The 121,117-nt window shown below is 42.3% G+C and overlaps 1 protein-coding gene across 2 annotated transcripts; it reads right to left on the bottom strand.

Moving 5' to 3' along the window:
• Positions 1–14,577: 14,577 nt before the first annotated feature.
• Positions 14,578–91,034, bottom strand: AKT1 (AKT serine/threonine kinase 1). Of its 2 annotated transcripts, none has more exons than XM_069858967.1 (14): positions 90,790–91,034; positions 83,687–83,863; positions 49,737–49,865; positions 43,030–43,141; positions 40,106–40,253; positions 38,391–38,522; positions 38,160–38,225; positions 36,459–36,527; positions 35,597–35,722; positions 34,332–34,460; positions 29,869–30,083; positions 21,734–21,821; positions 17,137–17,239; positions 14,578–16,184 (listed from the first exon to the last, which is right to left on the bottom strand). In XM_069858967.1, exons 2-14 carry the CDS (start codon positions 83,730–83,732, stop codon positions 16,105–16,107), a joined length of 1,443 nt encoding a protein of 480 aa, XP_069715068.1. In that variant the 5' UTR covers positions 83,733–83,863; positions 90,790–91,034; the 3' UTR covers positions 14,578–16,104. The 2 variants fall into 2 exon arrangements, with proteins under 2 accessions (XP_069715068.1, XP_069715069.1); XM_069858968.1 differs by lacking the exon at positions 90,790–91,034 and adding an exon at positions 89,213–89,230.
• Between the last annotated feature and the right edge of the window lie 30,083 nt (positions 91,035–121,117).

Genomic DNA, 121,117 nt, shown 5'->3' with positions numbered 1-121,117 from the left:
ATCTTCGTTCTTAGGTTTGTTAGATCTGATTCTTTTGAAAGCACACAACTACCCTCTAGGTGAGTTGTTTATACAACAGCAAATGCCAGGACTATGCAAACACTACATACTTCTGCCTTTCATCAGGCAGAACCTGACTAGTAGTTGCCTGATAGTTTTGTGTTTTGACAAGATCAGACTGGATTAAAAGATTGAATCCTAGCAAAACTGAAATGATATTGAACTCCCACCTGTGTTGTATATGTACAAGCTTACATATACTTATGCCTTGTAATTTTTGGTTAGTTAAATATGGTTTAATCGTGGCAGATGATGTAACTATTAGCTGTTCGTGCTGCCTTTACCTTCCAACTAGGTACCAGTTGGGCTCGCTACCTAGGCATGAAGCCCTTGGTGCTTGGGGGAATTCCAGGTAGCATGGAGCGTGGCAGTCTAACTCCACGGTTCATTCTGATTGTGTTAAGCTTGTCTTCTGTTCTAGGCAGTGGTTCACCACTGATTGTCAGACTAAGCTTAGGTTCCACACTATTGTAGAGCTCTGTTGGATTGTTCAAGCAGAGGGAGGAAAACCTCCAACCATCCAGCAGGAACACTCCACTGATGGCCACAACAAAACTGCTACAGCAACGCAAAGGTTGTATAGCTAAACTTTGTAGCACAATGTTGGGTATTACAGCTTTGTAAAATGCTGTAATTTTACAGCTTTAATGCTTGGGGAAGATGGGGCTGGTGGAAGGCTCTTCCAAGAGAGCACCTTTCTTCCAGCAGGCTTCAGCATGAGGGCAGATAAGGCTAAGAAAGACCATGTTTGCCCCAATGCTGAGTTTCCTTGTGCTGTTTCTTCCACTCTTTACATTTTTTTTTGTTACTGAATCTTATAAGGGAAGGTAGCAAAGCTTTGAACATTGTATTTTGGTGGTGTTGAAGCCAGTTGGTTAGCCTATTAAGAGTAGCCAAGAGGCTTCAGAAAATGTTAATGCTTCTTTAAAAAATAAACATGAGCTCTGTAATCCAAAGACCAAGACGACTTGTGGACAGAAAATTGGAAGAAAATGTTTCTCAATCTTGCATTAATTAAATTGAAAGAGTGGAAGTGATCAGACAGTGTATTTTATAATACCTTAATGACTATTGCAGTTATGTAACTCTTTCTTTTGTATAGATACTTATTTCTAAAGACATTGAAGTATTCTTTTTATAGTGGATTGCATTTTGAACTGCTACCATTGTAATACAAGTTCTAATGATGTTTCATAGAATCCTAGAATCACAGAATCACCAGGTTGGAAAAGAACTCTTGGATCATTGAGTCCAACCATTCCTATAAATCACTGTACCATGTCCCTGTGCGCCTTGTCTATCCGTCTTTTAAACACCTCCAGGCATGGTGACTCGACCACCTCCCTGGGCAGCCTGTTCCAGTGCCAAATGACCCTTTCTGTGAAAAATTTCTTTCTGATATCTAGTCTGACCTTCCCTGGTGCAGCTTGAGGCCATTCCCCCTTGTCCTGTCCTCTGTCACCTGGGAGAAGAGGCCAACTCCCTGCTCTCTACAACCTCCTTTCAGGTAGTTGTAGAGAGCAATGAGGTCTCCCCTCAGCCTCCTCTTCTCCAGGTTAAACAACCCCAGCTCTCTCAGCCGCTCCTCATAAGGCCTGTTCTCCAGCCCCTTCGCCAGCTTCGTTGCTCTTCTCTGGACTCGCTCCAGAGCCTCAACATCCTTCTTGTGGCGAGGGGCCCAGAACTGAACACAGGATTTGCTTGTGTTATGTAATCTGGGCTTTTGTTATTTCGGTTTTTTTTTTTACTTAAGGAAAAGCCTCAGCCTCAGTTGGAATCAAATTATTTTAGCTTAGACCCTTATGAAAATTTTTAATCCTTGTGGTTGTGATTTCCATAAAAACCTAGTGAGAGATGTTATATTATTTATTTCTTGCAGAGGTTCTTAGTGCTTAAACATTTTGTGGTTGTTGGATTTACTTTAAATTTTAGGATTTATTTAAGTGTATTTTCTTGCATCATTTTACTCATGTGTAATAGTTGAACTCATTATTTCCTTCTCATTTGTTCTGTTGTTGCTTACTCTGTAAGATATGGATGTTTTTCTGTTTCTTCTTTCCTTGACTAATACAGTTGTAGGTAGTGGGACCAGATGTTCACCTGATAACCTGCACAGCGCTATCAAAATCACCGTAGTTCCACCAAGTACTATCTTGAGCTTTTCTACATACGCGTGCTCTTAGACTTTTGCTGAAGTCCGGAAGACTTCCAGCAGCTCCTCGTGCAGAAGTCCTCCTTTATCTGGTTAGAGACCTAAAAGATTGCCGTTCATCCTTCCATTTCAGTAGAAGTTTTGTGCTGTAGCCACAGGGTGGCATCACCCTGTTAGTTTTGTGCAGGGGGTTGCCGGAGTTGGTTTTCTCTCTCAAGTGCTCACAGCTTCATTGGATCTGTTCTAATTCAATTACTAGTTTTGGGGGGGTTGTTTTAAAATATCCCCCCCATAAATCTGTAGGTCCAAAACAGAAGCTTCCAAAACAGATTTATTTTTTTTTTATCCAAAGTACTTTGTACCAATCATAAAATACAGCCTGAAATTCAAAATGGACCATTTTTCTGTCTATAGAGACAAACCCAAAATGTAAATTGTATGTATAAACACAATTTGATCACGTTATTTTTTCTTTACAGTATCACTATCATAAACTAGGGTATTTATATACCAGGCAATATGTAAGTTATAATGTTTTTTAGTTTTTTAAAAAAGAAGCAACCCAGACACCTTATGTCGCATTCCATGTTATGTTATATTAAATTAATGTATCATATACAAATGGCTTCTCATACAGGTGTGAAAGAGTTGCTTGCTGTGCCAACGTTTGGGCTGTAAGGCTGGATTTTTAAATGATCCAGAGGGTTCTGAACAAGCAAGCTTAACCTCGCTAGGAGACTGCTATCCCTCATCTTTGAAAGACAGTGGCAACTGGGGGCGATCCTGATGACTGAGAAAAGGTGAGGTTGTACCATTCTTTGAAGAGAACAATTTGCGGAATTACGGGATGGCCAGTAGGACCTCAATCTGCAGGAAGATTATAGTGTGAATCCCCACAAGGGCTGTGTCCAGCACTACATCCAGGCACCTGAAGGGCAAGAACATCTTTGGGAACAGTCAGTATGGGTTTATCAAGGATAAATCAGGTCTGACCAAGCTAACTGCCTTTTCTGATGAGATGAGCATCACCAGATAAAAGGAGAGAAATGGATGTGATTCACCTTGGCTTTCAGCGTGGTCTCCCAGTGATGCTGGGGAGGAAAGGTTTGGACAGGTGAGCTGTAAGGCGAGTAGAAGTTTCACTGGACTGTCAGACATAAAGGACTGTGACAGGCAGAGCAAACACTATGAACAGTTGATTACCAGTGGCATTGCTTGTGGGTTGTTGCTGGAAATGGTACTATTGGATGTCTTTGCTAATGACCCGGACAATGGGACAGAGGGAACCCTTAGCTGGTCCTTGGATGATGCTGGATTAAATGCAATAGTCAGTACCTGAAGGGTGGCAGCGCAGGAGCCTCAGGAAGACGTGAGAGTGGGCTGGCAGGGCCTCCTGGACTCCAGGGGTACGTGCAAAGTCCTGCCCTGGGCACAGAGTCTCTCCAGCCGTAGCCCAGGCCGGGTGCTGACTGACTAGAAAAGGACCGAGGTGTCCTGGAGCATGGATCGCACCCAAGTCACAGTGTGTCCTTGCCATGGTGAAGGCAAACCCTGCTGGGCTGCATTAACAAGAAGAGAGGCAGCACAGCTCCCCTTGTGCATGAGTTCTAGAGGTGTTACTGTGGTGTAGGAAGCCTTTAGCTGTCCAGAAGACCATACAGCGCAGACAGACAACGTGAACAGACAGGAAGCTTGGTGACTTTCCGTTTACAGATAAAGCATGTCTGTGGTCTTCAGAGTATATCAAAAGCGTGAGTGTTCTGTGATTTTTCTTGGAGTTACAAGGCTTTGTGTTCGTATACGGAGCTTCTGAATACACTTAGGGATTTATAGTACTCTTGAAACACATCAGCGCTTTTAGACCGGCTATTCTTCCTCTGTTCTCCTAAGCATTGATCACTGCTGGCTGTCAAGAGATGAGGAACTGGTAAAAGGATATGCGGTCCGAGTACATCCACTCTTACATCCTGTTTACTCGGCTAGAACTACTGATATGATGCAACTTACTCATATCCTTAAGTGTTTTGATGGGCTGTGCTGTAGAGTGCAGGACTGCAGAATATAGATTCCGGAGCCTAAAGAAATAATGACATTTTCAATCAAGTAGCTCACATACAAAAACTGATGCACTTTTATGCATCTCAGTCCCAGCAAGTTTCATTTTAGGAGCTTGATTCTCCCATGCTTTCTTGTGCTGAGTAATACTTTGCTGAATGAGTAATCTGATTGTTCTGATTTCTGTTTCCATGATAGCAAGTTTATTTACTGTCCCAAACTAGATTTTATAATATTTCTTAACCCAGTGTAAACACGCTTAGAAACCAGGGACTGCAATCAGTTTGGAGAAACAATATAAGGAATTGAAGTACGGCAAAATGTAGGGCTGAAAATAGTGTCAATGTGCAGATTTTCACAGTCTCTTCACAAATAAAAGCCAGCTCAAATAGTTCCTTCATACCAGGTCTCATATTCTGCTGAGGGGGTTGACTCCATGTTGTTCTGGAAGTCCTTCCCTGAAAATGAGAGGACTTCTCAGTTGGGTGTAGTCACATTTGTTGCTACTAACAGAGCTGGTTTACGCTACTCGTGTATTTAGAGGTGTCAGATTTTTACATGAATGCAAAAGCTTTCTTACTCAGCCATTGTGTGGAGTAAAGTTCTGTAGAAAACAGCTTCATTCACATGAGTTCCTATCAGCACTGTTCAACACAAGCATCTGAGAGGGCTGAAAAATCTCTTGTTCCTCACCTATCCAACCCTGGAGTGCACTGTTCTGGTGAGACCAAGAACTAGGAGTTATTTTACACCAAGTGAGTGACTTTCCGCCATCACTGGTACAAGTCTTCCAGTCTTTGGTTACCCCATGCACTTTCATAGATTTGTGTTTAGGATCATGGCTGTAACCTTTTTTTTACGACTTGTGCTGACTTTGTCCCTTCTGTTCCGATGTTACGGATAGGGATACAGCAAGAGCTCGCATGCTTCTGTTCACCAAGGTGCTGAAGTTTTCCATTTGTTGAAGCAAAGTGCTGTCCTTCCTCTGCTGAAGCTCACAATGCTGCCCCTTCATTGCTGCTGGTGCTTGTGATCTACTGCAAAATGGTGTGATTTGGGGTTCTTTTATCTTTTCCTCAGGTATTGTCTTTGGCTGGATTTTATGGTGTAAGTAGGTATAGCTTAATACACAAGAGTTGTGGCTTTGAGCTGTATCTGAAATGTCTGTAGGATTAATTTCACAGGTGGTCACTTAGAATCATAGAATCACCAGATAATTGAGTCCAACCGTTCCCATCAATCACTAAACCATGTCCCTCAGCGCCTCGTCTACCTGCCCCTTAAACACCTCCAGGGAAGGTGATTCAACCACCTCCCTAGGCAGCCTCTGTGCCCAGTGTCCCTTTCTGTGAAAAATTTTTTCCTAATGTCCAGCCTGAACCTCCCCTGGTGGAGCTTGAGACTATTTCCTCTCATCCTGTCCCCTGTCACCTGGGAGAAGAGGCCAGCACCCTCCTCTCCACAACCTCCTTTCAGGTAGTTGTAGAGAGCAATGAGGTCTCCCCTCAGCCTCCTCTTCTCCAGCCTAAACAACCCCAGCTCTCTCAGCTACTCCTCACTTCTGCCCATGGTAAATTAAAACTTTCTATTATAATGACAAGTGCTTCAGAAACACTGTCAGAAATGAGACCACCCTTTATTGTTTAGTGGCACACATCACTTGGACGTGAAAACTAGTTAAAGCCTTAACACTCGTTCTCTGTATTTTCTTAAGAATTTCAGTACTTGCCAGGCTTTTAACTTTATTTCTCCACTCAGAATATTTTCTTAGTTTGCTTAACTCCTGCTACCATCTGTTGTTCAGTAACTCCTCAGAGCCAAGGCGGCTGATGGAGATCCGAGTTCTCTTAGATCAGCACTTGGCACTGTGAACTTTTTCACAACCCAACAAGCAGTTCCAACAGCTGCATACATGAATCACTTAAGTTATAGTACCCTGCAGCCCCCTGCAAGAATGGGTTTTGACAATCTGGTCAGGTGCCACACAAGCAAAACTGCTGTGAACTAAGCTCCTTAGAAGGTGTGACATACATTTATGATCATTATTTTGATACTTATTTTGATGTAATGCGCTCTGAAGTTTCATTACTGTTCAGAAAGCTTTGGGAATAATTAGATTGCACGTAAGAATTTACCATTAATTACCAAAAAATTTCAGTAGGCTCCGAGGGGGAGTATTTGTTATAGCAAATTATTCTGACACATTCCCTATGGCATTTCATGTTACTGAGAGACAGTTGAACCCAGCAGCAGAACTTCTCTTCACATGCTTTTGAGTCAGTCTATATTTAAACCCGTCTCCAGCAGTATTTTATTTCAGATGTTTTAGTCTCCTTCGCTTAGCTGTGGATACATTGTTGATTATGCTGGGTGTTTGTTGAAAGCTGTGCTATCATGTACTGTTCTACTGCAAACACCACAAAACATGGTTTCATTCAGAGTTTAGCGAGCTGCAGGAGCACTTCTTTAAGGTTTGTGAGTGGATCGTGTGGATTCCTTGTTGGTTTTATAGCAGTTAGCTGATTGCACCAAGCCCAAAGGACTGGTGTAAATCACTCTAGTGTCACTGGGCAAATTGAGCTACACAGCTGAGGATCTCATCCTTCATATAATTTGTGTTACGCTCTAGCGTTGTCATTATTTGTTTAATGATAACCATTGCTTTGGCTGAGTATTTAACATAAAGCCATTCAGAAAAGAATTTATGGACTCCATATGTTTGTATTCTGCTTAGCTGCCTTACTAAGGGGGAGAGGGAGCAGTACAGAGGTTATATTGTCTTGATTTGATTTTGAAGCTGCATCTGCAGACTAGCTGGAGCCAAGCAGGGTAACTATAGGATGGGACAGTATCATCCAGGAATGGGGTGTTGAAACTTCTTGGGTAACTTCCACAGAGCTGCCTGGCAGGACTCCCCCCTGGTTCCTCTTAGAAAATTAGATCAGTTGGTTCCCAGGGGATAATGAGGTGCCAGAGAGGAAAGCCTCAGTGATTCTGCAGAAGAAGGATGGGAAAGGACATGGTTAAGTCTTGTGTTCCAAGAGTTTAACTGATTTTGTTGAGTTGGACTGCAAGGCTTTCACACCACTAGAAAAGTGGATTAAATGGGTCTGGGGGTGTACAGGCTGCAGACTGAGGCAGAGAACTTGAAGATGCTGAAGAAGGTTGGTGTTAGTTTCCCACATTTTAAGGAGTTCTTAAGAGTTTGTAAGGGTTTTAAAGGGAATATGTAAGTGTCTTCCATCAGCATTTGTCAGTTAATGGCTTATCAGGGATTTAACTTTATTTTATAGAAAATTCTGGATAGATTAAACTTGACAGTTGTTCATACCACAATGAAAAGATAAGCTAGGTAAGCAGCAGATAAATGGTCTGCTTTGCTTTCCCCAGGTTTCTTACATTTATCAGCTCGAAAACCACACAAATTTAGGGATGCCCTGGAACAGAACAGTGCCAAAACAGTGAGGCATGATGATTATATATATTTTTTAAAGTAACCAACCCCCTTCTAACTCTACCAAACAAACAGAACATGTGACAAAAGGTGCTGGGTCCCTTCCTTTTACCCTAGTGATTTCCTGTGCTTCTGCAGCAGAACTGATATTGGAAATATCAATATCAATAGGAAATCACTTTAAAACTCCGTGGAAGACATGTTCTTTTCTTTGGTTAAGCCAGTATTTCATGCCAAAATACATCAGTCAAAATTCTACAGGAAACTTGGGGACGTAGGTTTATACGGACAAGGTAAAGTGGTCATATAGGCTTGCGTAAAATGACAATACTCATCTTGCCAGCTTCACTATGTTAAGGAACAGTAGTATACAAAAAAAAAGATTTCAATGAGAGTACAGGTTATACATCCATCCCTAAAGTCAAATACTTGGTTGTCCTCAGTATTTTGTATCTGCTAGGAAAGTCACTGCGCCAGACCAGGAGCAGGCACTGAACTACACTAGAGTTTGTGGCCAGGACCTTCTTCTCATCCATGTGCCACGCCAGGAGGGAGAAGGAGGGACTGCACTGTAGGATTTAACTACCTTTTGCTCATTAAATCTAAACTTAGACTGAGGACAGAGGGTCTTGCAGCTTCCTTTTACCACTTAAAAGGGATCTTAACTCTAAACTGGGTCTCTGCAGACTTCACAGCAACCCAAGAAGCGTCCAGCATCAGGACAATGCCTAAGGGAAAATAATTGTTTAAGGTAAGAGATGTTATATCAGTTCATAAATCGCCCTCTAGAAGGGTCTGCAGATCAGAAACAGGCTAAGCATAGAAAAGAATGAGAGAAGGCAGGGGAGGAGGAAGATACCCATTTGTTCTTGTCTGCTGGGAAGGAGGAAGGTGTCATAAGGAAAAAGGCAAAATAAAAAGAACTGGAATACAGACAAAACTGGCTAAGAAGAGTGAGAGGGGGCAGAATAGAGCAGCCCGGTCTCTGCAGGTAACACCCAGTAGTCTGCATCCAGCCTCCGTGCAGTGGGGAAGTGAGAGCCCACCTCCATGTGCCAGCTCTTTTTCTGCTCCCAGGAGAGGAGACTCGCTCTGCGGAAGACAGACAGATGGCATTGCCATTGCCTGTGCTCCTGTGGGGAATTTTTCCAGATGGGGAGTTGGAAGCTGCTTTGCGCTGCTCCAGCCTTCCTCTCCAGCAGCCCTCGAGTGCTCAGGGCCTCCACCAGCCTGTGTACCTGCACCGGGTGCTGCTCCGACGCGTGCACACGCGCATCTGCTACTGTCAGAGCATCAGCTGAACCTGTTAAAAAAAACCCAAACCAACAGGTGTATTTATATCTAGGGTTTTCTCCGTGTTTGAAACGTATCCTTGTGGACTTTTTCTTTCTTGTAACATATACCTGTGTTTTCTTACCATCCAGAATTGCTAATTAAAAGCAGGCCATCAGCACCGATTTGAAAAGACAGTTGACAGGACTGTTTTGTGGAGGAACCCCCGACACCGCTGCCTCGCTCGCACACCGACCTCACCAGTCAAACTCGGTGCTTTCCTAGAATTGTTAGGCACCTCTCTTACCTCTGACAAAGCACCGAGTGATAAGGTTCTCAAAGCTACCTGGAAAGCTGCTGAGCAGCCCAGGAAGTATCACCCTCATCACAACTTGGTGAGCTGCTTACTAGAATTAAACAAATATCCATTTTAAATAACAAGCAGTTACCGTTGATCTCTGCTTCCTTAACAGCGGATCAAGTTAGCACTGAAAGTAAAACTTTGGAAACGTAATGTGATTTCAAGTCTTATAATTGAGTAAAGGGAGATACTAAGTTTACTCCCTGTATCTTAAAATGAAACTTATGAGAAGCTCACCTGTGTAAATAGTCACATTTTGTTCTGATTTCTTATACCTCCTTCCTCTGCAACCCGCCTGCCTGCATGAAGTTGCTCCAAGGGACCTTGTTCTTTCTGCTTTATTTGGTGTCATTTTATACTCCTTACTGGACTATCAGCAGATATTCCTGTCTTCCTGCTTAGTTTCATTTCCCCCAGTAAAATCAGAATAAAGAATAATTGCAGTAGCTGAATGTATCATAGGGAAAGCTCACTATATGCTGCAACCATCTTAAAAATAGTATCGCTCCATTTTCATTATTAAAGTTCATTAAAGAGCTCATGTTTTGATCTTTCTGCACATCCATAAAGCCTTTAAATTAATCACTGAAGTTATCAAATACATTAGAAAAGCCCATTAGCTACTAAAAAATGCTCAAAACCACTCAGCTGCTGTTTCATCCCCACGTGCCAGGGCTGTGTGGGGAAAAGGTGTTGCAATTCTTCCTAGTCAGCTCTGCACTTCATTGAATTAAAATAAAAAGCCAGTTTGAGGCACAGGAGCCTCTGCAGCGCAGACCTTGCCCTCAGCTGCTCTGGGGCTCCTGACTGAGGCGCTGCTGGATCCAGTTCTGGCAGGAGACAGAAGTCAAACTGGCATTTTCAACAGCTGTTGGCAAACTGGAAGCATATGCAAACCCACAGGGTAGAGCGGGGAAGCTCCGGGTTCCAGCCACCTTAAGGGATCTGGCGGCTCCAGCTGGCACTAGGGACAATTGCTGAGTGACCTGTGTCAGACGGGTGAAAAGAACATTAAAGGAATCTATTCTGGGCGTGACGCTGTGGGAAGGAAAAGCTGCAACCACCAAAACCAAGCAGAGGTGAAAGTGCCTGGTGGTGATGCTGTTAATGCAGCCTTCCAGGAACAGCCAAAGCACCCTCTTAGACAGCAAATCCTAACGCAAAGTGGGCATCATCCTTCCCCAGAAAGAGTAAGTATCACTCAGGATTTTCTCTCCTAGTCATGCCAGGAGGAAACTTGAAGTATCCTGCCTGCCTGCACCCATCTGGAGCAATGTGAGGGTGTTCCTGCTTTAGGAAGGTGCTGACAACCTGCAGTTCAGTAAGTGATGGTACCAGAATGCAATGAACTCGTTACAGCCCTGAGAATATTACTGACAGAATTATAATGCGATAAAAAATGTACAAACTCATCAAAGATACTGCTTTAAGCAAAGCATGTGAAGTGCAGCGATGACCAGGGCCAATAACATAAAAGAAAATCAGAGTAACGCAGAATTTGTCCTACTGGGGGCATCTCGAAGCAAGGCTGGGGCTGAGTCACACTGAGCGCACGAACGCAGGAGACGGTTTGCGTCAGTCTGGGAATGTGGGCACATACCAGAAATTACAGGGGAAAAAAACCAAACAAAACAACCCACGATGAACCTCCTTCACTAAGGTACGTGCTGTCAAACGCAAACCTAGAGCGCTAAATAGACTCACAGACTAGAAGGAAGACCAGTATTGCTGGGTTTGCTTCTTCCCCCAGATGTAATGTTTAAGTGTGTATTTTACGATCATTTTAATCCAAATTTGATGAATTCCCAGCCACTCTGCTGAAGATCACAGTCACTACTTTTCGATCCAATATGGGTTTTCTCAGCACTACACAGTTTTCTAACAAACAGCATCAGTACTGCAACACCACCACAGTGCAAGGAAATAAACATGGTAGAGTTTACAAATAACTAAAGATGAGAACATTCGGGTAGGGATTGCGTTTCCTCTGTTTCTGTGAATAATTTTCACTCTTGTACTCAAAATAATTACAGCGTCTTCTACGGGGGTGAAAGGCATGTATTATTGTTAAAATGTGCAGACCTTGAGAGGTCCTTAGAATTCAGAAACACAGCAACTGCCGCCTGCGGTGTCATTATTTTCTTGAAACAAACTCAAAGACCTCAGGAAGATGCAAAATACAGGCGGTTACAGTAACATAAGACATGAAAAAACAGCATAGAAAAATCCATAAAAATGGAATCTTAGCATAGACCAGAGTTACATTTAACAAAGGAAGAAGTTCATAAAGACAACTCTAAAGAAAGGTAGTGAGTTGTAACAGGCAGACAACTGCACAAAGCAGGGCTTCGACAATGGAGAAACTGAGAACCAAGCTACAAGCAGGCTGAAAAACCAGAGAGAGAAGAGGAGGTTCCACATACACAGTCCTTAATCTGGTCCTCAAGAAAGAACCCACCGTGCTCACAAACCCAGGATGGCAACCAGCAGTTCCAAAAATTACAATTTAAAGACAAAAAGGTGGCATGCAGGGACTCCTATAACAAAGCGGGGTTGTTTAACATTATTTCAGACACAGAGCAAACCAGTCATCACCTGATTAGAATGCAGCGTATGTTCCATTAGACAGAGCTACCAAACGTCTGTACACTCAGCTACATTAGGGATAATAAGCTCCCATTTGCTATAGGCACTGTGTGTTCTTTTCGTTTTACTTCTAGTGGCAATTAACCTCCCTGTTATTAAGAAAATTGAGCTAAAAGTGGAAGACAAACACGCTCATTTGCAACACTGAAGAAACAAGATTCTTTTACATACACCCATTTCTTTAAATGGGTTTTTGCCTCCAAAGCTCTTTCAGATACAGTGAAACAAATCAAACCTTCCTCCCAGACTTTTCGGCCAGAAAATCCATGCACCTCTCAGAGGCACTTTACGTGTGGGGGCTTTTCTTCTGCAACCCTGTCTCCTTGGAGTTTGTATGCCCGCTATAGGGTGTGACACCTCTAATTTGGGACATCCTAAAGCCTGATACTGGGGATCAAATCTGATTTAGCATCTCCTCTCTAAAAAGCAAAGGGCATTTTTCTCAAAGATATTAAAGAAACCACAAACACGTAAGAACATGAAGAGTACAGCACTCTTGTACTGAGTATGTAAATGCACACAAGCAATCCAAGCAGCAGGCAGGATAATTCACTCCCAGTTAAAGCAAAGATCACCGAATTAAAACTTTCCTTGGAAGTTTTTATCTTCGAGCCTCCAAAACTATAGCAATTTGCTTCTGAGGTGGAAAACCAGGAACCAATTCAAATAGCAGCAGAGCTGCTCTAGGCCTGCACACGGACAGCGCAGCAGCTGGAGAGCACGTGGATTCGTGCTGGAGGGTGATGCTGTGCAAAGGAGAACATCCAAGCAATTTACTTTATTGTGGGGGTGAGAGATCATACCTTGTGCAGAACTAGGGATACTATAAGCCACAGTGATCTTCGCCCAGTTTAAAGGGAGAACAGCCTGTCATATCCTAATGGATGTTTTAGTTACGTGAGAGAATATGAAACAGACTTTGCAGAATTAATTACCTGGCTTCTGCCCATGTCTCTCAACCCCAAAGACGCAGGAGCGGCTGCAACACTGTTCCCTGGTTTGGCCACTGCTTGGCTGACCTTGCCGTCCGACTGCAGTCAGAGGCACAGAGAACAGTGTTAACTTGCTCTTGCAAAGATTTTTTTTCGTATTTTTCTCCCAACCTGAGTTTAGAACCAAGTTCCTGGGCTGCAACACATACACCACCCCTGTCCTGCACTCGGGATGCACCGTATTTGCTGTCAAGTACAACACCACAGCAAGATGACATTTTTCAATGCCAGAAGGAAAAAATGAGGTTGTGGCTGTACAGATAACTAGAAAAGTTTTGTGTTTTCAAGTGAAAGAGCTATAGGAACACGGAAGATTTAAGCTGTCTCTGTATATATGGCACAAAAGCAATCTGAGGTGAATGACACTGAGGCCACAGACTGCAGAGATAGAATTTTCTGTGCTAAATTAAAATGTAAAGAACACCATGTTGTGATAAGCAGCTGTAATGCTAGTAATCATTCCATTACAGACGACAGGCAAGGTGCCTTGACCCACCACAGGTAAAATGAGGGAAAAACACCGGCATTCAGGTGTGACCCCACAGCTCGCTGCCACTAACAATACCGAGATGCCCTGGCTTTTTAGCAGCTTTTTTTTTTTTAAAGTTCGATTTTACATATAGAAATACAAACAAAAACTCATTAGCAACAACTGGCAGAAAAATACTGTTCTGAGACATAATCAACCTCCACAGAACAACCTGATCCGCATCTGCTCCTGCACTTAGAAGAACGGCTTTTCTTGGGGCAGACGGCAGTAACCTTTGCTCAGTCGTGTTACCTATGTTTGGGCATGCAAAGTGTGTTAGCTCAGAACTTGTTGGGGCTTGTAGACTTGAAGAAGAGTTCTTTGGACTTTGTCCTGGGCTGGCTGGAAACTCAGATGAAGGCTTGGGAGCCAAGGAAGGAGAGCAGTTAGGAGATCAGACTTGCAAAACGTGATAGGCTGTCCAGTGCCGGCGCTCTCCTCTACAGGCACAGATCCCTCCTCCTTTCACCTTCCCCCTGCACAGAATACACAGTAAATTCTACTGGGAATTATAGCCCAGAACCAAGAAATTGTTTTGGATGTTTAATGGCTTACTACAGCTGCAACTTCTGTGCTTAGTTTGAAGCATAATGCTGTTGTTCTTTGACATTCCTGTATTTTTCTCTGTATTCTTGTCTGAAAAAGTGCATTCAATCTTGTCTATCAACCTACTAGAAGCAATTAATATTGGTCATTAGTCCCTAGAAAGGAAAGGCGGTATTATATATTGTACACTGGCCCAAGTGACTGGAACAGAAATACCTTTGAAGATTTAAGGCCACAGTAACACAATCTTACTGGCATCAGGAGGACAGCAAAATGAGGCCTGTCCTCATTCACCTCAAGACAAACTATTTCCGGCACAGGGTATATTTCTTTTAACGAACATTTGCCAAAATTATCTTTGCATAATGATCAGCCCAGAGACCAAATGGCTGAGGAGGGGTAGAAAAGCCTAAATCCCTCAGTGATGGGTACATCAGACTCTAGAACTGGAGCAGCTGTTGCATCTCTGCAAATTCAGAAGGCTCCTACCACAAGAAATAAGAACCTAACTTGTTAAAGCAATTTTTATTTAAGCATTTGGAGGGAAACTTTCATTTCATGAGTAAAAATACTAGAGTTGAACGTTGTTAAAAAAAGTCAAGATGATGGGCTCTGTGCAAACACAGCAGTTTCTGATCAAAAGGGGTAGCAAAGGGATTCATAACATACTCCCTTTCAAATAAAAAAATTAAATGCTAGTTAACTGCAATACACATCATCATTTTTTATACAGCCAAGAGAATGAAAACCAAAAAAAAGTGATTTAAGAGAACGCAACCTACAACGGAATAAATTCATTGCAGCAGAGACAGAATAAGTCTGCTTTTATGAAAATTACAAAGAAACATGATACATCAAAAATAGGGGGTGGGGAATTTTCCACTAAAGATTAAAAATGAAAAACAACAACAGAAAAATCACTTTTTGAACACAATTATTATTCAAACACATATGAAGTTTCAACCTAGTTTTTTTCTTATATGTGGGAAACACTGTTAAAGGGAATCTTCAAGAGTGAGAAGGCACCATGAACTGTTGGCCGATACCTTTAATGCACACTCAAGAAAGAAGAAATGATCTGGCATTGATGCAAAAAAATCAGTAAGTGTTTATATATATCTTCTCATAAAAAAAAATGGCAACAAGTCATTACTTCAGTGCCAAAACGTACTTTTGTTTGGCTGACTCACTCCTTAAGACGATTTCTCACTAAGATCTGTATGGTATTTTTATACAGTGGTGAAAGTGGGTGATTTTGCGCTGTTGCAATTTGTATTAGATTGGTAAATCAAGCGTTTTCTAGGTTCTGAGAAGCCAATCCTATTAAGTATTCCTAAACTCTACACAAATGGGATCATTAAATGTGCTGCCTAGAATGGAATACTCATCTGTATGGCGTGGCAACTCCACTGGATTCAGTTTGATATGTAATGTCTTGTAGCAGATGTTATAACAAAAATAACTTTTGCTTTTTGATTTACCTCACTGAGGCCATTAATGCTGTTCCTAGAGGTGGTTTTCTGGAGTTGGATGACACTTCGCTGCTGTCCAAAATGAGTTTGAACCTTAACCCTCCAGAGTTTGTTCACTTTGTTGCGTATATTATTGCACTAGCTACTAAAGTCTTATATTTTCCTATATAAATCTAATTGTTCAGAGTGCAGATTCTATATTTAGGTAATGAACTGTATGAAATAAATAAAATAAGGGGATTTTCTGGTCAGAGTTGCTGATATGTTGAATACCTTAATTATTTCTAAAGTAAACAGTTTTGGTGTATATTCTTAAAAACCTATGGTCATTCAGCGTAAAAGCCTTGACGTAATACTTTAAGAATGGACTTGTTTTCCTTCTCAAAAAGGCATCAAACAATTGCTTTAAATACAGAATCTGTGAGGCTTCCTACAAACTCATCTAAGTTGTAATACAAACACAGTTTGTAATTCAGATAATATAGAAAGTTCTCTAGTGTCCATTGAAGTAAGGTCCCCAAAATGCAGTCTGTTTTATTTCTGAATGGGAAAACATGGCAAAACATTAAGCGGTTCCACTGGCTGAATAGGAGAACTGAGGAAAATGAGGTCTTCTCTCATTATCTACACAATCCATGCTGTCATCTGAAAAAATAAAAAACAAATTAAAAAAACAAGTAGACAACATTTGCTACCTTTTCAAGTAAACGAGCACTACAATAGCACATAGCAAAGTTGTTTCTGAAAATGTCACTGTAGCCTTTTTCTTTCACAACTTAAAAAACCCCAAAAAAAGGGAATTCTAAAATATCACCCCATTAAATGGGCATCACAGAAGGCCCTGAGTGTTGTACGTAAGCAGTTTTTTCAGATGTTCATGTAAAATTGCTAGGAGCTGCGCTGCTTAAACCCATATTCAACTTTCTGAATTTCTGGCAATTGCTATTTCAGAACATCAAACATGCTCAATTACCATGAAAATAAAATATATTTTGCTTGAATAGGGATGTTGGTCCTCACTCAACTGAGTGCTTTCATACACACACTGTGTGCGCAGATGTACGCAGGCGAAACTCACAGACAGAATTATTTTCCAGTGGAAATGTGCAGATTTTGAAAAGACAACAGTACAAATAATCTCACTATCTTCTGGAACATCTCATTTCCCGAAGTGGAAAGACATGGAAAGTTTCACATCAGTTTACCAGCTTGTTGGTCAAACATATCTACAGAAACCCAGCAAGTTCACAGAACCACAGAATTGCTAGGTTGGAAAAGAACTTTGAGATCATAGAGTCCAACCGTACCTGTCCACTACTAAACCAAATATTTCTGAACATCTCACCTATCCGTGCTTTAAACACCTCCAGGGATGGTGACTCAACCAATTCCCTGGGCAGCCTGTTCCAGGCCCTGATAACCCTTTCGGTGAAGAAATTTTTCCTGATGTCTAGTCTGAACCTCCCCTGGTGCAACTCGAGGCCATCAGTTCAAACTGATGCTTTTTCACAGGGTCTAAAGAGACCAGGGAACATCGCAGCAAACGATTTCTGGTGGTCAGGAAAGCACGGTGGGCAACACTTGGGAAAAAATTTACCTTGGTCAGGAGGAGTGATTGTTATCATCTGTGCTGTGAATTCTTCATCAAAGTATCTTGTATCTGTTTCAGATGTAACTTGCGGCTTAAAGGGAGGTAGAAGCTGTGAAAAGGAAAACCAAAATACTGTTCATTTACAGGCTCTTGCAGTACCAATTGGAGCAGGTGGAATTTGAAGTAGAAAGAAGCTGCAGCGCCTTTTCCTACATTCCTAAAATAAGTTTAAAAAATGCTTGCAAATTGTACAAATAGTAGTATATACTGGTTCCCCAACTAATTCTATGGAAACTGTTAATTGTATCTACTCAGATTGATGCTTGAGGAGGACAGAAATGATTAAGATGCTCAAAACAAACCCCAGCTATAGAGCTGCTGTGCCTATGCAGCACTCACAGCAACTGGGCTGTACGTTGGACCAGCCCGTGAGAGTCCAGGACAAGGCAGCAGCAGCACTAAGTGCTTGTACTCTCGGTCCTGCAAAGCAGTTTGATCTCAACCCTGAACTTCGAAAATCTGGAGCGCTTACAAAAAAATCAAGCATGCTTGGCGGTGAACATTCTCCTTGTTACACCACAAGTCACACTCTTTGGGCTTTATTCTTGCCACTCACTTGGGCAGACAGGCTGGAAATCATCCACGTGTACCCAGGCAAGCTCTGGCAAGAGGAACTCCAGATGGAGTGGAGCTGCTCGACTCAGGCTGGAAGAGGAGCGTGCCTGGGAACCGAGGTGGAGGAGCTGGTTGCATGCAGATGCCTAGAGTTGGAACATGTACAATTTTGGAGGGCAACGGAGGTGCGATTCAGACCTTGCTCACCTCTGTGCTGCACCATGAGGCAGAAACAGAATGTAAACACTTCTCAGCCCTCCCACAGAGGACATGTAATAGCTCCCAGAGCCGGCCTTCAGCTCGCCCACCGCTGGGGTTAAGCATGGCTGTCTTTTAATAGCACAGAGCCACACCAGGCAACAATTTCAGAGCGTGATTGAGGAAGTGTATTGGCTTCCAATCTGAAACTGCAGGGAAAGGTTTACCAAGGCAAATGGTAAATTGCTCCAACTGGAATTAAGCTGTGACCCCGAGACTTGCACTTCTGCTCTTACAGAAATAAGAACCACACCGACAGAAACCACTACCTGGGAAACATCAGCAAATCTGGAAGGTACAAAACACCTCTTCCTCACCCCTATCATTCCCTCCCAGCTTAGATCTGAAGAATCAAGCGTGAGTTGGTAAATAAGAAAAGCACCAGCATCAAGCTCCCTATCACTAGGATCATCTTTCTGATCTGTTTTAAGAGCAACTAACAGAGGGTTGTCACATTTTATAAACAACAACCCAATGCAGCTCCTTCATTTTCTACGTAAAGACTTCTGTAATTTACACATATGGCAGTATTGCCAAATACAAAGAAACATCTACTGTTTAAAAGCAATCTTTAAAAATTAAGAGACACAAAAATTCTTTCTATTATAAGAGAGCACAAATATAGTATGTGTTCAAAATATTTTAATTACTAATGTTCCTCTGTGCCCAAGGATGGCTTAAAGGAGCCTGGCAAACGTTCCTGTCAAAAAAAATCAGGTCCTTAGAAGTGGTCTTTATGTCTTGAATTTAAAATGGAAAAGGAAATAGCATATCCCAATGTCACCAGCAGCTCTGAGCCTTACAGTCCTCCTGAAGCTATTGAAGAGGGAAAGCTTCACGTTATAATGTTAATAACACTATTCTCAATCAAGTTACAGCAACCTATTACATGAAAAAAAACCCTATTGAGGAGGAACGTTCTTTTTTTCACATTTTAACTCTACTCTCTTTCTCCTTATAGCAATATTCTGCCTGCTCCCTAAAGAGAAGCTTAGCTTGATTTTGGCAAGCTGTGCATGCACGCGTGTGTGAAGTTCTTTCTGTCCTTTTAAGCTAACGGTGGGTTTGGCACTTGCGATGTTCCCAGTTGCTCTAGCTTGCTGCATGCAGCACAGAGTGATTAAAAGCTCAGGCACCGCCAGCAGACACCTGAACTCTGCACATCAGAACAACTCAGCACAGCAATCCTAAGTCAGAACACACGTGTAACGGGCTAGTGCTGCCTGTCTCATTTCCCCTTTTATTTTAGTACCTGTTAAAAGCAGACAGATTATAACGCACCCACAAGACATTCCACCCCCGCCCCCCACCCCCCCAGCTGTTCAATTCAGAACATTAAGCTGGAAACAGGGAAAGCCACAGAAAGCTCTAATGCTGGCTTTACCAAGTAAATACGCTGCTCGACTGAGAAGCTGTCACTGCAATAGCTCTGCAGTTCAACTGGCAGAGAGATGCCACCTGTAGCCTCCCACTGCTGCAGACTATCGTGATCCCCAGGGGCTTATATTGGTTTAAGAGACAAAAAAGATGAGGAAAAAAGTGATTAAAATCCCACTGCATATGTTTTGCTTGTGGGTGGGCAAAATACTGCAAATTAAATCACACCTTTCTTTGCACTGACGACAAATAACAGCACTTTTCCAGGAGAGTCTAATGAATATTTTAAATTCTTGGGACAACCCCAGTTATTCAAAACTGCTTATAATTCAAAGCAAAGCTGTGGTTCCAAAAAGCTTAATTACAAAGTAAGTGTTTTTGATTACCCCAAGCCTATATCCATAAACATATTCACCATTATCCGGAGAGAGCAGGTAACCAAGCTTAACACATAAACACGTCTAGGCAGCTGACAGAATTCAGCTTTTATCCCCAAGACTGCATTTCAGGTAAATGCTGCAAGATTCTCTTTGGACCACCCAGAATGTAGGCAGCAGTTACTCACAGGCTTTTGGAAATCTCCCCATTTGCACAGCATGGCTGTTTCTACAGCAGGAAATGGTTTACAACCAATTTCAGATGCCCATGCTAATGAGACAGGAGCAAAATCAGAATCTAGACTCCCTGGATATGCCAAGGTCAGAAATAGTCTCAATTAGCACAGTTATCTCCATAATGTGTAACATTTGGGATTTCCTGGTAGTTTCCACAACAACCTGAGTCAGTATTACTATGGGACGATTTACGAAGGTTTTCTTAGCCCTTATGGACTTCCAGCCTGTGTGATTTCTCCTCCATTCAGGGAAGCAGGACTACCATCAAATAACAAATAACTTCAATGAAGACATTTCAGCCCCATGACAAACATTTTACCTTAAAATAATAGAAAAAAAAATAGCAAACCTCAAAGTATTCAGCACGACAGCTGAATGGAAATGGAGATAGCCTTTTGGTTTAGACCGGTAATTCAGATATGCTTTGTACATTATGTGGAACACACTAACGCCCTCCTGCCCTCATGACCACAGGCAGCTCTCTCTCTAGGGATGCTTTGAAAGGACAGAGGTCTAAACACTTATCTACACTTTCAAGGCACAAAAACTTATTTTATCATTTTTCACTTCCCTTTAGCCACATCAATCTGTGAGGAAGTGAAAGAAGAGAAGAAAACTGAGCACTTTCTGTGATTGTATACAAGCACAATTCTCCCACTACAGTACGGAAACCAGCCACGTTATTCTCTATTTTTTTTAAAAATACAAATGTTGCTAACAGATCCCTGTATTAGTTTTACTGAAAGAATCAAAAGAATCAAAACTCAGTTACTGCTAAGCTTCTTACCTGCTCCCACCAACCGGAGGGAGAATTGAAATGTTTTTAGAGATCAAACAAGATCTGATATTATGAGGGGCTGCAGGTGGAAGGAGGGAACTTGGGAAAGGCTGGGATTGAGTGAGATCATGTGGCACCAGTAGATGGGAGCCTTGAATCACCAGACATCTTACACAAGGGTGTTAAGGAAAATGTGACTGGTGAGAATCAAACGTAAGAGGATAACAGCAGATCGCCCTGAATGCATGAAATGCATGGAATAAGTTACCTGCAAATGAAGGGACATTGAGGCACAGACAACTGATGAAACACCCTCATACAGAAATGGCTGGGCTCTCTGACTTCAGTGGCTACCCACTGGATAGCCTACAAACTCAGGGGTCTCAAGGAAAACCTATGAGAAACACCATGAAGTGCAGACACCACATCAGCCCTCTGTCATCAAAGAAAAAAAAATGAAGCCTGGATTGATGTAAAAGCCTACACTTCTTTGCACTTGCCTATTCAGTCTAATTTCATCATTCAAGACAGGAAAAATGCCGAGGGAACAAACAGCCCATCTTCCACTACTGCTTCTAGGAAGTTTTGCTTCCACATGCTCAGGAATCAACAGTAGCTCCTGGATATATCAGTCAACAGCAAGAAATGGCAACAAGAACTCATAAGAAAAGCTGTTTTAAAAGCTTATATACTGTCTAAATTTGAAAGCAGTTTTGGTGGCATCCTTTTTATTCAAGAACATCCATTGAGAGATGCTCCGCTCACTGTGAAAAGCAGCTTTGGTTCAGAAGTAATCCACTTACAGTATTTTAAGAAACATGAAACAGTTTAACCTTGTTAAAAACAATTGCAAACCTCTTCCGTGGAGGGCTTCTGTGTACCTTACTGAGGGCAACACAATTTGAAACATTCAATACATCCACAGTGACAATTCAGCTTGAGAGAACAGTTGTACAAGTACCTTTTTCTCGTATACATCTTGCCAAACAATGCCAGCAAAGAATTTGTGCTGCATAATCTCCTTGGCATCATCAGGACCGCCACCTAACCTGTTTGGGCAAAGTAAGTAATTAAATGTTTGAGTACAGTTATTTTTCTCATACGATTTTTATTAAATGGTAGTGAAGAAATTCTGTGTTTATATAACCCGTTCGGGAGCAGTTCTAGCATTTGCTTCATATTTGGTTTTGTGCAAGGTCTGCAGGATAATCTACTTTAGTCTTCAACACAGTTTCACCAAAAGATTTGAAAACAGGCTAACAAACAGAATTAGAACAAAGGTCTGTCTTAAACAAACAAACAAAGAAAAAAAATTAATAATGATGATTCAAAAGCCCTACCCTTCAGGAAAGATGCTGTACTGCTGTTTACCAGGTCTGTTTTACAGAACAGACCCAGCAAAAGATCTGAGACATACACCCTTCTCCCCTTCTAAATTAACAAGTGACCTCCCTTACAATTTCCTAGAGCACAGTGATGCCAGCAATAAAACTGTTGAAGAGGCAAGGATTTTTAAGACAAACTGATTTATGCAACCTGATTTATTTCCATTAAAGAAAACAGTTGACAACTGCAGTGATAGTCTTGTGTTGTATGCAAATCTTTCCCCCTCCTTGGCTTCATGAAAGCACAAAAGGGTGTTTTATTGACTTAAGGTATATCAAGATAAAGCACTTTTATTCCAAAATAAAACTGTTCACACAGCTTATAGATGCAATCAGTTTAGTTGTGGTCTTGAGCTAACAGATGCTTATATTTTGCTGTAGAGGTTAAAATGTTCTCTAGAAGACTGAACCAATCATCTGCAAGCAAAGGCATGCACTGAGAAAACACAAACTGAGTAACCAGCAGGAGACCTGCTTTCAGGTAACAGAGTTAAGATGACGCCAAGGGTTTTAACTACAAGAGGTGCCACCAAGTTCATCCGGGCTGACCTCTAGTATCTGCCTGTTCTCTGATTCTTGGTGCTACTAGTAAATAGAGATATTATCCCTATTTCAAGAGCTCAGAACAATGCCTCTCTGTGACCAAGGCTAGAGCTATACCAGTACAGAAAACAGGGCCAAGGACCACCTTCTGAACCTGAAGCCAAGCTGCCCTGCCAGGCCTCATCCATGCTGCGTAGCATTTGGCCCCGAATCTCCTCCAGGCCACATATGGTAACCCTCCACCCCAATACGTGATTATTTGAGGATAGACAGGATGGTTCTAGTTCAAAATATCACAGACAACGTGAAGGTTATGCTACAGACCACTGAAGTGGTATTTTTTCAGCTTGAGACTGGACTGCATGTTCTGGGACGTAGCTCAAAGGCACGATGCTATTGAGACACTGCACTGCACTGGTGCGTGCAGCCCTCTTATACTACGTCTGAGCACAGCCTTCAGAGAACACAAGCTGGCAGAAGCCTGAGTTGTCACAGAGAGATTGAGCAGCAGAGGTGACTGGCAGTCCACAGTTCACGACTGCTTCCTGATCCTCTTCCATTTAGTGGCACAGTAACCAAAGGGCTTTGCTCCTTAATATTCCTTCAGGAAATGTGCAGTGGAACAGGGAATGGGTCCTCAGTCTTGAAGTCTCAAGGCACTAGGTGATGCTCTCCTTCCCCAGATAAGCTCCAACACCACATCTAAGTTCACCCTAGAGTCCCACAGCCCAAAACAAGACAGTCAACTGATCTCCCACCTGCCTGGCAGAACATTGCAGAGCTGCAGAGAAGCCTGGAAAAGAGACAGACTCCAGGGCAGCCTGGGAACAGAGACAAACTCTGCGAGTGATCATCTCTCAGCTGGTTCCACGCTGGCTTAGAGGCTTTGCCAAAACTCCACCAGGCTCCTCGTTGCTTCCCCAGTGCAGATGACGATGGCCACTGAAGGAGATGGTGGAGCTGAGCCTCTTTATCCACAAATGTCAACAGACTGTTCTTCAGCAGAGGTTCAGGAGTGACTAAAGCCTAAGAAGAACCTGACTCGTGTTTTGCAGAAGCATGCAGGAAGGCTGTCTGGCTGCAGCCATGCACGAGCTCTTTGGAAAACACGTTATCTAATATGAGCCCCTGTTCCATGAAGGACAAATACACACTGGGGGCAATGCCAACAAAACCCCAGATGTTTACTCACCTTTTCAAAACGTATACTATTAAACAAATCCATTTGAAACAATAGAAACCTCATATTTTGGATACAGATTTACTCCAAAATACATTCTTGGTTTTTCAGAATTATTATGAAAGGACTCTCTCAAGGAGAATAAAATAAAATAAAATCAACACCAAATGTAAAAAACATGGTTAAGCCCCAATGATAACTGAAGCAGCAGGAGGAAAAATATAGCAAGAATAAAAGTCTTGAGAGGATTCTTGTACATTAAAGCTAATTTTTTTGCATTTAAGTCTTCAGACAGAACCAAAAATAAATAGACCTTAAAAAGCTACTGAGACTTAAAAGTATACAAGGAAATATAAGGGAAGGAGCAGAAGTCCAAAAGCAATTAAAACCCAAAACAAATATAACTCCAAACCAAAAAAACCCAACCAAACAAAAAAAACCAACCCCCAAACTTCTGTCTACATTGGTCTCCTTAAAAAATATCTGCCAAATTATTATTATTCATTTAACTTCCACCTACAATGAAATCCTTTGTTTCTATGTCTCAGCTAAATCCCAAGGAGAAAATTTATTAGTGAAGTGCAACATCAATATTAAACCATTTCCATGTTTTTAATTTTTATAAAACCATGTATTGCTTCCAAGTTCCTTTAATAATTTCATGATGTCTGTGCTCCACAAGTCAAGGACCATCAGCTACCATTCCACAGAAAAATCACTACAAAGTATTCTAAATTTTTATATACATATTTTAAGAAAATCATAGTGTGAAAACACAAAGTCAACAGTGATAGCATTATTATCAGGCTGGGAGACTGAAATTAAAGGATCATAGGAAACATATTGTTTCTCTATTTGCCCATGGAAAAGTAAACCACGCTTAGCACCCAGGTCCATTCCAGCTCTTTAAGGAACCCACAAACTTCTAATTTTATAGTTACAAAGTTTCTACAGTATGGACCACCAGGCTCCAACTCAGCAATCCCATTCATAAATTTGTGCTTCAGCAGATCAGGAAAAATGATACAGATTTTGACTGTGGGTGAATCCTCATCTGAAGAGAATGCCATGCTTTTAGGTGATGGATTTCTGTTGCTTACAGATTCACACAGGCACCACCTTCATCTGAGAGGACAGCCACAGTTTTTGGCAACAGAAATGGCGCCTTTCTGTCCTCACGTGATTTCTCCGACTCACCCCTGCCTCAAACCTGGTTTTACAACAGCGCAAAAAGACCCATTGGGCTCAAGAAGATCAGCTCAGCAAAAGTGATGGGTGTTCATCAGCTCAGAGCGCACAGATGTGTCTGTCTTCTCCTCTGATACAGTCACGATGGAGATTAGTAACCTCTTTTACTACATCTCCAATAGCCACAGGAAAGGATTTAGGAACTGCACCTGCATTGCTTTCCTATGGCTGGCAGTAGCAGCAGGAGAAGCTCTGGCTGGCTTTTTGAACAATTCAATGACTCCAGATTTGGAAGGAAAAGGCTGTATTCTTCCCAAAACACTGTGCACACAGTCTTTGGAGACTTTCCTGCTCAGAGACTGAGACTTTTGGAAAGGCTAATGAAACTCCCAGCTCTGTGCTGAACTTTCCTTCCCCACTTCTTCATTAACCACATGCATGTGACACAAATGTAGTGGATCCAGTAACACTGCTAAAGCTCCCACCCCTCAACATTAGTAACCACAAAGGAGTCGTGTTTGAGGATGCTGAGGCTTGGGAGGTCTCTATGCTACCAACTTCTAGAAAGCTGGGGGAAAAAAAAAGCCACCTTTAAATTTGCCTTCTCTGTTTTCCTCAGCTTCCATTTAGATTTCCTATGCATGAACTGTTTGACTTTGCCCAAACTCGTTCTGAAAGCTTTGGACTGAATTGATTTAGGCTGAAATTATCATACACATCAACTAAATCTCAGTCTGCCTAAAAGCACGTGGTAAAACACATGAAGATTTGATAAGCACCCTGCATTTCAAGTGATACCTGAGATACTGGAGTTGTCTGGAGACAGAAACGCTTTTGTGCTGGACACACACACAAGACACTTGCCCTGTGTGCTTTCAAAACTCTGCGTGCCCACAAGGTATGAACTCTGCTACCTGATAGTATCAGCTATTACAGGTTACCTCCTCCTGCCTGCCACCAGCTAGCTGGGACCACCTCCAGGCCCCTGCAGTCCCCATGATTGTCACCTCTACCTCTTCCAACTCCAGCAGTGGCTGTGTGGGCTGCAGACCTAGCTGTGTCTGACAGCAAGTTTGCTCAAGCCATCTTCCCTTCCCATAGCAGAGCACCACAAAGAGAGGACGCAGACATACATCTTAACTACAAGTGACCCCCATTCACAAGGGGAAAAACCCCAAAAGTTTGGTTTTCATGCAGATAAAGGCTTGATTCACCTTGACCTTCCTGAGCGTGTGGATTGCACTCTGGATGTGGGAAGAACCACCATCACGAAAAAGAATGAAGTCCAGATCTCTGTGCAGCCGCAAGGACTGATCACCAGCTTCCAGAGACCACCTTCAGCACTCCACACTCTACAACTCTGGGAAGTCAAGAAATCTTTTAACAGGTATTTGCGAAATGCTGCATCTTGTTCCTCACATTCTCCCTGTCCAACAGCCCCACAGAAGACAGAAGCAAATGAAGCAGGTTGTGACAAACGTCAACCTGATCAATGACAGGGAGCACAGAGTGAAAATACGTGATCAAAATTCAGGAGGAAACCATCCTCAAGTTCTCTCAACTTTGAAACTAAGACTCAGAGTTTGCCAGATGCTCTGCTGATTACAAACCCACCCACCCATCTAAACTCAGCACATTTACATGGAGCACTCTGATCCATGTTCACTTTATGGGTTGCAGTCTCCACAGCCAGAAACAGGGTAATAAGTGTTAAATGTTAAGTTAGTTTATGTGTGAAAAGATGCTCCGATTATGTCCTTTCATTCTATACACAGCACAAAGTAGTGAAGAAGAATTTCAGTTTGCATTAAAAGGAAATATTTACAGAATAAATTTTTTTCCTTAGGAAAATCAGGCCTCACATTACAAGATTAATAAACTTATATCAATCCCAAAAGAAACTCCAAAATCCCTTTTCTCTTACAAAATGACTTTTATATGACCAAATTTAGAAAACAGTCCTGATTAAAAGCAGAATGCAATTTACTGTTCTTCACATTTTCCCCATATGCCTGTGAGTTTGAGACTGAATTGGTGTTACTGAATGAAGAATGCTAAGACTGCTTCTATATGCAGCTTAGACACAACAGGTAATTAACATTTAATTCACTGATGGAGGTCACAATTCACTATTTCCTTGATATCTTTCTTACAATATCCTCATCACTGAGCCTTGTTATATAAATTTTTGTTGTTGTTGGGGCTTTTTGAGGATTTTATGAGAAGGCACAACATCTCCCAGTTCAATTTTTCTCATGATTTTGGCCGCCTCCTCTGTCCCACTCTGAAGTTCGTCAGTAGTTACTAAATGCTGCCAATTGTGACATTTTCTGCCACAGCCAACATTACGATGACACCAACTTCTGTCCACCATTGGGCTTGGTGGAAGAAGGGATTTCTGCTGAATTACACAGTGGTTCCCCAGGGCATCATCAATGGGCTAAATGTCAACCAGACTATAAGTCATTATTTAAACTTTTCATGGAATGAATTTTTGCAGCTATCCGGCTGTTTTTCTTCAATAAGGCTCCATGAACTCACTACGAGTCAACTACCAAGCATCCCAGGCACCCACCCCAGCACACAGACCCAGAGTAAAAAGAAAATAGAACTACAAAGCCAGGACTCAGGACGGGGGATGTGCTGAATCTCAACTTTAGTTAAGAAGTTGGGTGAACAGTGATTGGTGAAGAAACCAGTGTTTAAGAATGGTCCACGATCCAGAAAGCCTGGGAGTGTAATTAGCAAGCTGTGGGGATGCGTGTAGGCTTGTCTGATCTATAGTTATTTCTATCAGCAGCATGAAAATCATCTGTCCAACATATCAGAGCATGGCTGGTTCCAAGCTTGGAGAAGATACATGTGAAGATATATGTGGCTATTTGTATAAAACAAGCATATTGTGGAGTAATTATTGGCATCAGGAAAACCTTGTAATTAGAAACAAGTGGGCGTTCTTTGTTTGTAAACAAATTGCATTTTGGTTCATCAGAGATGCTCCTTTAAGAGCAAATTACAGCAGATGCTGCTTTTGTTTCCAGTGATTGAAAGGCCCCACCTGAATAAGCTACAAAAAGGGTCACAACTGTATTTAATCCAGTGCTTTCCTGGACAGGAATCCTGTTGGCAGGAGTTGCAACCACACTCACAGAGCACAGAGCTCAGGGGACTGCTAATCAACGACAGAACCTTCTCCTGGAGGTCCCAGTCACCAGGGTCAGGAGGGGAACGCAGCTGCTGCCACCCGGTACAAGGCTGGCCACATTCCTGACCAAACTCTTCCTGGTTTGTTACGTCACCGCTAAGTTGAATCCTCCAGTAGTATAAACTGTGGATTTGCATTACAAGAGCCCTCAACACTAATTTCCGTCAAAAATAGTGATGAAAATAGCCTAGAGTGATGACAAAAATCCTTACTACAAGAATCCATGTACTAGCAAAAAAGCATTTTCCTGCTCTGTGCAGGCACACACAGACTACACAAACATCAGAAAGCAAAACAGAATGCTCTGCTTGCACCTCACATGAAAGATTTCCTGTCTGAGACCCATTTACGGTGGAATGCTCAGGACAGGACATCAGAGGAAGAGCCACGATATTATTTGCTTTAAAAATGTCTGGGCTGACAAGATGGCAGGTTTTCAGACTGATGTTTATCTTTGTGAGAAGATCAACATCCTTCTTGGACCTTGTTCTATTTTCTGCTTGTTAGCCATTAAGGGCTTGAGTTTGTTACTTTGTTTTGTGCTTTTAAATCAAGGGTTATTTTTTAAATAATACAGCATAGAAAAAAACAAACTAAAGAAACAGGAAAAGTAGATTAAGCATGGTATAAACTCCATCACAAACATGGTACAAACACCACCACCTACTGTCCAAAGCAGGATGCTAAATCACGAGCACAGATTTAAGCAAAAAGTCAGAAAACAGACAGCAGCCTGAAGGTGTAAGCATTCTGTCTAGACCAGCTTATAACCCATGGCAGCCATTGGATTAGTTATGACCAAAAGCACGGTTAACTTCCTTTGTCTCAGGCTCTAGGCATTAATTATAAAATCATAGAAAGGTTTGGGTTGGAAAGGACCTTAAAGATCATCCAGTTCCAACCCCCATGCCATGGGGAGGGACACCTCTCACCACACCAGGCTGCCCAAGGACCCATCCACCTTGGTCTTGAGCACTCCAAGGGAGAAGGCATCCACAATTTCTCTGGGTAACCTGTTCCAGCTTCTCACCACTGTCATCATTAAGAATTTCTTCCTATTGTCTATTCTAAATCTTCACCTTCCAATTTAAAGCCATTCCCCCTCATCCTGTCACCAGAGGCCCTTGTAATGGCAGCCATCATGCCCTGAAGTTCAGTTGCTTCATGTTGTTATTTGCGGTGTCAGCTGATGCCAACATTTAACCAAAAATGAGCAGCCCACTTGCTGCATCTTGGTGGATGATCATTTTGAATGGATTAGAAACAAGACTCTGATTTTGTCTGAAATGCCTTCCTCAACTTTAAACAAAGAACATATCTGGCACATGTGCATTCAACAGCCCTTTGTGCAGCATCACTTTCAATTGTTTTTCAGTGACGGCAATAGGGGCCTTTTGTACTGCAGCACAGAAAGTCACTTTTAAGCCACTTGTCCTGAAGATGATTCCCATTCATGGACACAACTCTGCACAGCACAACTACTAATTTCTTTGCAAAGGCCTTAGGCAGAGCACTTTTTTTTGTGATTTGTTCTTATTTTAGCATTTCTGAGGGTATGAGCGCTTACAAATGCAACCATTAAGCAACGATCTCACCTTTGCTTCGGATCTTTCTTCAGCAAACCTGACAAGAGAGATTTTGCTTCAGGCGACAAAGTGCGTGGAAACCTAATCTCCTCCATAAGGATGAGTTCAAAGAGCTTTTCGTGGTCCTGATTGTAGAAAGGGAGCCGGCCACACATCATTTCATACATCACAACTCCTAAACCCCACCAGTCCACTGCACGACCATAGTCATTATCTTCCAGCACCTACAGAAATGTAAAGAAAAGGCGTTAAAGGACATTCCCAAACCAGGCATGAAAAGAACCCAAGAGGCAAAATTTCCTCTAGAAAGATCATCTTATGTCACAGCTAAATCTACCAGCAGAGTACTTCCATCTGAAAACAAGTGGCACCCATGCTCACTGCTCTAGGTGAGCAAGAAGGGGAAATACTGGCAGTGGGTGCATTATGGCAACTTCCTTCCCTTCTTCCTCCCACCCTCCCTCACATTACAACCATGATAAGCACAACTTCTGAAAGGCCAAAGGCTGAAAACTGTTCTCACATTACAGAGCCAGCTGTTAAATTCTCACTTATTCATCACGAAGTGTTCCAGATGGGATCCCATTTAAAAAGAAAAAAAACCAAACCAAAACCACCAAGGAGCCAGGACAGGGAGAAAATAAAAGACCATCAACTTCTTACCTCACAAGCAACAAGCCAAACATTCCTATCATTTCGTAACAACCTGCACTCCCAAAAGGAGGCCCTGCACATCCTGAAAGACCACCCACAAATACTAAACGCCTAATCTACATCAAACACTAAAGCCAGAATGCCACTCCGAACATTTGACTGGCCGTAAGGCTGTGAAATGGCAGCCAAATTGCCTGGAAATGTTTCCTCTCCTCTCCCGTGCCCCTCCAAAAGCACTGGCTCCCTAGCTCTAACACTCCTGCCCCTGCTCAGAGGGCTGCAAACCCAGGAATTCTCCGGGGGATGGGGGGGAAAACAGACAGACACACACACGGACTTCTACCAGCTCTCACAGCAGAACAAGTCCAGCACAGTTCATTTTTCCCTTCCACTGGGCACTTCTACCTACTAAAGCCCTGGCTGGTGTGGGCATGCGGGACCCCAGCACCACCTTCCATCTCTCCTGCTTGCTCCAGAGAAGCCCTGTCACAGAGCATTTCTGATCTTCAGCACTGAAGATTGTTGAAGGGAGTGGGGAGTGTTTTGTGGCTTGTGGAGTGGATGTTAACGAGAGCTTCTCTAGACTTTGTGTCTCCTACACAGTTGTCTGTAGCTGACACCAACAGTCTCATGTTCCAGAGCCTGTCCTCAGGTTTTAGTTGTCATCTTTACGCTTTTCAGAAGTCTGCACTGAATGCTTGCTCTTGCCAAGAGCACAAACCACGACTGTACCACCAGCGTGTTTTCTTATGCCACAGTGTCTCTGTGAGCTTTACATTCCTACAATTCAGGCCATTTTACACTCAAAATTAAAAGGGGGAAGGAGTGAAATGAAGTTGACGCGAGTTTTTGAACAAAAGCAGGATTCAAATCTCTTACAGACATTGATAAAGATTGTGCACACAGAAAAGCAGCATCGAGACCCTCCCTGTAGCAACTGTTTGCACTCTGCCTCTCTTTATTCATTAATTATTGCCCTTAATTATCTGAAGGAAGGAAAGGGCCTGCAGTACAAATCAAAAGGCTGCCAGGTATTGGATTACCGCACATTGGTCTATTTACAGCATCCCCTGCCATATGATTCACACCAAAGACAGCTGGCTCTGCAGCTGCCCCGTATATGTATACGGCTGACACAGCTGCCGGCCAGTCAAGAATCCAGGAGTCGGCCCCGTCCTTCCCGGGGCATCGCGGCCCTTCAGCTCACAGGAGGTATTGGGTGACAATGCAGTTACCGCTCTCTGAGTCACCCCGTTCACTATGTGCTTCCTGTTCACACTCCTCTACACTTGGGTTACCTGAAATGAAACAGTCACAGGGCCCCTGTTTTTTATTTTTATTTTTTAAACTTCTGCAAGAGATGCAATAGGACAGAACTGATAGAAAAACAAAACCACAGAGGACTTTGCTGTGTATATAATAAATGCTACAGATGCTTTCAAAATACAGCAAATACTTCAAATGCTGCTTTACCAAAGTGTTAATACCCTGTATTATACCCTAGATTACTAACTACAACTTTCCTACAACTCCATTAATTCTAAACAGAATATAAAATGTTCATTTCTTCAAAGTGCTTTATCACAATTAGCGTTCACTCCATTCGTGACTACACAAAATAGTGCAGTGGTGTTTGTATCAAAAATACATCATAACAAAAAAAGGTATTGCACTCATTCATGATTTATTGCAACACACAGGATAGCTGGGAGCAGCAAAGTAACAAGGTCATTTCACTTAAATTAAAGGATCATCATTTCCTAACAAGCAGTTCTAGACCGCTGTGAGGTGGAATTTGAAAGAGGAGGCACAACAGCTGTGAACATCACAGCCACCTATGCAACTGCCACATCAAAGTTGACATGGTTCAGTCACTGTCATCCATGCACGAGATTCCAGTATGAACCTAAAAACAACGATGCAGCAACTGTTCAAACATGCCGCTACGCTGGATTCAAGTTACTAACGCAGACAAGAAGACCAAGACCCTTGCTTTTAAGGAAGTATGACCTTAAATGCACAGAATATCACTTGCACACAATTTCCAGATTTTTTGCGTGCTACTGACCAGTTGACAAGAGCCTCCAGAAATTAACACTCCAACTCACAGACGGGATTTGCAAGCACGGGAGAGAGCAGGGTTAATCAGAAGGATTTGTCTTTCAGGCTTTTGGATAAGCCAGCTCACCATAAACATTAAAATGAAATACAGCAGCAAATAATATAACCGAAAGAACTACATAACATCTGCACAGGGAATCCCCACATTCCAACTGAGGAAAAAACAAAACCAAAAGAATAAATATTTTTAGTCTCCTCACAGAATTCTTGATGAGAAACTGAAGTTCAACAACTGATTTTAAGAGGGAAGCTAAAATAAAAGCCCTGATTATGAATAATAAACACTCCGTCATGCTGCTAATTACTTCCTGCATCAATAAATCTCAATTTGTGGTCCATGGACCCCAACTTAGATTCACTGAAAAGTCCTGGTGATCCATGAAGAGCTGGCAGCTATTATGAGACTGGCTCCACCTCCTTGCAGCAAGCTCATCTGACAGGTGCCCATGTTCTTCATTATTATGAAGACACTGAAGGCTCTTGAAAGTAGCTAGGAGTTTAGAAAGAAAACAAACAAGAGCACACTGCCAGGGCTCTGCAAGTGGAGTGTGCAGAAGACATCAGTTCCCAGTAGAAATATTCCTCCTCCACTTTGCTTTTCCATACTTTGTACTTCTGCTTACTTCAACTGAAGAAAGGTTTGCAATGCCCACATTTATCACCTCACAGAAAGGCTACATCCTGGCTGTGCCAACAAATCTGCCAGCACCTCAAGACGCTTCTGCCTGTGCTCTGAGCCGGATGGAAGTCTCCACACCATCGGTAGCAAAGCATCCACCGCAAGGCAACCAGCCTTTCTGCGAGGCACACGGCATCAGCTCAGGCTTGGTGCCCTACTAATACAGTGAGTCTGCTGCCAGACAGCTCAGAGTGTGGGCAGAGAAAACGAGTGTCTGCCTGCAAAATACCATGTATACATATACCCCTGCATCGCATAATTTCACTTTTGATCTGCCTGTAACTAGCTCACAACTATAACACCACCTGTGTTGCACAACTCTCAGACGGAATATTTCCAGGACTAAAGTTGCAAGCGCACATCTGCATTTTACACTTATAAAAAACTCTAAAAGAGTATACAGTTTGGTGTTCGAGATCCCCTGGTTGGATTTATTTCCTCTGAAACTGAAAAGTTCAAATTAACATTGAGAAACATTGGCATTTTTAACACATAAATTGATTATCCCTCTGTAATCAGCACTGGTGAGGCTGCCTCTTGAACACTGTGTTCAGTTTTGAGCCCCTCAATACAAGAAAGATATTGAGCTGACGGAGCATGTGCAAAGACAGGCAGCAAAACTGGTCAAGGTTCTGGAACACACGCCTTATGAGGAGTGGCTGATGAAGCTGGGGCTGTTCAGTTTGAAGAAAAAGAAGCTGATGGAAGACCTTATTGCCATCTACAACTAATTGAAAATAGGTCATAGAAAGGTGGATCTTGGTCTCTTCTCCTAAGTAACAAGCGATAGGATGAGAGGAAATGGCCTCAAGTTGCATCAGGGCAGGTTTACATTAGATATTAGGAAAAATTGCTTTACTGAAAGAGCAGTGAAGCATTAGAACAGGCTGCCCTGGGAAGTGGAGTGTTTTAAAAAACGTGTAGACACATTATGGCAAAGGAACTGTTCTGCATCACTACTGCTATCACGGATGGCATTTATGAATATAATTTAGTGCAACAGCCAATATAAACATACCTCTGGTGCAAGATACTCTGGAGTGCCACAGAAAGTCTTCATTGTTGCTCCATCCTTGATGCCTTCTTTACATAGTCCAAAGTCTGTTATTTTTATGTGTCCATCTTTATCAAGCATAAGATTCTCCAACTAAGAAGGAAATCCAAATCAAAGACATTACTATGTATAAGATACACTGCTCCTGAGCAAGTCAATGAATTTCTGCAGATCAGTTTTCAGCCTTGTTCTCACTGGGATCAGAACCACCAGCTTTGGTAGCTGCCAAAGCACATGATGTAGATACACATTTATATTGTTTTTATTCTTTCTTTAGGGAACGGGACGTAACTAATTTGCAGTCTTTGAGTAACCAATCATATATACAGAAAGAACACAGAATGTAGACACTGTGTTTATGAAAGATTCTGTACCAGTTGAGGATAGCAAATGAAGCAAAAATCAAATGCAAGGCAAAGGAACCACTTCCAGAAGGGCCCTTTACAGGAGAAACACTTTATACATTTACTCAGCGCATGGTATCCATCCTAGCCCATGCCACTGATTTCTGAGAAAGCTATCCAGATTTCAGGACAGTGTATCCACTGTGTATGAAGTCCCAGGAGGAATCCTGAAATGACTCTGACACAGCCTGAAAACATTACATAGCACGCCTCATTTTCAACTGCTCCTAAATAAACTACCAGTATCCCCTCATCCTCTCCTGAAAACGCCTGTCAGGGGTAAAAAAATACTACTGTTGCATTTTCCTCAAGAATTTTCCAAGTTCGTTTGACCTGAGATTTCATGTTTGGCTGGGTTTTTTTTTTTACCCTAAGCAACCTGAAACTTATCCAATTTTCTAACTGCAAGCATGTACTGTGAAGACAGTGCTGTGCAGTACATTGCAAGGAAGCACAATGTCCACACAGTATGAATTTGCATCTATCTGATAAGACCTGAGATTAAAAGCCCGGGATTGCGTTCTACCACAGAAAAGCCTGTAAGGTTTCTCTTACAACATAAGCAGGCAAATGAAAATGCAATACAAGCAGCTAAGTACCCCTTTATATCCTCTGAAATGCTGCCAAGGTCCTCATAAATGCATTATACAGCCTCATAGACTATAAAAGTGTTTAGACATCCTGTAAAGTCAAGTCCAACAGCTGCAACAACTGTTACATGAAAGTTCAGCGAAAAAAGGCTTATAGTTCAGGCTCATTTGCTTTTGTGACTAACAAACAAAATACCCAAGCACAAAAAGCCTATGAAATTATTTTTCTACATACCTTCAAATCTCTGTAAACCACATTCTTCTCTGAATGCAGGTAATCCAGTGCTGAAACAATCTCAGCTCCGTAAAACCGAGCCCGGTCTTCAGAAAAAACACGCTCTCTTGACAGATGGAAAAACAACTACAAGAACAATAACTTGTCACCTTTAGATTGCACGTTTCTCTATTACATCTCACACTTCATGGGCCATCCTGCTTAGACTGTGGTATTATCTAAGAGAAAATCCCTCCCCATCCTCACCCAGCTGTGCTCCCAAATGCATCATTTATGATGCAAAAAGTACCATAAATTAAATGACTAGACAATTATATCTTATATTCACAGAGCAACACTGATAACCAGTTTGTGCACTGCATATTCTTGTATGCACAAAAAACTGTAAAACCCCATTCTGACTGAACTGCAATTACATGTTAAAACTACAGCTTAACGCACAATTCAGGGACATGTTAAAATTCCAATTTTTCCTTCTTGACTAGCAGTAGTTTGCAGTTTCTAGTTCTGCCTTGAAAGCAACACGTGCTCACAGTATTCACTAAAAAGTATCAGAAGTTGTCTGAAGAGCAAACAGAAAGCAACTCTGCCTCCCTGAATTATTAAATGTCAGATTACAATATGATGCTGTTATGTAAAGTATCAACCTACACCCAAACCCTCTATTCTCTAAAAACGGAGTTAAAAAAATTAAAGAGCCTTAATTCTTAATATTAGTTAAACCTGTGAACCTCTCTGTTTAACTGGGTCAACTTGCATTAATTAGAACTGCACACGTGGGCCTTAGCTAAATAATGTCAAGCAGAATTAGAAGTAGCACAGAAAAATCCTGAAGTAGAAAACCTTATTACATTTCCCTTACCTCCCCTCCATTAGCATACTCCATAACGAAACACAAGCGGTCATGCGTCTGGAAGGAATATTTTAAAGCCTGAAACAGATTTGAATCAAAAATTAGAAGACAAATCACAGCGACTGTTATAAAACCATTTTTAATAGAAAATAAGATACACAGATACAACTCTCTTCTCTTTGAGCGGACTTTTTTTTCCTTGGATCTTATGTAACACTTGCTCTTTCTTGTTGCAGATGAGGACTGATCTACCACCAACTTATTTAATTAAATACATTTAATAAAGCATTAAAACAATCCTTGTAGAAGCTATCAGCAATGCCTATAAAGCTGTGAAACGAAGTCCTGTTCCATTAATAGTGATACAAAATGTACCAAGAGCAGCTCTGAAGTTTCCTCCTCAGGGCACAAGCTCTCAGTTTCATGTCATAGACAAGAGGCCACAACAAAACCCTAGAGCACAAGGTTTAACTGCTACAAGCCCTCTTATATGAAACACGTATTTACACCAGTCCCCCAGTCTCTGCCCTGCTGCCTGCAAAATGCTCCCCGCTGACAGCCTGTCAGAGGATTGAGAAATGCTGTCAATATAATTTTGTGAGCAATTCACTAACACAGACCGGATGGAGGGTGTGATGGAGCATCACAAGGTGCCTTTGTACACTCCAGTCATGTGTATTCCTGTGGCAAGAGTAACATCAACTTGTTTGCCACAGTCTTGAGTTTCTTGGTCATCACCCAGGCTCAAAACTGACTTCTCATAACAGCCCTTCTTTTGGATATTTGGGTTTAAAATGGAAATACTGCATATGATATCATCGTCTTCTTTCCTAGGGGTGGCATTTTTAAACTAGTCATACTTTTGCAGCGAAAGGAAGGATCAGGTTTTAGACATGTTAACAAATATTTGCTGATTATACCCAGTGCAGCCAATATTTACTTCCAGAGGCGATGCTCAGAAGTCCACCTTGTGTACTGGGACAAAAGAAACAAGCAGGATCCTACAGGGGTCTCTCAGAAGGCTTAGCTATCAGAAACAGTTCAGAGTGAACTTGTTACAAGTACTAAAAACAAAATACTAAAGTGGAACTTACGTACCTGAGCTCAACTGGGAGACACTGGAGATCTAAACTGAGTATGGTTTGATTTTACAGCTAACCCGACTGAAAATGAGAAGAGTGGATAAAGGCACACACAGTTCTACTCTTCACTGTCCCATCCCATGTGCTCCCACTGCTATCCTTTGGCTGGCATTACTAGTGCTCTGATTTCAGAGAGCTGCTTCTGGGAGCTTAAAAAAATAAGAAGGGCAAAATTAAAAGTTTTTAGCTCACTATATATTCCTGAACTTGTTTGTCACAAGGTCAGGGTGATCCTGATCTCTGCTGCAAAGAAGACACCAAAACAACAGGGAAAGCAGATGCTTCCCTTGTCTCGGAGACACCAAGTCATTAACTGGGTGAGCCATGAAGCCAAACCACACTCTGAAACATTACCTTCAAGAGATACTAAGGACCTGCTCTGCAAGAATCAGAAGACTTTAAGAAGCATTTTAATTTGTGCTTCCCAAAAATGGAAGGGTACAGAAATACACAGCCACTCTCAAAATACAGATTTCAGATGTATTATATAAATAATAAAAAAAACCCCCAAGGAACATCTTGGTTGTTACAATGTCAAGATACACTCAGCAGAAGGAGAAATCCTTACTGTTAAAAACGGATGCCGCGAGTTCTGTAAAACACGGTTTTCTGTCAGCGTGTGTGCTACTTCATCCTGAAACACAAGCAGAAGGAAATCCGTAATGTGATTCCCCAGACCAGGAGTCAATTTCAAACACTAATGGAGCACTTCTTCACATGTGCTCAGAGAATCTTTGCTAGACTTTCCCGAAGGCTCTATCAAGGGTGAACCACATTCCCACGCTCCCCATTTACTCACCTTTGCTACAATAACTTCCTTCTTCAGAATTTTCATAGCATAATACCGTCCAGTTGCTTTTTCTTTAACTAAAATGACCTTTCCAAAAGTGCCTTTTCCCAGAAGTTTAAGGTATTCAAACTCATTCATGGTCTGTTAAGGATACAAGATAAACAATAACTGAATTACATGGACTAACAACAAGTGTATCATTCTCAGACTAGAATTTCTCATTAATGTGAGAATACACTGCATGTGTTGCAGATGTGTTTTTTTAATTCTTAAGATTAGTAGGACTCAGGAGCAGATATGACTGTTCTATAAAAACAATATCAGTGCACTCCCAAAGATAACCAAACTATTTAGGCAAAACCATAACCTTTCCATTAACAGAACTCTCTTTCACATACAAGACAAGAAGACTGTCTCACAGATTAGCCATTCACTCTTATTTGTTTCACTATTAGGAAAAATGTTGAACCTGTTGAAGGCTGAGGATAGTCTATCAATGGTCATATCAATGGCCATTGCCAGCATGGCAACAGTGAGATTTTTATAGCCTAAGGTTATTGTAACCTTGGTTGAGGAAAAAATCAAGATGCTTACAATAGCAAACTTCTTCCATAACCTTTCGAGAGTTGGCTGAGGTGACTTTCTGATACCTGTTCAATACAGTTGCTGGGACCCCAATAATCATTTTGGTTATCCTCACTAGCATGCCCAAAAGGCGACAGTTTCAGAAGAATGTGCGTGTTTGACCAACGAGGTGGTTCTTGCGTTTCTATGAAGAGCTGCTCAACAAGAGCGGTATCCATCCAGCCAAGGACACACAAGGCCAGCAGCAGCTGCAATTCAGAGCAACATGGAAGCAGCCACTCACACCAGTCTAAAATCACCGACACAAGGCCAGCACATACACATTGTGATTACAAATTATGGCTGCCTCTTTTCTTTAAAAAACATCATTGGTTTTCCCAAAATTGAAACAAACTTATAAAAGCACATGAGGATGATGATGGCGAGATAAGGACACAAGGAAGAGCCTTGGTACGATCCACAGACATCGCATTCACATGGGTGAAGATTCTGTCAATTCTTTCCTACAACAGCAGATGGGAATGCTTTGGAAAACAGAAACTCAAACAGGAGACCACAGAACGGCAGAAAGAAGTGAAGGGAGGTTGAAAACACCTAAAAAGGCCCCACAGGGCAAAGACCTCCTCTGGCACATACTCCTTTCATGGAAGGCCATTGCTGAGCTGGCCCTGTGAATTCAGACTATGCTGTGCCCTATGAAAAGATTCAAACACTATGGACAGACACCGCAGCGGTTGTCTGGGAGTAAGCCTAAACCCTGAGCCTAAATCCAGAGCAATTAAATCCACTAGCCTCACCCTAAGTCTCGCAAATCCACTGGAATATCTTTGCATCAGCCTGCAAAGAGTTTACACAGTCACAGAGTCCTGCTGGAGCTATGATTTCAGACTCGTTACCACGGGAAAAACAGGCAAACTAAATCCAGACCTGAGGTGGCCCTGAAAGCCATCCAGTAAGAACATTTGAAATCGGAACACCACTGGACCCAGACACGCTTTGCCTGGTACCTGCTCAGCTCACAAGACTGTTTACCCCAGAAGCTGCACCTACAACCAACAGTGCAGTTTTTATTGGAACAGATGAGTCCTGATGGCTATTTCTTGCCCATATTTGAGACGACCTAAAAAACGCTCACTTACCACTTTGTGTTTTGGCTTTGTCATAGAAACTTCCATTTCTTCAGCACCTGAATTATCACTGGGAGAGCCCGATCTAAAATCCATCATCTCTTCCTCTTGTTTCTTGAGGCTGTCTGCTACTGTCTGGATGGCTTTTGTCCATTCTTCCCTGGCAAAATATAAGCAAAGACATTTGTTATTTGTGACTTTAGATTACCATCTGCCATGGCAAGGGTCACCAAGGTATGAAGAGCAACTAAAGCTCTCTTATGAATCAATATAACACGCAATTAATTACGTGCATTTTCAAGCCCTGTAAAAAGAGCATTTTAAAAGCACTTTTAAAATATATCTTTATTAATCGTACCAGAAACAGGAGACAACTAAAGTCCTCCCAGTCTGGATACAACATAAGCCTTTTCAGACAACAGAATTTCTAATAGGCATTCAGTCAGCAGCTCAAGATTTGACCTGGTGATACAGCGATTTACATAACAAAACCAGACTTGCCAAAACCAAAAAAGCAAAAGGCTCCCACGCAGCACAAAGCAATTAAACACTGCTGCTCCATTCCTATGGTGCACTGAAACACATATATCCAACTGCTGGGGGCACTATGCCACCCCTTTGCACACACATCCCAAGTTTTAATGGCAAGTGGTGCTGCAGGAGAAGGTATTAAAGCCCAAGATAGTTAGGTTATTCCTCTGTTGTAAAGACGATGACAGAAGAACAGCAATTCCTGTGTAAACTTTAGCACAATGTCAGCAAAAGGAGCAACACTATATCTTAGGCACAGGGCTTGGTTACGGTAAAAGTTTCCACAGCTGTTCCAACAATGGGTGCTCTAACACTGACCTCTTCGGTCCCTACAGAGCCCACTTCCACTCCAGCGTCCTTTGGGGAATTTCACACCTTTGGAAACTACTGAAGTGAAAGCGCTTGGCTTTCACTCCATTTCACTGTAAATTTACTGAATGTAAAGCATGCAGCTCGTGAGGGCTTACAATTTTTGGGATGGGCTTTATGGCATACAGGGGCTGAAGGCATGTTCAGTGGACTATGTCAATTTACCATGTTTTACTCTCTTTTGTATCTGCATGGAACGAGACGTAGTGGTGTTTTAATTGATATTTTGTGGGCACTGGCTAAACTCTTCTCCCAAGGACATCTCAGGTAAAATATTTTGTTACTATAGCAGGAACAGGAGCTGATGTTATGCACGATCTGTGGCGAAGCCATGATACCCTAATCAGCGTCAAATATTTCACTGGTTCTATAAAACTATACAGTGAAATACTTGGGTGACACAAAAATAAAAAATCACATCTGAACATGTGAACTTCATTTTGTGATGGGTGAAAGAGGCACATCATTCCACGGAGGCAGCAAAGTCCACTGGGAAATACCCAGCACAAGATACTAATAAAAACCGCATCAATTACACACAAGGTCTTTCCCACCCTATGCATTTTTATTTTGGATGTCATCTGAACATGCACTACTCAGGGAAGATTCTCCTTATGTTCCCAGCAGACTTCTTCACTCACCATCACAAACACATTCCTTTATTTACCAGTTATTTTTCACATTCAGAACCATTAGAAAAAGAATTTTCCTTCTGTATTTTTATCCTTCCATTTCTCAAAAAAGAAAAAAACACACATCGCTTTTAAAGGCACAAGAGAAAGTACAGGCATATCTACCTTCACAGCTCATTTAAGGTTTGTTACTGACTTGGTTGAAATCTCAACTCTCCTGAAGTGAGTATCTTTGATTTTTGGGAGACCGGAATTTCACCCTCAGCCTTTACGTCTCAAGCGTACACAACAAAGGTGACTAACACCCTGAGTCCTGAAGTGTCACAAAGCTGACTTAATTGGCTAGGAGGGAACACAACAAGACTGAAACACAATCTTCCCCCAAGTGGAAATTGTTATTCACTCCCTTTAGGGTCACTGACAACAAAGCAACTAAAAGAAACAAGGACTAGTTTATTTTTCTTTGCTTTTAATTTGATTTCACCTTCTTCTGATCACTGTAACAGAATCAAAAGCAATAAACAGGAACCTTCTTTCAAACAGTATATGCAAAGGCTAGAAAAGAAAAAAGCAAAGAATATTAGGTAGAATTTGCTGATCTTAAAAAGAAACACACTCTTAAAAGGAAAACATATTAGGGAAGACAAGGCTTTTAAAATACCCCTTCCTCTAGGGCAACGGTACCAGACAAATTGAAGTTCAGTTCCTGAAGAGCAAGTAAATATTTAAATACTCTCCAGTTGCAGAATAGCTGTGCTGGAAAACTGTTCTCTCAGGAGGTATGAGATCAATTCTCCAATGATGAGAGCACAGGATGCATGCTCTTCTTTGTTTCCTATCAGTTGAAACAGAAATCTGCACCTGCAGCAGATAACTATCACCTTTATTATCTAATTTGCATGAAACGTTAGCAGTCAGCAATGACACAACTAACATTTTTCCTTTAAAAACAAGGTGTCTAAAAAGACTTTGAAAGGTCAGCATTTTGATACAACTTGGTCTTGCCTGAATCTCTGTATGACTTGTGCTCGCCCTTCCAGAAACTCCGATGTCAGAAACCCTTCACTTCACGTACCACAACATTTCCAGTGAGAAATGAACCCTGAGTTTCCAGAAATAACTACCCGTGTGCTGCTACACACCTGCACCTGCCTGTTCTGGATACCCAACCTAGCAACAGTTCATTTACAAATACTACTCAAAATCCACTCTCTGAAACACCCTTTAAGATACCTTTTATACTGAAACATACACTAAAACATTGACACGCTCAAAAATTATTTGTTCAGTCTAGACGTACATCATCTGATAAATAGGAGCTTCAGCAAAGGAATCGCTATTTATGCTGAATGCTTGCATCTGCTTTTGCGAGTAGTTTATATATTAAATATGAATGAAACATACCGCTCCTCTGGAGTCTCCACATGAAATGTTCTTTCAATTACTGTGGTCCACTGGAGGCATCTAATGATAAATGTGTTTGGTTTAGGTCGCTCTGTCTTCATCAGCTGGCACTCTACCACAATCAAGGAAGAAAGAGTCATGGTACATAAGCAGGTTTAAATAATCATTTGTCTTTATTCTTACCTAGCAAACTGTTTCGATTAATCAGCCACAGAAATCTCTGTAAGTACTTCTTTAGGAGACTTGAGACAATTTACTGTGTTGATGAAACCAATAAATAGCTTAAGAGATATCATCAAAGAAGCACCAAAATCAAATTCTGCTTAGAAAGGCTCCACCTTCGGTCTGCCCATAGAGGTAAGTGGAAATGTGATGTGATGACGCAGAAGCCATTCAGACTCAGGTCCTGCACTCCAGAGGTCATCCAGAGCAGAGCAAAAGCACAAAGTCAGCTGATAATGCAGCAATTACATCCACTGAAACTAAAGCCAAGCCCTCACATTCCCTCCCTTTGTCTTTCCCCAACATAAACCCCTGTCCTTGGCTTTCAAGGAGTTGCTAGAGAGTGTGTTTGATCATTTTGCTGCGACCTGACAGATTCAACTCAGCATTTCCAGTGCTCAAACACTAGAGGGAACATCAAACTGCAGAGGCACCCCCAGAAAAGACCCCATTCAAAACGCCTCCGGGACAGCTGCTGCAGAGTCGGATGCTGTACAGAGACCCATCACAGCTTCCACCACTGCCAGCATTTAAGCACAACCTAAAGAGGCTACAGAAGCACAGCTACATGCAAAACCACTGCTTCCTTCATAAAAATGCTCTCTCTTGAGCTGAGTGTTAACTTCCACCTTTGTTTTTCTTTAGAATCACACCTACTATTCTAAGCTTCATACAATGTTGTGATTTATCCTTCAAATTTGGGCCTGAAATTGCACCTGATTAAGGGTACACTAGCTATACTAAAAGAATCTGAAAACAAACAGAAAATCAATGAAATAACAACAGAAGCCAAAACACCACATTTTACAGATTTATATTAATAGAAAATCTAACGCTAATTCAAACAGCTCCCGTTAAAGGAAATTCAAATGCAGAAACCAACTACAGGGGGACGGGGGAGAGAGATAGTTGGGAGTTTTCTTCTTAAACCAATTTTTTTTTGCAGTTAATGAAACCACAAGCTTGCTATTATTTGGTCTTCAAGTTCTGGGCAGGGGGGGTTGGATTTAGATGATCTTTAAGGTCCCTTCCAACTCAAACCATTCTATGATTCTAAATCAGCTTCCAAGTAAATAAAAGGGCACTATGAAAGCAAGAAGATATTTCTGCCTACCACTAGAGCTATGAACATCCCCCACCATCAGCAACAGGCAAGTCAAGGACAGAATCTGGCCAGAATAATAGTGCACATTATAAAGGCTTCACTGGCATTGTTAGGTTAATTTTATTACTGTGAAAATTTATAATGCTCAGTTTTAAATTCAAGCTCTTAATTAGCACCAAGATAAAATATTTACCGCCAGTGGTTTTGGGCGCTGTATTTTTGGCAATATATTTCATGCTTCATTTCCTACTGGAATGATAAGCTTTTCAATGAGTAACTTTGCATTTTTCATGACAAGAAAATCTAATTTTTCTTTAATAGCACGCTGAGGTTATACTGCATCCTACTAAAACACTGCAATTAGATAAAAGAAAGTTTATTAATGAGTCATGAAAAGGTTTTAGTGTGATAAACAGCACTCCTTCATTCACCAAGATTAAAGAACTTCCACACAGCGACAAAGCCATGCTAGCAGAGCGCTGTATTTATCCTTCTAGCTACCTCCATCCTTTTTCTCAGAATGGCAATGAAAGCCCAACACAACTGCACAAGCTGGCACAGCCCAGGAAGCCAGGTTCTGATAAATTCAACTCAAGAGATCCCATTCCTGCTCCCAGATCACTCACCTTAGCATAACTAAGCTTTTTGTTGTTGTTTGTTTGTTCTGTCTCCTATTTTTGTCTGGGTAGTATGATCATCAGATAAAGGCTAGGGTTATCCTCTATGAACTCATACAATGCAGCCCTAACAGATACCGAATTTGGCTGAAGACTCAAAGAAGAAAATCAGGCTATTTCCATCCTTGTGCTAACCCAAAGCTGTTTCCAATTCTTATAAAAAAACGCAACGTTATGAAGAAATAAACAGAGAGCTTATGCTTACTTTTTTAAAAACAGACTTTAGATTCACATTTAATGTCTCAGACTAAGTATTCTGAAGTAGTAGTACAGATATTTAAACTAGCCATGAACTCTAAACTTTAACCATTTAATTTCAGCATAATAAACCACACAAGGCATTTTCTGTCATACAAGGGGACCAATTAAACATCGCCATTTTTCCCCTAAATCAGCACTGTCCATTGATATTTGTTAAGCTTGCTGATCCAGCAATCTTTAAGGCATACAGCAAGATGAATAATAGAGATTTGTCAGTTAATAACCACTATAATTCAACTTTGTCACATAGAATTGTTTTGTTTAGTGAACAATATGCTGTCTAATTACCCTGCTCAATCATAACAGCACATATCAAGAAATACAGAAGGCTTTATTTTTAAATTGCCTTACCAAAGTCCCATACCACATAGGTTACTGAAAGTTTTGAAGAACCACTTAGTTCTCCCCATATACGACAATCACATATATTTTATCAATGAAATAATGAAGCAGTAGGTTTTTTCTTACTTTGAAAACCAACTCTATGCTCCTTACTGTATTTGGCAAGCTAGAGAAGCACCAAGCTTGCCTTCTATAACCATGTACCGCAACACACACCACTAGCAGAGCGCAACTGCAGATGCGGTGTAACAGTAAGTCCAATTCATAGCATGTTGGGGGCTTCTGCTATAAAAACATTCACATTTCAAATACAGGCTGCGGGTCACTCCCCCACTTCGAAGACAGTTTTTTATGTCAAACAGGAAGACAGTTCTTCATGTCACACAGGCCAACATAAATATTCCTCATGTACGACACAGTAAGTACTATAAACAGCCTCCTGTTCAAAATTATTTAAATTGCTCTGAAGAACCTCTTGATTCTTGCCTGGCCTTTGGTCTTTTAAAGTAAGTAGGACACAGAAATTGTTCCTAACAGGAACAGACACCAAGGCATTCAAATGTAAATTACCATTTTGTATTTGAAAGACACTTAGTATTATCCCAGTGACTTTCTAAAATGTCACAATATTTGCTTCCCCAGCACTTAAGCTAAAAGGCAGATTACTTGTGATGAAAGCGTCAAACTTTGCTCCCTATACAATGACATCACACTTTAAAATAATAATGTCAAAGCAGAATCCTTCGCGTTCCAGCTTTGGTTTCCTTAAGGAAGAGATGGAGGGAAGAAACAAAAAGGTAAACCAGAGAAAAATGCTGATGAACAATTAAAACTAGGGAAAGGCAAACAGGAATATTACATTAAGCACTCCTTTTCTGCTAGCACCACCAGATATTCACCCCAAACAGCTCAGCATGGGGAAAGTGAGGAGCTGGAAGCCCAGTGCTACAGACCTGGACTAAGGCAGCCCCCAGTAACACCAGACAAAAAAATCTGTCCACTAATCTGGCCATCCCGTGCCCTTTGGTAAATGCTGGACCGCAGACACGCAGTCCTGTCCCAAAAGGAGCACTCATATTGTTGAACAATTATGTTTTCAGCTGTACAACAAAACCACCACAGTCCACCCCCTTTTTGACAGTTGGAGAAATAATCCCTTCTTTCTAACAGGAATAACCTCTCTCTCCATGTGGTTTTTCACAATATACTGCTCTTCTCAGCTATATGGTTTTAAAGGCTTATAACCTAATAGGCAGACATACACGATAATCCGAGATTACAATCAGTATGAAGGCTACTTATCTCGCAGATTTACAACACAGGCTCCACTGGTTATTCATCTGCAGAGTCTCTGAAGCAAAACTATTTTAGTACAGGCTTTTTTATTCCTTCTGTCTTAGTAGCAGCGAAGTACAGAACGTGAATACAAGTGCAACTCAAAAACCGCAGTTTAATACTCAGGCACGATCTTTCAGTTTGTTTTGGCTTTTGGCTCTCCCCCTTTTTTAGTAAATGAGCAATAGATAACTTACAGGAAAATAAACTACTTAAATATATGAAATTACAAACATATATATGGTTATTTAAAATGAAAGATGAAGTGGAGAAAGGCACTTAAAAAAAGAAAAGTGAGCCTCTCTTTATCCATGGGGGGCCCTAGAAACAAGTTTTCAAAGACACATGATTAAAATCAACACATACTGGAAGGAAAAGGCTAGTGTAGCAGAAAGAAGAGACTGTCAAGCACAAGAAAAGCACACTCTACTGCTAATAATTTCTTCATATCTGTTAAGGGAAAAGACAGACCATCATTAGATGTTATCTCCTTTCACTGTTTTCCCCCAAATTGTATATTTCTTGCCTCTCATGGGTTGACAAAAATCATTTAATATTAATTTTACACTACAAATAAGAAGAGTCCCCTAGTCATGAAAAAAATCTTATTACTTGCAAAGATAAAAAAGCCTACATTATTTTACAGCAGAAGATTGTAAAGATTTAATCAGAAACATGGGACCACTTCCAAAGAACAGACTGACAGAGACAGCCTGCCATCTCATTAAAAAAAATCTAGTTCACTAATTAACAAATAAGTCAGGGCTAGCACAGTCTTCTGGAAAAAAACAAAAAAAAAAGAAAGAAAAGGGGAGAAAAAAAAAAAGGATGAATTTTTAAAAGGATAAATTTTTACAAAACATTTAAGCTAAATTCCTCCCACCTTTTACTGGCAGGAGGGTTCTGCAAGCTACCTCTGCAGCATGAGGCTTCGTTCTGGCCTGAGCTCTCCTCCAGAGGCAGCTCGAGTTCACCCACGCGAACTCAACAAATTAACCCAAATGAAAGTACCAGGCAAGCAGGTTCAAAGGGAAAACTTGTGGTGTAAAACACATCCAAACAATACAAGTGAGGAGGGTACCCAGAAGGGAACCACACATCAGGTACTGGCAGCACTACATACCAGTGCCTACAGGAGAAATTAAATCCTGGTGGGGCAACAGCTGCTCCAGTGAGCCCAAAACTGCAATAATGACTCCTAGCAAGGAGGCCTCCCCATAATCATCAAGGCCTTCCCAACCTGCCACTGGTTTACCAGACAAGAGCCACTGCTAGGAACACCCTTACACCCACCACACTCCCTGCAATCCCTCTCATGGCGGCTACACCTTACTCCATAGCCACATGCTGTGTCTTTTTTGACAATGCTCTGATACCATGGTAACAAACTTGTTTATCAATGCCAAGACCAATGGGCTCAATCTGCCAAAAAAGCACCATATCCGTGCTGCGAACACTGCTTTAAGTTTATCCCTTTTGAGGGCAACTTGGACAAACAGAAGGCAATAGGCACATCTTTTTCACTCCTTAGCACTGAGCTGCAGTAAATAATTATTGTAAGTAACAGGATGAAGGCATCCTGCAAAAACTGCATTTGTTAAAAGCCTCTGGCTACAAACCAAGTATTGAGTTAATTTGTGTATTAATGGCTTTCTGCTGCTTTTCTGTACTTTCCTGATTCATAAGAAGACACTAGTCTAAAGAGAAAAGCACCATGTCATCACCAAAATGAAAACACTACAATTCTCTCTCTAAAACAAAACAAAAAAACCCAAAGCACTCTTGGCACCCTGCATGGAGGCACAAGGCAATGGTATGTCCATTATTATTTCCATCATAAGCCAGAACAGGTATATGCTGCTACCAGCAGAAAAAAAAAAAGAACATTTACATTAATTCCAGGTGCTGCCCAGCTCTCTTCTGGGCCCAGGGTATTCCAAAATAAATCTGTCCGTTCAAAGAACAACTACAAAGATCAATCCCTTGTATTTCAAGCTACCCTGTAACAAAGAGGGAAACCCCCTTCTCTCTGCAGAACTTCACTTCCACTAGTCACCAGGTACACAGAACAGATCGTTGTTAATAACAGGTGCCACGCGGATCTATTTTGAAGTGGTGGAACGAGACACAGGCAGATCATGAGACAAGAGAGATTAAGAACAGAACAACATAAAAGCTGGAAGCACACAGCAAGAGGTTAAAAACACCATCAAGAAAAGGAAATTATCTTCAGATTCTTCTATCACATCCTGTGCTGCAGCACCTGAGCAAAGTTAGAAATGTTTGCATAGGACATGGTGCAGAGCTTTGGAGATGTTATTCATTTCCAAATATTTTGTTGGCTTTAATACAAGTAGTATGGTTTTGCGTTCAAAATTAAGAAAAACTGTGCTTCATTAAAACCAGTCCTCACTCTTCATTCTCTTACACTAACAATCAAGTAGCTTTGACCTATGTTAATTTTCACTTTAAAGCAACTTGCTGAATAACAGACACACAAAAGATTAACAAATAAACCCATTTTGTTCTATAACCAGAAACGGTGAATTAGTAGAAAACTGAAAAAAACATAGAGCATCAAGTCTCTACAACACAGTTATTCCTGAGAAACACAGGGAGTTTTATCATCTCAAATAAAAACATTTAGTGTTTAGATAAATCACTCTGGGCAGGTTTGAATGATACTGATGTAGCTTACCAGTTCTATAACTCTAAGAAGACACGAACCCCCAGAGTGGATGAGGGAGCACGTAAAAAACACTTACGAGCTACTGAGAAGTTATTTAAAGGCGATTCCCGCTGGTCGACATCCTGTGGTCGTTCCTTGTAGCCAATGAACGTGCCATCGTTCTTTAAAAGAAAATACCGTGGCCTCCATGTTTTTATGTATTCTCCTGGAAAGAAAGGATGGGCAAAGGGAGAGATCATCAGAAAACACCCTGAAATACTGACTCGCCAACAATCTTTTTTTAAAATATTGAAACTATATGTCATCCTGACGTAACAGCAGTTTTCAGAACATTCAGTTCATTCTCATACAAACAGTGGAAAAATACAGGCAGTATATATCAGTCAGATATAGCTAGTGATGTTAACCATAAAAATGGGACTTCATAAAAGGTAAACAGCTATATTTTGTTCTTCTATCTACTCCGATTTCCATTCAAATTCTGCAACATCTGCCTTAAACGCATTTTAAATTTTAAAAAAAAATGAACAGATGTCCTATGTATTATTTTTGCTATTGTCATTTTTCATACTGACAAGTGGAGAAATTTTTTTCATTTACATTTTGCAGTGCAAGTATTTTAAACAACAATGGGTAATTTACTAATTAGTCAACTGCTTTATCAAACTAACAGTCACTTTTAGAACATCAGAAGATAATTCTCTGCTTAAGTTACATAACATCACTCACTCCTCTCACAACATCTCAAGTGTGAAACACGAGATGATATATCACAATATGAACAGGAAAACACTGGATGATGTACTGACATCACATAGAAGAAAACAAACAACTATTCTGAAAGATATTCCACTTTTGTCAGGGAAAACATCCCTTGCTCACATCATGTTACTCCTCATCTGAGTTACCTGCCCAGGTCACAGTCATGCGGCTGTGTTACAGCCACGTTCAGGATGTCCAGCAGTAGAATAAAGAGTTGATTAAAACCTCACTTATTCACTGGATTTACTAAGATGGGCTTCAGGGAAGGAAGACAGGGGTTACACTTGTGGCTCTTCTGGGTGGTTTTGTCAATGTGCCTCAGTTTCTCCTTCCATCACTGTCCATGTTCTTCTCCACTGTCCACTGTTCTTCTCAGGCAGTGTCTTTGGAACTTCATATGTGGTGTCAAGCTGGGCCTTTAGTTCCTACAGCATCCTGCAGTAATATCTCTACCCAGCTGAATCACAAAAACCTCACTTGAGGTGCTGTTAAAATCAGGGTCCCAGGCGCACTTCTCCAACTCTGCTCCTCCCAATCACTGATTTTTTTTATGTTTTTTTTCAATTTTTAAAGAGAAGTGGTCACTACAAAGCACCCACAGCTGGGCAGCAGCTATACCCTCCTCCCGCCACTTGTTTGTTCAACATCAGGGAGAGTATGACAGAGCAGAACAGGAGCCAAGCTGCTTTGCGGTCTGCCACAGCAAGAGCACGCCTGTGTACCCCACAAGACTGTCCCTGCAGCAGCTGGTACCCAGTACCCATGGTTTCATCTGCTAGTGAGCTCTTCAAACAACCACCAAAAGCAGTGAGAAAAAAAGGCTCCACAGATTTACTGGCTCTGGCAACCTTCTGCTGCTCCCCTTTTTTTCCCAGGTCCCACTTGCACTCTCTTTGCCTGCTGCTCAGCTCTCCTCCAGTGATGTGCACCCTACTGCAGAAACTGCCCTGCAGCTGCTTTGCCTCCTTCCTTTCCCCACAGATGTCCCCTCTTTCTGCGGTGCAGTTTCAAACTGTTTCAGGCACCAGCTTGTGTCATTTCTTCTCCATCCAGACTCACACTTTTCTCTCCTGCACAGAGAAGCACAAGCAAGCCCAAGGCCCGCAGCACAGCCATGGGCACAGACACCCCTGGCTGCTGCTTTTACCTCTTTAGCCCTCATCAGGATTTCAGTTTTCCAATGTAAAGCAAAAAACAGAGTTACTGAACTGGCAGAGAGAGTCACACAGAGCTATCTTCCCAACAGCAGCATGATACAGGGCGCAAGGCAAGAAAGATGAGAGGGAAAGGAAAGAGCCCAAACCTTCTCAGTCTTTTGGTAGAGACGGCTGTTAGAGCTGCAAGTGCTACACTAACCTATAAGGGGTTTGCAAAAATGTCATCGTGGCTTTAGCAGTTTCAGAAGAACTCACCTATAACTGGCATGGCATAACATTTATAAGCAAGGCAGAAAGCATAGAAGGTTTTGTTGTCATCTTTTTAGTTCTGACTTTAATTAAAAGCTGCAAACTTTCTGGGATCAGTAAGAGATCATGAAGCCTTTCACATTTAAATTATCAGCCCAACTCAGCCCAGATCAGTGAGATTATTCCAATCTCATTACTATTACACCACAGATGTGACTACAGAGACAAGAAGATACATGGCACACTCAACCTAGCTCTTGCCTAGAGGTTTCCCAGGTAAGCAGGACAGAAAAGCAGCTGTCTGGACTACCACCATTTTGGAACGCACTGGTACATACTTGACTCACTGGTGTTTTCTTCTCTGGCACAGAGCAGATCCAGGAGACCTAGGAACCATCACAAACTCCTAATCATACCTGCATTTGAGCTAAATCCAGATTGGATGGGATGAAAAATATCTGAAAAGGGGCAGCACAGAGAGTTTCCATTTCTTACTCCCTAATACATGCTACACTTTTTCCCCATTGGTTTTTACAGAGCAGATATTTATTTTTTGCAGATTCAGAAATTACTACCTGGTTATTTGCAGTGAGTTATACATAATTTTACACAAAATTACACTGTACTACCACAAGAGACTCTTCCTTTTAGATTAGTTGCTTGTGTTTGGCTCTTGTACTTTCTTACAGCTTTATTTCACCAATCTGTTTCTCTGTTAGAAACACATCATCTAACAGGATTAATCACATAGGCCTTAAAATGGGGCACTCCATATATATACAGCATCCTCCTCCACACACACTCTTCCTTTCCTCTTTCTGTGTGAAAAATCAAGGACATCATGGTACTTGGACCATCCCTTATCCATTGCTTTAGCTGGTTCCGGCTCCTGATCCACCGTTTTACCTTGCAAATAAGTAGCATGATTTTAAACTTCTTTTCCCCCACGTCTGGAGCATAATGAATACTGCAATATGGCAATCATACAAGTTATTGATTATTTCTCTTGCCAAGGCGACTACGAGGCACACAGCAGCATCTGTGGTATAACTGCTGTTATCTTAACACACTGAGCTTATACTTCTGCGTCCTGCAGCAAAGTGGCAAGATATCGCCTGGTGGGTAACTTCCCAATCAGATAATCTGCAAGTATAATTTTACATTCAAGCCTGAGCAAACTATCATTCCTCTACAGAAGTTCTGAAATACAGATTCAACAACACAGTCATCGAGAAAATGTACAAAGCACGTATCATTAGGAAATTAGTTTATATTTTTATGATTAGCTACAACACTATAAACTTCCTACAACCAGTGAGGAGGTCCACATCAATCCTGACAGCAAATTTGAGCATTTTTGGCAGAAAAGGAGTTTGTCAACACAGAGAAAAAATAATTATGTGTAACCACTGGGACAAAGCTGACTGAAAAACATTAACACCTTTTCCTTCCTCTGATATACTCAGTAAGCTGTCATGCCTGAAGAGTGAACTGAGCTGTTTCAATTTTTCGCCTGGGTTTTTTGTTCCTGTTGTGGTTTTGTTTTTAAGAATCATAAGCAAGAAGTTACTTGAAGTCACTAATATTAGTAGTCATGTAGTCACACCAGAAGAATTGTACCGAGTACAGTAAATGCAAGCATGTGTGGCAAATTCTATCAGACAACACTACAAAAAAAAAAAATTAATAATGATCCACCATGGAAAAGTGAACAATTTACAAAGCAAAACATTTTTTCCTCTGTGATTCATTGCTTGTGTAATGCCCTGGCAGAGCCTTCTTTGTTTTCAGTAACAGAATGCTAACATTGCAGAGACAGGAAAGCAAAAGCATGGGTTATAAATCCTACATATAAAATCCTGGAACCAAACAGACTCCTCTGTAGCTTGCTAGCTTTGTTATTTAAAATCTTTATGTACCATTCTGTTTACTCCAAGCAATTTCCAAATTGCAAAGATTCCCGAACTGTATATATCTGGAAACATACACAAAGATTGTTATAGACCGATTTCCCTTTATTGCCTTGTGTCTGCCCCCCCCGCACTGCACATTAAAATACTCAACACACACTTAGAATGTAAATCCACCTCATGCCAGAGAAGCTTTTTCACAGTAACATGTACTGCAAAGCACGCTTATGCCTGAATATTTCCCAAAAAGTTAAACACAAAACTCTTTTGGTTCATGAAAAGTTAATTCTACTGAGGATTTATAATAATGCAGGGTTAGGTTATTTTCCTCTCCTCTCCACAACAGTTTCTCACCGAATCTGGAGCTGTCTACCACTGATAGAGTGTCTAACATCAGAAACAGCTGCCACTCCCTAGGAAGCTCATGGGGTAAGTGGAGAATAATGAGCAGCAAGCACCAGCAGAACAAAAGAAAATCCATCTTTATTTACCAACTGCTGCATGCTTGTTGCTGCATCAAGCTCATTCAAAGCCAACACCACACCCCTTAATTCAGAACAGACTATATTTAAGAAGCCTCTGCTTTTTTTCTTTTTTTTTTAATCAACTCGTACACACCAACGGCTTGAAAAAAAAAAAATCATTAGGTTAACCAAGTCAGAATCCAACGATAGCCTTGATATTTACAAAAGCACTGGGCCAACCATTAACTTTCTTATGCCCCAAAGTAACCAGAATGAGCCCAGAATCACTGACTGAAAACAAAATCTCAAGTTATATTACATGCACTCAAGTGGCTAACACATATCTATGGATTAATAATGCATTAAACTTTCTGCTCTGACCATCAAAAGCAGCACCATTAATTACAATTAAGGCCAACACTCCAATATTAGTGCTTTTGAGTTATGCAAGCCTTTTCTATGTTCCCACACGCTCCAAAGATGTATGACATTCCTTGATTGTACAGCCCTGAGTTGTCAGAGGGAAACACAAAAGTGATGCCAATCCCAGCACGAATGTGCCACCGGTCAAAAGGGGAATGACTCATTTCTGAGACTTCAATGGCCAAAAAGTGGTCTGCATCCTGTTGGCCTAATAAGGTTTCATGAAACAGATGCCAGCTTCCTTACAGACGTGAAGCTTTCAGGAGCTGCCATCTCCTGCGTGCTGAAGAGCGGGACCAGGATTTACAGTTAGTTTCTGCTGCTTGGGTAAATAGGGTAAGTGCTCCCTCCCTTCAAAACCAGAAATCAAAACAGGTTTGGAAAAAGAAAGCAGGGCTTGAAAATTCGCCTTTGCATTTTTAAAGCACTCGGAAGCAAGCTCTTTCCAAAGAGCATGGAGCTAATTCTGGATCTTAACGATCTGACACCAAACAATTAAGTCCAGGGTGACCTGAATGAAAACTCCCAGTTCAAATATGTTTTGGGGTTTTTTTAATAGTTGCACAGACACCCACTAGCCTGATGCAGTGCTTCCCTTCCCTCAACAAACAGTCAGAGCAAGATACTGACACACAGTGCCAGGTTTTCAGTAGCTTGGGGAAACGAAAAAGAGAAAGAAAGAAAGAAAGAAAGGAAGAAAGAAAGAAAGGAAAAAGAGGTTATGCTAATGTCTTTCCCAACATGCTGGCGGAGCGAGGAGGACCTCTGGTTTGTGTGGCCATTCAGAGGCGCAGCGAAGGGGCTGGTTCTTTGATGATTTTGTGTTGGCCCCTCTCTGGATGCCCCCTCAGCCGCGTACAGCTGCGGAGGCACTGCCTGTGCCCTGAATCTCAATGAGGCGTCCAGGGCTACTCTGGCTGGAGCCGTTCCCGCCAGGGAGCTTGCCCGCTGTCCTGCTCCTCTGTGCCTGTCGCCATCCTGACGTGGAGTCCCACAGTGGCAATGGGCTAATTTGGGGCACAGCAAATCCGCTCCCCGCTTTATTCTCCCTCGGGCAGCTGGTCGGTCGTGCGGTGCGCCGGCAGCCCGCATGGCCGTGACTGATGGGACTGCCAACAGGTTACGAAGAAATGCCTCCTCCTCCTCCTCCAGCTTGGCTCTGGCTATTCTAAACCTACTGGAGTTTCTCACGCTCACACAAAGCTGCAATATAGGGCACCTGCTTCATTATCATATCTTGGCGGAATTTGGGGAGGGGGGCAAGGAAGAGGGGAGCTGGGGAACAGTGGCACAGTTCGGTCTTGGGGCAGCAAAGGGAGCCTCGCTCCTGGACATCTGACACCCCACAGCTGTGCATCCACTTCACACAGCAACAAACAGCCCCAGATTAGCGCTCCCCACAAAGCCTTATGGGTGTAGGAAAATAAGCAGGTCGGAAGCTACCTCTGTCTTCAGTTACGCAGATGGGAAACATCTAAGGAAGGCAAGGAATGGGTGCTCTGAATCACAAAGCTAGGCTGCGGTACAGAAGAGAAGCCAGATTAGGAAGAAAGTAGAACAAATTCTCACCCAAAAATTCTCCATGCAGGAGATGGACAACTAGCATGTCCTCCAATTTCACCTGTGTTGAAGGGTTCGAGATCACCAGCCAACACCGCCACTACAGAGGATGACACTTTATTTTTTTATCACTATGTTTCAACTGTATGGTTATGTAAAACTGAAACAAGAAGGTTTATCTTTTTTTTGTTTGTTTGGTGTTTTTTTGCTGAGTTTCAGTTTAGAAGGTCAAAAATGTTGCCATATTGCTTACCGCAATCAATTTAAGCAATACCAGATATTCCCAAAGGAGCAAAAGAGAATTAATCAGCATGTAAAAAACTCCTTACTCCTACCTTTGGCACAGCTTAGTCAGGCTAGTCCTAACCTACAGCTGTCTCCAGTGGGAGAAGATGTAAATGAACTTTCATTAAAAACAGCAGTTTTAAGGATAGCTACATAAATTACAGGAAACTATAAAGCGATTTTCTTAAGCTACGCTGAAGACAATCTCAGAGCGAATTGCATCTCCACTACCTCATGGTGGGAGCAAATGGACTCAAGACTACCATGAGGTGTCCAACACAACAGAAATCTTATTTGTAATGCGCTTGCAAGCAGCTACAGTGGTTTAAGAAAATAAAACGTTCCCGTAACAGAAAGTGCCACCACGTATTCCTCTGCTTTTGACACATGCCCAACTCTCTCTCATTTTTATAAATAAATAAACATGACAGAGGAGGTGTCATATCCACTGAACTGAATTAAGCATGCTCAGAACAATTATTTCTCCCCAAGTAATTTTTACCTTGACACTATGATGGAAAACAGCACAAGCAGCTAACAAGGCACTTGACCTAATAAGCCTCCATAACTTTCTAAATATCTCCCCTTAGAGGAAGGTGGGAGGTACCTACAGCTATTCCTCGAGCTCAATCCAAAGTTAATACAATCAGTTTTTCTGCAAATCAGGCTCTTAAATACACCGAGTGTATTTATATAAAAGGGTGTGACTTAATCCTCCAAAGATTTTATGAACTCTACTAAAAAGAAAAAAAAAAACCCGAACAACGAAACCAAAAAGACCAAACAGGCCACACCCTACTGTATTTGAACAAGGAAGGGCTTTTCTGGTCTTCATCTAAAAGCTGATTTAATTATTTCACCTCTTAGCGTAAGCATCCTTAGCCATGCCTCTTGCGCTTATCTGAACACACACCTTATTTCAATGTGACGTACCCAGGTTTTTTTTTCCCTTCAGTAAATCCTGTCTAGAGACTGACAGTGTAATAAGGGACAAAGCAAATAAACGCACACAAACCAATGCTCCTCTAGAGATCAAGGAAAATAAGTCTGAAGTTTTACCTTGTACTCCTAGGGCTGACTACACAAAGAGGATGTGCAGGAAAAGCACCACTAATTGAATAATAATTGATTCTAGGACCCTCCCTCCACTCTGTCCCATTAAAAAAAACCAGACTGAGAGTGATTTTATGATGCATGTTTGCTTTGTGAATGTTAAACCTGGAAAGTACTCAACAGAGGCTCACCATTAAAATGCAGAAGCAGGTGAAGCTGAGAAGTGAGCTGGTAACTTGGCAAGGGGCGTGTGGGCTGTGTACGCCCACGGGAAAGCAAGAGCAGGGGCACGAAAAAGCAGGACATAGCCATGCACAAAACATCAGCAGCGAGGACTCGGGTCCCTGGCTCACTCTTCCAGGCTCCTGTTACTGGATCATTGTGTCATTCACAATGCGAATCAAAACCTTGAGGAATTGCAAAGAAATGGTGAAAAAAAGGCTAAGGGACGTTAGGAGAGATTTATGGAAACGACAGCTTTTCTAAAACAGATTATATATGGACCAACTTCAGAGGCAGTTTGAAATGGCCAAAAAGAGCTCTATTTGTAAAAATTAAGCTGCAGAACATGGACTTTTATAAATAAGCAATTTATGGAGGGTAAGAAATTAACACATTGTATTGTTATCCTTTAGCTTCTGGGTTTGAGTCCTAATTCTCAACATAAATGCAGAGTTGTTTTAGGCTACTTACAATAAAAGCTCTACCAGTAATTGTGTGACCATGCTGTGCATCAGGAAATTTCGTAAAAGTACGAAGAAAATACATCAATGCAGTATTTTAAACATGTTTATATAAACAGTTACTGGGTAAATATTTCACAGAAAGATGCATAAAAGCGAAGTTAAGCAAATATTTCAATGGCAAAAAAATAGAAGCAACATAAAAAAAGGGGGGTGCTGTTTATAGGGCTGGGACTGATCTGCATTTCCCTTTTCATTTCATCACTGGCAAGTCTGCAAAACCCTGGAGGTGCACAGGGAGATCATGTTAGTTCTAACAAAATGTTTCATTTATCTTGAGCCATTTAATGGCCATCAATGGAAAAATGACAAGCACTTCTCAGAAAGCAATTTCTAATATTTGTTATCATGGCAACCTCCTGGTTACGCCTCCATATTTAGTATTCCACAGATAACTTTTACTGAGTCACTACCCCAAACTCAGCAATGGAAGTCTCCTCCAGATAACAGGAGCTCCTGCCTCAGTTCAGAGGAATTTTGCTAAGTAACTTAACTGCATACTGAGAATTTATTAAAGCAACTTCACCACTGGGTAACATGAGAGCAAACAGCCACCATCGCTCTGGTGCTAAGCTTAGCCAAGTGACACAGGCATAAGCAACTTTGCCAAAGATTTTTTGTGCCTTGGACCAATGTATGTTGTTACCATAAAGCAGAGCACAATCCGTGTTGCTGCCTCCGCAGGTCACAGGCTAAGCTAGACACACTTCTGCCACCTTAAACAGCATTAAAATGGATTTATTTTTACAGTACACAGTAATTACATTGAGTCACAATCTAATCAAACAGCAAAATTCCTGCTGGATTCCAGTGGTGCCACAATTTAGTCCTATAAAACTGAAATATACACATGTACTACTAAAAACATTTTTATATAATCAATGACTATTAGCTTTTGAACCCCGAAGTCATCTATTACACAAACTCGTCATACCTCTCCCTAACAGCTCTAAGCTCCAGGATAGACGTATTCCAGTCAGTCACAGAAAAAACAGTTTCTTAGGCGAGGAGGAATGGAATAAAGACCAACTTGAATAAAGACTGAATAAAACCTCATCTACCCTGACATTGTTACTATGAATTAATTTTCAGGTTGCAACAGCATTTTGGTATTTTAAAGACACTTTCTGCTTTTAAAAAAACATAAAAAATGAAAAGTATTCACCACACAAGCAAAAAGCAGATGGGTGGGCACAGGAAGATGGGAAGTTGAATTATGCTTCCAGTTTGCAGTGCCCTATGCAGCTGTTTTGGGAAGACATGGCAAAAATTCTAGTCTTCTCTTTTAAACCTGCTCCTGCTCCCAGGGGAGAAACAAACATCATTCCTTATCCCCAGCCAACCCTAAACTCGCACCGATTTCTGTGGTTTCAAAGCTGGCACTTGCCCCACTGCGACAGAGGCCAGGGACGGCTGCATCAGACCCACCTTTCTTTCACACCTGATCTTCCAAGCACAGTGCAGCACATAACTGCTCTTCACCATGCTCATCCTCCCTATCACCTGAACCCTAAGAGCCCCCATCTCAAAACTGAGCACATCCTGCTCTCTGTAGTTCATCCTCCCGCTCTTACCACCATGACCCCAAAGAACAGAAGCAAAACAAACACTAAGACACATCCCTTCCACAGCCAGGTTACAGCTGCCCCTTGGGTTTGTAGGAGAACTTGCAACTACAGGAGCCACCCATAACAGTGAGATTCCCATACTTCTACGTGTGAGAACACCAGAAAGCCAGAAATAAAGCTTCAAAGTCATATGAGGGTTGGGGTTTCTTTGCTTTGTTTTGTTTATAAAATATTAAAAAAAAAAATAAAAGAGAGATAAAAATCCTACAGGTCACCTGGGGTAACATTCCTGTAGAAGGTCATTGGGGGCCACGTTTGTGCCTCAGGGACTTCTGCAAAGGACAGTACATGCATATATACAGAAAACCCTGCATGCAAACCCCACTTTGTCATTTGATGCTCAGCACACGCTCCGGTTACAGGATTTTCTTCCACTGGTCCCTGATTTGATGCCATCAGCTCCAGTGGCAGCTGCCAGGGACTCCTCTGCCACCCCAGGGTCAAGCCAAGCAAGGCCACCCTGAAACCTCTGCCGCTGCTGCCAGTCAGAGGAGAGGGAAGCAGGAGAAAGGTGGAGGACAGAGACACATTGAGGAGGCGGAAGAGCGTGGTAGGGATGAGCCAAAATGTGGCTACCACAATTGTGGCTGGAGTTTGCTGCATCAGAGAGAAAGATGCGAACAAAGGGACAAGCCGGGATTCCCCAGTGCTGGGTCTCTGCTGGGCAGGGAGGATGACTCTGGGCTGCTGAGAGCACAAGCAGAGAGGCAGCAGGCTGACCCTCACCCCATGACCATCACTGGTCCTGTCCCAGCTGCAGCAGGGGATGCTGGAATGGCAGGTAGTGCCCACCCCATGGGAAGAGAATATTGGTCCCCATTCAGGACTTCATTCCTGAAACACAGCCAGATTCAACCAAGATAATTTTAAATAGCAAAGCTACATCCTTTAAATGCACATGTATGTACATTAAACAGAGCTAATGCAGAGCGTGGTGTCAAGTGCAGAACATCACCACGCTGATCCTGCTCTTTCACAGGCAAACACAGGCAGAGCCAATGCTCACAGCGAGCTTTTCCTAAAGTCAGGCTGGCCACGAAGGCTCAGCCCACCCTCTGGTCCAAAGAAGCTATAAAGTTTAGATTATTCACAAATTAAAGCTTTCTCTCATTTATTTCCCCGTCTCTCTCTCTCTCTCTCCATACTGCGAGAAAGCCATTTTAACATCAGGATTATGGTTTCAGTATCAAGCCAAGAGACAAAAAAATAAGTTTCTAAAAAGCAGTCATTGCACACTTCCAGAGGCTGATCTGCAGTTTTATTTCATCCACAGCACACTAAATGAATCTTTGGAGTGAGGAGACCTTCTTGCCAATTATGGTATTCTAAATGAAGCCATGGTTCAGATATTGGAAGGTATGGGTAACACCCTCTCCTTTAAAAGAAAGAAGGAGATAAAGGACCCATGTGGAAATTACTGCCTTGATACTATCTTTAGTGACAAAATCACAGCTCAGCTACAAAATTAACTAAGTGCAAGTCCACTGCTAGGTCACCATCACTGGTTTGAGAATGTTTCCCTTTACACTTTCCTTCCTCTCACCAGAGAATATGAATTTCCTAGTTTAATCACCTTCCCTTTCCCAAAAGAAACAGGAGGTTTTTTAAGCAATGAAGACATTTAGTTATCACACAGGCAGTACAAGATTAATATGGATTACAAAAATTAATCCAAACTAAATTCCTTCATTATGATAAAGTCTCCTGAACCTTGATTCAACAGGTTCCCAGTTTCAGGTATAAAACATGATCAAAACTGCCGCCTCTTTGTAAAACAACTGCTTTCTCCTGCCCCTCATTACTAAAAATGCAGTCCAAATTCCTATTTCCATAAAGAAATATGTCCAATATTGACAGGAATTCTGCAAAAAAAATCTTGATAGTCTGCAGGGATTCTTGTACTTAACCCAAAGGTAAAATCTACAGTAATTTATCATGCAAAAAATCAACTGTTCTGCAGATCATGGCTCCCATTCCACACTGCAGTTGGAATTTCTACCAAATGGGGGGTGTTGGTAATTAAATCACTTCATTTGCCATCTTCAGCTCTTTGCACCTAATTCATGACAGCACACAGGATGGAGAGAAAGGTGTTTACACTCTGTATACTTTGTATTTCATCAGGTATGCTTCCCTGTTTTAATCTTTAAAAAGGAAATTATAAACAATAAGCTGCAAGAAGGTTGATGATAAAACAGTAAAGACATTTGGAATGGAAGAAATAAGAATAAAAAAAGGTTTTAGCATTATGCATGTTGATGCCTTTTAAAAAAAGAAGGGATCCAGACACATTTCCCCCTTGCTTTGTACTGAAATTTAATAAACACTTTCTCCAAGTTACCAATTCTGAGAAAATCGCTGGATAAACACTTGTGTTAACCCAGTTACATGGCTCGGTGCCAAATGTAATGCCAAACTTCCCAGTTGCAAAACGAGCTGTTTTTACACACCAAAGTAACCACGCAGCAGGCCTGCCGAGCCTGAAGACAGCTGACAGAGATGACTGTTGCTGTCCCCCCATTGCACCGACATCCATCCAAATACCAACATCTGCTGTGCTACAATTTACTTTTTACACAACATTTAGCAAAACAGTGCCTCTGACTGCAACATCATTAAGGAAGTAACAACAAATAAATCGCAAAGTCCCATCAGACAATTGTAAAATTAAAGCGTAGTTTGTCTTGCATACACTGAGCTTTAGTTCAGATGTATTGGACTTCAGAAATAATAAGCATTACAATCTATTTTCTTTTATTAAACACATCAGACAAAATTCTGTAAAGTGTGACAAGCATAATCCATCATTACAGTGAAAATAACAGTTTTGAAGATGTTGACTTGACTCAATAGGGAGGGAAGCAGATGCCTGCGAGGCAGCCTGACCTGCCCGGTACGATCGCAGCAACCCAGGCTACTAACAGGATTACACTACGCTTGGAACCGTAAGCACACCCTCGATTTAGGACCAGCTCCTCTTCAAACACCCAGAGTGCTTATTTGTGCTTGTGAAAGCAGAACAGAGCCCGGGGGCCAAGGCAGCAGATGCCACCCCACAGAGGTGAGGTGGCAAGACAGGCTCCAGTAGGGAACCCTGGTACAAATCCATAGCCTGGGGGTGCAAACTGGGAATCAGGCTCCTAAGTGAAAGCCAGGTTTGGTTAGCAGCTCCACTGTACTGCCCAACACACCTCACCTCTCAGAAGTCAAGGGAGAAGATTCTGCCCGGTACTCCACGCTCGTGAGACCTCATCCGAGTAATGTGTTCAGTTCTGGAGTCCTCAACACAGGAATGACATGGATCTGCTAGAGCAGGTCCAAAGAGGCCACAAAAGTGAGCACCTTTCATATGAGGACAGTCTGGAAGAGTTCGGGGTGTTAAGCCTGGAGAAGAAAGGCTCCAGGGAGACATTATAGTAGTCTTCAGTACTTAAGGGGGGACTACTGGAAAGCTGGAGAGGGGCTCTTTATCAGGGAGTGCAGTGGTAGGACAAGGGGGAATGGTTTTAAGCTGAAAGAGGGGAGATATTAGGAAGAAATTTTTCCTGTGAGGGTGGTGAGGCACTGGCACATGTTGCCCAGAGAAGTCATGGATGCCCTATCTCTGGAGACGTTCCAGGCCAGGCTGGATGAGGCTTTGAGCAGCCTGGTGGGAGAAGCCCCTGCCCATGGCAAGGGGGTTGTAACTGAATGATATTTAAGGTCCCTTCCAACACAAACCATTCTATGATTCTAGGAAGTCCCTACGTGACCAGGTGTTCTCCAGCAAGGTGTTCTTCATGCCAGTGTCACCCAGGGTGCTGCAAATTAAAACAGGCAGCACGGCCACCCTGACACTGTCACAGGGCTCTGGCTCTTGTCAGCCCACAAGCAAAAGAAGAGGAAGAAAAGAGAATTTTAAACTTTAAAATAGTGACTGGTTTTCAAAGCCAATTCTTTCTTCCCCTTGCTCTGCAGTAATTCTATGAATTGCAAAAAGAAGCAAAAAAAAGAAAAAAATCTCACTTCCTTTTGAAAAGCAGATACCAAATGAAAAATTTCAACAAGAAACAACTCGAATTCTGTTATGCATCAACTGAGGTTTTTCCCCCCCCTCAATCTTTCTGTGCCTCATCACCACTTTTAACACAACCTGAGGTTACAAAATGTGAATTTTTTTTGGTGGGATAACACACTCACCCTACATCCCCAGACAACGAGTCTGTCAGGAACAACAACATACCCAACACCCAGCTCAAGGTACAAGAACTCAGAGCAGTTTTACCAAAGCAACAGCTTCCCTCAAATCCCTATCAGCTTTATAATGGAAGACAATATTTCTGATAACACAGGCAGAAAGCATTTTTGTAAGTTCAGTGAACATTATTCAATTTGCAGATAAAAACAATCAACATCCAGAGCCAGCTATGATATATGTATGCCCGTCATGGGACACAGAAGAAGCTGTGCAAAGCACCCTCCTTAGCAAGGGGTTTAGAGGACAGTCTCCTTTGTGCTAGCTACTACACAACACTTGCACAACAGGAGTCAAGGTCCATCAGAAACTTATCGGAAAAGTTGCTCCTGTGCAAACTTTAGGTTCAACCTCTGAGTTCAGAACTGAAACACTATTTGTTTGTCCATTTATCCCCTGGCACGGTTGGCTCTTTGTCAGACAGATGTATGCCACATGCAAGTCATTTCCCAACCTCTCTGCTCCACCTCCCGCCACACACTCTGCACATACTCTGACCCCTCAGCAAATGCTGTAAGAGAGGAGGAAGTGTTCCTGACAGTTTACATACTCTTCACAACAATTTTATTGCAGGGTATAAATGTTTTCTCCTGCCCCCCAGCCCTACTTGTAAGGAAACAAAGCAAAACAAACAAAAAAATCCACCGCTTCCCAAACAACTGAATGCCCTAAACCCAGCAGCAGGAAAGGGGAGGGAAGGGGTGGAGAGGAAAGGCCAGAAAGGATGGATTACACTGAAGCTATTTTTGTCCTGTTCAAGTGGATGGCCAGAGACAACTAAATATAGAATTTATCAAAGCAGGTGAGCAAGGAAGATGACATGAGCTGCATGTTTCCAGGAGCAAGCGATAAATGACGTACACTCCTACCTCCTAGCCCAAAAAGCTCCCCAAAAATACACTTAAAATTTGCACGAGCAAGATTTGATTGAACAAATATTCAACTTACCACAGCCTTCCCTTTGGACATGTGACAATGTAAGCGTTAAGCAGACAAGTTTCCTGTCTCTTACCTTCTTGTACTATATATAAAAAGCACTATGAAGTCCACATTAAAACACAAAGAAACACCACTCTTCTGTGGTGTCTTTGGACAGAAATTCTTCCGAAGAAAGTACATTTGCATGTACAGCTGGGTAAAAAAGCACTATTTGAAATCAAACGTTAAGGAATGTTATGTTGTCAGTGGCAACACAAAGGATGTGGTTTCTATGAAATTTAACCAATTATGTCAAGGATAATTGGTTTTTTTCTGGTCAGACTGACTGCAGTCCATGGCTTGCTCAGAGTAACTGCTACAGTACTTTGAATTTCACAAGCGAGAATCCGGTCACACACATTTTTAAGTTCTTCCATGGTCCAAGTGAGTCTATAAAATGCACTGGGTGGCTGCTGCCAGAAGCACATACTCCATTCAGTGGCTGTGAGCAGCCCACACTGGCAAACACAAGAGTAAAAAGTCTTACCCAGGTTCTCAAGCTATCAGAGCCTTTAGCCAAGGATGCAAACAAGAGCATTTAGCAAGGGCCTTAAGCTGGTAGGCATTCAGTGGTGAGCAAGGAAGCATCTGGGGAAAAGACATGGCACCAGTCAAGCCATGACTTCAGTGGAAACCACACTCACCCATCAGTGCTCTAACTCACCACTGCACTTAACGAAGAGAAAGCTTTTATGTAGAACATTTCCCTTTTCCCATCTGTGACCCCAGATACCACAATATCCAAGAGTCCCACAGCCTGAGCTGCATTTGTCCTCACAACATCCCTGTGAAGTAGGGAAGTGCTGTTATCACCATTTTACAGATAGGGAACTGGGGCACAGAGAGATAAAAATAACCTTATCCGAGACGATCGTATAGGAGGAAGTTTGTGGCAGAGCAGGGGAGGACTGGCTTCGATTCTCAGTTCCAGGATGGTACTCTAATACACCATCCACGCCTTCAGCTTCTAGACGCTTTGCCTTCAGTTCAACCTGCTTGTCTTCCCTGAACAACAAGGAATGGAGAATGCCTATACATTTTGTCCAAACCAGCAGAAATGGAAGAGGGTATCAGATGCAGGCACTGTTTGCATTCATAAGTCCAAATCTGAACAAAGAAAACAGTTTCCAAAATAGACAGCACTATTCTGGTATTGTGGGAAAGAGAAGGAAGACACATCAAGTTTTCGAAGTAGAAAAGTGAAAAACAAATCCATGGCAGGTCATAAGTATAATTTTTAAGAAAAATAGTGAAAGTTTTAATAGGAAGTGTGTATTAGACATGTATCCTTCAAGAACCTCCCTGTTCTGGAAATGTCAGGTTAGACATCAATAAGAAGCAAAAGGAAAAAAAAAAATCCCTTTGGGAATACAGCTCTCTCATTTCAGACACAGATCTAAACACAGAGCTGATGCAGTTTTATATGGAGAGCCTGTCTCCAGAATTGACACAACAATCTTGTCTCAGATAAAACAAATTCCAGAGCCTGGAGACTGGTCAAGGTTTCCCATTTCTGACCAAACCAGACTTCAACCAGGCCCTCAAAGGCTCTCTTTGCTGAGTGAAGCAGCATCTCAGGTCTAAAATTTATTCTGTCCTTTCAGACCTGAGTTGTAACCATAGAGACCACCAGTTGTGAAACAAGCTTATACAACTTAAAAGGATTCATAAAGTGGCATTTAATGTCAATGGCTCGAAGTGACTATTACCCTGGAACAAGCAGCAGAGATCCATCACCCTATGGATCACCTGGTTTTTTTAAGTCTGACTCATCATAATGGCCAAAGATGATGGAATGTGGCTACATCAGCACAAACCAGCCTCGATGAAGGCCACAGTCACTATTCTGATACGGACGAAGGCAGAAATTTGTGGGTTGATGCTAGCTGAGGGCACCACATCAGTCAGCAGACCACCTTATCCACCACTGCTGATAAGCTGGACCTTATGGTCCAGGTCCCTACTTGTGTAACAGCCTCTTGCTGTAAATTTCAACAACCAGCAGCACAACGTGAATCCAGAGCACAGCACTTGTGCCACAGTCAGAGTTCTCAAGGAGCTGCAGCCAACCACCTATTGCTGAAGATGATCACCAAGTGCACCTAATTTAACTTCCACCCAGTGACATAAAATAACTGAAGCCTTGCCTGGGAAGGACCAAAAAACAGAGCTACTCCCACCACACATCCTGCTACCTCTCTTTCACCCTAGGAACAAGCCTCTCACCCTTCTTTTACACTCAGAAAACAAAGGGGTGAAAGAGAAAGGCTGCGATGAGGTCAAAAACATTTCTGTTTTCTGACAGGGATCCTCACAGCAGCAACAACCAAACTCTCAGCAGCTTCACAATCTCAGTAAACCAGGCGTTCTAGTTATTAAAGCAAAAAGCAACTTTCGGTTCCGAAGCACAGATTCAGAACACTAAGAAGAGGTAAATTAGCAAGGTTTGTTTATTATTCCATGTTTTAAACCTTCCTCTTGAAAAAAAACTCAACTTCTATATTTAAATAGATCAACCAACACTGAAAAATGAAAAAGCCTGTTGACAACACAGGAACTGTTATTTACTTTCTGTTTGATGGCCATCACAAGGAATATCAAAACTAAAACCAAATACCTCTACAAATGGGGTTGTTATTCTCCTTCAAAATCAGGCTGGGCTTCGCATCAGATTCCCAGAAACAAACTGGTCAAGAATTACAGAAAATTTCTTGTTGAAAGGAGCCATTAGAGGTGATCTGGCTTAATTATCCACTCAAAGCAGGGCCATTCAACACCCTACAAAAGAAATCCTAACACTAACAGTACATGGAGGGAATTCAGAAACAAAAAAAAACCAACCCAAAAGTACAAAGGCAAAAAATAGAATGAATGCAACTTTATCAAACTGTAATTTTCAAAGCAAATTTTGGGAACAAAACCTCAAGTCTGCTTGGCCACATGCCCTTATTTTTATCTCCTTGCCTCCAGTAACTGGTTTGAGGATTCTAAGCGTCAGCAGAAAGACGAATATCAATAAATATCCTCTGTGTAAACTGGGCATAAAAAGAAGAAATTAATTCTGTGTTCCTCCATGTTATATTTCACCACATGAATCATGAGAGACATAGTACAGGATTGTACATGGTCAAAAAGGTATGCACAGCCTCTGAAGCGTGAACTTGTTTCTATAACCACACATCCTGCTGTGTGTCATTCCACTTCTAAAATGGTGCCTAAAAAGAGCAAAGTCTCCAGAAGCATGAGGTTTTGCCATAAGCACACCCAGTCTAGTCGCGGGAGTAAACAAACCTCTCCAAGACACCAACAAGAACTGTTGTGAAGGAGCCTGTTCCTGGCAGACTGGAACTGCTGCTGAGAAGAAAGCTCTCCTCTGGCCCCAGGGAGGAGGATTCCCTCAAGTGGGAAGGAAACTTCATATATACTGATTTTTGCATGTTCCTGCCAGTAACCTGTCAAGAGGATTAATTAAAAAAAAAAAAACAACCAAAATGAAAAACCCACACACAAACCCCCAAACCAAGCACAAAACCCTTACCTAAAAGACATCCCTTAAAAATATACAAAACTAATCACAGGAAATATTATTTTTCTTTCCTATTTTAGATAGAGCTTCCTATACCATAATGATTTGTATTACTGCAGTACAACACAACTTCAGGCACACATCTGGAGCTGAGCCACCTGCTGTACAAATAAAACAATGAGATCGACCCTGTTCTGCAGAGTTTACTGTCACAGAATAAGGACAATGGACGGCCAGACAGAAACACATGCACACACAAAAAGGGACCAATACTGGGCACTGCAGTGAACAGCAGTCTGAGTACACATGCCCTGCAAGTTTGTCAAGGCCTTTTATAACCAACACAAGGAGCAAGAGCTTCTAAAGAGGATAATAAAGCTGTACTGCAGCTGTTTACAGGGACTGTTTCCCAAGTGTGAAAGGGTAGCACAAGAGAAAGCACAGAAGTGGTTGCTTGCCCCCACGTTGCAGCCTCAGTAGAGAGATATGCTAGGCTAACTGGCAGCAGAAGTTAACATCTTAATAGCAAATTAGAGATGGTAAAAATAGGTATGAAAAGCAAAAGCAGCTGGTTTTGCAGCTCAATGCAACAGAGGAACTAGTAGACAGCAACAAAGCAGCAGCATGAAGAACAAGCTCTGTCCTGTTCAGGGCAGTAGTGAATAGGACAAGGATACATGTCGCGCATACAAAGATGCAAGATGATGCAAACCTTAGAGAAGTGTATTCCCCTCCCTCCTTCTTTTGCTTTTGCTTTCCACTTTCACAAGTAACAGTATACTCCAGCAACTTTGAAAATACAAACTTCTCTGAAGGTTAAAAAAATACAGCCTCTGCAGATGATCTGGTTACAGTTGCCATAGAGCCCAGAAGTCCCTATTTCAGAAAGAAAATTGGCCACCCACTGCTTTAAGCAGAGAAAGCAGTATACACGTAAAATCATGCTTTTCTCTGAAATCATAACTTAGATTACCCAGGAACACAGACTAGACTGGGAAGAAAGTGCATTGCCTGTAAAAGCTGCAGTTAAGCTGAACTGAATCGTGTAAGGCTGGCTAGCAATCTTCACTCAGTTGTTACAGGTTTGCTCATCTTAAAATAATTTTATTATTATTCCAGATGAAAAATCTACTACAGCCACTTTAGACCTCTGGCTTCCTTTCAAGTCATAGGGTAAATATTGTCAGGCATTAAAAAAAAAAAAACAAAACCTTGTAGCAGTTATTATGGAAGGATCAAACACCTACAGTACAAAAGGTTCCTACTACAGCAAGAACAGCACGTTCTAACCAATAAAAGCAATCACCAAGTCTACTCATAGAGCTTCCTTAGGATCATATCAGTTTATGCCAACGAAAAGGTGTAAGCTTTAAGCTGCTGCTCTTAATGCAGCTGAGCCACCACGCCTGTAAAGAGCCGCTGCTCCATTGCATCTGTCTTTAACAGGGCTGTCCACTTTGTTCAAAATTTGAGTCCAGATTTGGCTGCTGCATTTTTGCAACCCCAATGAGTAAAGGAGGAGAATTAACTCAGCTTGTAAAGCCAACAGTTCAGAGGAAAAATGCCTCATTTTACCTGAACATGCTGAATCTGGCAAGAGCTGATGGTCAGGGAACACACAGAACCCTTTAAAAATACACAGCGTCGTTTATTACACTAGGACGGTACTTGCCTTGCACAATCCCAGCTTTTGTTTCAAGCAAGAAAATGTTTTCTAAATATTTTGTCACCATGACAGTCTAACCTTGGACTCAAATTCTGCTCTTGGTTACTTCAGAAAACCCCTGTGAAGTCAACTACGTTGAGCAGCCCATCGCCACGTCCCAGGCCATCGGGAAGGCTCACCTGGCAGTGCAGCTCCCGGCAACCCCTTCACCCTCCCTGCTCTGCAGGGCACTCTCATTCCAAGCTGTTTTGCACCCCCCCTCCGCCCCCCAACTAAAAAATTCAACATAAGATCTGCATGAAGAAACAGCATTGTATGTAAGAGGAAGATGGTTTTGCAACTAAGAAACACTAAACATCTCCCCAACAGGTTCAGCTTTATCCAAGGAATATAGGCAAAACAAAAACCATTCCCAAGACAGCAGAATGAAATATTTTAAGCACACACAAAAGAAAGAGAGAAAGACACATAGAAAACCATCCCAGCTTTGAGGGCCCTGTTCCAAGCAAAAATATGTCTTTCAGGGACATTAATTTGGCAAACTCAATCTGAGCAGATACAGCCCAAGTCCACAGCACAGCCCCGAAAGAGCAGTGGAGCATTTCTGTATGACTCAGGAAGCCCAACGAAGACTTCTGCAGAACAAGATCAACAGGGTGTTTATATACAGCGAGCAGCGTCATGTGAACAGGCGGCTGCATTTGTGAAATGAATGTTTGCATTGTCATTTAAAAAAACAACCAACACACCAAACAAAAAACACCCTCTTTTCCACACTGACATGTTTCCAGCATAGCAGGGGAAGGAAGTACTCCAGCAGCCAAAATTTACAAATTCTTACCATAACTTTGGCGCTGTAAATCCCTCCAGTGTCACAAAGGCCTATTCTTCAGGGCACTTGGGTGCTTTTTTTTTTCAAAAAGACTAATCCACATGTGAAGGCTATTAAAGTACACACACACAGAATGCCAACAGAAGCACAAACATGCACACTTTGTGTGTGTGTTTTCAAAGTTACATCTGTCTTTCCTCACACAGAGAGAGATACCCAGCAAGAGCCTGGAGGCAGGTATTTCTGCTGTCTCTCTTTTTATAACACCAGTGAAGCTCAATAAGCTTTCTCCTTTGCTCAAAAAACAGCAATGTTATTTTATCTTAACTCATTCAAATTGGTGACAGAGATTCATCCTTGTAAGTTGCATTCAGCAGTCAGGTTACAAGAACATAAGAAAGAACGAAGATTTTAATATGGAGGGGTGGGTGAGTGGTTGGTTGTTTTACTAGAACAGAAATTCCTAACAGTAACCATTAATTATTTGAGAGGCACCTTACCAGAACCTCAAAGAAAATGCTAATACTCTAAGTTACACTTGGCATTTCTGCACTGCAAAAACAAATCCAAGCTCTGAAAGTCAGCACTTTCTTCTCTTATTATCTGAAACCATATAAAAGCCCTAACATTGATTTGAAAGGAATACAACAGAAAATCCTGCCTGATCTAAATACATAGAGCTAAATTTATCTTTCAGTTTTCAAAACACCACTTAGAGATTGAGCATTTAGAGTTCTATTCACTGGTTAGAAAAAAAGCCAAATGGTACATTTTAAAAAACTGACTTTGAAATATTGTTATGAGAACAGGGACAAGCTATGTAAACCCTAAAATTCTGTGGGTCTTTGTATTCACGATTATTGTTACAAACTAAAAGGCTCATATTCCCTACTAAGCAAACATTTACAATTAAATCCATTCTGCACAAGGCATTTGCATTTTGAGATAGAACAGTCAGTTGTTCAGCTGCTGTGATTTAGATGGATTGGTTCATTATTGCTGCAGTTCATTTTCAGCTACACTGTATAACAAAGGGGTGCCAATGTAGTCTTGAATGGCTTTAAAGCTAAGTATGTTGGTATTCTTCTGTGATGATGTAATTTAACTATCTCCCCATCTCTCAGATCAAGATATCTTGACTTTACTGGCTGAACTTCAGTGAAAACAACAGAAACAGGCTGTCACAATAGTGTTTAATAGGCAATATCTCCCTAAGTCAGCTGAAGGCTGTTGCTGGGAAGTTTGCAGGTTTTTTTCTATGTATAAAAAAGTAGTTTCCCCCTAATTTTTATTTAGAAGAAATGCCTTTTCTATTATGCAAGTAACAAAGCAACTTCAACCTCCACACTAGGAAATACATCGGTTACAAACCTTGGAGTGTTTGTGCTGTAGTAAAACTGCATCTGTACCAGAAAATAAGAGCCAGAGCTACAATGACCTCTGATGCAAAGAAAATTCTGAGTTGAAAAAGTCAGCTACTGTCATGTTCCTTCACTGTCTGAAACGTGTCACCAAAGACAGTATTAAAGCCATTTTTCTATTAAAAGCCAGTAAAAAGACAAGATTTATTTTTTAAAAAAATTATTGAAGAAAAAGCCAAGATGCTCAGTGATATTCAACCTCTCAAGCTGAAGCATGGTCTTATCAAGACACTGCTAAAGCAGCACAAAGAACACTTCGACATAATTACTACATTACCGAATTTATAGTGGCAAAGGATGCATATCCTATGTCTAGAAATAAAATTCCACCTATAAAACTACTTCCAAGCCCCACAATCAGTGTTGTCACCATGAATTATACAATCACAGAGGTTGGGAAAAAACTCTAAGATCACCAAGTCCAACTATCAGCCCAACATGACCATGCCTACTAAGAAGTGCTACGTCTACATGTTTTGAACACCTCTAGAGAAGGAGCTCTACCACTTCCCTGGGCAGCCTGTTCCAATGCTCCACCGCTCTTACCACAATTGGATTCTACACTGCTCCACGCATAAACTTTAGTGAAACAATAAACATAATATTGCAGCTAAACCTATGCAACTACACATTTAAGTGAAGCCTTGAATTAAGAAAACAGTTGACTTCTTCTCTTGGTGCTCTCAAAATATCATTTATACTTAATGCGGGTAGGAAGGGAAGCACAACAGAAAGTTAAAAATTGAAATAAACAAAACCCCCAAAAATCTGAATTACAGAGAAAACACTTTCACTTTGTTAAAGGACCACTACTTATAGAACGTTTACAGACCACGGAGAGCCGCAGGGATACGTATGACACACAGAAAAACACCGGTCCAGACAATCCATGCCTGGAAGCCCCTGAAAAACAACCAGCAAATAAAAGGTGGTATTCCCATTTTGCAGCTATAAAGAGGCCTGACAATGGATTTTGAACTGCTTAACCAGTTTGTTCAAGAATGTCACTTTAACCGTGAAGTTCCAACTTAGGCACAATGGTAAAAACATACAAAATAGTGCATTCCACGTGTATTTCAGGGCATAAACCCTACTTAGTGCAAATATATTCCATACCAGTGTAACTACATCATTTGGAACAAGGTGGCATGCTGGCAGCTGTAATATGGCACATGCAAAGGTTCCTATGGGAACACATGCCAAAAATTTTAAGTAAGTATTTTTTCTCTTAAATCTTGAAATTCAGTTTAACTGCAGTTGGATGGATAAAAAAAGAACAATTCAAATACAGTTTCATCTGCCTGTTCCCATTTGCCATTAGACTCATTAGGTCTCTTGCAGGAAAAGTTATTATTTGATGTCACTTGCTTCTGAAGCATAATCAAGATGCATTTCTTGATCTCCCGATTCTTTGACATGATTGCAGACATAACAGGGTATTCTGATAAAGCTAAAAGTTCAGAAAAATACAAGCACACATTATAAAATATTTTAAATCCTCTGTTTTTTGAGACTTTTCATTAAAAGTTATTAAACAGCCCTTTTCCTTCTCTTTAGTATAAACGGTGAAGGCAGCACTCAAGTTATGTTTTCCAGTTTCTCTCTAAGCCATGAGGATTAGCAAGTGCCTCTGTTTTAGAAAGGAAAGGGGCAAAACCTTCACAATCTTGCGACTTCTACAAATGGGAACTGATATAAAGCCAGCACGTAAAATCTGAGCTTTAGTGGCGATTGCTTTAAGCAGCCCTGACCTGCGCCAGCACCTGAAGTCCACTCAGGTATCACCAATGCCAACCTCAGGAGTCAGACTTTGATGTCAGCATAATAATGCTTATCTTGAAGACCTCTCCTATGAAGACAGGCTGAGAGAGCTGGGGCTGTTCAGCCTTGAGAAGAGAACGCTTTGGAGAGACCTTTCAATACATAACATCGGCTTGTAAGAAGGACCAAGAGAGGTTTTTTACCAGGGCCTACAGTGAGTGGACACAGGGTAACAGTTTTAAACTACAGAACAGAATTAGACTACATACACGTAAGGAAGAAATTCTTTAATACGAGGGTAGAGAACACTGGAAGAGGTTGCCTAGAGAAGCTGTAAATGTCCCAACATTGAAAATGTGCAAGGTCAGGCTGGATGAGGCTTTGAGCAACCCAATCTGGTGAAAGATGTCCTTGCCCAGGGTGGGGGGTGGGGGTTGGAACTAGATGATCTCTAAAGGTTCCTTCCAACCCAGACCATTCCAAAACTGGACCTTCCTCCCAAAATAGGTATCTCCTATGAAGGCTGTAGTTCACGACCAACACAAACCCCACTAGTCTGGCACTGACTCCAAAGCCTATTTCTACACGCTGTTCACCAGAGGCCTGGTCTTTGGACAGCACTTCAAAACACGTTCTCCAGACTTACCCAAGCGATTCAGGAAAACAGTAACAGACTTGCCCACAGTCTGTGATGACTGTTTACCTCTGCCATCCTCAAATACAATCATGGACATTTGAATAAATTGACAAATTTCACAATGTTGTTTCACCAGCTATCTTTTTTCACATTTTTGGCTCAACTTGAAGAGGCTGGAGAATAATCCTAGAGTTCTCTAACACCTTTTCCATCTTAACTCAAAGTCTGTCTTCATTATTTCCCTCTTTCAGTTACAATAAATATTTCTCACAGAGGCACACTACTTCACACCTAATATGGTGCTATTCTTTCTCCATTCTTTTTCTTCCTCTTTCCTCAAGTAGTTTCCTGGTTTTTGTTCCCCCTTTAAGAGGCACATTGTACCTGCAACATAATGCATCTGAAAATAACAATAATAATCCCGCCTTTGTGTTCCCCCCATGAGAGGCAACTTTTAAAATAAGATATAACTCTTTTTTTCCTTAGTACATCGGTTACTTTAATATGTAAAAGAAAAAAAAAAATCAAAAACCCACAAGGCTGAGAGTTGTTTGTTTTTTACAACTGTCTTTCAAAATGCATTCAAACTAAATGTTCAAAAGTTAAGCAAACCCTTCCTTCCACACATATTAAGGCCTGTTTCCTTAATGAGTCTGAGACCAACTACCATCCTAATTTTTAAGAGTTATTAGTAACGTAAACTGTGGATAAAGAGATAGATGACATGTCACTGCACTATGAGCATCAAAGTCCTTACCAGCTTAGAGTGCTAACACAGAGCAAGTTTAGGCAGGGAAAGCTGCGGGCACAGGCATGGACTGCAGCTGATGGTGCTCACAAAGAGGGAATGCCAGCAGGGAATGGTGGAAGGGAAGTAACCTTCTGGCATCCACACAAGGGCTGCAGGGGAAGACGTTTTCAAGCAAGGACAAGGCGCCAAATTTAAAATGCATGGCGTAATACCTTGCCTAAAACCACTCCTGCAAGAACAACCAGCAAGCTTTACTCCCTTGAACTGTCTTTATGTCAAAACAGTATAGTCATTTAGTACTTCTTTCTTCCTAAAACCAAACATGACTACTTCTCAATACGCCTGCTGAGAGAAAATAAGAAAAAAAAACCAAACCCACACACGGACAACTTTTTTTATTTTGCACTGCCCTACCCTTTCCTTCTTGAAAATGAAGGAACCATGGAAGAAAGAATCAAAGACAACACGCGCAGCTTCTGCATGATCCACTCTATCAAGCACATCCAGGTTTGCAACACCCTAGAATCCTCATTCTCAAATCTCTTTTAATGACAAGTCACAGTAATTTATGATGCTATCCCACTTTTAGAGATAAAATTAGAATCTAGTTTGTTTCAATTCTGATGTACAATAAAACAGAACTTGAGAGTAAACTTCCAGGAATGACATAAATAACGTAGGCATCAACCTCCGAGCTCTTCCTCTTTGCCATTCAAAGCAAAAGTGTGCTTGGCGTCACTGGCATTTAAGTTGCAAACACCAGACAGTCAGTTTACAAACACAAAGAAAATCATCTGACCTAGTGTGCTGGTTTTGGCTGGGATAGGGTTAATTTTCTTCAGGGTAGCTGGTATGGGGCTGTGTTTTGGATTTGTGCTGGAAACAGTGTTGGTAACAGAGATGTTTTAGTTACTGCCCAGCAGGGCTTACACAGAGTCAAGGCCTTTTCTGCTTTGCCTGCTGCCCCACCAGTGAGTGGGCTGGGTGTGCAAAAGAAGTTGGGAGGGGATGCAGCTGGGCCAGCTGAACCCAACTGAGCAAAGCGATATTCCATACTGTGTGACATCGTGCTCAGTGTGTAAAGCTCGGGGAAAAGAGGGAACAGGGACGTTTGGAGTGATGCCATTTGCCTTCCCAGGTAACCATTACGCATGATAGAGCCCTGCTTTCCTGGAGATGGCTAAAGACCTGACTGCTGATGGGAAGCAGTGAATTAATTCCTTGTTTTTGTTTACCTGCATGCATAGCTTTTCATTTACCTATTAGACTGTCTTTATCTAAACATAGAGTTTTCCAATTCTCTCCCCCATCCCATGGGGGGAGTGAGCGAGTGGCTGTGTGGCGCTTGGTTGCCAGCTGGGGTTAAACCATGACACCTAGCATGACTTCTTTAAAGAACTGAAAGTATTTTGCTAAAAAAAAGGTAGGGGCAAACATTGAAATAAAGATTTTTGAGGAGTTATTTTTACTGAAAAAAGAAACATATGGACTTCACCCTTCAAAAACGTGAAGCTGTGGCTTAAGGGATTAGTTTTCCTACACAGAACAATGTTCTGGAAGAAAGACTTTTCTCAAGGGACACTGGAAAGTAACAAAGATTGTCAAAGACCTAAGTAGTCTGCTCAGTGGAAGGAAGTTGAGCCATCTCTAGGCTAGCTAGCTGTTTCAAAGATGTAATACAGTACAGTTACACTGTACTAAGTAATTCTCAGAATCTGACATCCCTGTCATCCAAAGCTGGCTTTTTACAGTACAGTGGATCCAGCCTGTTTCCTGTGATCTCTCCACAAACAATTCCATCAGATGAGATTTATCCTCCAAAAGTCTAGCTGACTAGCCATTATCAGCTCATATTTCTCCAGATGTTTTCTGATCTCATCCTTTCTTAATGTCTCTAGCATCTTGCCTACCACCAAGGTCAGATTTATTGGTGGACAATTTCCTGGTTCCTCCCCAATCCCCTTTTCCCAGAACAGCAAAGGCAAAATGAAAGCAACCAAGAGCTAGCATTGCAAAACTATTGCCCCTTGTGTTGAAAAAGATACACAAGAAAAAACCACAAACTGACACCGCTTATCTTTTGTTTCCAAAAAGAAGAGCAACAGATTTTCACTATAAGCCCAACCCTTCAGCTCTGGAAGTGGCATCAGCTTCTTTCCCTCTGGCAGAAACTTCCACCCCACCGTTCTTTGTTCAGCCCCTATCTTGTATCTTACCTTTCCTCTTCCCCCAGTTTTTCCTCTGTGCCCTCTACAGCTGGCATCTTCAGAGTTCAGATGTCTTAGGATCCTTTCAATCAAGTGCCACAGCCACTCCCTTGAAAAAGGCCAGATGATCCTTCAACTAATCTGAATCTCAAAGGTGCTGCTGACACAGGTCATCAGGAAAGTGCACCCTACATCCCAGGGACAGTCAGAAACCAAAAATAAAAAAACCACCCCAAAATAAAACACACACACACAAAAGAGGTAGGGAACATGGTGAGAAAAGAGAGAAGAAATCAGAGATGAAGAAAAACAGCAACACGAGAGATACACTGGCTTAAAAAAAAACAACACAGTTAACTTCTGGTCATACTCTTAAGGTCCTGTTTCGATTCATACTAACAGAATACTGAAAGTATGAAACTCTGCTTAAAATAACAAAGCTAAAGTTCACCATCTGTGCTATTCTGCTAGAGAAAGTTGACAGACCAACAATCAGCATCAACTTCTTGGCTTGTATTTTACGTATGGGTCCTGCATTCATTTTATGCAATGAAGCTATAAGAAGACAAATCACCAAGGACTCCTGATTATTTATTAAGACATCCGTATCACTCCACTTCATTACAGAAATAATGCTTCAACAAAAAAATTAGCAGTATTTCTAGAAGTGGAAGAAGTATCTTTTGTATAATTTCTCAGTTAAGGACCTCTAGTGATTTTGATCAGTTTGGCAGCCAGCCTCTCAACCAGTTAAATGGTTTTATCTTCCTAAAGCCCACACAAATTGACATTTGGAGGACATTTCCTTGTTTTCACAGATAAAATTACTGTGTGGTGTTTATATACTATTTAAAAACAAAAGCAAAAAGTAGCTCCACATTTCCTGCAAAATATTAATGGATGAATACACAGGTCTCTCCTGCTGCTCATAATTGCTTCAGACTTCTCAAGGAAATGGAAATCTCCATTTTTTACTCTTTTTAAATGTCAATGTGCATTTCTCCCTCCCCCTCTTTCCCTGCCTCCACAAGACTCCTTTTTCCACACAAGTTTATGCCCTAATAAGAAAACCGGACATACAAGGGAAGACAGAGATGACAGAGTATCAAAATGCACAATCCCCCTCTTTGTTAGCCTTGCAGAAAGACTTCAAAAAAAAAAAAAACAGGATGAAGATTGAAGACAATAGAAGGACCTTTATAAACAGAGACCAGAGCAGAAAGATGCAAGAAATCTAATGAAATCTTTAAGATGGATCAGCAGAGTAAATAAAATACACTTTGGGATATTTCTTTTATCCACAAAGTTCCACAACGCACAGCCAAAATTAAGGATACTCATGACATACATCCAGAAACCCAGTCATCTCAGAACTCAACAAGCAGCAATTTGGGCAGATAATTTTCTCCTTCCCCCACTCACATTCAATCACAATTATAGCCCCTCTGCATCAGCCCATTTCCCTCATTCTTTCCAACTAAACAAACCTTCAAACAGGGACTACATATTGTGTAGGTACACAAGATACATGGACCCTTCATCTGAGTTTCTTCATGTTTTCTACGTGTGCGCTGGAATGCTTCAGCCTCTCAGATATGTAAAGAGTGGTCAGTATTTTAATCGTTTCTGCCCTTACCCAAGAGCATCTCTGATTAGAGTAACAGCACCGAGCACTGCGAATGGGGAACAGGGAAAAAAAAAAAGTTCATTCATGAATTCATCTAATTCTGCCTGCTTGAGGTCAAACATGTCATGGAGATGACTCTTGTCCCTGCACAAACATCTGTGCTACTGGAAGTAGAGCTTCCTTTAACAACTCACTCACAGAAGTGCCAAGAGCTCTTGGCCAGGCAGTAAGGTTTAATTTCATTTCTCCATTTGTATTTTTGTTCTAGGAAACAAAAACAGAAATGTAAAGCATGCTGACAGAAGAAAACAACCCCACAATTCTAGAAAGCCCTGCTATTTCCCTTCCAGGCCAAAACACCTGCTCCTGCTAATGACAGCTTTATGCTTATATACACCTGCCATCCAGAAGGGCTCCAGAGCACTTTGCAGCCTGATTTATACATACACAAATCATTAAAACCACCAAAATTAAGCCACTGCTGGTGTGAGATGTATCCAACTGTTTAACTGCACACAGCCATGCAACAGCTCAGGACATAAACTAAGAGACACTACCATATCCAACCAAAGCTACAGGGGAACGGTAGGTAGAGAGAACATCATCACCCAATCTGGATTTTGGCCAGCCGTTTCTTCAAATACTTGCATGTGGAAAGCCCTAGGATCTTTATAAAAGACATGCAGCGCAACCTTCAGTTTTATAAATGATCCAGAAGGCAATATACATTGCCTATATCTAAAATCCTCCTTTAGCAGGCCCTCCCTGCAGTAATTACTGTTTATGTCTTAAGTTCAGAAGCTCACGGTATCAGACAGCAGTTTTGGAAACATCCTGTGGCCAAAGCCCTTGATCTAGCAGAGACAGCAAACTAATAAGGTATGGCAATAAATGTAGAGGATTAAAAAATAAAATCCTTTACAAAACACATGTGCACGTGAGCAGATCAGTCCACACACACCACCCCCCCCCAGCCAAAAGAACTGCATTGATCAGCTGATCCTGAAACAGGTAGGAAAAGGGAGTAAAGGAGCTGACACACTGACAACCTGAGGAGGAGAGACAGGATCGCCTGCTAAAACTCTCCTCGCATGGACAACGCCAAATTAACAGTTGCAAAGTCAATGAAGTGTAATGGAATAGGTGTCACCGCGCATACCAAGAAAGCAAAAAGGCATTGGAGAACAGGTTAAAAAGATTATGAAACCTGGCATCCAAAAACTGTCAAGATATATTTAACAGTTTGGGCGCAAATTTTCAGTCTTAAATAGTTTCAGTCTTAAATGTTCTCTGCAGAACATGCAGAGAGTAACATTTTGGAAATGGAAATGTGCTCAGCAGACAATTTCATCATATTATCAGCAACCATGAGAGATAATAATCTGTTTCTTTAAGGTAATTCAGAAATAAAAAAGTCAATATCAGGACATCAGGGCATCTTCTACTACGACCTCCTCCAGAGGTCTCCTTACTTGAAAGTAGCTTTATCATAATCCCAGAAACAATGAAAATACAATTCTCAAGACAAGCCTGAAATGCAACACGACTGTTTTCAAGTTTCAGAGACATCTGCCTCTGAATGCGGCAGAGGTTGGTCTGGAGAAAAAAAGGCTGCGGGGAAATGTTATTGCTCTCTACAACTACCTGAAAGGAGGATGTAGCGTGGCAGGCGTTAGTTTCTTCTCTGAAGTAACAAGTGAAAGGATGAGAAGAAATGGTCTCAAGTTGTGCTAGGAAAAATTTCTTCACTGAAAAAGTTGTCAAGAATTGGACCAGGGTGCCCAGGGAAGTGGTGGAGTCACCATCCCTGGAGGTATTTAAAACATGTAAATGCAGCACTTATAGACAGAGTTTGGTGGCAGACTTGGCAGTGTTGGGTTTACAGTTGAAGTCAATTATCTTAAAGGTCTTTTCCAACCTAAATGATACTATGAATCATCCTGACAATACAATTCAATTTTCATACTTTTTAAAATAAATGTTTTTCCCTCTGATTTTTGTGCAGTGCTCCCCAAAATAACAAAATAGTTTATTTTGAAGTTGCAGGTAAATGCAGAAAGAATTGTTAACAGCAGAGGGTTAAAAAAAAGTCAGCCTGAAAACATCACTGAAAACTAAAAATATCTCTCTCTGAATCGAAGAGTTTCTAGATATATAAATGGGAATGGTAAGCATAAGTCTGTGTTTCACTTTCCTTTACCTAAAACCAGCATAATTCTCAAATACTTTATCACAACAAAGTTGCAAGCGTATACCAGAATTATTAAATTATTTATTTGAGATAATGAGTGGAAAGGTGTTTCTAACTGAAATAAATGACAACTGTTGTGGTTTGAACTAAATTAGAGTCAGTTTTGTGACTTTAACATAGTCTCACCTAAATAACTTCATTTTCTGAAAGCAAACTGCATGTTTCTCAGACAGTTTCTCTCTAGAAGTGATAACAGAGGGTACTTGTATGCAGAAAAGCCAATGCTTTGTACTTATTCCTCCAGTAACCAAGGTCATTCTTGAGCTGGCAAAAAAGGGCCACACCTGCAAGGAGGGGCAGACAGGACAGATGACCCTAAACTGACCAGCTGAGTATTCCATCCCATACACACCATACTCAGAGCAAAATGAGAGAACACAAAGCTGTCGTTCCTCTCCCATGATGGCCAGCATCTAGTGGGGTCCTTGTCTGTCTGATTGTTCCTGATCTGGGATCCATGTGTATCTGAATTCAGCCTGGCAGACCCATTCTGTTCTGACCCATTCTGTAGTGACATATAGTCATCGAGGGGTAGGGTGGGGTGCAAACTCATATATTTGTATATATTACTTTCCAATTACTTTCATTATTATTATTATCATCATTACCATTTGATTAAAACTGTAGTTTTAGTTTCCAATTTGCAAGGTTTTTTCCTCTCATTTTTCTTTCTCCTTTTCATGGGGGTGGGAAGGAATTTAGAGTTCAACTGCACAGTTTCAGCTGCTGAAATTAGCCGTGCCAAGGCTAAACCATGACACACAATGAAAAAACAGAAAAAATTTCATCAAAACACTTTTACGTCAAGCATCAGACAATAAGCTAAATTAAGCTGTATATCCAGCTGTTAGTAATGTATGTTTCCACCCTTTTATAACATGGGTTATCAACATTAGCATTGCAGAAGAACCATCCGCCTTTATCAAGGTTATCACAATGTATTTCCATTTTCTTCCAGAAATAATTACGTTACACCTTTGCACCTTCAGGCAAGTTGTTGCAAACCCCCTAGAAAACTCCTGAGTCTGCAGAACCATGCAAGCTTCCCTGCTGCTGGCGCACACAGTTACTGTTTTTGGTCCAAAAAAATGACGATATTATGGAAAGTACCTAACACTGCTCTCTCCTTTCCAAGAAATGATAGTAGAATACAAAGAAACAGATAAGTCAAATACCCTATAGGAATGGTGCTGTAGTACTTAAAAAAAAAAGCAAACCCTGCCCCTCCCCAAAAAAGAACAAACTCACTGTTTTGGAAATTAAAACATTTAAGAATGCAAGAAGTATAACAGTACATGTGACTACGTTATTCCAGTTTTGCCACCCAGTCAAGAATAAAGACTTTTTATGAAAATCAAATGCCACAGTGGCACAACAGAAATGCACAGAGTGCACAAGGCTCAAGGCTATTTTTCCCATCTAGGACACTGGTACCAAGAGTGGTTCAGACACAAATAGAACAGCACATTCTCTAGGAAGCCTCTGCAAGAGCACAGCACTGCTTGCAAAATACAGGCATGTTTTTCACCATTCTAATGAAGATTCACCTCAAGACAACCCTACCTTCTAACACAAAAAGAAAAGCTACAGATCTACAGATGAAACAAAGTAATACACAGCAGTTTAACCTTTAGCAAGCTAAGTAGCATCTCCTTCAGTCGCTATCTTTATCATCATTTTCAAAGCAGTTGACACAGTTTGCGGTGAAAACACACACACACACAAAGAAACCCCTTTATACCTGTGTTTTCTCAAACCTGGAAGTCATGCACACTCCTTATATGCAGTGTTCCATTGGGATGAATGGGGAAATAATGGACTATTTGAAAATAGGTTATTAAAGGACAGGTCACCCGAAGACAGAAAGCCAATGTACTGTCCTGGGGGTAAAAGACACTTACCTCGTTTGTGAAGCCACCCTTCCTTCACTATTGCTACTTCATTCATAATTGCAGGAACGTCTCTTGAAAAACCAGTTTACACCAAAAGATCACTCTGTTGAAATTCCTGAATTCCCGCAGAAGGCTTCACAAAAGGGATGAGGTTTTTTTTTCCGTTTTTCGCCTTCTCAGCTATTTCTAAAAGGATCAAAAGAAGAGTGCACCATCATTTTGAAGCATATCACATATAGGGGATACAACAGGGAGTAGCTTTCATTGCTGGGCTGTTTGTTTGGGGTTTTTTTTTAATTATTATTACAAATCCTAAATGAAGGCTTTGCTCTTCACAAAGATTTTTGTGTCTTAGTGAGTGGAGGTGCCAAAATACACACTTGCTGACGTCCTGCTTCTTCACCGAGCATATTTGTCATGGGCAGACCCACATCACCAGACATTGTCTGGATTAGAGGCAGATGCCAGACCTTGCCCAGCAGGCCTCCATCTCTCCAACAACACCTCACTCTTCACAACAATAAAAATCCTAGGACTTCATGAAGTCTAGGTTTAAATATTACCTGGTAAAAAGACTTCCAGAACGTGTTTTGGAAGGTTTCTTTACAGCCTGATGTGTAGCAATCTACAAACTAACACACAGTGCATCTTAGAGACATATCTCTACAAGTAAAAATTCCTAATGCTCTTCTTCAAATGTTCATAGCACCAGCCTGTTAATCCCACTCAGATCTCCTTGACTCCCTCAAAAAGTGATTTTTCTACTACTGATATTTATAACTCCAACCTCTCCTAGAGGCATACAAAGAATCTCAGATAAGCTCACGTACGTTTCCATTATCCTAAATCAGTCCTTTTAGCACCCTGATCAATTTTATTGCTCTTCCCTGAACACACTGCAGCTTGTGGTTGTCTTTCTTGCAATGAATTACACCTAAGTACAACTTAGGATTTCTACCCCTCTGCTTTATGAGATTAAGTCCCTATCTAAATAGCTCAAAATTGTCGTTTCTTATTGAAGATGTGTCTAGGTTATGGCTGAATACCACAGAAATGTTCTGTGCATTTCTCTCCCTGAGTGAATGTAATCTCCTCCCAAATGCACTAGCTTTTATTATTTTTCTAAATTGAATCTGATTATTTTTCTGCTTGTGGCATAAATGTTTTCTGTTTGTTTTTCTTTAATGGCTTCTGTGCTCTCCGAAGTGTCCATAGTGCCACTCAATTTGGCATAACTTGCATGATCAAAAAACATAATTGGGGACAAATTCCCAGCAATAACCAAGAAGTGTAATAAAACAGAACCCAGCAGCATTTGCAACTCCCTGCCAAAGACCTGGCTTTTACTGGAGCCTCTCTCTAACCACAGGGACATCACATTCCCACCTAACGACTACATATAATCTCTACATGCATTTGGCACACGTGCATCAGTTATCTCTGCACATGCAGGTGACAGCCATCCATCAGAAACTAGATTAAAAAGCAACTAATTGCCCATAACTCACTAAGACACAGCCCTGGATGGAAGAACGGGCAATCAAAATTCATCCATCCTACAACAGAAACCCCCGTAGGAATAGAGGGCTCTGTACTGTATATCACCGGCAGCCTCCAAAGCAAGGAGGTCACATTTGAAGAAGTTCCATCACTGCAAGCAGAAATGGACTGGGAGAAGGGAGGTCACTCCCCTGACACTTCGCCTATAAACTTTCACTGTTTATCACCACGTCCCAGCTTTTCCAGTAACACTGCATTTTCTAGTCTTTTCCACAGAAACAAGGTGGGTTTTTTTAACAAGTTACTAATCTGCTGTATCTTACTTCTTATAATCATCAACTCCAAGGAAGAGATAAGATGTTTGCCTGAGGGAGGGAAAACACACCAAAAAATGACATTTGAACAAGAGAGATATAAGAATTCTTTAATTTCATAAACAAATACGAGAACACCATGTGCTGCAGAATAGAGACAAGAAACACACAGCTACCCAAGTTATCTTGGAACAAACTCCTTGAGCTCCAGAACAATTAGGATAGAACCTGACAACCATGGCAGGCTTTCGTTCCCTTTTTACAACTGCAGGCACAACAGCCAAGCAAGCTAGACTGACTTGTTGATGTTAAGAGGAGACTAGACCTCATTTAGGTGCTTCATTTAAGCATCTAGCAATTTGCAAAAGTGTTGAACGAAACCCCTAAGATTATCACAGCTTACGTCTGGAAATGCAACACCCAGGTGTGAAAGTTAACGCTTCTGACCTGACGTTATGCCAGAGCAGAACGTGGGGACTGTGTAACCTACCTCTAAGTCTTGAATTCAACAACTTAGTTGCACTGTGTGTTCAACATCCTTTTCAATAACTGTATGTAAAAAAGGAAGCTACAAGCCAACCTACTCCGCAGAAAGGACAATCCTACTATTAAAGCCAGCAAAAAGCACCAAGACCCAAAATTCTGCAACTTGCAGCTAACTTAGTCCAGGTTTTTCTGGGTTAACGCTTACCAAGATTACCACTTGGCAACCTCCAGCTTGGCATCAGCCAAACTGTCATTGCATTATCTGAATCTGAGACAATACGGCCCAAGAAGGCAGATCAAAAAAAGAAATCCAAAGTTCAGAGGAACTATTTTTCCTCCTCTGCAGTGCCCAGAAAGTTTGGACTGCCTTTTCTCTACAATTTCTACTGAAGAAATAGTCCCCACCTGCTACTGCAGCCTCGCTATCAGGGATGTGTCTTTACCTGCCCGTCTCCTTCAAGTGGAGAAGGGTGGTGAAGGGAGTATTATAATGGAGAAGATTTGAGTAGCACAGCACAAGGAAGGGGGAAAACGCTAAGCATTACCTGACATCAGCCTGCAGTGTGGGCTCCACCTTGGTCCCTCAGTCAACTACGCCAGTGCACTTATTTTATAAGGGGGGACTTAATTTTTCTTCACAGCGTGAAGAGCTGGGAATCCCTTCTCACTGTCCAACAAGATGGCCAAAGTCACAGGTCCAACAGAAGCAAACCCATTCCATCTGGCATATTTTAAAACACACATTCAAGCTGTGCCTAATATATCTATTCTAGTAAAAGACGCTATTGAAGACAGTGGCAGCAAGTAAGAGTAATTTCTCGGAATAGAACAGCCAGTTAAGTACAGGTCAATGTACTACTGAAGATGTGTAAACCAGAGAAAGTTCCTTTTCCATAAAATCCTTAGAGGGGGAAAAAAAAGAAAAAGGAATGATTACAGTCTTTATTTATGACCATCTAGGAATGGTTCCCAGTGAACAGAGGGCATCTGAGGTAAGTATGACCTGGCTGCTCCAGCCTATGTCTGCACATGACTGAATACTGTCAAAAGCTAAACAACTCTGTCTTTCTCTTAGCCTTCTGTTTGCTTGGTTTTCAATATGCATTTCTGCAACACCTTTTTCAAAATCAAAGTATTCCTCACGTGGCTGAAGTGCAGTAAATAATGAATGGTATGACATCAGCATCACATCACAGTGACGCTGGTTTTATGCATACATTAATTCCTTAAAGGTTATTAACTTCTTAATAAATAATTAAATAACTTGCTTCCCTAGGCACTGCAGCAAAACCTGCTTTAAGGAGTCAGTCAAACCAACCACCCAACAGAAGGAAGAGCAGAACCAACCTTTCTGTATTTGTGAGTCATGCCAGAACTCCTTCTCTCATTCTCTTCTGCTAATTATGCTCACCTTCTTTTGTTACTACAAGATCAAGAGGCGAATCTGCCCTCCTAGCTCTCTTTCCAAGATGAAATTTTATATTCATTCCTATTCACACCCTAAAGCAGAGCAGGAAGAAAAGGAAGTCTTCCATAATGCTGAGGCTTCTGAAAAATAAGCTTACAGGATGCAGGAGCATCTCTGGTAATTACCTCGTCTACGTGGGAGAGTTAGCAAGAGACTGAAGATGATCAGACCCATTGACCTCTGTCCTGCCACTGCCTCACCTGGCATGTTACACTGTGTCCAGGCTGTACAAGTTGGCCCAGATCAGAAAGCAGGCTACAGCAAAACATGCTCCTGGACTAACACTTTGCCCATCACACCACCTGTTACTGCCTGCTAACTTAGTGTAGCACAGTCCTGATGCTCCCAGGACACCCTGAGCCCTAACACGGTACATATCCTTACATGTTCTTATAAGGTACAACAGCAAGACCAGGCAAAAAAAGGGTCCTGCCGCCCCTGTTTGCCCACACGACACTATCACCAGAGCACAGGAGACACAAGAACTGGAAAAGGGCAGAGAGGTGCATGTTTGGGCCTATTATATAGGATATCATAAGCAACCTAAACTGTCTTCCCACAGCAGATCCTAGATCCCCGCAAAAGGTCAGATGACAGTCAACTGCACAGAAACAACAAAGCTGGGCTCCAGCCAGTGTTTCAAGTATAGCATACAGATAGGTGTCCCCACCAGGCTTTGACCAGGGAAGTACATCTCCTGCATCATGCAAGCCTGCCTTGGGTGCTTTGCGGGAGCAGCAGCAGCTTCAACACACTCAGGGCCCTCTAAGCACGCAGCAGTAGCTTCGCACCATGACCCAGTTACCAAATCTGGGCAGACAGCTTTCAAGAAAGCTTAGAAGGACCAGCTTGTTCCAGCCTCTTCACTTACTTTACAAAAACAATATTGTGGGCCACCAGTTAGTATTTGCTACTATACCCTCCCTGTCGAGTAACACCACCACCAAACTGGTATTCCATGGCAGCACGTGCAAGCTCATCACAAGGTTCAGAAAAGCTTTTCTGAGAGCTACAGGAAAAAATGGTAAGCGGAGAATAAAAATCTCTAAAGCCGCATCCACTTTTATTTCAATCTGTTAGCCTAATCTAGGTTTACAAAACCGTAATTTGAAATGCTTGTGCTCTCGTGTCTTTGCTGATCAATACACAGGAGGTTAGTATTGCTCAGGTGAAGGGCCAGAGTTACAACACCCAGCTGTTGATGCTGCAACCACGACTACAGTTCGATAGGACAAACTAAGCTGAGTATTTCAAAACAGTGATGGCAGCAGAGACTTCTTCAGACCCCCTCTGTCAAAGACACAGGCCAGACAAAATCCTCTTTATGCTCCCTAACAAGAACAAGTTTATGCTCACATAATTTAAGAACTGTGCTGCTCACAACTTCTGCACCAACTTTAAATGTGTTCAATTGAATTCCATCTTAAAGTATTTATAACAGAAGTTTTATTCCATTCCCCAACAAATCAAGTCATTTGTGAACCTATTTAATTCTTAATCACTTACAAGACATTTTTATAAGCCAGCAAGTGAATGCTGGAGGTACAAGTTACTTGCAGACATTGGATCGATTCTTAAATTTGATTTACTACTACGTTCTATAAACATCACACACAACAAAAACTCTTTTATTTAAAAAAATAATCAAAAAGTAGTTCCACAGTGTCTTTAAATCTATTAACTCAGACAAATGTTGTGGCTGTCATCAGGAAATTAACTACTACATAAAAGTAATTACTAGTCATGCAGTATGTCACATTTATTTACCTGTAAACAAATACTCTTCTGAATTAAGTGTTAGTAACTCCCCTTTACAACTGTATTTTTAAATGTACATCCCTCCTGTGGTACAAATAAAACAAAGAACAGCAAATCAGAGATTTGCTTCTCATATGTTAGAGGCAGTAGGAAAACAAAGCAAAAAAGAAAAACAGTTAAATGCTTTCCCCAGGGGGGTGGGAGGACAGGGGGAATACCCATAAGGTGCAAGCTGCATTAGCATCAGTGTCAGTAAAATAAATAAAGCCTCACCACGTTCGTGTATCTGATTATAATTATGTATTTGACAAAGAAACAGAAGCAAAAGTCCTAGAAGTCTCCCAGAACATTTGGGCAACTGCAGGGGAGGGTGGGGGGGCAGGGGGAATCTGCAGACAGCTCCCTACAGCTCTGCAAAACAGCACTGCAACAACAACAACAAAAAAAAAAGACAAGTAGCAGGTCCACCAGCGCTGCACAGCCACCTCCACACTCCGAGGGCCCACGGAGATCATCACGACCCACCGGGAAACACAGAGGGGACAAGCAGCGCCGAGCTGGGGCTGAGCGGCTACAGGGGACAAGGGGGGAGGGCGGTAAAGGGGCAGATGGGGAAGAGAGGGGGAGAAGGGGAGAGGCAGAGGGAGAAAGGGGGAGGGGAGAGGAAAGGGGGGGCGAGAGTGAGTGGGGGAGACAGGGGGGGATATTGGGGGTAAAAGGGAGACACGGGGCGTATGGGGGGGGTAAAGGGGGGAACACAGGGGGGTAAAAGGGGGGAGAAAAGGAGGGACACGGGGGAGTAAAAGGGGGGGTAAAATGTGGAGGGAGGGAGGTAGAAGGGGGAAAGAAAGGGGGAGTAATGGGGGATAAGGGGGATAGAATGGGGGATAAGGGGGATAGAATGGGGGATAAGGGGGTAAAAGGGAGGATAAGGGGGGTAAAAGGGAGGATAAAGGGGGGGTAAAAGGGAGGATAAAGGGGGGTAAAAGGGAGGATAAAGGGGGGTAAAAGGGAGGATAAAGGGGGGTAAAAGGGAGGATAAGGGGGGGTAAAAGGGAAGATAAGGGGGGTAAAAGGGAAGATAAGGGGGGTAAAAGGGAGGATAAGGGGGGTAAAAGGGAGGATAAGGGGGGGTAAAAGGGAGGATAAGGGGGGGTAAAAGGGAGGATGGGGGGGTAAAAGGGAGGATAAGGGGGGGTAAAAGGGAGGATAAAGGGCGGGTAGAAAGGAGGATAAAGTGGGGGTAGAAAGGAGGGTAGAAAGAGGAATTAATGGGGGTAGAAGGGGGGATAAGGAGGGGTAGAAGGGGGGAAGGCGGTAGTAAAGGGGGAAGAAGGGCGGCTAAAGGGGTTAAGACGGGGGGGGGGGTGAAGGAGGGAAGAAGAGGAGCGGGGAAGAAGGCACTTACCTACTTTATTTGCCACAGTTCTAGGAGCACACACCCCGCCCCGCCACCCCGTGCCCCCCGCGGGATGCTCGGGCCGGGCCCGGGCGGTGCCGACGCCGCAGGCTCGGGGTCAGCTCCCCCCACCAGGCCGCCCCCACAACCCCGGCCGAGCAGGCCTGGTCCCCGCGGGGTCACTTACGCGGCCGGAGGCGGCGGTGACGGGCGCGGGGGCAGAGGCGCAGAGCGAAGGCCTCGCTGCGCTCCCGGCAACCTCCTCCTCCTCCTCCTCCTCACCGTCCCCGGGCGGCGGGCGGCGGGGCGGCTCCTCCTCCCCCTCGCGATCGGCCCATGGGGCTCAAACACACACACACAGACACACACGCCCGCTCCGGATGGGAGGAGGAGGACGAGGGATGTCGCCCCTCGCCCCCGCTCTGCAGCCGCCGCCTCCGGCCGCGAGGAGGAAGAGGAGGGAGGGAAGGAAGGAGGGAGGAGGAAGGGGGGAGGTAGCGCCTCGCGCCGCGGTCCCACGCGCGTCGCCGCTCGCAGCGGGCCCGGCCCCCCCATCCCCGCCCCACCAAGGGCCGCGGGTTCGAAACTCATCGCCGCCCCCCGCCCCCAGGACACGGGGGGTCGTGGAGTCATGGAGGCGTAGAGGCATGGAATGATTTGGGTTGAGAAGGGACCGTGAAGCTCTTCCAGTTCCACCCGGTTCCACTACCCACCAGGCTGCTCCAAGCCCCATCCAGCCTGGCCTTGAACACCTCCAGGGATGGGGCTCCCACAGCTTCCCTGGGCAACCCGTGCCAGGGCCTCGCCACCCACACGGGAGAAAATGTCTTCCTGATATCTAATCTGAATCTCCCGTCCTTCAGCTTAAAACCATTCCCCCTTGTCCTGCCACTGCATTCCCTGATAAAGATCCCCTCCCCAGCTTTCCTGTAGCCCCCTTAAGTACTGAAAGCTGCCCTAAGGTCTCCCCGGAGCCTTCTCTGCGGAGCCTGTGCCAGTGCCTCACCACCCTCACGTTAAAATATATCTTCCTAGTATCTAATCTAAATCTCCCCTCTTGCAGTTTAAAAGCATTACCCTTTCTCCTGTCATTACCTAGGGGCAATGGGTATAAACTGGAGAGGGGCAGATTTAGAGTAGACGTAAGGAAGAATTTCTTCACCATGAGAGTGGTGAGGCGCTGGCACAGGTTGCCCAGGGAAGCTGTGGCTGCCCCATCCCTGGAGGTGTTCAAGGCCAGGTTGGATGGGGCCTTGGGCAGCCTGACCTAGTGGGAGGTGTCCCTGCCCATAGCAGGAGGGTTGGAATTGGATGGGCTTTAAGGTCCTTTCCAACCCAACCAATTCTATGATTACACTCCCTGATAAAGGGTCCCTCCCCAGCTTTCCTGTCACCCCTTTAAGTGCTGGAAGCTGCTCTAAGGATCCTCTCAGCCTTCTCTCCTCCAGGCTGAAAACCCCCAATTATCTCAGCCAGTCCTCCTATGGGAGGTGCTCCAGCACTCTGATCATCTTCGTGGCCATCCTCTGGACTCACTCTAACAGATCCATGTTCTCCACAACTTTCCCAGGCAACCTGTTCCAGTGTCTCACCACCCTCCCTCATAATGAAGAATTTCTTCCTGATGTCTTATCTAAATCTTCCCCCCTCCAACTTAAAGCCATTCCCCCTTGTCCTATCACTACATGCCCTTGTATAAAGTCCCTTTGTTGTTTGTCCCTTCCAGGTATAATCTACTTCAAAAAACAAAGGCCAGAACCTGCTGTCAGGGAGAGAGCCAGGCAGCCCTCGGCATTTCAGCCTCTGGGAGCCGCAGGCCCCCCAAAATCCCTTGGGATGCCACCAGCTTCCCCAAAAGCATGGAGTGCCAGTCTGCTTACCCTGCATTTTCCCTTGTGAAATACCAGTTGATTCAATAATTTGGCATCATGGTACCATGGGGGATATCTTGGTATTAAGAGCAACCCTACAGAGAAGAACCTGGGGATGCTGGTAGATGAGAAGCTCAATATGAGCCGGCAATGTGCGCTCACAGCCCAGGAGCCAACCATATCCTGGGCTTCACCAAAAGAAGTGCGACCAGCAGGTCGAGGGAGGTGATTCTGCCCCTCTGCTCTAGTGAGACCTCACTTAGAGTTGTGTCCAGTTCTGGAATCCCCAATATAAGGATATGGAACTGGATGAGCTTTAAGATCGTTTCCAAGACAAACCATTCTATGATTCTATGATCTCTTTTCACAGCAGGTGGGCTGTGAGGCCTGGAAAGGTTAAGCCATTCCCCAGGAACTAGCAGGGTCTGGATGCTGCTCTTCCCATCACCTCGCTGTGCTCTAGGCTGTCCTGCTCTGGCATCAGGAATGGCTCAAAGCATCGCAAAGTACTTTAACTATTGCTCACAGCATGGCAATGTTTTATAAGACTTTTTAAGAGCTGTTCTGCTCTGAAAAATGATGTTGTGGATATGTTTTTGACAGATCTGTTATTTCTTCATCCTTCCAGTATCAAAATTTGCTGTCTTTGGTCAGTAAGGGGTTTTGCTGGGTTTCTATTGGCAGTGCCATAAGCACTAACTGGGCTGTAAGAACTAACTTGACTTCTTCAGAAATTTGTGATCACTGATGGTCATAGAATCATACAATTATTAAAGTTGGAAATGACCTCTAAGATCATCAAGTCCAAGTTAGCCCAACACCACTGTGCCTGCTAAACCATGTCCTGAAGTGCCACCTCTACACACTTTTTGAACACTGGCTCCAGGGAAGGAGGCTCCACCACTTCCCTGGGCAGCCTGTTCCATTCCTTGACCACTTGCATTTCTGTGGTCGTAAGCTAGCTGGAATCTCAAAAACAGCACGTCTTCCCCCAGCTTTACGTTGTTAATAACGTAAAGGTGCGTAAAATGTATCTATAGTAGTAAAGCCAGGGAATACGACTCTGCATTTACAGTGGTAGCAAACCTATTTGATATAAGAAGTGGCTTTTCTACCACATCCTTCGAATGATTGTACACATTTAGTGAAATTCACTCTTCTCTACCATTTTGATCAACTAGGTCTAATACTGTATCTGTCACAAGAGTTCCAGAGTGTATAATGGATTGCTGGGTTTTGGGTACACCCGTGTACTATAGAAGCCAACAATGAGACAGAGGAGGAAAGGCTTCACTCTTCTTTATGGTGGAGAGAGAAAGAACAAGACTTCCTTTCCCAGCAAGGAACAGACCAGTTCCTCCTGGCAGAGCTGCTACACCAGTGCCGTATTTTCTGTGGTTCTCCTTTAGTCTTACTAGGGCCTATTTCAGCACAGTTTTAAAAGTGTACCATCTAGGCAGCTTTGCAGACCTCATGGCCCAGGCCGTTACCTGCTTTAGGGTCAGATCCTCATTGCTGCAGTCAGTGGAAGGATTTTTGTTGATATCAGGGCAGAATGAAATGGCTATGAAACCTCTTTAAGGTGCAAAGGTGATGGAAAGGAAAGATCTGGGTTTGTGATCACGTTTCGACCTACTGTGCATTATGTACAGAACATTTAATGTAGCTTAAAATGTAGGTGGGCATTACAGATATGTTAAATCAATCATCAGTGTGCAAAGCTTGCAGGCAGCTCAGAGGACTTATATCAAACTTAACAGAAAAGAGAAGAAAATTCATTTATGAAGTAATTTTGAGTCTACAGCCTGCAGTTACAGCTAGCAATAAAGAATATGTGCAAGTCCAGGAGTTCAGTGACTGTAGGACACTTGGGTCCAGGCAGGGGGATCTGTGGGAATAGATCTGATTGCAGAAGAGCTTTCTCACCTTCCTGCAAAACCCTGTCCTGATTGATCAGCTCCCAGGCTGCATGGTGAGCAAGGTCATTAGGACTTCCCCCTGCAAATGAAGCAGCAGTTTAAAAAATAAGGTCATACAGTAAACAGTTTTCTGTCCTGAAGAGAAGAAAATAAACCTCTGTTGTTTGCTAGAAAGGAAATACAATTAAAAACCCCAAAATTTCAACACAAATACATTGTTTAGATTTGTCGACTGTTGTTCTACCATGATGAAAGACAGGCCCAAACTAGAAAGTTTGCATCCCGATCTGTATCTGACATTCCCCAAATTTAAGGGGGGAAGTGTGATTCAGAGTCTGAAGTAAGGGCTTATCTCTCAAACGCAGCAAAGTACTGTGGATAAAAATACCCAGGTAAAGTAGGAAGTGCCTTGTCCGCAAAACCAAGAATGACTTGGTATCAACAATGAACAAAAGCAGCTTTTTTTTTTCTTTGAGAACAATGAAATCACTCAAGAATTGTTGTAAATGAAAACAATGTGGGTTTTATCATTCAGTTATCATCAATGGGATTATAGTCTCTAAACCCTAATTTTCAGGGAAGTCCCTAGATTTCCCTCAGCGCTTCCTCAAATTTCACATCTGTTGACTCTAGTTTATTAAGTACTTCAGGATAAGGTGCATCAACTGTTCCTTGGTATTAAATTACCCAAAAATACTGAATGTGGGGGTCAGTGGCAAAGAATGGTTGATTGGTAGGCAGTGTTATCAATACCACTCCAGAAAAGCAGGCACTCCAGTTCTCATGTTTCTCACACATATATAGGTAACATATAATTCGATGTAACTTTTAAAAGTTATTTTAAATATTGAAATTATGCAGTTCTGGGTAAAGATGTTTTTTATCCAGTCAGGCATAAGAAAGGCTACCACAGATGAAGAATTATTGAGTTAATCCTCAGTAGAACAAGTTCTGTTCCATGACTGCAAGTAACAATAGCACCTTTATGGATAAATAGTGAATTTGTTCCCCCCCTTTAAAAGGTGGGCTGTACCAAAAGGCACTTAAAGGGAGATACTATAGGACATCCTCTTGGAATTACAGAGCCGGTACCTCAGTCTCATCTTTTAAACAAACTGCTCAAGTTAGGTCTCAGACAAATATCTAGCTCAATAAAGATGTGAATTAAAAGTGCATTTCATGGTGCTAAATATAATAAATGTAGCTGTGCTTCTAAAATTGAAGGAATCTGATGTTTGAAGGTACATTTCTGAATAACAAAGCAACAGCAGGATTGTAGTTTTACTTTTTAGAAATCCATCTTGTGAATAAATAAATGTCTGTTTTTATTTGTACTTCTCTGATGGATTTCCTACAAGACTAAGTGTCAGCTAAACTGGTAACATGAAAAGCAAAATGCCTGTTTGCTGGAGCATTTTGGGCACTTCTTCCAAGTGGCTCACTAAAAGCCCTGGGAGAGCTCAAACAGGAGACCTAGGCTGTGTTTCCAGCTAGTATTCCTGGTCACCAGGGTGCTAAAGCTGGACAGCCCTGGGACAGCAGTGTGCCTTCATCATGAACGCTTCATAGTCAAAGCAAGCAGCTTTTCTGTCTGAGTCACGAATGTTGTTGACAATCTCGGAAGTGAGAGATGTACAGTCATCTTCACCAGGAATAATGATAGCTGTGACACGGGGCAGAAAACACACTATGAGGAATTTGGTAGATAAAGAAGAGCCAAATTGGTTGGCATAGAAAATGTCCTGGGTAGATGTAGAACATACAAAAACTAGCAAATACATCAGTTCTGTCCCACACACCACTGCAGTTGCTTTTGTTGTTACAGTAATAACCACAAGTCCCAGTCTGGACCAGGCACCATTAGGTGCTGTAGAGACACACTTGAAGTCACAGGCTTTGATCTGAAGGGACTGAAGTCTGCTTCAAACTGCTGCTTTTCCCTCTTGCTCATAAAGTAACATGTTATGATTTCTTAGTTCTGGGAAGACGGGAAGAGACCTGAAAATGCTGCAGTTCCAATGATCTGTGTGAGGAAACATCATGGTCTTAACTACAGTCAGAAAGGCAAATCCTCCGAGACTGAAATACTGAAGTTATAGACACACGTTAGAAGAGGAACCTTCAGGTTCCCGTTGCTTTCCCAGCTCTCACACATCCAACGCTGACTGTGCTCTCCACCTAAAATTACAGAGTTAAGCACAACATGGTCATATTAACTTTGGTGCAATATCACTGGTTGATCACCTCTGCAGACCCCCACATGGTAGCATGGAAGGAGCAGGAACCTGCACTGCTGGTCATGGACACAAGCATAGCAGTGGGTTCTTGGAGCTCAGCTTCTGGCTGCTCAAGGTGAGCAGGTCAGTCTGCCTCATGACATCTGCAGTTTCCTTGAGATCAAGGCCTGAAATCGAGCTGTTAAAGTTTTAGGCATTATGGTGACAGGGGCTTGTTAGTTCCTTTAAAATGTATGTATGTTTGACATTTATCCAGTGGACTGGCAGGGGTTTTTAGTATTTGTATATTAATGCTAGAAGAGAAGGGATCCCTTCTAATTTCTTCAGTGTGTTTTTAATGGCTTCTGCATGCATGTGAAAATCGGCTACCCTTTGACTTACCTCCTCAAATTTGTGTAGTTTGGAAACTTTTGAGGGGAGAAGTGACTATTTCAGCATCATTCTGGCCTGATGCTCTGGCTATGACAGCCGTAAAATTGCACTTATTGATGTCTGCATCTGTATTCACTGCTCATAGGTAAAAGAGATGGCACTACCATGAATAAAAGTAGGATAAATTTGTATCTTTGGTGCTTTCTTTACTTCAGAGCCCTGCTGCGTCCTCATTTCTGCAGTCATGCTGATCAGACACCTACCAAAAAAGCAAAGGCTTACGGAGCAGCAAGAGAGATGAATTTCTGCTGTATTTATAATACAAGAAGCAGTCCTATGAGAGGAGAACCCCACTAATAATTTATATATTATATAAATATTTTTATATAAAAAGGTATTTTTAAAAAATATTTTTTAATTTATTTTTTTTTCTGCTACAGCATGTCTCCCCTGTGGTCCTTTGATGTCTAGTCAGGTTTGTGCTCATACTACCTTTTGCCCTCAGTGAAATCACAGAGGTCTCCTTTTCTGCCTAACTTCTTATTGTCATAAACATTTGAGTACTTTTACTAGCCTTTGGCTGTATCTATGCTGGTTTTGTCATTTGTGCCTACAGACAGGTTTGTGGCTGTTGCGCGCTGTGGCCACAGTGAGCAATGTCCATCCTGCTTTGAGGGGCAGGTCTCCTCTCCAAGCCTGAACGCTCTTCCTTTCCCTGCTGCATGGTTCTCATGGGCAACAAGCCAAGATGCACTTAGAATCATAGAATCACGAGGTTGGAAAAGACCCATCAGATCATAGAGTCTAACCATTCCTATCAAATACTAAACCATGCCCCGCAGCACCTCGTCCACCAGTCCCTTAAACACCTCCAGGGAAGGTGACTCAACCACCTCCCTGGGCAGCCTGTTGACATGAGCAACAGTGGCCCTAGTGGGGTGGTTTTCTGGAGGGATTGAATTGGTGTTGAGGACCCTGTCTCCACCATGAAGGTGTTTCAGTGAAGTGGGGGTGCTTTGGGCTAGCTTTGACAGGGTTCCTTGGACTCCATGACCAGTGGTGGCCAGAGTTCATGTGGACTTGTCTCGAGGCTCTCACTGCTCTAGGTTCATGGAACCCCGTTCGTGCACTCGCAGACTGGTCCATGATACAAACTGAAGCACAGTGAAGTTTTATGAACAGGAGTTTTGCTTCAAAAGCAAACTTCGGTTTCAGACAACTTAATGTAGATGCAGGCATGAAGAACATTGCTGCCACATGAGCTGATGGTATCCAGAATTTAAGAAGCTATTAGGAAGAAGATGAAGTTTAAGAAGATACTTGGGATAAGAATCAGACACATGCACAAACACTGCAAAATCCAGGCTAAAAATCCCTTGTGTGCTGAGATAATAAGTACCTATTTGGTTGCTGTCCTCACCAAAGCCCTCCCCATATTTAGCACAGAACATCAGTTTTCTTGGAACTTAAGTTGTCAAACCGTGCCTGACCACTGAACTTCCCTTCCCAGCCTCGAACAGAATGGCTCTCGCCACTAAGAGCCTGTGCATAACAGGGCCATCTCCTCGGGGCCGTGCGAGACAGGACCTACCTCTTGGCACGTCTGTGTCGACAGACACTGTGTGTTTAACAGACCCACTAAATATTAAAATAATGAAGGCAACTGTGAAAGAAATCAACCTGTTGACCTGCCTTACGATTTTCACTGCCCTCAGCCTTATCATCGGCATCCAGCTGGAGAAGTGGCTGCTCCTCAGCCAGATGCTTGTTGCCAGCCCGCAGGGAATCAAGCCCAGCGTACCAGCATATTTTTCTGCCACATCCAGCCTGGCTCTCGTAAGTGTTCCTGCTGCAGCCCAGGAGCCTGCCAGGACAGGCTGGAAGTTGTAGAAAATGATGTCATCAAATGGGCAGGGCTTCTTCACCACTGATAACATCTCAGCAGATGTCCTCCAAACGTATTCACAGTTCTTCCCATTATAGCATCTTTATTTTCCATTTACCTTTCACTGTCTCACCTTATAAGGCAGCTGAGAGGTTGCTCTCTGCTAAAGACTATTAATGTGAAAAAAAATGGAAAAGAGCTTTGCTGTGGTTGTTTTACATGTTTTTTATTTATTCCTGGGCAGGGAAATTTTGCAGTTCAGTGAAACACCAGTACTTGGATACTTCAAAGCATATAGGTGCCAGAATCCCACTGAAAATGTTATGATCTTCCCTTGTTCATTTACCCTCTTCCAAAATAAAACAAGTGATCAACAAAGTTGCTACACTGCAATACTTTGCGCAGGCACCCCTGTGATCCCATTACCTATAATCTGTTCCCCATAAATCCTGCAGGTTTTACTCCCACCTGCTGCATCTCATCCCTATTTAGAAAATCGGATCTACCCCAGGGTACCCTTCTGGACGTGTGGAGTTCCACTGAAATCAGCAGGGACCTGTTTAAGGACATGCCTGCTGAGAGTATCTGTTATTCTATATTTACACAGTACCCAGCATAATAGGATATGAAACCCGATTAAAGCCTCCAAACATTACTGCTGTGGAAATCAGTCTTGTTATTGACTGATGACTCAACATGTCTGAATTTAGATGGAAGAGGGCTACTTTCAATTCCCAATTCTTTTATAGACTCTCTGCACAACCTAGCCAAGTCATTTAATCTCCACACCTCAGACACTCCTGTATTTAATGCTGAGAAAGTAAATCATTGATTAATTCCCTTCCCCCAGCCCCTTCTCTGGCTTTTGATTATAGGTTCTTTGGGGCAGACGATGCCTCTTGCAAAGTGCCATGACACTGCGCAGCACCAGGGAGCTCTGGCAATCCTGTAAATGATAAAATAACAATCATGTTCAATAGCACAGAAGCAGCTGTGATTGCCCTAATATTTGTCCTCACAGAGTCATTTTTAAATTGAAAGCACACCTGGGACAATTCAGTTCCAGAAGAGGCTCAACCTTATCTTGGGATGATGACAACCCCAGCGTAACTTGAGATACAGCGTTGCCTTTTGCAAAGTAAGAAAAGGTAAACTTAAGTACCACAGATTTTTTGCAAAACATAAAGCAAGATGGGCGGATGCAAAAGTTAAATAAAACACCAGCAGCCACACAGCTTTCTCTCTTCATGAGAACAGATGCGGAAAGCTATTATTATAATTTGCAAATAATGTTACCCCCTTTATGTGTGTCATTGGAGCTTTTTAATGACAAGGCTTCAGCTAGAGTTTCTTACATAACACTGTTATTCTGCTATTATTTCAGATGTAGTTAGGTGATGGTTTTTCAAGTAAAGCTTTTATTAATAAACAGCCATCAGTTGCACACCTAATTATCTCCTAAAAACCCACAGCTTTTCGAAATTGTGAAGGTATTTCCTAGGTTTGAATATTTGCCAAAAGTTAAGCCCAGGAGCAAGCACATATCCCTGCAGGTATGCCATGCAGTTTGCACAGATGACCATTATTAATACAAATCACTTCAATTAAAATTGACACATGAGCCAATTAATAGTATGTTGATTGATAAACAAGACCTCGCTCTTTTTATCAAGGCATTTGTTAATTACCTGCCTGTCATTGCAGCTGACCAGCGAGGATGCACTCTTGTTCTAGGAATGTTTTGGCTTTTATGTGCATTACCTTTCACTGGTGATGGGCTGTACTCTGAAAATGACAGTATTTTTGAGCCATGGGATATGAAATTTTGTGTCTACCTGCACCACACCTGGGATACAGTATGCATCAATTCATGCACAATAGAGTAAATATTATCTGCCATGTGCTGTTACAGTAAATTCTCACATTATTTGCTGACCGTGTATTTTTCTCCTTCTCTCCTCTATCCCCCCTCCCCGTCTGACAGCATTGGCAGCCTCCACACGCTCTGTAACAGCAAGCACACTGCGACACTGTTGCAGGGGTTCCCTACAGCAGAGCCTTCCCAGTGCCATTGATCAAGCTACAAGCACTAGTTAAGTAATGCAAGGTTGCTCTAATTCCCTGACTCATCTCCTGTTCCCCCTGGAAATCCTAAACGTGCTGGAAACCCAACTGCAGTCCTCTGACTGCAGCAGGATGAAGTAACTTTGATTGCTGAGTCACCACGTTGACCCACACGCTTTAAATTTCTGTTTATAGTTTGCAATAGTCAAAAATGCTCATTGTAATCTTATCAGAGTCAAGGTACTAATTGCACATTCCCTGGAAATTTATTCAGCCTGGCTTTCAGCTTGGAGCTCAGATTCCCCAAATCACTATTTGCGTAATGTTTACAAAACCATATTTCATTTTAAGTAGCCTTGAATTATTATATTCTTGGGGTCCTTTTTTTATGCATATGTCATCTTAGAGCTAATCAGCATTCTGCTCTTGCATGCACAACTGCTGAGAAAGTCAGATCTTAAAAGCCATAACTCCCCGACAATTTCTGCCCGCCAATAGCTCATACAAGCTGTTTGGGCATAGTGAGTAGTGTGGAAGAAAACTCAAGAGCAAATTATTCTCAGGTACGGATTAAATCTATTGCTTTGTAGCCGCTGACACTTCTCCTTGCTCTGCGTGATGAAATCCTCCTTGTTGTATACTGCATGCTTTTACAAATGCCACTGTCCTTCTGATCATGATACATATTTCTCCAACAGAAATCTGTGTTTTGCTACAGTGGCATCACTATGCAAGACTTCTGATTATGTTTGCTATGAGTTCCACTCTTTTAGATGTAAACCTTTTGTTCTGGTCAGTGATGTGACGTGGAATGTATTTGACATGTGTCTGACTGCAGAGACAAATGGAAGAGTAGAAACACCCGTGTGATATAGTTTGTTTCTAGAATTGCTCTTGACCAGTCAGCATAAAATGCATTGTGTCAATGTGATTGTTGTAATGCTCTTTCATTAGGAAAAATTATTCTTCTTGGACACAGGGCAAGCAGGAGTTGAATGAGGATGCCTCCGCCATCCCTTCACTGGCTAATAGAGAAAAGTCTGCTTGCAATTCAAAGAAAAAATGTAAGAACTGATCAATGTAAATAAAGATGAAAGAAGAAGAGACTTACATCAGAGAAGACGCAAATGCAAAGGCGTGTAACCAGTTTAAAATACGAATGAGCTTCTGTTAAATGAGCTCTCTTCGGTCACCTTTCCTGCCATGTGACCAAATTCTTCAATCAGGCACTGTAAAGGAATGTTAAAATTGTATTTATGTTCATTTCAGATCTGGCCATGTTAGTATATCCTTGCTATATTTATTTATTGCCCAATCTCACTTTCTGCTGAAGACAAATGGAGTTTTTCTTGTAACCCCTGTCCTGGCTCTACTCTGGGCTGCGGTGGTGATGCTTGCAAGCTTTTACAATCCCAAGGGCCTGGGGCCAGCCAGCTCCCTGCCATGATCAGGCCTATCTGGGAAGGGAGTAAAGCCAGTAAAGCCATTTTAAAGCCAGCAAGTGTCTACAGAAGAAAAACGGTCTTTATGTGAGGTCTTGCATTGAAGGGCAAATCTCTCTGAAAACAGCCAGCCCCAGGGCAAACACAGGGATCTTCTCTTTGGAGTTTAAATTTAACTAAGCCAAATGTCTTAAAACAGCCATGGAGGGGTACCAAGGTGGGTACCTGCATCTAGGAAAATTCTTGGGTGGAAAATTGGCTGGATGGCCGGGCCCAGAGAGTGGTGGTAAATGGAGTTAACTCCAGCTGGAGGCCAGTGACAAGTGGGGTTCCCCAGGGCTCAGTGCTGGGTCCAGCCCTGTTCAATGTCTTCATCAATGACCTGGATGAAGGCATTGAGCGCACCCTTAGCAAGTTTGCAGATGACACTAAGCTAGGTGGAAGTGTTGATCTGCTGGAGGGTAGGGAGGCTCTGCAAAGGGATCTGGACAGGCTGGACCGCTGGGCAGAGTCCAGTGGCATGAGGTTTAACAAGGCCAAGTGCCGGGTCCTGCACTTGGGGCACAACAACCCTGTGCAGTGCTACAGACTAGAAGTCTGTCTAGAAAGCTGCCTGGAGGAGAAGGACCTGGGGGTGTTGGTCGACAGTGACTGAACATGAGCCAGCAGTGTGCCCAGGTGGCCAAGAAGGCCAATGTCATCTTGGCTTGTATCAGAAACGGTGTGACCAGCAGGTCCAGGGAGGTTATCCTCCCTCTGTACTCGGCACTGGTGAGACCGCTCCTCGAATACTGTGTTCAGTTCTGGGCCCCTCACCACAAGAAGGATGTTGAGGCTCTGGAGCGAGTCCAGAGAAGAGCAACGAAGCTGGTGAAGGGGCTGGAGAACAGGCCTTATGAGGAGCGGCTTAGAGAGCTGGGGTTGTTTAGCCTGGAGAAGAGGAGGCTGAGGGGAGACCTCATTGCTCTCTACAACTACCTGAAAGGAGGTTGTGGAGAGGAGGGTGCTGGCCTCTTCTCCCAAGTGACAGGGGACAGGACAAGAGGGAATGGCCTCAAGCTGTGCAAGGGGAGGTTCAGGCTCAACATAAGGAAAATATTTTTCACTGAAAGGGTCATTAGGCACTGGAACAGGCTGCCCAGGGAGGTGGTTGACTCGCCTTCCCTGGAGGTGTTTAAGGTGCGGGTGGATGAGGTGCTGAGGGGCATGGTTTAGAGAGTGGTGGGAATGGTTGGACTCGATGATCCGGTGGGTCACTTCCAACCTGGTGATTCTATGATTCTATGATCTATGTAGCCTCTTTAATTTATCGAAATCCTTATGGAATCATAACCCAGATGTGGAGGCAGCATTCATTCAGTTGCACCTTGTGCCAAATGCAGCAATATGGTAACTCCTTCTTCTCCATATTCCCTCCCTCCCCTTAGACTTTCAAGGCTCCCAGAAGAATTTCTGACATGCTCCAACATTGAACAAAGCAATCTCTGATCTTAAGAGGAAAAAAAAATTAGTTCAGCTTAATACAAGCAACTGGCAAAGATTCAAATTGTATCTTATTTTAGCCAAAGCTGTTCACCAATCCTGAGGAGAGATGTGAATTTTCAGCTCCCGTCAGATGCCTAATTATTCATTTCTCCTTATCTTTCTTATAAAATCTTGCCAAGGCTGCACCCATCCCTATATCTCTAAGCATTTGAATACCACTCAAGAAGCATCTGAACCATCTGAGCTAGGCCTGTTCTCAAGTCACCACGTAACCTCTCAGAAACCCCTGCAGATGATGGTGTGCTGACACAGCATGCTACACCTTGGAAGGATGCTGCTTCTTACCTGTAGAGGTACCACTCCATCCACTATAACTGAAAAGATCTCTAGGACTGTCAGCCTGGTCTCACTAGACAGGAGCATGCCTGTTCCCAGGGGATATTTAAGCAGAGCTACTGTGTTTGACAAACAATACCATCTTTTTTGCTCTAGGCAGGGCCCAAGATTGAATCTCCGATCTGTTACTGACTACACAGTAGGGGCTTCCTCAAATTGCTGAGTCTGAAATGAAAGTGAAGAGGAAAGAGGGTAAAACATGCAGGTTGTGCAGTATAAAAACAGACTTTTCAAAAATTCCAGTCTTGTTTTCCTCTGAGACCTGTTCTCCACCCAACTTCCTCATCTTTCATCCTCTCCTCACCCATGTTTTCTGCACAGATCCCTCTCAGAGATGCACCATACACTTGTTTTCTTCAGAGGTGGATTTCAGTCTCACTGAAGTCCATGTCAGTCCTGAAGAAAGATATGAAAGGATCATATCTGAGCCCTGGAGGGGCTTTGTCTTCTCGCAGGTTATCAATAATAAAGCCAGAATAGATGATTTTTATGTGCCACTTGCAATTAGAGGAGCAACCTGAGTGATGGATAACTCCTGTGCAGGCTTTACACAGGGGCCAGTTTCACTCAGGTAGGGGTTAGTTTCACCAGGAGAGACTCGTGACATCTCCTATCGCCTGGGATAAGTGCTGTATGAGCCACGTGATTTATTTCTTAGCATGTCACATAAGAGAATATGATGGTTTCCTGTATCATCTCCCACTTTTAGATCTGCTTATACTCTATTGCTAATAAAAGTGATTATTGTTCATTACCCTTGGGTTCAAAAATGGCCACCTGCAACTTCAGAGAACACAACATGTTGAGAATGGTATTTATTTCATTCTCCTCCTTTATTGGGTGCTTTGTGTGTGGGCTTCAGGTTGGGGCAAGGAAAATTTAAATGAAATTCAGATTGGCTAATGCAGAACCAAAGTGACAGTTTTAACCTTACAGACCTTTCTAAAATGCAGCATTTTGTGTGATTCTTGGAGAGTGTGTGACACCAAAGCCCTTCTCTGCAGAGCCTGGCTGCATTTCTCTTACGCTTTAGACAGAGCAGCCATCAGTGACATTGATACATAATTTAGTCACCACCTTCAGGGTACTTTTAAATTAGCAAATTCTCTAATTTGCTAGGAATTCACACAGATGAATTGGTGATTAAATAGGTGAAGAACCCAAATGGAGCAGTTTGTTGCTAATTTAAATGCCATCTATGTCTAGACCACTCTTCTTGTTACATTCTAATTGACCTAATTATTTCCAAAAACACTTTTTTTTGTAATTTCTTTCATACTTAGATCATTCTATATGGGAGCTGGATGTGTGAGGAGGGCTGTCCTGGTGTATTCCAACAGCAGAGAGTATTTTAAGCAGCAACTTTGGGACATGGCAGCACTGACTTGCTACGAAGCTGCAGAACTTCACATAGACCCAGGGAGAGGATTTTGGGCTACCTGTTTGAACTTAGGTGCAGTACAACCACAATCATTTTTACCACGTCTTAAGAGTGAATGCAGCTCCAAAAAGGTCTTCTCATTTTCAGTGGAGTTTCAATATTAGCATTCAGCCATTCAATCGAGTTACTGCCATTTGACAAGCTAGCGCTTGTCAGCCCAACGGAGCTGGGCAACTGCTATAACCACGTGCACGCTTCATCTCTTGTAAAGGCTGTGGAATGGCACTTCTGTGGTGGGGAGAGCAACACTGAAATAGCACACAGTTGCTGTAGGGAGCAATTGTTATTGCTTGTAGGGGCAAGTACCCGCAGAGTTACCACATCTCAGCTGACATGAGGTAGCTTGCTCACGTGCAGTAACTGGATCAAGCGCCTGAACCCTGAAGAGACCCAGCTTTCCCTAGCATTATAGCACCAAAAGTTACACACAATCATTGATGGAGCCAGAATGGCTAGAACTACATTTGAACCTTGCAGACTGCAACAGCAGATATCAACATGCATGACCGAAGCACTCTATCATTTCCTTCATTTAGAGTGAGAAACTGAGGAGAGAGAAAGGAAATTTATTTGCCCAGGGTCGCACACAAAATCAGTGATGCTACAAGTCATGGAACCTGGATGGCCCGGTTCAGGGATCTCATCAGGCAGGAACATTTTAACCAAAGTTAACACCATCTTTAGCCTCTCCTTCACTGACTTTAGGTGAATTACTCCTGGCTCAGGTCTGGTGGCTGAGAGAAGTGAATGAGTCTTAAGATGCATAAAACCGCATTTTGTTATCCCTGGTGGCCGCTTTGATTTTTCTCAGCTTTCTGTAGTTGGAGATGTGTCAGAAAGATGCTGTGCCAGATGTTTCTCACAAACTGTCACAAAAATGGAATAGTTGGAGTAAGATAGGAACGCACCCAGCTGACAACTGGCTGCCAGTGCCTGATAAATACACTCGGCAAAACACGGCTTTGCCCTCCTCGACCTCAGAAGACCTGTCCAAGAGACATAGAGCTGGTGATGGCCATAGCAACTGGAAGAAGACAACAAAACTGGACTCTCTGGACCAGGCTACCCCTTTTTCTCACTCCCAAAAGTTTGGGTCCCTTTGGCAAGGACTGGTCAATGTGGGGCTCTTCTAATTGCAGCGACGAAGACTTAGACAGAGGGATGGTTGCACAACCGTGGACATGAAATATTCCAGAGCTTGTTGGTGTGAATATTCCTGTTCCAAAACAGCTCCTGACAACTTCCCCAGAAAATTTTATTTTCCAAATCCAGAGCTCCAAGCTGATGTTTCCTTTAGATGGGACTACACCTGGATATGGGGCTTTATAGGAGGCTTTCTTACAGAGCAGTGGATGTTTTCTGTCGCATCAGACCATCACAAATTTCTGTCATGTACTCATTTCTCAAATTAAGTGCATAAAAAGATGGTGCAGGCAGCCAAGTCTCACAGAGATCCGGCTTCACACTGCCAAATCTTTACGCATTGCCACTGACCGATGCAACTGGCGGCCAAAAGCAGCCAAAAGCAGCTCTCCAAATCCAGCAGCATCCTCTGGAGCCGGTGCACAATGTGCCAATGCACAATGTCCCACCTCCCCTGCATGCCACCATCCAGGGGCTCTCCAGCCTGGCCCACCATTTCCTGATCACATCATGCTACACCGGTGGCAGGGAAATGGTTCTTTTCCTTTCATTAAGACAGTCTCTTTCTTCTCACCCTTGGATCCCCAAGTTCTTGTGGATTTCATCCAAGAAATAAACCCTTTTTTTAGGGAACTCAGAGATAAAAACTGGAGTAAGAGTTCTGTCCTTCTACTGCTTTGCACTTTACTACTCACTGCACGTTCAGATGCATCTTAGAAAGTCTGTGATTTAGGAAATCAACTGTCACCTGAAACAACACACTACAGAAACCCTCTAATCACATCTGTGATCTCTCCTCTGCCCATCACAGACTTCTCTCCCTCTTCTGGTACTTAAAGGAGCTCTTTTGTCTTCTCTAGGTTTTCTGTGCTAGTCCTTAGCTCGTCTGCTACAATCAGATTGAACATAAATCAGTGAAATCATTTGCTAATAACTCTTTTTTTTCCCTCATAGCGTGATTTTTCATTCATGATTTTCCCAAATCCTGGGAGCTAACATTCTTTTTTCGTGTGCACAGTATTTTTCTCTGAACATTATTTCTGCATACAATTAAAAAAATCCTGATTCTGTACATTTTATAAATAAAGCCTCTAGAACTACATGTAGATTACAATGATATCTTGTGCATGAACTCTTTCCAGTCTCTATTTATGAAGTGCACAACACAATAGCAACAATAAAAACAATGTCATCTAGTTGCATTCAGACAGTAAAGCTATAACGGGATATCCTCCTTTCATCAGCAGAGTGTGAAAAAAACTTCTGTGAAAATTTCTTACTGAAAAAAAACATTAGATCTTCACCAGAGAGAAATATCCCTGGGAAATTCCAGTTTTACTCATTTTGCTGTTGTTTTCATTAGCAAACTGGGCACCTTAAATCCTTTGCAAAAAGTTCTTTTCAAACAAAACTTAGGAGTTTGGCACATTGAGGTAAAAAACCTGCAATTTTTTGTTTTAGCCCAAAGCTGCCAACAACAAAGGATGTTTTTTAATTAAAAATAAAAAATTCCTCTTGCTACTCTTTTGTTTTTCAGCAAAAACTACTGAACAACATTTTCTTGCCAACTCGAGTGCAAATAAACTCTCTTCTGGTTTTGACAACTTCCTTGGGATTATGCTGCTCTGTTTCAAGTTCTTCCTTGTTTTCTTTCCTCTACCTTAATGCCAGCGTTGGCACCAAAGCTTCCCTTAATGATGACATATGTTCCTCACTCATTCAGAATATGATCTAACTCCTTATATAGAGCATCTGTTTGTTTATCTGTGGGACATGTGGCTAGAACATAAACTTGAATGAGCTGTGGGAAAGGCCAATTTTAAATACAAAAATAGACTAACATTGGTGCAGTTAGAGACACTCGCAGCTCCCTAATTTGATTATTAGTCACAGAAAATGCTTAGATATTCTCATGACAATTAGTATAAACATTATTCTTTCTGTTGGAAAAGAAGATATTATCATAGCTGGACAAACAAACTGACCCACAACTTGAAAATGAATGTCATTTCAGAATTGCCTTTGAAGGAATAATTCAACAGTCTTGCTTAATATTCTTAGCTGTCATCGAACATGCAATAATTAGTTTCAGTTCTAATGAATATTTATTTATATGAACAAGGTATAAGCACTGCAAATATCATGTATTTGACCACAGTTTATGCTGATGATATTGTATGATTGCATGTATGTATTCGTTATTATTACATGAATATTTCATAGATCAGTATAAAACATAATTACACCCTAGCGTGTTTGCTTAATATCAGTGTCAACAGTTTGATCGAGATTAGCATAAGGCCAAGTCATTTTCTCAATATGGATCTAAGTTGCTAGTCTGTGTTATCATCATCAATTTTTGGGGGATCAGAAATCACAGTGTTCAGGGTACCTGACATTTTCCACAGCTTAAATCACTTGAAAGAAAACTTTTCCTCAAGTCAAAGGCAAACACATAGGAGAGGAGGGAAAAGCATATTTGGTGTCCTTGGGTGTTTAAACCTAGAAGAATCAAACCAACAGAGCACTTAGTTTTTGAATGTGACGCAAAGGTCTTCACTAGTTTCAGGAAGAGTCTTAAACACAAGAAATCTATGTATCCTGCTGTCGGTAAGAATAAGATACTGTTTCCTTGCATGCTAACACCTAAACTACTATATCAGTTGTTTAAATATCTCCTGTTTGCCTAAAATGTTGGAAGTTCTCTGTAATCACAAATATCCCCTAAAAATGAAAGATCAGAGAGAAAATAAAGCACTGCTTTCTATTTTTGTCAATGTTTACTTTGTTCTGTTGTTCACATGCCGTACACCGAGTCATTTCAGTTTCCTCATTGAGACAGTTTCTCTTGCAGTTTCAGTGTCTTTCTCACAAAGCAAGACAGCAGAGAAAACATGTTTTAAAAATAGGAAAATGTGATTGTGAAACCATAAACTTGTGTTTTGTACAGAGGAGAGGTAAAGATGGTCAGAGAGAGCTACCGCATAGAAATCCCTTTAATCTAAGTTTTGAATTGACAAAGCCTTACTAAAGATGAAACTCCGCACTTCTGTATTCATACCAGCCCTGGTATCAGAATCTGTGTACATTTGTGTGTGGGAGATGATTTCTCGATATTATTCAGCTGCATAATTTCCCTTTTTTCCTTGTGATTCTCCATTTTCAGTACCTTTCATTTGCTGGTACTGCTGCCCCAAATTGTTGATCATCTCTGAAATACTGAAATTCCAAGATCCTAAATCATAAAGACCTCACATAATCAATCCATCAGTGATAGGATGCCAAGGCATCACTGCGGTAATCAGCTCAGGTCCAGTGCTGGCTTGCTCCATTTTGACTTTGCTCAGGGTTTAGGGATTTTTGTAATGAAGATGGTGTGGATAAGAATGCATGGTGGGAAGGAAATCCTTTCCATGGACAGGCTTATAGACAACTTGTTTTTCTGAAATTCTTAATTGTGAAGTGAGTGCTGATATTTTCTACTAGTTGCTCTTGACAATCTCTGAATGATGTATATGGTCTTCCCTAGGGCTTGACATTTACTTGCCTGCCCTGTGTATAAGGCAGAATCTCATGTGTTCTGAAAAGGGCATGTTCCCCCCAGCAGAATCTTCTGGTGCTGCTTCCCATTCCCCTAAGCATTGTGGACCCTAACTGTGCATGAGTTTCACGAGAGGTGGGTGACAGAGGGATGGGAAGGTCTTCTGAGGCTCAGAGTGTTGAGAAATCCCATGGAAGGAGTCATCTGCTAGTCAGAAATCCCTTTTGAGGCCACAAGTGGTGTGCTGTCTTGGAAGAACTGATGGATTTTTGTGGCTTTTAGGAAATCATTTGATTTGTAAAAGTTCTTGAAAAGAAGGCAGCATTTTTCTTTGCCTGAAGTCCTTTTAAGTCATGTTGGTCATGATTCTGAGAAGTTTCCCAGATGTTTGGACCAAAATCACCAGCCATCCTCGCAGTTTGTGACAACATTATGAGCAGAGCGCCTGGCACAGAGGCTGTGACACATTGATTTATGCTGACACGGTGCCCAGAACCAGAGTTTCTGATATTTACCTCTAAAAGGCCACCAGCTACCAAAGCCTTGAAAAGTGCTTGGCAAAGGTGTGACAAGAGCTACAAACTTCCCAGGCATTGCTGATTGGGGGTTGCATAGCACTCCGCGTTTCTTCTCACATGGACTGTTTTTCTTGACATAATAGATTGACTTCAGCACTTTGCTACTTTGCTTCTATCGTCTGTTCCCATAATCACTGCATAGCCAGCACCCTTGTAACTGCAACTGCTAATCATAGAATGGAATCACAGAATCATTAAGGTTGGAAGAGACCTCTAAGATCATCAACCCAGCACTACTGTACCTACTAAACTGAGTCCTGGAGTGCCACGTTTACATGTTTTTTGAACACCTCCTGGGATGGTGACTTCACCTGGACAGCCTGTTCCAATGCTTCATCACTTTTGCAGTAAAGAAATTTTTTTGTAATGTCCAATCTAAACCTCCACTGGCAGAAGGTGAGGCCATTTGGCCTGTCCTATCATTGTTACTTGGGAGAAAAGACTAAAACCCACCTCGCTACAGCTTCCCTTCAGGTCTCTGCTCAGCCTCCTCTTCTCCAGACTAACCCTTCAGCTCTTCTTGGTTTTAATCTTCCTTTTTGTCTCCCCATTTCAAATCACAGAGGTCCATCCTTGTGAAGAACGGCCCTTTGTTACTGCATTACTGCTTGTTCTGTAGCTGAATCTTTCCCTGATGCTTCCCTGGTGCTTTGCATACAAGGCACTACACAAAGACATGCAATGCAATGCACTCCCTCCTTATTATTATAGATTGATGTTGAAAGGAGTGCTGCATGTAAGATTTTAATCAAGAAACTGCAGCAAGTTTATGAGCAATATATATCTCTCTTAATTTGGCCAGCAATGAAAATATGGTTGGCAGGAGGAAAAAAGAAAACTCCTTCTCTCTCACCAATGTACTTTCCAACATGAAAAAAAAAAGAATTTTGAATAAAGTGGCAATATGGATGCATTTGAAACTGCGAAATGTGATTCTTAATTGCTCATGATTGTCTTTCCAACAACTGGTAGGTTAACCACGGCAGGCTGACAGCCTGTACTAACTGACAATCAATATTGTTGAAGCGCAGAACCTTTGCCTGCGAGACACAAAAACATTTCATTTTCAAACACTACAGGACATCTGCTTCTGGAGAGAAAAAGTTGCTTCTTCTCGGCAATATGCACTGACTTGTAACTTATTTTTTCTCCTTGCTCAGAGGAAACAAAAGTCTTCTTTATACCATATCCTTTCCACTAATCTGGCAGCTCTCCAGTGTGGGTTGAAACAGATGTTCTGGAAAAAAATATGGCATATACAAATGAGATGGAATCCAGCAACTCAGTCATGGATTATTACAGATATAAAATACGAAGGGCTAAATTCTTCCCAGATACAGATTCTATAGAATATTTGGCACTAGATGTAAGAACAGCACACAAACAAATCATTAATACCCTCATTATAATAATTATTATATATTTAGTACAAAGACCCCAGGCTGGCTCGAACTCTTTGCGTTAAATACTGTACAGATGCGTGTTCAGACTGAGGAGTTCACATTCAAATGACTGCAGCCACAAAAGACTTAGATATGTAAGTAACTTTACTTGTGCGTGTTTACAGGATTAAGCTGCACATATGAGTATATTATTGGCAACAATGGGCATTTCTTGCTTTCCATGCTGCAGCCTTTGAATAAATCATACAGCAATGAATGATTTGATGTTAAAAAGAAAGGATTTGAGTCTTGCTGTGTGTAAGTCTACTAAGCCTTAGGGCTGCCACGGGGTTAGAAGCTCAGTGGTAAAAATCATATGGGCACACACGTCCTAAATATGTATTACATGCAAGGCAATGAAACTGATAAAATGATGGTTTTACTTGCTGAAATGCATCATACAGTCTCTTGATGTGAAGAGCAACCACCCCAAGCTCTTGTTACGCCCTTGGCATGACCTGGGAAGCAGCTGGGAAGAAGAGCTAGTACCACGGATGGGCCAGCTGCAAGGTGGGAACAATGGATGCCAGCAACTTTGGGAAAGACAAAACAAATAAATTGCTCTTAGATTTTAGTCATATAGTACAAAGAATGTGATTTGATGGACAGAGTAATGTATAAGAGCAAATGCACCTGCATGGTCTGTGAAGACCCCACTTTTCCCATGCTTCTGGGCGAATTCTCATCTCCCATATTCTACCTGAGCTCCTGGTGGCTGGGAGTGCACCTAACATCATCCTCTTCTCTCCACAGCTTTTATTTTTAACTTTTTCCAGTTTTCCCGCTTCCTCACCTTCTTTCATCTGAATTTTAAATGAATTTCCTTCAGGGAAATCTGGAGTCCTTTCAACTAAATGTATGCTCCCAGAAAACAACCCCCGTTTGGAATAGCCCTGAGAATATATAGCAATGAAGCCCAACACTTATGGAAATAAACTAAGAAAAACACTTTTTTGAACATTCACAAAGGGCTTTTGATTGCTTGATAAATAATTCCGTTTCTTATTGTTGTTATTTCTGAACAAAACAAAACTAAAGATGTTGGGGAGATACCAGGGTGAGGAGTGGGATTCATTTGTCCCCATTTTCCTTGCTGCTTTTCTTTTCAGTCTCTAGCTTCTTATCATGTTATCTACTTCAGAAAAGTTACGGGGAAATGAAAGTGCAGCAAACCCTAGATTTTCTACGCCTGTACTTTTCAGAAGAAGACTTTCCTTGATCGATTGCAGCGAAGGCATGGAGAAAAAGTAAATGGGGAAGACAAAGAACTGGGCAGGGTTTTCCCTGCCCCCCTGGAGTCCAAGTGAATCACTAATCAGAAATTCGGTAAATTCAAAGATATCAGAAGATCACCATCTAAGAAATCATAGAATCATTGAATCACTAGGTTGGAAAAGACCTTTAAGATCATGAAGTCGAACCATACCTGTTTGCTAGTAAAATGTATCCCTAAGACTACCTGTCTTTTAAATACCTCCATGGATTGTGATAGAACCACCACCCTGGGCAGCCTCTGCCAGTGCCCCATAACATTTTTGGTGAAGGAATTTTTCCTAATGTCCAATCTGAACCTCCTTTGGCACAAACTGAGGCCATTCCCTCTTGTCCTATTGCCTGTCACTTGGGAGAAGAGACCAATGCCCACCTCTCTACAACCTCCTTTCAGATAGTTGTAGACAGTGAAAGGTCCCGAACAGAACTGGAAAAGCTGCTGCATTTGAAACATCATGGAAGAAGGGTGAATGCACCCTCCCTGACACACCTAACTACACCTCTCCACCCAGCATCCATGTGTACTTTATGTCTCTGCAGAAATGCTGGTGCACAGCCACACAGACATGGGCTCATTACTCCTAAGCAATTTTAACAATTTTAACTACAGAAGAAGGAGCTGAATTGAACATACGGGCTGACTGCTGCAAGCCACCTGGTTCTGGTTACAAGCTCAAGAAACCAAGTGAAATAAAGTGCAAAGCTTAGTGTGTCCTCTCTAAGCCAGTAAGCAAGTCAGGCTTAATGGATTATTTGATGATATTTGACTCTCCTTCTGTATGAATAACATCTGCAAATATGCTGGATCTCTTTGGAATTGGTTTTGGTTTAAAAGAATTTGTTATTTAGAGCATTTCAATCAGTCCCTCCCACGCTTGCTGTTTGGCTGGTCACAGTGGCACACTCGAGACTTCCCATTCCCTGCCTCAAGAAACATAATTCTTATAATAATCAGGTGTTTTGTTATAGCAGCCTCCAAAGACAACAGAGGAGAGCCCTGGATACTACTGGGGGTTAGAAATTAGCATGATGCTAAAGCAGGGAAAGAAGACAATTAAATGAAGAAAAATATCCAATTTCCAAAACTCCACTGGCTGTGTTTAGATTTCTCAGCACCAGCCAGCTCAGCGTTAGGTTAGTTCATACATTTGTCCTGCCCTGTGTTGGTCCATCCACCCAAGCTGCTGTGACACCAGCAGCTTTAAGTATCCCAGACATCCCAAAGGCTCTTCCTGAACAATATCTGGTCTTTTAAGAAAGAGCTCAGGAGGAACTGTTCGCTGTTTTCAGAGCAGTCGAGTCATGGGAAGAACTTACGAGATGTAGGCACGCTGCTTGAGGACATGACTTAGTGGTTGCATTGGTAGTGTTGGGTTTACAGTTGGACTCAGTGATCTTAAAGGTCTTTTCTGACCTAAACGAATAAGATTCTAAGGGGGATGATGCTAGAAAAACTGGTGGCCACCACACCTACCTCCATCTAGAGGTCTTCTGCAACTGCCACCAGCAACAGAATAAAAGCGAGCTTTCTTCCCTATCCCAAGATAATAAAAAAAAAAGGCCATTCTGGGTCATGCCAAAGGTACATCTAGTCTAGTGTCTTGTCTCCAGCGATGAACAGCAGTGATATGGCGGGGTGAATGCAAGGATGGGGTGAGCAATCGGTGATACTTCCCCAGAATATTCTTCACACTGTCAACACTGCATGGCTTTCTAAGGCAAAACTAGTGCCTTGTGTTTAATGCCTTTTGGTGAATTTATCGACCATGAAATTTTCTCATAGTCCTCCAGATCCAAGACTGCAAGTCTTGGCACCCCAAAGGTGCTGTGCCAAGGAGATCCACACCTTAACCACAATCCCATAAAGAATCACCTCCTTTAATTCATCCTGAACCTGCCGTCTTGCTAAGCTGATCTTTTGCCCCTGGTTCTTTTGCCTGGAAGAAAGAGGGAAGAACTGCTCCAATCCTGCAGGCTCCTGCCATCCCTCCCTGAATCGCCTCACACTGAGACTGCCAGAGCCATCCCTCTGAAACCACCCTGGGGCTACATGGGCATGCATGTTGACAACCCACCAGTCTGAACAGCCAGTATGGGGTTGGGAATGGTCTAGGACACAAACTTAAAGACATTCTTCTGCCCCAGAAGGCCTTAAGCCTCACCCAGAGGGTGTAGCTTAATTTGTCAGTGCCTGTGAGGAGAGCAGGTACACAAGTGTGAGGCACCACACGAGCACCAGCAGCATGACAGCAGGCAGATCAGCCTGTATGCCGGCCTCTCTGTGTGTTTAGACAGAGAGTAACTTTTTGCTATCATAATTTTTCACTATCATAATTTTTCCACAATTTGCCCAACCCTATGTCTTCTTTCCTTCCACACTTCAAGGGAAGGAACCTTAAAAGCAGCTCCAGAAGTGGGCAAAGGCTAAAGAAGAAAGTCCCAGAAAAGACATCTGGGCAGGGAGAAGTAAGAGGGAGGCACATGCCCATATGCACTGCCACCAGCCTGCCTGAAAAGAGAACTAATATCATTTGTGTGGGATTTTCCTCCCCCTCCCACAGATCAAAAGGACAGCAGCAAAGCAATCTGCTGTTTGTGTAGGAAATGTGTCAGAAGAGGGAAGGAGGGGACACACATGGGAACATCTGCTCTAAGAAGCCACTTGAAAATTAACCATTTAGGTCCTGATCCAGGGAGCACCTGCCTCATGTTAAGCCTCAATGGCATCAGGGCTGTGCATGTTCACAGCACCTTCTGCAAAGTCCTGGAGGAACATAAGGGTGATGAGCAAGTCTTCCTCTGTCTTCTTTCGACTGGGCTCGTTGAGGCAGAGTGGAGCCTTTCCTGGTGCTGCCAGGCAGGTATCCACGAGGGTCACTGTGGCAGCTGCGTTGAAGATGTGGGAAGAATCATACCTGGCCAGAGTCATTCATCTCCATCCAGGCGTACCTGCACCTGGACATGTGCAAGATTTGCGACTTGGCTCCCTCGCTCATCGGTGCCAACAGCAGGATGCGAGTGAGACAGGCCTTTTTATCTCATTTGTCAATCAGGCTTTAAGTACCTAAAACCTCCCTTCTGCTCCACTTGTTGCTCTCTCTCTCTCTCTTTCTGTATTGACTGGATCCGGCAGTCTGCGGCTCAAGAACCCGCTGCAGAAAGTTAAATGTGGGGGCAGCACATCGTGGGTTTTCTCTTCTCTCTATGACTATTACAGGTGCCCTGGTCACTCACAGCCGCCCCTTGCACCCTTTGCACAAAAACTTGTCACTGGAATAAAGTATTTGCTGACCTGGCTTTGTAACTCTGCCACAGGCAAAGATAAGTACAGCGGAGAAAAAGAAAAACAAGGAAAAAAAGTTGTATTCTTTCTTCCTCCTGTGTATAAAATTAAAAATCTCACATTGTCCCAGCGCAATGGAGTTGAGCACAAAAGGGAAAAAACAGCCCTGTGTTTTTCTAGGCCAGAAGCCAAAACAGCTTGGGCGAGTTTGTGCTGGCAGCGGAGTTCTCCAGCGGAGGGTCCGCACTCAGCCACAGCAGAGTCATAACCACCAACCCTGCCTCCCAGGTCACTGAGTCACCTTCCTGTTAGCCCCCTGCCACCCTCAGTCTCCCAAAGTTGGGGAGTGTGTGTGTATTATTTATTTATTTGTTCGATGCATCAGGTAAAATGTGTCCCGTGGTTGCCATTCACTACCCAGGGTGGCTGCCGTCTCGGTGAAAACATCGACCTTAACCCGGTTTTGGACACAGTCCAACAAATCCTTCGCCCACAGAAATGCTTTTACACAAGTCTTTAAGTCGACAGGATTCCTTGCATGACTAAAGGATTGTGGGATTTAGCCTTTACCTATCTTATTTTTCCAGTAAATAGAATGGGGTTTTTTTCATCCTCTCTAAAGAACTTCACCATTTTTTTCCTTTGTCTGCTCTTCAGGTTTTGCCTATTTCCCCAGAGTTCTCTATCAGTTCAGTCTCTCCTTTACATAAATCTCTCAACATTTGCCCACCTTACCTGTAGACATGAGTTAAATCAGCAATCTGATCTCCTAGTTAGGAGACAGAGATTTCAGCTTCTGCATCAGAGCTGGTCTTCTCAGTACTGATTCTGCATCAAATGCAGTGCTTGAGCTGGGAGAGTTCAGGCATAACTCCCAATAACCAAACAAACCCCCCAAATCCTGTTTTTTTTAATCCTAACTGATCTTAAAATGTCCTCTGCTTTCCTTTTCTTTTCCTGCCTTCTTATAAGCCTGGTTGAAATGCCTGTAGCCACAAATCCTCCCCCATATTCACCCCCAAGACACAGCAGAGAGCTTGAGAGTATCCTGATTACGAAGGTGTAGTTTGAACGTTGCTCTGGACTTGAGCTGGAGGCTGTCTCTGCTTCACTTGGCTGAAAATAACTACTTAGCCTTTTGGACTATGGAATTAGAGGCAGAAACGAGCAGCAGCACATCCCTCTGTGTGCACTGCTGGCTGCGCAAACCGAGGTCCTACGGTCATGCAGCCAAATGGACCATCTAGGCACATCCTCAAATCTAGGTCTTGAAGGTCAGCCAGGCTAAGGGAGATCTAAAACCAACAGGGCCCATTGCGACTTCTTCTGCAACTTTCCTCATCTGTTTTGTTTTACTTTTAGTTTAGTTCATGTTTTGTTTTCTGCAAAGGAACATTTCGCCGTTGCATCAATTTCTGCAAAACTCCTTTATATACTGAACGGAAAATACTGTCACCAGCACCATTTCCAGTGGTCCATCCATCCCGTCCTGCTCTGACCAGGTGACATCCTACCAGTGATGCCTGCAGGTTCTCAGCAGGTAATTACCATACCAGGTTGTTTCCTTTCACTTATTAACTGTTACTGGCCGACCTCCAGCTCAGTGCAGTGCTGGGTGTTTTTTGGATGCCTTTATCCCAAATCTTCTTTAATAAGAATCACCAGATTCACCAGACAAAACAGACACTTTGCAAAAGCATTAGGAACACACACTGAGAGCTGGTATTTTTTTCCCTAAGTTTTTTGCACATTTTTTACTATCTCATTTTGATTCCAAGAGCAAACTACTAAAAACCTTCTCTGTGGGTGCAAGCGGAGCTCAGGCTCTTCGCTCTGTTGCAGGAAGAACTCAGGAACATAATAACCTGGATCTCAAACCACAGCCTGAATCCCTGATGCCATTAAGTCTGTGGCTTTGTTGCACAGTGAGGCTTTGTTGCCACTTCTCCACAAATCCTCACCCTAGCTCCTCTGACTAGAGTGAGGAGCTCCAAAGAAGGGTTGAGGTGTGGTAAAGAGCAGGACAGGTGTCCATGCTCAAGTGAAGCTGTGATGCAGGAGCGAAATGTTCAGTACACGAGTACGGGCTCAGAAATCAAAACTCTTCTGCAGGCACAGGGGTCAACCTGCACTGAAATCAACCCTGCTCAGGTTTCGGGGAGTCCCTTCCCCCTCACTACACCTTCACCTGAGTGCTAAGCACTCATCTCCCCGTAGACCCGTCTGGGAGACCAGCTGAATGAACCCATCTCTGCAGCTGTATTCTGAAGCCTAATGCTATTCACATATTTCAGTGATTCATTAAAACAGGGCTTACACTGAGAGTCTAATTAAGACCAAAGCTCCACATTCATTTCCAGAGCAATAAAAGGCAAGTTATGTAAACTCACAGCAAGTACTACTTCTTTTACCAGAAGAGCAAGATAAAAGTGTAAAACACATCCATAGGCAAAATAGTCAAGGAGGGGAGCGAATGTTTTGGCAGACAACACATAAGAGAAGGAAGTCTAGAATGATATTTTTATTTGCATTTTTTACATGACATTCTCTGGACTTCTCCTCCACCTGGAATACATCAGAGGAAAATGGAGCGACCAGCGTGGTGGCTACCACACAGCCCTGAGACAACAGCAGCTCTTTTTGACTAGAAAAATGATGTCTTGCTCTCCGCTTCCTGGGGCTGGACTGCTCTCAGAGGTGCAATTTAGCATTCAGGTTCCCAAAGAAGTTGGAAGCACACTGAGCCCAGTCTCTCTCTAGACAGAGCTCCCAGACTCACCTCAAAACCTAGTGCCGGTTCCGCTCAAATCCTCATCTCAGCTCCTCTGACTAGACTGAGGAGAGCAACACCAAAGAAGGGTTGAGGTGTGGTGAAGAGGAGGACAGGTGTCCATGCTGAAGGGACCTAATGTGTTTGAAAATTGTTAGCTTATATGTCTGGAAACAGAATTAGTGATTCTAATGGAAGTGCTGCTCCTTGAGCCAGGGAGGCAATTCTGGTCTCAGTGGACAGCACAGAAAGGATACAGGGGTGAAGGAGGAAGAAAACATCCAGGGAAGGTGGCAAAGGGGGATGGAAGATGACACCGCTGTCAGCGCTCCAAATGACAGAGGGTCTTGGGACTGGGAGCAGAGAGCTTGGTTTTGATTTAGTAACTGATAAAAGGATAAACAGTAGAGGTGACTGCTGCAGCTGTCTGGATGGGTTAGAGAGGGCAGAAATGGCCATCACTAAGGTCAGCAACAAAGAGATTGAAGCAATGACGGTGTGATCTGTGTAGCAAATGAAGGTTTTAGCACAGGGAGTGGAGAAAAGTGAGATGTTTGGGCTTTTATGTTTTTAACTCACATCTGGGATGCTTATGCTTGTTTATGTTTGCTCAAGCTGAGTTGATTTGGAAACCCCACGGAAAAGCAAAAATCAAGAGAAGACTAAAATTATATGCCACACACATGGGAAAAGATAGAGTCTTTTATGCCCTGAGATTGCAGGCTTACGGAGTGAGGATCACAACACTTGTTCTAAGAATACGTTCAGCCAACCCCACGAGTCCCAAAAGCGGAAAGGAGCCTGCTGAAGAGACCTTTCACAGGCAGTAGGACTGGTACATCAACTCTCTGCCTTACAGAGCTCAGGGTAACAGCTGGAGGTAAAATTGATTTATCCTGGGACAAAACATTTTCCAAAAACTGCTGATAAACTGGCTCCAGAACATCACTAGGGTGAAGCTCTTTATTCTAGGTTATATTTTTGCTTAGCAAGTATTTCCATTGTGAGATTTCCCAGTCCTAATCTAGCAAAACACTTCTGCAGTATTTAGTCCTCTTCTCTTTTGGGAGTTACTAAAATAAAGTGCATTGTTAACACGGTGTATTATTTGCTTACAAATAGAGCAACACCAATTAAGCTGTTCTTTAATAAGAAATTAGCAACCCTTCACTGGACCCTACCAGTGCTTCTCAGCTTATCTGAGAATATATCAGCTTCTGACTTAGAGAGTTTTGTTTGGGCCTAATAAATCTTACGCCTGGTCCCAAAGCAGACACTGGTTTTGTCTCTTAATGTCCACTGTTATTTATTGCCTTTCATCGCCATTCTCTATATATCCTGCTACAAACTTCTGTACACCTGTTAATTTATAAC

Source organism: Phaenicophaeus curvirostris, chromosome 5 (genome assembly GCF_032191515.1).
Source record: "Phaenicophaeus curvirostris isolate KB17595 chromosome 5, BPBGC_Pcur_1.0, whole genome shotgun sequence".
NCBI lineage: Eukaryota > Metazoa > Chordata > Aves > Cuculiformes > Cuculidae > Phaenicophaeus > Phaenicophaeus curvirostris.
The sequence above is the reverse complement of the archived record's forward strand: the minus strand, read 5'-3'. Positions and strand labels throughout refer to the sequence as shown.

What these genes read in the sequence shown, in the direction of transcription:
- AKT1 (XM_069858967.1), bottom strand. Translation starts at nt 83,732, where the DNA reads ATGAATGAAGTAGCAATAGTGAAGGAAGGGTGGCTTCACAAACGAG. An exon ending in AGGGTGGCTTCACAAACGAG is followed by an intron (nt 49,866 to 83,686) that starts GTAAGTGTCTTT and finishes CTTTCTTTCCAG; the next exon opens with GAGAATACATAAAAACATGG. An exon ending in GTGGAGACTCCAGAGGAGCG is followed by an intron (nt 40,254 to 43,029) that starts GTATGTTTCATT and finishes ATATTTTGCCAG; the next exon opens with GGAAGAATGGACAAAAGCCA.